The following is a 144,179-nucleotide window of genomic DNA, read 5'->3' on the forward strand; positions in this document are numbered from 1 at the left end:
TGCCGTCAGCTGATAACAATATGTTGGCAGTTTTGAAAAAAAGACAGCAAATCATAACTTGGTGATAATGTTGTTGCAATTATCTTCAACACCCAATTGCCTGTTTGTTTTTTTATTTCCGCAATAAACTCTCCATAATGAGGCAGCAGTGAAGTGCCACAGCAAAGATGTGTGTATGATTGCATGCTCCGTGGTTCCTCTCCTCAGCCACTCATAATTCTCAGTAACAACCCTCCACGTTCCACCATCTTGACAACCATGTGTTTGATGAATACATAAACATTTCTGCTGTGTAAACACTGAAAGAGTCTATTTTACATGCAGTGTGTATGATTCCATTTATACCCAGGCTTCAAAGCTTGTTTTTCCGACGTGCTGACGTGTTCTTACCATCATGTGTGCTCATGCTTAACATTACAAAGGACAGGTACCTGTGCTCATGTTCCAAAATAACTTGTAAAGTCTACTTGTATGTTGCAGTGTAACACAGAGAGTAACCATATAAATAACAGTATTAGGTAGTAAATACTTCACCACTGGATATTACTTCATTTCTGAGTGTGACCATGGAGCAGAACCTGAAGGTTGCTGCATGTTGACCTCTGATTGAAGCATGAAACCAAATTTCATGCAGATCCATCAAACTGAGGGGTGAATGGTGGGGTTGGGCCTTTTATACAAATGTTAATTCAGAATTGGATGCAGATGGGTCATTAATGTCAACATCACGTTGGATTGATGTCTCGTTACGACTCTTTACCATTTCAAGGTCTTTTAACATTCCCACACAGGTAAAGAACAACAATGATTTGAAATCCCTCATTTCAGCATGAATCCCTGAGTCAATACTTGTAGCTATTTTTGACTCATATTTAAAACTATGGATAAAGAATCCGAAGAACAATTTAAAACATGTATGATAATAAAAATCACAAAATAATTTTGTCATAATCAATTAAGAATTATTGTTTATTGTACTGCAACAAAATAAAGTATATATTTTGATTGTATTTTTTCTCAGGATATCAGTGTTGGCTGTTCCACATGAACTTCAACAGTAATTTGATGCAAATTAAACTTGCTGATAGACTGAAAGTTGAAATTGGCTAGATGAGGAGCTACAAGGCTGTAGAAGTTGAACTGCTTAACAAGACAAAGAGTGCAGCCATGCAAGCAGCATTGTGAGGCTGTACTTACTGTTGAGGTTGGAGCTAAATGTTAATGTTAGCATGCTCACAGTGACAGTGCCGCCATGCTGTTGTTAGCTGGAGTTTACCATGATCGCCATCTTACTTTGAAATTATTCCAAACATGATGTTTGGAATAATCAATAGTTTTGCAGGTATTTGGTTATAACCTGAAGTTTTGTTGATTGAACATTTCAACCAGATTTTGGCACTATAGGAAAAGTCACCAGGACACATCAGTAAGAAACTGAATACATGTTGAGATACAGTTTTTCACTAGACAACTATGAGCCATTACCTGATTGAAACAAATGTAAAATGTTATTATATGGCTTGTCTGGTTAGAACATGCAGTGATACTAGTATCTAAGTTAAGGCTTCCCTTAACTTACATACTTTTAATAGTACTATTAAAAGTATGTAAGTTAAGGGACGCCTGAGCAAAATAGTTAAAACGCTAGATTTAAAAGTCCAGTGTGTAAGATTTAGGTGTAAGGGATCTATTGGAAAAAAGTGAATATAAAATAATCCTAGTGATGTTTCACTAGTGTGTTTCATCTAAATTGTACGAATTGTTGTTTACTTTACCCTAGAATGGGCCCTTTATATTTAAATACTTTATATTTACATCGGGAGTGGGTCCTATCTACCGAGGCCGCCATGTTTTTTACAGTAGTCCAAACTGGACAAACTAGACACCTTTTGAGTTTTTATGACTGAAGGCTACCACAGGTTCTCTTTCATGTTTGGAAGGAGAGGGTGAGGTGAGGGGCATTCAGCTGCAACATGCAACTTCTCCACTAGATGTCACTAGATTTTACACACTGTACCTTTAAGGAAAACATTGCAAATGAATGAAACATTTTAGAGAACATCATCACAACTGAACGGTCATTACCCCCTTTCCTTTCCCAAAACCCAAATCTATTTACGAAAACCTTGTCAGACAAATATGATACATATTTATGGAACTATCTTAGTTTCAGTGGAGCACCATGGTTTACAGAGATACTGTAGATTTGGTTTATGACAAGAATATATATTTTCCTTAAGCCTGCCACAACTGGATGTATTTTTCTATTACAGTTTCATTGTACACTTGTATGATGGGTTTAATGTGTATAATTCAACCACATTCTTCTGTTACCGAATTGACATTTGAGCAGTTTCAAGTTTAATTTGCCTGCTCAGAGACCCGCTCCAACATAACTTGTAATAAAGCTCTCCAGCACATGCATAATAAGATGTCCAATTTTTGGATTGTGCTGCAGGAATCTGGAGATGTACAAAAAACGATTTTTGTATTTGCATAAAATGGTCCCAAAACGTACGTGATGATATAGAACGTGAGCCATGTGAACAGTGTGACACTGAAACTGTGTCATAGATTCATTAACATGCCTCTCAAATAATTATTCACAAGCGAACCTTTTGATTTACAGTCTAAATGTGACTTTCCATATATTATAAAGGAAAAAGGTCAGAAGAAATATGAAGTGAACCTGAGAACACATTGTCTTATTAAACACACTCACCATCCAGAGGCATATCCTTAAACTGAGCAGAGCTCTGAGTCTATTTGTGCTCAGTTAAAATCTGGCAATCTGCCTTTGGCTGTGGAAACTTGGCCACTCTCATTCAGTCTCAGAGGACAGAAAGTGTCTCCTGGGTGATTTGGATGAGGCTGAGAATGAACTATTCTGCTGCAAACCCGTTTACTATGATCTTTAAGTTGCTTTTTTACTGAAAAATGTCAGGTGGGAATCCCAATCTCAGCACCACTGTGCCTGCATACTGCTGTGTTAGCATGGCTGTAGACTCTTGTCATTCCGCTCCTTGTTAAACAAGCTGTTTGGATGACTCAGACAAAAGCCATTGGCCAAAGCAATAAATTGGCTTTAACTGATCAAATGACTGACATGGTCATCATGGAACCCTGTTTGATTAAAATGGTGTTTAAATAAATATAATTATTAAATGCTTGAGATTAGTGACATGATTTTCTGACATCTCAGCTGGTTTGGAAAACGCTTCGGTCCAGTATGTAATTTACACAAGTGTGATGTGGAAATTGAAGCCTCTTTTTACAGTAGCATTGATTCTCTATTAAAGTAGGAGGCACAGTACATCTGTAATATTTTAATAGGCCATTCATTTTTTATCTTTCAAGGATTTAAAAAGAGTTGACCATTTTAACCATTGAAAGAATCCTAAACAAGTGATTATACCAAGCAAAGCACTTTTATATCAGATGAAGGAAGTTGAATCTCTAACTTCGTCACAATCTTCGTTCCCCAAACACACACACACACACACACACACACACACACACACACACACACACACACTTTTTGAAGGCGTTGGAGCTTTCGTCCCCACATGAGGAGGGAGTCAGTGTCTCAAAGGCAAAGCCGCTCTTTCCAGTGTTTTGAATCATTAGATTTAGTTCATTAAAAAGATTTGTTCACCGAAGAGTTCAGTGCAGAGCTCTAACAGTGCAGTTCCACTCACTGAACTGAAACACAGAGAACTGATAACAGTCGTTGGTGAAGGATAAGCCAGTGGGCTGAGGATTTAGTTGGATAAAGACACTGTTTGCAAACTGAAAGCTGATATAACAAAACACTACTCAACTATGTAAAGCACGTATATTTTTGCAACACTTGTTAATTAATTTCAATATTTATACACAAATGAATTCATAATTACTTGGAGAAATGAGAGGGAGGGGCAGGCTTGAGCGATGGTGAAGGAATCCCTGGCCACGCACTCCTCCCTTGCCTGTAAAAGGATCAATGTTGTGTGATTGTGAGTCTCTGCCTACTCTAAAGGTGACAGTAGCCTCACCATATAGGTTATTGGTGAGGTTGATTCAAACTTCAAAGACTGCCTTGGATTCTGAGAATATCAGATATTCAGTAAGTGTGACTTTATAGCTTATGGTAACATTTTGCATGTGTGCTTGCATGGTACAGCACACATTAAAAGCTTATGCATACAAGGTGAAAGGACTGACATCTTTGAAGAATGTCCACACCATTGGGTCAGGACTTTCTCCACAGTTTGCCCTTTACAAATGAAGAACGCAGCAGGAGATTCTCCGCTCAGACGCATTCACAGCACAGAAATCTCCACAGTTTTCAGGTGAGGGGTGGCGCAGCAGGCAGAGGCAGGATGTAACACATTATTTCCACATCAACTCTATTTGTATGGCTCTTCTTTTCCATCCTGAGATATTTGTATTCTTTTATTTTTGTATTATCAGTTTTGCATCTGTTAGAAACGTCATCAACATGCCCACTCGCTGGTGGTGAATCCTCCGGAGGATCTCCTGCCGTATTCTCATGTCAGCTCATTTGGACACTATCCAGAGTTTTTACGAGATGGATGGAAGAAGAAACTCCAGGGAAAATCTGGAGCCTCTGTCTCGGACATTTGTGCTCTCACGTACAGCCCCTCTGGAGAATGTCGGGAGATTATGCATGTCTGAAAGCAGTCACTTTTTAAATTACCTTTCAAATTTACGATACAAATTTGAGATACTTTCGTAACTTTCTCTCTGCTCTGATCCTTTCTTATACTGGGTGGTGAAATAGCCACAAGACCACTTGATTCCTCTGACTAACAAACTCTACAATCTCAAAAAGCCATACATTTCCATCCCTGTGGTGTACTGGAGAAATACAATTTTAGATATTCAAATTTCCCCAAAGTTTATAGAATGTTCCTCCCCTACAAGACAAGTTTGTTACTATACCATTTCACTGCACTGCATTTGGGCATCAACATTCTGTGTAACACCCAGAAATCAATGGAACAGACTGTCAGACGACGTGAGGGGCAGCAGGTCAATCAGCACTTTCAAAGCCAATTTACAGGAGCTGCTACCTGCTCAGCTCTGCACTCACTGACTTTGATATCATATCCTTATTATTCACTTGATTTTATTGGATAAGCACATTTGTATTGTGCTGTTGTGAGTTATTTTTGGTACAATGTTGTAGTTCCTGTCCTTTACAGGATTACTGATGCAGATTAGCTGTAAAATGTAATCTTGTGCATCAAATGGTGACATTTAGGTTTCAACTGTACACTACACAAATAAATCATTCATATTAATCAGTAAATTCATAAACTATAAATCTGCATTGCAGTTCAAGATCAATGACATGAATCAGTCACTGTATCCCTGCACCTTTGCTTGCAGCTGACAGATAACGGATCATTTCAGGAAGTGATTCAGTTCTGTTCATAGTTGCTTTTATTGTGTTTATGGATAAAAACAGAGAAACATATGTCCCCACATGTCAAGACTGAAGACATGTGCAGACAATGTGGCCACAAAGAAATCAGTTTATATGTTTTACATGACATAATTTGTCTTTTAATCAGTTTATGAAAAGATTTAAACTACTTAATAATCCTGACTCAGGTGCAAGCATTTTTATTCTGTTTGGGCTTTTGAACAGATTATGATCACAATGTCAGTCTCCATGTAAACAAACCCAGTGTGAAAACAGATACGACAGACTGTGCTACTGCCTGGGGCTCTTTACCTCTTGCTAAAGAGAAAGTGTTACATGGTAATGGGTCCTGACTACATGTAATTGTCCAAAGAAAACTCTGGCCTCATTGCTGCAGCTCATTGTCATGTCAGCTGCTGTGGCTGTCGGTGTAATGACCGAGTGTGAGTCCTATTCCCCTGGATGAGCGTCAGCTGAGATGAAGTGTGGTTAATGTCTGACTTGTCCTGAGCAGCGAGACGTGATGGCTGCCAGCACCTGCAGTCGGACAGGCATCAGAAAAGGAATCGGTTTGCCACTAGGCACCACACGGCGCCAGAGTGGAACATCTGTGCCCGGGTCGGGGCGTGTGCACTTCTGGGGTCTGCTGCTGCAGTGTGGACCCTTGGGAACCTCTGAGCTGGGGCAAAGACAGCCGGATACATCTCCAACCCCACTCTCTCAGCTGGATAGTGGAGGGTTAAAGGTGGCAAGCAGCCAGATACAGCATCTCTACCAGGCTGCAGGTGTATGATACACCCCCCTCAATATTTGCCTCCTGCACTGATACATCAGGAGAGGTGGTGGCAGTAATTGGGGGGTGTTTTTGTTTTTTTGCCAATAAATATCGTGTGCTTCTGACCTGCCCTGGCAAGCAGTTGGCAGGATCCATCATTAGAGCTTGGTTCTCCCTACTGCCCATATGCCAAAGTGCCATAATTGGTGCCTCTGTCCTCTGCATTTATTGTGTAGGCCAGAAGGACAGGCCCCCTGCACAAAATGTCCGCTGTCTCTCTCTGGGGGACAGTGTCCAATCACCCCTCTCACAAAGTGGCTCTTCAGGAAACCCCGCGGCTGATTTCCTCATTTCCTCCAATTGCCTCAGAACTTCAAAGCCGGCTTCAAAGCATTTGGACTGCCCGCTGACGTGGTTGAAACCGAGACAATCATGCCACTTTAAGAGCAGGAGAAATCCTTGTTAGTCATCTGTCTCTCTATATATATATATATATATTTCTTCTCATCACCAGTCACATAGCAGGAAGCGTAACTGGAAGTGACAGAGTCAATATGCTTTAGTCAGGGGATTATCCGATCTCCAGAGGCCTAAGTTACATGCAGGGCCACAAGGGGAGGAAGTTAAACAAAGCACTAACCGCACCCCTCGGCCCGACTCTCTAAACCCTGAGCAAACTCTGGGTAATTGCACAACAAAAGCACGATTAACCATGACTCCATGGACATTAAGTAGGAAAAGATGGATCTGTCATTTATCCTATCAGACATTTGCATCTCATGAATTCCCCTCCGCACCTTTTCATATTAGTTTATTCTATTCAAATTTTTTATACTATTTTGTTTTCAGATGAATGCAGATAAATGCAAAGTACTCATTTAAATATGCATTAGCATTATTACCAGCACCCCTCCTCAAATGATGGAGGATATTTTGGTAAGCCCCCGGACCATGTCTGCTCCCTCGGGTTAGACTCCCCAAGTCCTACAGGGGAGCGCTGCCATTTTCAAGGGCTTCTTGGAGACTGACCCTTTCCACTATGCCGCATCGACTCTTTGATGTGACTTGCCTGAAAAAAGACCTTGCGCTATTCAACAAGATTGGTTCACGTTCTCACAATCGGCACGTGTGGACCTTAGAAACACTGGAGTTCATTCCAATCAGCGTTGGAGAGAGAAAATATTGCGGCGCAGGAGTGAGGACGTCTGCGTCATATTGATTGGCAGCAGAAAAAGATGAGTTATTTGTCAGCCTCAGAATGTGAAGGAGGGGAAAACTTTTGAGCTTGATTGCTTTCCCACAGTGCTTTGCGCATCCAACTTCAAAGAGGCCCTACATTCCAGGGGAAAATCAATGGCAAGTGCCTGTCACAGCTTAATAAGTGCTGTAACCAGGACTCACCTGGAGAGATTTAACCATCTTTGCTGTCATTCTCCACATCATTTTGTGATTTCATCTCATCCATTAAATGTCATGAAAGTGATATGATCCTAAAATAAAGAATACATATATATTCTCAAACAAATAATCAACTTTATCAGGATGTCCAACGTTAGTGCGTCTATTTCATCTTCTGTATTTTCTCATGCTAAATACAGAAGTAAAAAAAACAATGACCTTGAAAGGAGGATCCATCACCAGTTTACCAAATAATCTCTGTCACACTGAACCATCCATCTTGTCAGTCAGAAATAAATGAAGCTAAAGTAGATTTGACAGAGGTGGCAAATGATGTTAGATGCTCAGAGTTTTCTCTGGTTTGGTTCAGCTTATAACGTGTATTCTAGTAAGTTGAAAAAATATGTGTGGGGCGCTGCTGATTGAAACTTATGTACTTTTGAACGCACACCTACTGACGTGTCTTGACTAAAGCGCCCTCAACTGCATAACACACCAGCGGCTACCACCCCGCCCTTTCTCTAAGTGCCAGTGCAGACCAGACAGCTGGGTCCCCCCCCTCCGTCCCCGCCTGCTTCTCCCTCTCTGTGAGGTTGATGAGCCAGGCACTGTAACAGGTAGACTCCCCAGGTGCAGGGACCTCCTCCCAGATCACTAAGCTATTGCACCCAGCTCAACAAAGCTGAGCTTAATTAGCCAGGGGGGGTGGGCTGCTACTGGCCAATAATGAGCTGCGGTGAGAGTAATGTCATAGCATTGAGGGATGAGGAAGTTGTGGGGGTCCAAGAGTCTTTTTTTCTTCTCCCTGGCAGTGAATTATGGATTTTAACCATCTGGCCATTGAGGAGGGGCGGGGAGAGGACGATGATATGCCTGACGGGTGACTTTAACAAAGATGTGGCAAGAGAGGGGCGTGTCTGAGATCACAAGCTGAATTATAGCAAGCGTGACTGGACTATTGTGTGGTGTGATGGGTTGGTTATTCACAGCTGGGGCAGCCCAAATTGTTCTTTTATTCGGCTTTATTGGAGCCAGAGGGGCTCGAGAAATGATTAACAGACATCACAACAAGACCCACTGTCGGCCTTTCCCTCTCAATTGAGTCCCCATCCATTTATTTTCACCACTGTCTCTGTGATGCAAATACACAGGCCTTGCTTGGTTAACTGTGCCATCACTGGTCAGGCCCCAGAAAATTGGTTGGAATAACACAGCGGGTGCAGCATGAGATCCAAAATCAAGAGGTTTGTTTTAGCTCCAGTTTCTGAATAAACTGTGGAACAAAACTGCCAAAGACGTTTATGAGAGGTAATTTTAGAACACCATTTGTTTGTTGGGGTAATTTCAACTTTAATTTGCCTCTCAGCATCTTCAACTATCCGGGTTTTCAATGTAATTTCACATCTACAGTCATCTGTGATAATACTGAGGCATATGTCCTTACAACATAGAACAACAAGAAGTGCGGAGCCGGCCAAGTCGCCCACCACGCTCCATGCTCACCCCCCTCCTCCTCCTCCTGCTCTGCTTCTCTGTTATGCTTCTTCCATCTGGTGCCCATTTTGCAGTCCACCTCCCTCTGCCCCTTGGGGGGTCGGGAGCAGGAGACACCAGGGCTAGCTTAACAAATCCTCTCAAAGGGCACCAGTCCCTCCTGCTACTCCATAAAGCCAACTAGATGGAGTTTTCATGGCAATTAGGGTGGAGAGATGGGTGGCTTTTTTCCAGGCACCCACTGGCCTTCCTCCGCCACTGGTACTGAAGGCTCTCACATCTTTCACACTGAAGCCATTAGCACGGCTGGCCCGCTGGCATGGACTAATTGTTGGCCTCTCAGGAAATGACAGCGGTTGTAATGGTGATGCCGACATTTAGAGGCTCCTGAGATCAGAGACAGTTGCTTTACGATGACCCGAGGTGTTCAGGCCAAACAACTACTGGAGAAGTTTCAGATGCAGACTTTGGACGTTTGTGTAAACGTACGAAACCCTTTGATCTCCGGTTAAATACCTCAAATGACACATTTGTGATTAGGCTTCATTTGGACATCATTATCATTGTGTACAATCACGCTTACAGTTTGGTTTCAAACAATGAGGGAAACTTGTCTTTTGATTCATCAGCTTGCAATCGGAAAAGCTTTGATGAGAGTGTTCTAAGCTAATGAAATAGACCAATCCACACAGTATTCAGAATACTATAAACAACAGACCAAATGTGTTGGTACCATTGATTGGAAAAAAAGATGGACGATGCATCTCCACTTACTCCCACTGTACAAAAATGAAGCTGTAATATCCCGGGTACAGGAGATGTCATCCTGCAGTGGTGACGTCATTTGAGTCTGCGCATTAGTGATCAACCAATCGTGAGTCAGTTTCAGCCATCAATCACTAGGTCTCCGCCCGTTTTTACAGCATCAAATGATAAATGAGTGTTTTAAACCAAACTTATCAAACACATGATCACTTGAACATACATCATTGTGAAAAGAAGAAAATTCATTAATTAATGACAACTTTGACTTTTGAGCTTGGCCCATGTCCCTTCTCGTAAAATGGACATTGGGGGAATATGTAGGAGTATAGGAGCATACAAGTATAGTATTAGTACGACGGTCACCCCCCAGGTGTATGGAGCAAAGTGGGCCCCAAAATGGGGGTTCATTACTAATAAAGAACAGATGAACGTGCTAAAGGAAAATATTTGTACCACATTTATCTTTATATCAAAGGATGTAAATCATAAAACCATTTTATTCAATTTCATGGTCATGATGCACACTCAAGGAATTTGTTTCACTAGAACAAAGAGTGTATTTCTTTGAAGAGCCCCCACACACCAACACCACCCTAACCCCCCCTCCACACACAGGCCCAATTCTCAGAGCACATGATAATTAATTCACTGAGCATTTCATTGAGATCATTAGGAAAGTCTTGTTAAAATTTGATGCTTGATCGGTTCTCAGGCAGCGCAGTCGACCTTCCTGCACGTCAGTATGTAGGAAGAACTGTACAAAAGAATCTCCTCTGCACAATTTGTCTTTGGGCTGTATGGGGAGTTCTTGTGTACTAATTTCATCTGATCATCACTAAATGTCATGTCTTAATTTTGTAGTCACACCTCAGCTTTGAATACAGAAGTATCCTTGTGAATAAATCACTGAAAAAATACATTTCCATCAAAACCCTATGGAACTTGATCTGGTTAGTTTCTTCATCCGACCCTGACTGGAGAAAAAATATTGTGAGGATTTCTGTCCCTTCTTCAACTGTGAACATGCAGAGAGCAGCACAATGGCAGCAACAACACAAGAATAACTCCAGGAGTGCATATTATTAACCAGACCACAGCAGGTCTTCTACAAACAAACAAAATTCACACACGTTCTCGGTGACGTTCGAGTTATGTCGGCATTTCAAACAGATCCAAACAAAGACCTCACTCAGATACCCACAGATAAATCTCTGGCATGATCTTTACAAAATGCTACAAACATTGTCAGTCTCTTAATTCTCACAGATTAGTAGTTTCGTCAGGCTAATATTTAAATAGAATTGGTAAACATCTTTTCTTCTCTGTTCTTCAGCAGCAGAGAGGATGACACTGTCAGAGAACAAATTCTTTGTTAGAAAGATTGATAAAAAGCGAACATTTGAAAGTTGACATTCATGCATTCTGTCAGTTTTGAGTTTTTCATTTTATTAATATGAACTTTGAAAAAAATATAATACACTTAGTTATACCTTTATTGTATTGGCTATCATGTCTAGACTTGTGCCCCGTCCTAACTCTGTCAAAGGTTTAAAAAAATATTTGTATCCACATTTTTATCTTTGTGAATGGAATACATGTGACATGTGAAAACCATAAAATATAATGACTTTTACATGTAAGGGTCAGGATTGGATGGTTTCAGTATTCTTCATTTATAAGCCTTTGTTATGTAATAAAACAAAACCCTGTTTGTTTTTCATTTAAAAGCTCATGTGTTTGTCTATCCACAGCCATGAGTGATTACTGTTCATTGGAAGGGGCAGCCCTTTAATTAGTCAGCACTCTCTGGGGAGCCATTACCACGGGGGAATCTTGCCCCTCTTTATTAGCCCATTTTAAAATTGACTAAGAACAGAGACAGGCAGAGGCAATTTGGTTTCCTCAGACAGGACACCAGCTCCTGTGAATATGCATGCTGGGATGTGGGCTGTAGTAGTTGGAGGATGTGGGGACATGTGACAGGGGGTGATGGACGACTGCGGTCGGGCATCATCTGGGGTCCCTCACACCGTAACAAAAGGGGTTTCAAATTCCATAGACTTAATAAAGAGACTGTGGCAATGTAGCAGCAGAACATGATGGAGGTGAGAAACAACTCTGATGAAAGGAAGGATAAAGGATAAGGAATGTCTGAAGGTATTTCAGCCCATCACATGTAAAATTCAAGAAAGATATGTACCCAAGAAAAGTTTGAATGTGAAGCTACTTAAGAATTGCTCTGCACCAGGCCCAAGGTTACTTCAACCTCTTAATCCATTTTAGAGGTTTTTTTTAATGCAGGTAAACCTGCAAAAAATGGCAATTGACTCCTTTCCCATTGACAATAGAGGAGTTGCCTTTTGTATTCCCCCCAGTGAGTAATATTTATGAAACTGAAAAGCTTGCTGTCATGCATGATATGAAGAAAAAAATTGCTGCTTTCAGACATGCTCTGAACTCCAGATAATCTCCTGACGTTCTTGTTAGGACTGACCTTGAGAGCGGTCACGACCAATAGTGATGAGGCAGAGACCAGAGATTTGACAGACCCCAGATGTGGGCATTTATTCACAGCAATGACAAAAAGTTCAGGTCAGACAGCATCGATGAAATATTCAGCAGCATTCGCAGGCAGAACTGCCAGCACTGACTAACCGAGCTGTCTTCTTCTTCTTCTTCTTTGTTCGGTGTATTGGCGGGTGGCAACCAACATCAAGGTGCATTACCACAATCTACTGTGTCTTCTTCTTCTTCTTCTGTTCTGTTTATTGGCGGGTGGTCGCTGTCACCTAACTGAGCTAGATCAAAGGGCAGCCTTATATACTCCTCAGCTTCGGGTGCTACCAACCACAGAGATGCTCAAAGTGACCTATTTCACATTCCAAAATAAACATGAAAAAAAAAACATACAAAAATTGGACAAAACAAATACTAACATTACATAAAATATTTTAAAATGTACTCCTATAAATCCTAAACCCACACAAAGCCAACAAACAAACCCGTCATATCTTACCCACCCACCTACTGTATACCTCTCCTGCACCTTTCCAACCCTCCACGAATGACAAAAGGTGTTTGTTTCCCAGGGGACTCTTTTAACTGCGCATCCAGGCAGCAGGAGACAGGAGAGCATGGGTGAGTGTAAAATACATGGGAGTGTTTGTTATTTTTGTATTGCCGAAAAATACATGTATACATGTATGTAGTATATCTTGCTGTTCGAGCCACTAATCACGTCATTGAACTGTGGTTTATTGGTGTCGCACCAATTACAATACGAACACAACCATTCTCAAAACAAAGTACGAAATGTATTCACTACTTTTCCTCATTATTTAACGTGCAATTCTTTATTGCAATTCATTATTTAAGGTGCAATCTTTTTCTGTGGAAATATACCTTGCCAATCCAGTTCATTGAACGCGTTCATATTTTTTGTGAATGCTGAACTTACCAGTTTACAAAAGATGGGTGAACGCCGCTCATGTTTAACGACACTGTTTTACCACACGCCACATGACGTCTCCACAGGCACGGCCCAGCATGGCTGGTGTTAGCGGTAAAGACGCACCTACTACTGGGAGCGAGTTGGAGTTTATGCACACACACACACACAGGCCCGGCCCCCCCACTCACTCACACAGCGACTCACACACATACCCCTGACTGCAGTGTGCAGTGTACCGTGCTGGAGTTTCCTGTGTCCTCCTGCTGACTTGCACTCACTTTAACTAATAAACATCAACACTCATCACAAGTAATTAGAACATGATCAGTTCATGAAGTTTACTTAGTGTTTGATTGATTCACTCCAGAGTTTATGAAGCTGCATTTAAACATTTTGTGCGCTCTCACACAAGACGTGGCGCGCAGTCAGGACTCAGTGTTAAAGTGACCGGAACGATCCACATTCATGATCAACACCATCGATTAATAACTAAATACATGATTGTAAGTTTGTCATCTAAATCTAAACCATCCCAATAAAAGAAACAGAACAAATGAACGTGAACTAGTTCATTTTCATCTCTATGAACTGAACTTTGAACTAGTTCTTGTTAAGTGTGAACTGGAACAACACTGTCCGGAAGTGACACAGAAACGTAACAGAGACTGAGGACCTCTGTCACAGGGGCTGTGCATGAGGCTGCAAATGTCCGAGTGAGAGGCCCCGGAGTGTGTCCCGTCAGCCCCGTAGTAAAAATCTCTGGATAATGTCCGAATGAGCCAGTTGTGGGAAAACAGCAGGAGATTGTCTGGAGGATTCACTGCAAAAGTGGTGATGACGTTTCTAACAAAAATTACAAAAATTATACAAATATCTCGGGATGAAAAAGCGGTGCCACACAGGAGGTAGACACGCCGAAGATGTCAAGAGAGTTTTTGGTGATAGGAGCCGACACCAGTATCGAAACCAAGACATGTGATCTCTGTATCTCTGAGAATCTCTTGCTGCGTTGTTCATGTGTGAAAGGCAAACTGTGGAGGAAGTCCCAGACCCAATTTTGCGGATATTCTCTGGAGATCATGTTTGGCTCAAGATTTTGTTTTGTGTGTTTGTGGCTATTTACGCACCAACGCTCAGAAGTTCAATGCTTGTCATAACATTGCACAGGAAATGTGCTGCGTCAGCATTAGACTGCTAAAATAAGGAAGAAAAACAACAACAAATTTGCACCTTCTCTTGGGTGTCATGTTTCCATCACTGCCAATCGCAAAATCCTGCATCTACTGTGGAGGCATTTGACCCGGGAGTGAATGCCGATATATTCCCATTGCAGATAAAAGCTAGATGTTAGCGGGTGTCAGTGGGGTGTTGACCAGTGGAAAGGGGCATTATGTCAGATACCTGCCAACACTGGTGTTTCTGCCAGGGCCCCTTGTGAAAGGAGGATCTGAGCCCTTCAGCATGTCACCCTGCGACACTCTTACAAATCATTCCACAGAGAACCCTTAGCAAATTATGGCATCAGAATAAACTGTTGTAGAAATGATTATTACAACAGTTTGCTACACCTTGGTCTAATAACGATCGTCAACCCTCAAAAGAAAAAAATATATATATATTGTATGGTTGCACTTATATATTACACTTACATGTAGTACTTTGCATTTTTTTTTGCTAATGTAGTTACATTGTCAGTCGCTTTGGATAAAAGCATCAGCTAAATGAAATGTAATGTAATATAAATAAATAATTTCTTCCAAAAATGAAGTAATTCCAGTCAAAGTCAACTCTTTCCCTTGTACCAAACTTACAGAGGGGTGAACCCAACAAAGTGCAGACACTAACTGCTGCCAAGGACAGACTAGATCTCTCCTAACTCCATCCCCCCACTTCTTTGAAAGCTATAAACCACAGTGGAAAATTAACACATTTCAATCTACAGCTGTCTGTCTCGTACCTTTCTTGTTTCCCTCTCTCGCTCCTTTAGTCGGTTTTCATAGGTCTACCATTGTTATCCGACTCAGCTGCTCATTTCAAATGAAGTCAAATCAAGAGGCACATCACAGGGGCTGACTAATTACCAGCCCTGATGCATGTACTTTAGCCATCTTGTTTGGGAATAGAGAGATTAAGGCATGGAGAGACATATGCTGTCAAGCAGCGACCTTGGAGAGACCTGAGACTCGCAGTTCTCTGCTGAAGTGGCTTCAGTGGTGTATCAAGCCTCTGAGAAAAGCCCCAAATGCAATTACAGCAGGGGATTATGCTCCTACTCTGCAATGGGATAAAGTCAAATTGACCAGTGTGTGTTTAAGTGTATGTTTTTTGTGCATATGAAGTAGAAGGGCTTGTTAGTGGCAGCTGAACCCCCAGGGCCTCTGCTTTGGGGCTGTTAAAACACACAGGCCTGGAATCCTTCTTCTGTTTAGGCAGCCTGGCAAACAGTGCATCGTATAAAATATTGACTATAGATCGTCCATGGTTGTTGTTGTGACAGAGCTTTTATATTCAGTTATGAGTTATGATAATGTTGTATCTGATGTTTATGAGACAGGACTAAACTACACTATTAAACACTATCTAAGAGCTATTCCTCTACAGCAAGAAGTGGGACTGATGTGATCGCTCTGTGTGACACAACAAATGTGTCAGTGCTGAAATCCTGGCTTAAATAAGAGGAAGACACATTTATTTTTTTCATTTTCAAACCTGTAGTCTTCAGAACCTATGGAATGCAGTTTGAGTCAAAACAAAATAAATAAATAAATAGGTATATAAATAAATAGGTAAATAAATAAATAAACATGGCTATGAAATAGACCCTGAAATAAAAATATATCGCGATAAATATATAAATATAGCATAATATAAATATATAACTAAATCCATTTTCATAGATAAATAAATAATTTTGAAATAAGTAATTGTATTTATGTTTTTCGAAAGACGACATTCATTTATTTCACGGTACTTTTATTTCATAATGCCACATTTCATTATTTCATAGGACTTTTATTTTATAATGCCACTTTTATTTTTTTATTTCATGGGACTTTTATTTTATAATGCCACATTTATTTCACTGCTCTATTTATTTCCATTCCTAATATGCAAATGTGGGGGGCGTGGTTATCTTCCGACCAAAGCAACTGCACCAGAACAGCACTGAGTCAAGACTGAATGGGAGGGAGAATAACACCTGAAGGTGGCAGTAATGCAATAAAACATCTGGCGGGTGCCATGTCTGACTCAAAGAAGAGTCTCTCCGAATTATTGAGAGACGCTGTAAACCACCTCGATGGGATGGCGACGCGGCAGCCACCCCCTACAGCTTTTTTTTTTATGAATAAAAAAGAACGTGTGGAACTTCATTCGAAGATTAAGTGACTTACTTTAGGCCTTCTTTGGCTGATCTCCTCTGAATTGTGCTGGTTGACACACCAAACAGATTAGCGATTTTCGTGTTGATAGGCCCTACAACACAAAGGTGTAGAGGTTACTTCCTGGACATCTTGCACACGGACATGGTGTTTGATAAGTTTCAAACAATTTAAGACTTCGTCATCCATGTCTATGTTCTGTAGAGCACTTATCCGCCCAAGTACTTCAAAATCTTCAGTGCGTTGCAAAATGGTGTCCCCTGACTAGCTAAGGCCAGCATGCTGTCTCTGACACCATTACTATCTTCCATCTTATCTGCACTACAGCTTGTTTTTCTCGCGTGATCTTCTGATCTCACGAATCCAGGTGCCCCACGAGGTATCTGCCTATGATCTGGTGCAGTTGCTTTGGTCTGCAGATAACCACGCCCCCTGCATTTGCATATTAGGATGGAAATAAATAGAGGAGTGAAATAAATGTGGCATTATGAAATAAAAGTCCCATGTAATAATTAAATATGGCATTGTGAAATAAAAATACAGTGAAATAAATAAATGTCCTCTTTTGAAAAACATAATTTTGAAATAAGTGATTGTATTTATTTATTTATTTAATTTGGACTCAAACAGCATTCCATACAGAACCACTGTATGGACTTTACACAGCTCAGCTGAAGGCACGAAAAGATTCATTCAACTTTTATCACATATGTATTGTAGCTTCCCCAGACCTGTAAACAGATTGAAATGGATGGAGCTCCCTCTTTCAGACCTGTTAAGACCTGGGTTCCCTCCCATCAGGTCTGTCAGGTTATAGTCTTTGTTTTATTGAACGGCTCCGTTGATCAAAGACATCTGCTGAATATCACTGGAACAGAGGCAGCGACACCACATGCTCACTTCATTCAGCTGCTGCCGTTAAATAACTGAAACTGAAACTAACTGCTTTTATAGATTTTGTGGCTCAGCGGGTCACTGGCTCTCAAAGCCTTCAGTGATTTATTGGAGCACATTGGTGTGATTTTGATATCTGGATTTATTGCTGATAGGGTGTCTGAATTTTCCTGCCTCACGATATCAGAGACAGTGTGTTATCTTCAGGTTTGTCTCCTGGTTTATACCAACTCACTGACTGGTTTCTCATTATGTGAGTCTTCCATTCTTTGATTTTTCTTCTTCCAACAGTGTGAGAAAAGCAGTTGGAAAAGCATAACAACAGCAGGTCAGCCCACAGCAGTGTGCTTCAGGCTGACGTCAGTAACAGACTTTTAAATGTAGATCAGGAGCAATTACAAAGTATTTCTTTATCCAGCTCTTTGGTGCCCATCCAGCTGGAGGCCACCCATGAAACTGCCTATGTGGCATATGCCTATAGTCGGCCCTGGTCCAGAGGGAGAAAGTGCACATGGCAGCCACCCCAAAGACAAAATGAGTCATGGCTGAATCATGTCAGGTGCATGAGACAACATATTTTTATAGTTTTGATGTAATTTCACTTCAACTTGACAAATGTTTTTTGTAAAACAGTACTTTCTACACCTTAGCTGTAACAATGAAACTAGGGAGGGGGTTACTCTGTCAATCTCCTTTCCTTACCTCAGCCACGGAGGGGTCACATGTGCGGCTGCATTTGTGGGGCATTAATGCTCCCTGATAATCAAAGGCAGAGCATAGCCAGGGAGGGAAGCAGGGATATAAAGGGACTTGGTGAAGCAGACCCCTCTGCACCCAGAGCCTTTTAATTAGGCTCACAGCAGGGACGCTGCACAGACACACACACACACACCCCTCATCACTTACACACAGATGCATGCACATACTCATATAAACTGACAGTCACATACATTTTTCTGCTTCATTATTCCAGTGTATGTGTCGTCCCCATTTCCTGATAAATTGGGGCTTTGGATGTCTTCTGTCCCAACACTTGTCACAGGAGCAGAGATGGTTTGTTCTGATGCTCTGTGACCTTTTTCTTTCTGCTAACCATGCTATGTCAAAAGCTTTTTGTCTAACAAAGGGGATTATAGGGTGTGTGTATGTTCTGGGGCAGGAATTTACAGCCTCTACGGCATTGCAGAGTTTTTTCCCCTGAAAATTGATCAACCTACATGTCTTAATATATTGCAGAAAATAAAAATGAGAAGCAATTACTAAAATATCATTATTTATTCAGCACATCTTTTTATTATGTGGCATAATTGGACAAATTGTTAAATGTTTTAGATCAAATCTTAACTCACTTCAGGAAGAATGACAGATTTCTTTTCAATATAAAAACAATTATCAAACAACTGAAATAGAATTTCTGAACCCATAAATAACCCATAAATTCTCCTTTGCTTTCATCAAATTATCACAGCTGCAGAATTTCAAGTATAAACGTTGGTATCTTACCTCATTAGATTTATTGACAGCATCACTTTTTGAAACAGAGGCACTGAAATGCAGCTCACCATCTGCCTGGACTCCAGTGCCTGCTGACATTTGGCCGGTGACCTTTAACCTCGCTTGGAAATGTCATGACACCAGAAGTCAGCCTGATACAATAGAACCTAAACAGTAAACTCTTAACTGGTGAACACATTCAAAGTGACACAATAGCATTTGAACAAACAAAACAGAAATGTGACACAGTTGAGTGGTGCAGTAAGTTTTACATGCCAGGTGCCAGACTTCATACCCGAGGAGTGATGAGAGTGAATTTCAATGCAAGAAATGGAGAAAGGACGGTCACATGAAGGTCAAAAAAGATAAAGTCCTATCCATTTCATTTTAGTCACATTAAGGAGGGATTTAATATGAACATCGAGGATATCATCAGAACTTCTTTTACCTGGTGTCTGAAAATATTCCTTTGGGGACCTTGTATAAATGTAGATTTTGAAAGTACCTAACCACAGTCGCTCATCTGTGTAATTATACCAAAGAAATCAGCATCATTCTAGACCATAGGACTCTGTCATTGGTCCTCTTTATAACACAGTGCGTGCTGCAGATTCAGTCTCTGATCTGCGGAATCCTGATAATATGCTGGATTTGTGTCTTGTCCTTCCTTTGTGCCTTGACAGCTCTAAACAAAACGTCCAGTTACACAATATTGTTACAGCAGCAAAACTCCTTTTTACATATGTGCACAAAACCTTTTCACATACACACAAAATACCTCTGCAGCTTGACACACACACAAACATGAGGTACAACAACAAACTGTGAACTTCTATGTGAGCATCACTTAACAAGCACTAAATAGTAGTGACCATAATTTGATCCCATGCAATATAGAACCACTGCAGTATATTTGTCCTTAGAATTAGCCTTTATATCAAACTTTTGTTGGCTGTAAAATATATAGCACAGCATTTCACCTGCAAAAACTTTAGACAAAGAGCAGAACGGGACTTCATTTATCATTTATTTCTTGTCAAGTTTGTTTTTGCATGAGTTTTTAATTTAAAAATATTAATAATTTACTCTAATTGTTGTCAGAGGTATTATATCTCACTATTCAATACATGGGGCTGATTTCGGATCTTTACAAAAGATCTAAATATACTGTAATTGTAGGTAAAACTAATGTTCCTGTGCTCAATTTACTCCAGTTTTATAATAAGTCATTAATACTAACACAATGTTAGGGCTGCTGGGTGCAGTGAAAATATTTCCCATTGTGGTTTGAATGGGGTCTTAAAGACTGGTGCATTGAACAGAAGATTATACTAAAGTAAACTGTTCAATATCTGTAACAATATCAGCAATAAGCACTTTAAATTTGAAAAATGTGATATCAAAGTCAAAGAAAAAAGTGTTGATCAGATTGTGTTATTACTATTCTATCAGTAATCATCCAAAGTTTATGTCTAAACACCAAGAAAAAGTTGGAATCACCTTAAAAATCTATATTCTCAACATCAGGGGCAAAACTTGATTTGTCTGCTCCACAATTTTTCTCGGGAACAAACTATGTAATTGTCCTTGAAGTAAAAGCTACATAAAACAAAAGTAAATCCCCATTCATTATCCATTATCTTCACTGGAACCTTCAATCAGATCATCACCACAATTTTCTTTATCAAATCATTTTTGCCTCTTGTCGTGTCTTTGACTTTGTGTGCAATTATCAAGTTGCGTCTGCATGAACACTGGTTCACAGGAGAGCCATTCAACTGTCTTTGACTTCAATTTGAAAAGTCACTCAACCATTTAAAATAAACATCTCTAATTGTTACTTCTGCTTTGGTGTGTTATGTCACTTGCAGACAAGTTTGAATTGCTGTCCACAAAATACTTTTTGGACATTAATGTTATTAAGACAATGGACTTAATACATTTGAAGTGTATTAGCTTCACTCTATTCCGCCTATTTTACCTAATTCTATCCAGTGAACCTATTAAGAATTTGGGGAGCTGTAAAAATAAAAATACATGGACAATGTATACACTGTCAAACCTGCGTCAGGAGCCAATTATTGTATCTTCAGGACTGGAGAATAGACAGTGAGAGTTGGCCACACTGGTCAGGTCAGCTGTAGAGGCTAATGGTGTATTGAGCTGTGGACAGGCCGTGGGTCAAGAGGACTTGGTCGCTCAGCTGCTCCACACCTGGGGTCTGCTGATGATAAGGTGGGGGGGGAGGCACTCAGCACTCCTCTCCACCATGAAGAGGTACATTCATCCGTCATTGAGTCTATCTGTCCAACCTCCATCACCTCATGAATGAGCCTTCCCCCCAAACAGACCTCAGTGACTGGGGGGGGGGGGCAAGGATCAGGAGACAGTGATGACCATTAGCAGTCCTTCATTCACCTGTGTCAACTGTTTTCCTTTGTCTTACCACTGATGCCTGACATTTGGGGAATTGCTCATACCAACCCATCTCAGAGTGCTGACTGCAGGAATTGCTAATGGGGGAGTGTGATGTGAGAGTTTGCATAAGGCTCTTTTTGAAATCAGGTACATCTGTTTGCTACGTTAACTCTGCATAAAATATTACAGATTGTGCTGTGCTGCAATAAAATCCAAACAACTACAACAAAAGCACCACATCTATTGGGATTTATGAATTTACATAGTGATGACACTGCAAACTATATCATCACCAACCAATTATTTGCTTCTTGATTTTACATTCATGAGATGTTAATGAGGTGAGAAATGTCCCTAATTCAAACAGCAGCAAATGATTTTTAGGATTAATTAGGTAATGGTACCCAGCTGCTGATGCGTCTGGATGGCATAACAAACTTTTAGTCGCACGGGTTAGTTAAGGCCCAAACATTCCACCCAATTCCGCCCAAAGTCATATAAAATGGTTTCACAAACATGACATCTGGCGAAAAAGGCTGATTTGAAAAAGGCAGTGAATGGTGGAGATTTTTTGGGGTATTTCTCTTTGATCAACACAAACTCAAGAGACAGAAATCATGTGGTAACTCACTATCACGGAGGCATGTACATCAAAATAAACCCACTTCACATGAGGCCCCCACATAAAAGTCTGGATGGATTAGTTTTAAAGTGTCCAGAAGACAAAGAGCACCACTTCACTCAAGTATGTCGCATCGTCACCCCATTTTCTTCTCTCCATCACAACTGCATGAACTTGGACTCCCACTGAGCCCCCCACCTTCTCCTCCCTCCCACCTCCCTCAGAAGCAGGGAGGCGTGACATGACTTTGGCCCTGACCCTAGTCCCTACCTGGATGTTTTGTTTTGAGCGTGTGGAGATCAGATGTTTTTGGTCATTACACTGCCTCCCATTAGGGCTCCCGTTTCGTCCAAATAAACCTAATGAGACAGTGTTTAATGTCCAGAGTCCCTCCCTGCCCCTGATATAAGGATCCTGTGTGTGTTAGGGCACGTCGAGCCAAATTACCCAGACGCCTTGTTCCGTGATGGCACCTGGGCCCCCTTGTCGCTCGGGGGAGGTTAGCTCAGGGTAGGGGAATCCACTGGGGGTGGAGCCCAGCTGGAGGAAGTTAAAGAGCTAAATGCTGATTGAGGTTGGCTTGGATGAGAGAGGTGTTTTAGCATTAGGGGAGTCAACGGGGACTCATGGGGGTTCCTTTGTTTGAGGAGATGTGGGAGAATCCAACATAACTATCCTGTGGAAAATTCCAGAGTTGAGGTGAATGCATTAATTCTGTGTTTTTTGCTAATGTTTAGGCACAGAAGGCTCTGTGCTTGATCTTTGAGGCAAATGTAACTGCATGAGCTAAACAAAAATGGATCAAATACTCAATTCAGCAAAATCTGCTACAATATTATTATATTTAAGTTTTTACCCACAATTCTAGGGGAGGCAGTTTCACTCTGCCTGTCAGTTGAGCAATCCACTGTTGTGATCCAAAATGAAATGTCGACAACTACTGGATAGATTACAATGAGATTTTATATTCATAGGCCACAGATGATGATCCAGCAATGTTGGTAATTATCTGACTTTTCCTCTCGTGCTTTAAAGAAGCAATAATTTTTCTCTGCCAGAAAACACAGTTTCTTGTTGGGAGCTGCTGGCGGTAATGGTCGATTACGAAGAGCTTCAGCTGATGTTTTACCAGACAATAGGTTATAATATGCTGAGCAGCACTACGATGCTGCTGTGACTCAGTAAAATGACGAAATGGGCCAGTGAGGCTAGGGCTAACTGATTAGCATGCTAACCTCGGTAGAAGAAACAAAGTAATAGCAAAGTTAACATTGGCTTTGCTTTCCAATGCCTTAGACAGCTCTTGTCGAGTAAAGGAAAGACTTAAAAAAATATTCTGCAAGACTTGTAAGAAAACTCTTGCCCAATATCACCTGGGATCGATCGACTCCAGCTTCCCCCGCGAGCCTCACAGGATAAGGGGTATAAATATTGGATGGATGTTAAGTAAACTTCTGTTAATGAGAAAGCAATTTGGTAGCGCCGGCACAAACTTCTACATCAACTCCTTTAAATCTATATGCCTATACACTGTTTAATTATTAAGCAAAACTACCAAAGATTCACTGGTTACAACTTGTTAATATGAGGTTGATAACATGGTTTTCTATGATGGTAAAGTTACATTTCTTTTCCTTTCTTATTTGACACCATCTGAAGTGTGAGTCTGGGGTGATTATTCTGTCTACTAAGAGGGCAGGGAGGACATGATTTCCTCTGTGAAGTCCTGCTCTTTTTCAGCCTGGTGTCCTTAAGATGACATGTCTACCGCAATCAGTATCAAGGAGGCAGCCCACGTAATGGTCATTTCACACCTATCCAGTAATGAGCCAATCAGACCAGTGAGATGATAAGAGTGAGATGACATTACAATTGATGGCAGGATGTGAAAAGCCATCTCTAAAAATGATAGCTCGTTTTCAAAGACTGCATGGAAGAAAAAAATCATTAGAGGGGAAAGTCTAAAAGACTGAATGTGTTATTGTGTTGGATGAATTTTGAATGTGATGATTTGACGGAAGAGCGAGAGAGGCATACAAATACTATTTATCAGAGTAAATCAATCAATGGATTAATTAATCAATACATCAAATCCATTTGACTAAAAATTAAAGTCAGCCATGTCTACTTAATTTACTTTAAGTCCAAGGAAAAGGAGTCATCTCTGTGTCTGACATAATAGTTTAGCGATAGTATCTGAGCTAGCTTATGGCTATTTGATCATTTAGCTGTACATGCAGTATTTCATGCTGCTTCAGTGTATTGTCAAGTGCAGACTGAAATACAAAAGGGCTAAGATCACCCAGAAAGTAAATACGATGAATATAGTTCTTTACTTATTTATAACATATGAGTATTACATTCCTGTAATGCTACCAGGGTCCTATTGGGCAACTACTGCCTACAAATCATTGTGCAAGACTTTTCATTATGCATGAGAATAGGCTGCTGCAACACAAATTCAACCTTGAAACCCACTGCAGGTGTTTACCTGACCATCTGATGGGCAACAAAAAGCATCAAATTTAAGCTGACAGGATGCACTTTAACTTCATAATCATCATGGCACTTCACACATGTTAAGTAATGAGTTTGGAGGCATATGTAGGACTGCACTCAGATACGCTTAAATGAAAACACTTGAGGGCATTCCTGGCTCTGTCATTAATACTGATGCTCATGGGTAACAGATGTGGCCCAATCAAAGATGAGCATGGAGACAAAAATAAATCCATCACCCAACTGAAGGGGACAATTAATGCTGCCTTCAACAATACAAAGGTTGATTTTCAGACCTCCTCTCACATGAGCATTGATTCGAACTCATAAATAAAGAAATAAGTCAACGTGAGTTAATCTCAGCTGGCAATATGACGTCATGTCACGTTTTTATAGCATCAAATAACTATGAACTTGAATATACACCAAGATGATAAGAGCTATCGAAATGACAGAAACTACCTTTAGGAAAAGTATATATACATATATATTGAATGTGCTGTTATTTTTTTGTTTTATTAGTTTTATTCATGTCCTATCTGAAAACATGGAGATGGCAGGGTTTATGACCTATACTGCAGCAACCCACCAGGGGGCAATCAAGATGCTCTGACAGTTTTGAGGTGGCATACATACATACATACATACATACAACACATTTGGTCTAAGAGAAAATCAGCATTCAGCAAAACACAATTTTGTATTCACAGTACATCCTTCCTTCATCTCTGTCTAATCATTTACAGTTTGACAAAGCAAATCATTCCTCTGATGATAAGCCCAAGATTATGATCACCGCCGTTTGCTAATTATGAAAGACGCTATTCTCAAACTTCAAATTCATGAGGCGTCAGCAAAGCTGGTGGGACTGAAATGTGAAGTCAGTGTCCTGAACATGTGCAAATAAAGTCCCATCTCATTAACTTTAAGTTATGTCTGTACATGTCTGCAGAACATAATGATGGCCTCTTGATGGTACATGGATTAACACAGATCCTCACTATTTTGTTCAGATGTGCTTTCTGGAATATTCAAACACAAATGAGGCCACAGAAGACTTGACCTCACTGCTCTTGGGTGTGCCAGTGGAAGAAAAAAACGAGTGAGACCCACTTTTCTAACATCTTCAACATTTCTAATTGAGAGCTCAACTAATGTAACCATTAAGTAATTGCACTTATTTTCCCATGATTTCCCACACACACATGCACACGCACACACACACACACACACACACACACACACACACACGCACGCACACACACACAGACCCAACAGCCTCCATAAATTCAATCACCACACATATCCACACTAGATTCCAATTCCCTGAATTTACTTACTTTTCACCATTATTGTTTCTCATTTGCAGTATTTTCTGTAAATAAGCCACCAACTGCACTGTAGGCAATTTGCAACCTGTTTACAACAGCATGCACATGGCCATTGTCCGTAAATGGTCACGTGCGTTAGTAGGCACAGGGATAATTGCTGACGCTGACCCAAAATCGTTGTGTGGATGGAGATCACTTTAATTTTAAAACACCATTTTGATATTAGTATGGATGTAGGCTCATGCTGGGTAATAACAACTTGATCTTCACGAACATCTCATCATTAGCTTACCATGTTAGCTGCAGCTTGGGATATTTTACTTTTTCTCATTAGGATTTACCCTCTGTGAATGATAAACATCTAAACCAAATTTGTGCAAATGTATAGGTGTCAAGATATGTCAGTGAATATGTTAGAAATTATCACCAGCTGGTGGCGCTACAGGAAGAGTCAAGTGATCACCAAAGTCAAGAGGATCAATTCTTTGAGCACCATGTATGTCTTCAAAATTTCACAGCAGTCTACTCAACATTTCACAACAAACCAAAACTGTGGTGGCATTAGAGGAAGGTCTGTCACTTTTTATTTGACGTTTGAAAAATGTTTTGAATGTTGGGGGAAATGTTCATATTTGGACTGTTATGACCTGTTTGGAATCTAATTCTACAGTCTTTAAGTGCAACAGATGGTTTTGAGTAATTTTTCATGTGATGAAGTAGAGGGTGCTCTAAAACTTCTCTGTCAGCTTGACTTGTGGCATGCATTATGAGCAAGTCACCCAGTGAGGCTTTGTTTGGCTATGTTTTTTAACAGTGTGGGGATCTATGGAGCTCTATACAATTAGATAAAGTACAACAGACTTTTAATACACATGTAATTGTTAAGTTAATTGGTTCTCACACAGAAAAGGGGTCCATGAAAAGTCTCCAGATTCATCCATTAAAACTACTTTCACATGTTTACATGTCCAATATCTTTCTAAGACATTTCTCTTGTATTGTTCTTTCATGCAACAAACAAAAGGCTAAGGGACATACCCGAGGGGGTCCCCCAATATTTGCCAAGTGAGGAAAATTTGATTTATCTTTCGGTGGATAACAGTATCATAAGGCTTATTCTTATCTAAAATAGATCAGAGTATGAGCCTCACTGTCTGACAGCAGATATGACAACTGATTGACAGCTGCAGTTGTGACACGTAAAGGTTAGACTGACCAGCCTTTCCTGTCTTTGACCTTTCTTGGACAGACCGTGTGTTGACCTCATCCGAAAGGGATTGTACTGTCCCTTTGGCCAGGTCAACACCCAAATGACCACACACACACACACACACACACACACACACACACACACACACACACACACACACACACACACACACACACACACACACACACACACACACACACACACACCAACGCCAACCACTGGACAGATGGCAGAGCAGGCTGGAATGACTTGTAGTCCCTAAAGGACGACAATCAAACACTGTGACAGGAAAGATAAAGTAAACAATGACACAATACATCAGTCGGACCATATCAAATGACCAATTACAGCCAAAATCCAATAAAAGCTCTCTTTTACAGCCCAGTGACGACTGCAGTCTGTTGGACTTTTCACCCTTGCTGCAGTAATAGGCAGCAAAGGAGCGATAAAATGGTCTTTCTGGAGTAATTAATTGTGTGAGTTGTGATGGTTTCATTAATTCATTAATGCAAATAAGCCTTAACGTATTTAAATGTGAGAGCACTCTGAGTATTGTGATGTAAGTAAGATTTACTGTATGATGTATGACAGTTATGTAAGGGCTGCTCTTTGGGCTTACTGTTGTGATTTGGCTAACACACACACACAATATGTTTTTCTACACCCGATTCTACACACGTTACATTTTTCTAAATAATGGTATATTTCCAAAAGCAGACATAGACCAAACTTTCCCATGGACAGTGAAATACAATATATCTTATCCATGTACCTATCATTCAGCTATCATCGCGACACAGTCACTCAGTAGAGCACATATTTCTGCCACAGCCGAACAATCCTGCATATCATTGTCTCATTCATATGGTAGAAATATAAAATGAAGTGGTCTCATACCTAAATTATTTATTTATCATAGAATATTTGCCTACTAATTCCACAAAGTCTGTCCGTCTCTCTGTCTGTCAGCATGTTGAACACACATCTTAAACCCTATCCTCTTAATGGCCTCACACTTGTGCGTTGTTAATGGCCTGGGGAAGTGCAGTGTCAAATGTGGATTGATTCGGACAAGTGGTATGTTCATTATTAATAAAAATTGAACAAACAGGTGACCAGGTGGGGCAGTGTGTCTTCAGTATGTGGACCGAGTTGAATCTTCTATTTCATCGCATAAAATACAGCAGCGAACTGCAACTGGGTCAAACCACGGGTCAAAATTGAAACCTGATCATTTTGATATATATTTTTATTTCAGAGAAAGACATTCATGAAATTACTTCCCATTTTGCAATTTGTCCTAAATGAAAAGTCTTAACTGTTTGAGGAGGAATCAACGGATAATTCTGATGTAGCTCCGGAGCATCACCACAGGTCAAGCAATCAAACCAAACCACTGTCACAACCCGGCTCAGAAGTCGTGACAAAAAGAGAGGGAGACACTGGTTGAAAGCCAAAAATGAGTAAATTATTTAAATAAAATTGTCTGACAACGAACATAACACAAACGAAGAAGGTAATGAGGTGTGTTCATCAGTGGAATCAGTAGTGAGGGTGTGTGGATAATAAAGCAACGATGAGGCACGAAAGTCAGGTGAGTGAGAGAGCGTCTCAGCCAGGAGGACGGGGGTATATAGCAGGCCCAGGTGCTTCCAACTACCAGAGAGTCCGCCCATCCGTTACCTGCTGCGTCACATCAAAGAAGAATAGGTTACATAACAAGGCAGGGGCCGTCACATCCACTGTAAACAGGCATGTTAAGAACAGGCACTGCACTAGTATTTATTAAAAGTAAATAAATTTGACCCTTAATCCACACGCACAACAAAATTAAATGGGTTTACACCAGGCCAAGGCTCCATCCCTCCCTATCACTCTTTGCATAACCCTGCTAACAAAGAAACCCGCAATCAAATAAACCAGGAAACTAAAAACATATCCTCCTGGGTGGAAATAAGTACAGAGATATTAAAGGGATAGTTCACCCAAAAATAAAATGTTACTCATTATCTACTCACTACTAAGCCAATGGAGGGGTGGGTGAAGTGTTTCAGTGTGGTGTCATCCAGGTTTACGTGAACCCCGACATTTCAATTTGACTTGAAATGGCATCATACCATGTTTTGAGCCCACTGTTATCCACCATCATTTGAACGCTGTCATTTAGGCTAAAACACGTTTTGGGTTGAAATTGAATGTCAGGGCTTACGGACACTTGGATGACACCACAGGAGCAGTATGGAGGCATTTTATGTTTTTTTCTGTTCTTTTATTACATGTGAAGAAGGACTCACAATTTACTTCAATTGTATTGGATTTCGCTGCAATGTTGTTTACCCCAGAAACTCCAAAAGTGTTTTGTGGCCTTAAACACTTCACCCACCCCTCCATCCGCACAGTGGTGAGTGGATAATGAGTGAATTATCATTTTTTGGTGAACTACCCCTTTAAATAGCCACCGTCCAGCCAAAACTGGCATGATGGCCACCCTGGCCCCCTCAGCAGTATCATAGGTTTTGGGGCAAAAGCAGTGAACTGTGCTGTGGAGAGGTGAATAACTCCCCTTCGCCCGTGTATCTGTCCACAGATGTTAGTTTGATAGTCTGGGTTTCCTTTATTTACCTGAAACCTTCCAGAATCCACCTCTCCACCACATCTCTCCCACACAGCCGGTGATCCACGCCGCATTTTTCTCCGCTCTTCCCCGCACGTCACATTCCCCCCCTCCCCTTAGCAACAGAGGCAACATGGCGGCGTCCAGTAACGCGGAGCATTCTCCAGAGATATCGACGCCGTTGAAGATTCCGAAAACCGAGGTGCCATCCCCCGAGTCGGAGGATTTGAGTGACAGCAATCAATACCACTCCAACCCCCCGACGCCGAACCGCTTCTCGCCTCTGAACGTGGGCTCGGGGGCCGCGGGCCGGACGGCGGCCTCATCCTCCAACAGCTTCACCGCTTGCCGCGGGATGTCGTGGACCCCGTCCGAGACGAACGCCCTCATCGCGGTGTGGGGCAACGAGCGGCTGACGGAGGCGCGGATGCAGCAGCTGGAGGTGGCGGGCACCGTGTTCTCCGGCAAGGCCCCCGGTCCTGCCATGTACGAGCGGGTGTCCAGAGCCCTGTCGGAGCTGGGGTACGAGAGGACCCCCTCCCAGTGCAGGGAGAGGATGAAGGTAAATGAGGTTATGAGGACACAACAATGGCTGGAGGGGCTGCGTGCTCCCCCTGCTTTCACCTGGACCTGTAGCGCTGTAGCTGCAGGGGCTAGCAGCTGCTGCCGTGCAGGTTGTAGACAAACAGGAGCAGGACTTGTTCACTTCCATACACCCACTCACATTTCCTCATCCCCAGCAGCTGACCAGACATCGGGCATACATGTGCAGCTTAGACACGCTGACAACCCACTATGCAAAACTCTAGCCTCCTAATAAGCTCCCACATTAAGGAAATTGTAAATTTATTGGAACACCTCACTTTTCAACGCAGCAGGGATGCAGCATTCCCACTCAGATCATCTTCTTTATATACGTTTTCAGTTCCTATAGCACCAAACAGTGGCTCTATATTGTAATAAACGCATTGGATTGTGTTTTGTTTTTATTTAGCTGAGATGTTTCCATATGATGATCACTCAGTGGACATCAGCAGTTGGTTTATGAATTAAAAGGATGTAAAATGAGTCTTACTCAAATCACTTAACTCATTCGCTCAGAAAGAGTTGGCAGTGTTGGTACGGAATCAAACCTTTGACTCTAAAGTGCTGATTGAATAATTCAGGCGTTCATCTGCTCACACACCTTTCTGCATGTGACAAACAGATAAGTTATTAATCATAGTTTTAGCATTCATTGTCAGAAAGCTGTCAGACATGCACTGAACTCCGCAGAGCCTCCGGAGGTGTGAATGCAAATGTCTGAGTGAGACGCTCTGCAGTTCCTGCTGACTTTCTCTGCCATGGCCCCCAAGTATAAAGTCCGTAGAAATCCAGCAGGGGAAGCCCCAGCTAGATTCACTGCGAGCGAGTAGCGGTTGAAGAAACTTAAAACCTGATGCAAAAATGAAAAAGACAAAAAGAAAACAAATATATCCTGGTGAAAAAGTGGTGTCATACACGTAGAGGACGCCAACTAAGATGTCAAGAGAGTTTGTGGTGATAAGAGCTGACACTGAATTTATCTAAAGAAAATCACATGATCTCCGCAGCGGAGTTAATGCGTCACTTCCTGCCTCTGCCTGCTGCACCCAGCCGCTCCACCTCTCACCTGAATAATGTGGAGGATTTGATGCTGTTGTGAACGTGTCTGTGCAGAGAACCTCCCGTTTTGCTGTGCATGTGTGAAAGACAAACTTGGGTAAACTTTGTAGCCAACTATCCTGATTTTACCCGCAGGTCATGTCTGAAAACGGCTAAACTGTCAGTGCTCTATATTCATATGACATTCCCATGAATTTGACACCATTGCATTGGATTCCAATATCCATCCATACATACATACAGCCTGAGCCAATCCCAGTTTACATTGGGGTAGAGGTAGGGCTCACCTTGGCAGGTTGTTTCGCATCAGTCTATACAAACCTGAAATTATGTTCTTCAAAATTTTAATTCCACCACAGGGTATGAAAGAATTTAAAATATTAAATAATAAGTATGTACTGCAGATCTTATTGTATGATCAAATTACACATATAGACATTTAGGAATGCAACATTCAGACGTAGCATCTCAAAAGTGTGTTTGCCTCCTGTTCTTACACCTGAATGTTTGAGCCTCGCTGTGCATCGTGATGTTTAGTATGTGCAGTGAGACTCTAAGGAGGCTGTTTTCACATTTACCTCCTCATTGGTTCTGGATTGTTCAATGATGGACAGGAGACAGAGTTGCTAACTAATTATTTAACTTGTCAAATATATACCAGATAGATATAAAAAAAAACTAGAGAGATGATTATAGACTTCAAGGAAAGGTGAACATGTGAGCCTTAAACAGGAAGAAGTGGAAATAATCTTTTGTTTTATACTCTCTCTATCACTGACCACTATAGAAACAAATATATCAGACAAAGTAGTTGAAAGTTCTCGGCGGCTCCTTCCCCTCGCTCTCCTGAATTAGTGGTAAGGGCTGAATCTCACCCAGCTGCTCCTCGCTTTGAAGAAGTGTCCTTTGGGAGACGGTTCAGAAATCTCCCTTTCATATCTGAGCTCTTTAAACTACATTCTCTGAGGCTATTTACTTTTGAAGTTGCAATTTAAGGTACTTTCTTTTAGTTCATCATTTATTTTGTGATTATTTCTGCTGTACTGTTTAATATGTTTTGGTTATTTGAACTCTGAATTGTAAGCCTCGGGCACAGTTATATTGTTTAGTGCTTTTTCCCCTTTATTTTGTGGCACCTTGGGTATTTAAATATGTTCTCATCAGTCTGATTATTTTATTTTTAGCATGTGTTGAATGAGCTCATCAAGTCATTCCTACTAATGATTATTGAAATAGCAATAAACATAATTATTGTTATTATTACAAGCAGAGTATTTAAGCGTAACTGTTGATGTGTTTTCATTGAGCCTTTTCACACGTGATAAAATGTTGTCGCAGTGTTTCAGACTTCTCAACAAAAACTGCAGAAAATATAAAACTGCTGAGTCAACCTTTGCTAATTGAAGCTAATCACAAACAGCACTGTCAGCGTTTTCGGATTAAAAGTATTTCTCAGCACATGCAGGACATTTTCCGATTTGTTGATCCCAACTCAAAACGTATTGTAGCCTGCGGCCAGAGAATCAATTGCTATTAAACCTGAGAAACTCGTTCGACTTGGCTATAAAAGTTTACAGCGATATATCTCGTCTTTGTGCCTCTGAGTCACCACAGTGTAGAGCCATCCAAATGAAACAGCCGACTAATAATTGTTTGTTTACACTCCTTATGAGCAGCCTGAAGTCACTGACTTATCCTCCCATCGCAAACAGACACTCCGCCGCTGCTACAGCCGTGTGAAGGAGCATGGCATCGGTAAAAGGAAGAGCAGCTACACTATTGAGCAGCTGGAGAAAGTGTTTGGTCAGGGAGGCTGGGACTCCCAGAGCTGTGCTCCGGTGCTGATCAACAGCAGCGGCCTCTATCAGGAGATGGAGTCTGATGGCAGCACCCTGGAAGACTTCTCCCAGGAGGACTGGTGCAACCAGGTGCTGGACTCGGCTTTCCAGGAGGGAGACATGGAGACTGGTGAGTGTGTCCTCGAGCAGCGGTCAGATAGCTGTTAGCGACTCAAGGATGGTGCATTTAAGCTAAGATTTGTACTTGTTTTGTTCCCCTTCAGACGAAATCCAGGTGCCTAAAAACAGAGCTCTGCAGATTCAAGCAGAGCTGTCAGAGCAAACCCAGTAAGTCACCGAGAACAAAGGCTGACTTCACTGTGCTTCTGTAAACTGAGCATGTTTGATAAAAAAAGCTTGTGTGTTGTAAGTTCACTTCACCTCCTCATACACATTACAGTGTACCGTGGAGCTAGTTTGACATTTCTCTGAAAGGGGTCACTTTGATAGAGATGAACCGATCAGGGCAAGATAAACATGGCCTTAGCCTGTAAATATACAGTGTAAAAGTACAGTAACAAAAATTAGGTTAGCCCTAAAATTTCTGTTTTATGATTCTCAAATGTGTGTGCACTTCTGTCTGCCACACTGTCTTTTCTTGATACTTCCACTTGGAGTCGCCAAAGCCTGAGAATTCAAGTCAGGGTTTAAAGGAATCTCCATGTCTCTAGTTGTTGTTCTCTTGTTTAAATTTATAATTTAGCTCCTATATACTGTACCTATATATTCAAAATAAGAAATGATCATATACAGAGTATTTGATATTATTTTTACATTAGTTGTTATCATCTGTATAGATGTTGGTGCGTAAATATTTATTAAAGCTGCTGTTTATGTAAAACAGAGTTCTTACCATCAGTAGCTTTCCAATCCAGGCTAGTGTGTCTGCTACTTGTATGACACTTTCTTACATGAAAATAATTATTACTTCATTTTGGTTCTCTGCAGAAAAAGGGGCATGATGCAGACTGTGATGCGTATCCTTGAGTCAGTGGAGCTGAAATGGGAGCACTTCCAAACGTGGACTGAGTTCTCACGGCTGCACCTCTCCAACAAACTGGCCATCTTTGGCGTGGGCTACAACACGCGCTGGCGTGAGGACGTGCGCTATCACTATGCTGAAATCAGCTCGCAAGTGCCACTGGGCAAGAGGCTTCGCGAATACTTCAACCCAGAAAAGCCTGAGGGCCGTATCATCATGACCAAAGTTCAAAAGATGAACTGGAAGAATGTCTACTATAAGTTTCTGGACATCACCATCAGCGAGGCACGCTGCCTGGAGCTGCACATGGAGGTGGACTGGATCCCTGTGTCCCAGTCCAGGGCAGCAGGTGGCAGCAAATGCACATGGCACTACCTCCTTCCTGGGGACATCCCTAAGGCATACGGACTCTACGCTATCGGCTATGTGGCAGTGTCTTCCTCCAGCGACACCGGTCTGACCTCTCCCCAGGGTGACAGCGAAGACCACAGCTTACCTCAGTGCGAATCAGAAAACTGGGCTCCGAGTCAGGCTGATGGAGAAGGAGCAGGGCAGGGTGACAGGACTGGGGCTAAAGTCACTTACTGCTACTTGGGCATAGCTGAGGACAGGACCATACAGCAGTGTCTCTTCCAGCACTTTCAGGGTTCTGCCAAACACCACGTCCACGGGGAACCCTCTGCCATGACGCATTTCCTGCAGGAGAACTGCCGCGGCGGTGTCACAAGTTGGGATGCGGGAGGCAACGACTTGTCGCAGCGTTTTTCTATTTACATAAAGTTCATTGAGGTGGAGCTGGACTTCCTCTCAGCAGGGTCCCTGGTGGAGTGCCTCGAAACCGCTGTGGGTTATCCCTTGAAATACAACAACAGAGAATCATCATAACTACACACCACTACGGTGTTTATGACTTGTACTCACTGAAGATTTATTTAACAAGTATTACAGCCAGCGAGGCAACATGAAAGGTGACCAACTCTGTTACACAGCATGGATGTGTGCAGGATTCTGGCATATTTTTGCAGTTTCTTTTGAGCTGACTTTTCTTTCTTTCTTATTAATTCTAAAAAGAATGACAGTGCACAATATGTCAGATATATTGTGTAGAAACACGGGAACAGTAGGTTAACTATTGAAGTATGTACTTATTATTTTTCTGCTAATGTGCACTACAAATGTTTTTGCTGCTTGTTGAGTGTCAATAAACATTGCTTCATCAGGGAGCGGGGGGGTTGGCAAGGTGACTATTGCAGTATGCATCTGTCTACCTCAGTAGGATGTAGCAAACGAGGCAGCGAGGGGACCATAGCGTGGATTTATTCTTCAACTGCCTTTACTTTGACTGTTGAAATCTGGACCTGAATTCACAAAGCATCTAAGAAAAATGGTTTATTTACATCTTATGTTATTTTTTGCAAGTGTAACTGGGCTGCAGCTAGAAGATGCTTCTATGCAAATTAGGGACAAAGGGTAACAAATTTGTATTGGCAAGTGTAAATATGTTTATCCAGCAGTGTGAACATCAGACGCACTCTGCAGCATCATGCTTTTCACTCTGTTTCAGCTCAGCACATGGAACAACACATGTCACTTTAGTCTCAACTTGCTATGTCCGAATCCAAATGGAAAATGACCGCCAGTGTCAGCTACTGTAAAAAAAGATGAGATTTAAATCACAGCGTCTTAACCACTTCCTGCTGTTTTGAATGTCAGCTGGCCTCATTGGCTCCCTGCACTTCATTTAATCCTGTTTCCTGCCGTCAACCAGATGTTAAAAAAAAGTCACGGCAGAATGACCACATTTAAGCTGTCTTGGTTCTTTTTATGTGTCTTACTAACCCTGTTGCATGATCTTCCAATGATCTAATGCACATTCAAATACTTGAATATGTTTGTAGTTTTCAGAGTTTTGCTCCAGCACAAGCAAAGTCTGTTGTACACATTCACTTTGCTTAAGATGATCAAATACTGCCTGAGCAGAAAGGACATCATTAATTGCTTCTTCTGCTAAAGATAGCTAATAACACACTGGATCGTAAATACACCATTAGACAATATGTATTGGGAGCCAGTACTCTGGAGCATCTCTAGCTGCACTCATGGATTTGTGTGTCAGTACAAAGCTGTGTTAACAAGTTACCAGCTCCTCTCAGATACTGGTGTTTCAAATGCACCATTCTTACAGAAAATACAGAATGTGCAGGTGTTTTGTGATAATCTGCTCGTGTGCAGGTGTAAATCAAGCCTATGACTTCAGGTCAGGTTCAGACTATAAGCTGCAGAGGTTAACTCACATTTAACCAATAATCATACTGAGTTCTTTATGAACATGATTCCAGAGATTATGTGCAATGTGCCAGGAAAGACTGTGGAGAAAAATCAAACGATGGAGAAGTCCACGATGAATCGATGTATATAAAATCTACCTTATATATCTAAAATATATATTTAAGATTATCAATGTTCTTGAGCATTCCGGCTTTTGCAAACTTGCAGTGTTCATTTGTTTGGGTATACAGCATATTAAGATGAATATAATATTTTCTAATTTATTGGTTGACACAATGTCTTGTATGTGATTGTTTTGAAGTCACCGTCTTGTATGTTTACATGTTTAAAAAACAATAAATGGGGCACTCACTGACATTTGCCACACAGTGGAAATTAGGTTGTGTATAGTTGTTTTTACTTCTGCGGAACATTGGAGTAATACTGTATTCCACTGTTTTATGGCTCATGTGCCTGTAGATTATCAGAAATAGTTCTGAATCTTATGTGTCCTCAATAATTGATCAATCATTCAATCAAATTTTATATGTATAGCCAAACAATTTGTCTCATAGGGCTTAGCATCGTCCATTGTCCTTAACGCTCAACAAGAGTAAAGAAAAACTACCAAAGAAAACCCTAATAACAGGGGGGGGGGACAGAAACCCCAGAGAGAGCCACATGGGAGGGATCCCTCTCCCAGGACGGACAGAAGTGCAATAGATGTTGCAGATGACAATGTAGTTTAACACATTAACCAAGATGGCTGAGTGTGGATTGATTTAGATGTAGAGGATGTCATCCACCCAGGTGGCCAGGAGGTGGCCATAGACATCCACTGTGGAAAATCCCTATGTGCAGTTAACTGTTGACTGTAACTTGCTGTCACAGAGAAATAAAATCTGTACCCAAAAGCGATATGATAGACATGAACATACGATAAAAGATGACAACAAATCGCTTGAAGGGGTCAACTGACACTGTGCATGTGTGTGATGGACACGATGCCACTGACCTTTTGGAAATGACCCCTTAGAGCTGGAACAGATATTAGATTCTTCTTCACTGACCTTCCCAAAAGTCTTTAACTTAATAAAATATCTGACATTATTACAAGCAAACAGAATCAGCTATTTTTAGAGTGAACAGTTTACACAAGGTGACACTACAACAAACGTATTTTGTTCTGCTCTTTGTTAGTTAATAATTAATGTTGCATTTTTTTCATTCACTGTTCTATTTACATTGTAGGTGCAAAATGAGTCAGTGAAGTACATTACATTCACATAGTGTGAATCAATATTTCATTGTGCTCTGCTCTTGTATATTTGATATTTGCGTTGTGCTGTGTAATAGGCTTTTCATTCATGCTGTACAACATGCATGAAACAACAGGATTTATTTTTCAAAGATACATTTTATTTATTTAGTAAAACTGAAAATGTTCTTTATCATTTTTTTTTGTTGCAGTGTGGAGGTGAGTCCTTTAAAAATGAATCACTTCACCGTTACAAGCTGTGAACATATTCTACTATAAATCCTGATTTGATATGTCCTTTGCCCTGCACCCTCTCTCTCTCTCTCTCTCTCTCTGTCTCTCTCTCGCTGTCTGTCTGTGTGTGTGTGTGTGTGTGGACATGATGTAAAGACACACAGAGGACAGGTCTTTGATCAGTAAGCAGGTGCCCTGACTTTATACCACATCTACAGTATCTAGGGCAGTGATGACAAGTGCTATAAGCCAATGAGACTATTATATAGGTTTGTGTAGATTTCACTCTGCAGTGTATAGTCTGAGATAATCTGATCACGGTTACATTTACATGCAGTGTACTTAAGACCTCGGTAACATGAATGTAGTCTGTGGTATTTTTCCTCAGTGACTTTCATAATAATAACTTTTGGAAATAATCCATCAAACAAGCTCCAAACATGTATAGTAATGGTTTGACTGCACTCGTCCCCTTTGTAAATATGAACTATTTATGACACATGGGCTCATAATGAATCTTCACGCTCACAATGTGCCATATTTGCGTATGTGGAAATATTTGTGTACACAGTTATAGTAGATCTTCTGTATTATATGGGCAGCTGTGGCTCAGGGGTGAGAGTGGTCGTTCTCTAACCAGAAGTCGGCGGTTCGATCCAGTCTTCCCCATGCCGAAGTGTCCTCTGGCAAGAAACCAAACCCCAAATTGCCTTCTTATAGAGAAAAGTGCTGCACATAGATGCATATGAATGGGTGTGAATGGGTGAATGTAAAAACTGTACTGTAAAGCACTTCAAGACTAGAAAATTACATTTCGACCATTTATATCCGGGCATACAGCTGGTATCATATTACATCTGGAGTAATGTGCTGGTATTTGTATATATGAAGCAGACATTAATTTATTACATCATAACCACATGTGGATGTTACACGTTTTTGTGTGTTGCACTTTATTGCATTTATTTCGTTTTTCAAATCTATTTTATTTACCCTCTCACGAATGGAAACAGTTATTATAATGATTTTCTTTAGTAGAAATGTTATTTCAGATTTGATGGGTGGGGGTATTGGAGGCATGGGTTTGATCAGCAGAGGCATTTATGTGAAAGAGGGGAATACACATATGTCATGTATATTATGTTTCATTTGAGAAAAAAGAAATTGTCACACACACAAAAAAGAAAAATGATTTGATAAATTGCGTGATGCAAGAAATATGTTTGTCCTCCAGGAGTCAGATGTGTTCACCATTTGAAGAGACGTCATTTGGTTGCTTTGGATTAGAGTCCAGTATTAGCCTCCATGCCCTGCTCACATTCATGTTTGCAGCAATAATAAAAACAGCCCTTTTTTGACAGCTCTTCTCGTCTGAATTCTGGAGACTTCAGCTGGGGGCCGAGATGAAATTTACAACAACACAACAAAATCTCATCCCCAGGGGGATCGGACCCTGCTTCTTTGGATTTAATCAGAGGAATAACCCCTGTTCACCTCTCATAATTGAGCAGTCCTCCTGCATTAGCCTCACCGTTGTTGCTGAGGCAACGGGGCAACCTTAGAAAAATGAAATAAAGGGGTCTGGCCACCTCGGAGAGCACAGGTCACTCCATATTTTTACATCAGAGGGTGAGCTCACCTTGGGAATTCACGTCAAGCTGAGTCCAGTCTGTTCCAATGCTTTCAGACCCACACCTTGTCACACATGATGGAACAGGAGCTGCAGATTTGCAGGGGGAGAGTGGGGAAAAGGATGGAGCTTTGAAAATGGGCTGATCGTTGGAAAAAAGCTCGAGCCATGGGGTATTTGAAATGGGCAAGTTGCACACGAGTACGTCTGGCTGGTCGCATCGGGGCATTAATGAGACTTGTCAGCTTGAAGACTCGAGGAACTGATTTTATAATGAATTCTTTCTCTCTTTTTTTGTGGCGATATTTTGGAGAAAAATGAAGATTGGTTGAGACATTCACTCATCCACATTTTGCACTGATACTATGTTATATTTATTTATTTATGATTTTGTTATATAAATTAATTTTAAACCTTTATGTCATTTTTTTTACAAGGTGATGGGATTTGTCTGTAGAATCTACCTCTCGACACGTGTTTGGGTTTTTTGTTGTGTGTGAAAAAATTCAATTCAGTTTTATTTGTATAGCGCCAAATCACAACAAACATTACCCCATAATACATAGTATGGTCAAGACCTTACAAGATTATAGAGAAACCCAACAGTTCCCACAACGAGGAAACCCTTTGGTGACTGTGGATAGAATAAAAACCTTTAATGGCAGAAACAATCTCAATGTGGGCGGCCATCTGCCTCGACCGGGTGAGTGGGGAGAAATAGGGAAGAGAGGAGAGGTGGATGGAACAGAGGGGAGAGAGAGAGAGAGAGAGAGAGAGAGAGAGAGAGAGAGAGAGAGAGAGAGAGAGGTTGCATTTATATGTTAAATTATTTTCGAACACAGGACAAGATGGTGAACATCATTGAGTCATTCAGCCTTTTGATGACAAGACATCCTCTGCTGAGGAAGTCCCACCAGGCTGATCGGACCTGGGCGTCCCTAACATGTTGGGGCCCATGGGGTCTTTCCTCCTGATTCAGACCCATTGGCTGTATATGTTTATCATTTTTATATTGAGGAGATTCTTTATTAACGTTCTTGTCTATTTTCCTTTCACAGTTATTGTATGACACGTCTTGTGTTGGTGAGAATCTGCCTTTTGTTGTGTTTTGACTCACGACAAACTGCAGAGAGGATTCTGACAATAAAGTGAAATCAAAGCAAATCAAATGTATTCATAAGTACATCTGAAATTCTTAAGTCGGACTGGGCTAGGTGGATACAGTATATTAGTGTCATTAAACCTGGGTGTTTCAAATAAGGACATTTTTTTTTCTTTACATTGTCATGTGAAGTGAATATACAACTATACAGTTTGTCCTAACTCAAATCTACCCTAAATAAACATAGGTACCTCTACCGATATATCTATTTCTTAGTTTTTTCTATTTAATTTTACTAGTTTGTTATTATTTTAAGGTACTGTACAAGTTTTCTTTTTGATTTAATTTACATGTATGTAAAACATGAGAGCAAAATTGAGAAAGATCACATTTTAAAAGAATAATCTTTGAATGACTCTCGATAAAAAATATGTAAATATAAAAAAAAAAGTAGGAAATTCTTCGGGGGAAAGTAGGTTAGTGTTTTTTCTCTCTTTTTTTGCACCTGCGAGTCAGCGAACAGGTGCAACTGCGGCATTTACGAATGAAACCGCGGATGTCTGCCTTTCAAAATAAAAGAAACGCTGTCATGCAACTCATTCATTCATAGCGGATCCGCACGTTAGAGGGTTATATTTATTTAAGCCAATAACCGGAAGTTGTCGACGATATTGAGTTAAATGACGCCAGCTCGCTGAGGCGACACTGCTCTCTCTCTCTCTCTCTCTCCTCTGTCTTTCTCTATGTCTCTCTCTCTCTCTCTCTCTCCTCTGTCTTTCTCTATGTCTCTCTTCTCTCTCTCTCTCTCTCTCTCTCTCTCTCTCTCTATGTCTCTCTCTCTCTCTCTCTCTCTCTCTCTCTCTCTCTCTCTTTCTCTATGTCTCTCTCTCTCTCTCTCTCTCCTCTGTCTTTCTCTCTGTCTCTCCCTCCTCTCTCTCTCTCTCTCTCTCTCTCTCTCTCTCTCTCTCTCTCTCTCTCTCTCTCTCTCTCCCCCTCTCCCCCTCTCTCTCAGGAGAGGACTCCGTATGACCGCTCAGAGTTGTCGATGAGCGGGAGTCGCACATGCCGCTGGTGTGAAGAGGAGGAGAAGAGGAGTCACGGAGGGTCCTCGGTGTCGGAGGCGGTGAACCACTGAGCACTAGACCGGCTCTGCTCACCTGACGTGTCCCTCACCTGTAACGTCTCTGCTGGAGGACTGAAGCGAGACCACCTGACAGACCTGGAGGAGCTTTGGCCAAAGAGCTCGCATATATCTATACATATATATCTGTATCTTTACATATATAGAGACATACAGCCGAGTGAAGGACATTCACGCGCTGAGAAGTGGACACATCAGCCATGGAGGTCTGTGCTACTTCCAGGAAACTTCCTTTGCTCTCCTTCACCTTCCTGTGCGGGCTCTCAGGTGAGTGAGCAGCTGATTTTCACTCATTCATTCACAAGTGGGTTTTCATGTGGTTCCCCGTACACCGCACTCGTGACGTAGCCCTCCTGTAAAGTTCAGATATTTTCAAAGTCATGCTGATATCTTGTAAATAAAATCGGGCAAACGATTCAAGGTGACATTCATCCAACACTAAAATCACATTGTCATCCAGTTTATGAACAAATCAAGGCAAAAATTGTATCTTTTTAAAGCATGATCTTAAAAACATCCCCATTCTTCAGTATGTGACATGTATACAATATTAGTCATAATCATGTGCTAATAATTAATGAGGAAGTTTATGGGGTCTCTCTCTCGTTCTCCTCTGTACGTGTGCCAGAGGATGGAGGGGTGGATTTAAAGCTAAAACACCTGTTTGTTTTTCACAGGATTTGAAACAAGTGTTACACATGATTATGTCTTCCAGGGACAAATAATCCCTTTATGTCTGCCGCAACATTGGCTCAGCCATCACTCTCTCTAGCAATGTATTAAACTCCTACTTTCACTGATAGCTGTACAGTACATGCAGCCTACTTTCCCCCCGCCGTCTCTTTTGATTCCGAAATTGGGGCACGGTTCAGCCGCACAAGGGCTCCTGCAAATGTTTTAAGAAATGACAAGTTCTAAATGATTCATTCAGGTAAAACTCTCAACAAGAGCCGTGCAGACGCAAAGCATCGTTTTACACTTACACAGGAGAATATTGATAAGATTTTCAGAAAGATAAAGTCAGATAGCTGACCAGGAGGCAGAAAACTAAAGCAACATTTGGTCTCCATCAGACTGCACGGATGGAGCTGGAGCAAATGCACGTTTCTGATTGCACTGAAAATCGTTAAGTGTCCTTCAACAGCAACAAACCAGAAACTAGATTTTTGTAAATTATAGTAACAAGCAAATTTTACTTTAAATGGCCCTTCTGGTTTGGCCTTCTCTGCCAAACCATCTGGCTCTCCTAAAAACAGGAGATATCCATTAAGGCTACTCCGTCTACTACAGGTGAGTGTGTATTCTATTTGGTCTGTGAGACACGAGAACAAGCAGGAGCTTCACATTTGACCTAAATTCACTCTGGGTTGCTCAAAGCCCATGTGTGCTCTTCACCGCTGTTGCCAAAACAATCACCTACGCTGACACAGGCAATCTCAGACGGACTTGTTACACCCTGAGGGAAGGGTTCTACCTGAGAAATGCTGCCATTTACCACCCAGACCCCTGTGCGGACATTACATGAGTTCAACACCTCAAAGGCCTTTCAAGCAGTGATTGGTAATAAAGTCCCCCAGTGACTCATCTTGAGTTTTAACAACAGGCTTTGATTCACTGCACAACTGGACAATACAAGCACAGCAGCCGACCTTGACCTCGGCCTTCTCACTATCAGTCACCCTGCAGGTGTGTCCTGAAAACACGGAGTGGTCGAGACGCAGAGAGGAAGTGCTCATGAATGGCGGCCTGTGGCGACAGGAAAAGCCGTGCACTCCTTCAGTCCCTGATGTAGACTGTGTTGGAGCAGGAAGTGAGCTAACGCGTCCTAAGAACACGACGAAGGCATTATTTGAAATTTGGGGTCTCAGGCAAAAAATCCGAGCAGTGCAGGAAGCTGTCACTCTGCTGTCGTCAGGACAGATCGATGAGTGATTGTGGTCTGCACATGAATGTGTCTGAAAATTAAGAGCTGCACTGTTTACTGTTTGGCTCATTCATCTGCTGACTCTGTATCTGAGCAGAGTTTTGGCAACAAAGTCATCATCACATACGTATATGCACCGTAAGAGCTACAACAATTTATCTAATTGACCAAAATTTGACTGGCAACCATTTTAATATTTTATATAATTTTTTAAGTTTCCTTGTCTTATATAAAAAATATTTCGAGGTTTGGACAGTAGAAATAAACAAGCAGCATATTAAACATAATAGATTAAACATATAGAATAGAATTGAATTCAATCAAATATAATACAATACAATTTTGTGTATTTTACCCATCGTGATCCTATAAATAAAGAAACAAATACACTGCTAAGTGTAAAACGCAGACCTGAGACTTGTACAGTGTTGTAATAGTATGACCACAAGCCAGAGCAGCTGAACATACACATTGCGAGATCTAATTCTGATTTGGCCAATCAGTGGACTTTAACTTTAACCTTTGTTTGATTCATTGTTACTTGTCTGAATTGAATTTAACACTAAATGTCGGTGTGTACTCACAGCCCTGTTTTTCTTTTTCTTTTTTCTTTTGAAGCTTTTTCTGTAAAACAGCTCACAATGCTTCACAATCGCAGGAACTCATAACGATTGTCTCAGTAAAGTTGTGTTCGGACCAGCTAATTAGATTACATTAGCCTAAGTTCAACAGGCATTGTACCTAATTATGCTCTGTGTTCTAATTAGTTAAATTAATTTGCCCTCCTTAATTTAGTTTCCAGGCAAGTTAACACAAAAATCCCATTCAGGGTGAATGACCTTTATTTCACTTTTGTCAGAGATGTGTGTGTAAGACGTTGTCGTCTATATTTTAGCTTTTTTTCAGGGAAATGTCAGATACAGGCGCTCTGGTTGCTGTTATCTGGACACCATGATCTGAACAAAAAAAATAGGTTGTGCAGACTCGAACAGTAAATCGTTAGGAAGTTGGTAAGTTTGCCAGGAAAGCTCTAAATGTTGGTGAGATTGCATTGACACTTGGTCCCCTCATGTTGAAATGTGGACGATCCGCACTCAGACTATTTTAGATGATTGAATGTTTGCAAAGGAAAAAGGTGTTTTTTATTCCTGGCATTAGCACTGTGTTTTACTGTGTGTGTGTTCCTGTACTTATATCTTTTTGAGGACCATTTTAAGCATAGACCCTATACAGAGTGAGGACATTTTTGGAAAGTGAGGACATTTAACATTCTGTCAGTCTGTTTATTTATGAAGTCATATTGTGAATATTTTCTTCCTTAGGGGGACAAAAGTCAAGTCCCCAATATGAATCATTACACTTTAAGGTATGTTTTGAGGTTAGGTTAAGGTTAGTCTAAGGTATGTCCTTAGGAAATGAATGTCAGCTGGTGTAATGTCTCGTGTGTGTGTGTGTGTGTGTGTGTGTGTGTGTGTGTGTGTGTGTGTGTGTGTGTGTGTGTGTGTGTGTGTGTGTGTGTGTGTGTGTGTGTGTGTGTGTGTGTGTGTGTGTGTGTGTGTGTGTGTGTGTGTGTGTGTGTGTGTGTGTGATTTCTGAATGCATTTGCATGAGCACATGTGGTAATCTTGAAGCCCTTATCATAGGACAGTTCATGGGAACAACACATAAGCCATGCTTTATCTTATCGTAACCAACAGTTGCACAATCACTGCTCCGTTCTGGACACAACATCTGGCAAAAGAACATCTTCATTTGTTTTCCAGGTGGGTCCCCACTGTGGACTTTACTTATTTAACAAGGTCAATCCATACAAGCTTCAAAGGATCCATTGGGATGGTGGGGGTAGTGCAGCTGCTGCCATGGCTGATTTTCAATGTCAACTGTGATTTAGAGTAGTAAGTGAGAAGGTTACAAGAATTCATTTGAGCCATATGTATTATTTTTAACACATGGCCACTTAACCCTTGCACCCATTAAAACATACGATGTCTTAAAGCCTGGCATACACATTTACTCTTTATATGACAATATAGTTGTTTTCAGACATGACCGGGTAATGTCCAGAGAATTGGCTACGGAGTTTACCAGCAGTTTGTCTTTCACACATGCACAACACAGCGGGAGGTTCTCTGCACAGACGCGTTTACAACAGCAACAAAACCTCCGTGTTAATCAGGCAAGAGGTGGAGCAGCAGACAGAGGCAGGAAGTGACGCATTAAATCCGCTGCGAAGATCACGTGTTTTTGTTTACATCACCCCGACACCATCGTCCGCCCTTATCACCACAAACTCGCTTGACATCCTCGTCGGTGTCTTCTACGTGTACGACGCCGCTTTTTCACCGGAAGATATTTGTTTTCTTTTGTCTTATTAATGTTTGCTTCTGTCACGTGTAAGAAGCATCATCAATCCCCCCAGTGGCTTCTGGTGAATCTCCAGTGGGGATCCCCTGCTGTGTTCACACCTCGACTTCTCCTGGCTCTCAACGGACATTATACCAGGAGGCCAGGCAAAGAAAGAGCGTAGTAACTGCGGAGCGTCTGACTCTGACATTTGCGTTCACACATGCACCTCCTCTGGAGAAACTGGGGAGTCCAGTGCTTGTCTGAAAGTATCTTATGTCAACATGGGTTTTGTGTCCTCGTCCACTCCCTATTGTCACCCTGACAACACTTCAGCCCAAAATATACTACATGTCCCATAAGAGTGCCAAAGGGAGAGTCATGGAATGCAGTTCATCCAACGTACAACTATGTATGGCCTTATCTCTAATTGCCTATTTCTTAGAATAATACTAAATGGATGTGCAGCAAAGCCCCTTTCCTCCTTGAGCCGGGATTACAGCAGTTTGAAGCCCACAGTCCTCGTGTACGTGTCCCCAGCAACTGGTGCAATTTTGATTTGACGAAGGAGATTGAGGGATTTATTGGTACATACGTAATGACACAGAAACACAACAGTGCACTTTTTCTCGACCCAACGAGGCAGTTTGCCGTCCAATCGTCAGTCTGCGCTGTGCAAGTGTGCCAGTGCCTCTTGTAATCCTATGTATTTACACCCACTGGCGCTCTGTACAAGGCCCAGGAGAACAAGAACCTGAAGGGAGATTAGTTCAGGTTCCGCCGCACACTGATGGATAAAGAGAGAGCCATCACTGTGCAGGACAGAAATGGAAAGTCTAACCAGAGCTTCTTTATTTCAGTCTTTTTCTCTAATATCCTGGGAAACCTCAGGCTTTTGTCTTTATGTTATTGGCCCATAATCTCACATCACACATTTTCCTTTGCTAACAACATCTCTTTGTTGTCGTTTTTGTCACTTAATAGTAGTTTTGCATGTCTTTGTAGTTGTAATGTATTTCTGAATGCTTTGCATCTTGTTGTATTCATTCTGCATCCCATTCATTGCAGTTGCTTGATTTTTTTTAACAATAAATGGTATACAGCACCTCAAGCTAGGGCTCCGACACATACAGTATGAGCATCGATACTTTAGTTTGATTCTAAAAATACTGCAATTAAGCCTGGGGTCATGTAAACACCTTAATCTAATTATATTACTTTAATTAAAGTCACTTTCACAGGATTAATGCTGTGATTAATGAATGTGGAGCACTGAAGTATTAGCTGCATTTCTAAAGGCTGCTGACCTCTAAAGACCATTTTCAGACCATCAGAGGTTTGACGGATTGCCACTCCTGCCCCACATTCACAGACTTACCATTTTTAAATATATATAAACATTCATATTTTTAGTCTCAATGTGGGATAAACTGTGGGAATGAGACATCGGTGGCTATGTCTGAAGTGTGACATGTTGCTTTGAGATATGTGGGTGTGTAGTTGCTGTTTGTCATTGCATTATAATAACAAATTGTGAGTGATTCTCTCAGTGACTGTAAAAACAACACTGACGTGCTGTTGCTGCGATATGGTGGATGTCACTTTCCTTTTTTTTTTTTTGGGGACGTCCCATCTCCATCCATGGATCCAGAAGGAAGAAGGCCTCTTCTCAGGGGTCATGAGAAAGGCACTGGGTGACTTTCCCAACGTTCAGCCCTGGCCTAGGGACTCTTAAAGGCACAGACACACATACTTTCTGACTTCATCTTTCTCTATGTTTCCCAGTTCACTGTCCTTCCTCTCTAAAAACGAAGAGCATAACCAGCCTGCACACACAGGCAGAGTGATTGCATGTGGGCGTTGATCTTTTCCCACATGAGTGATGATGCCTGGAAAGATGCCTGCAAGTACTGATAGAAATCTCTTGTAGATGGTAAAACACGCATGGTTATCTGTATTGTTTTGCGTAGGGGCCACATAAACAGAGTTATTCCCAGCTGATGTTTGCCACTGGCAATTTATGGACAATAATAGTTTCCTTCAACAAGGCTTTATGTATATAAATAAATACAAGATGTATATTTATAGAGATATCGTGATTCCTGTAGGGTCTGCCCCAAGTCATAATAGTAGCATGTGCTGCTGAATCGCTCTTCACAATGCAAGATTGCAGTGTCAGCTGTGTACCCCACTCCTGTAATTTAGGGTTGACTGTGACACTACTGTAGCCAGGCTTTGACAGCACTCTGGCTAATGACTATTTACAGCCAAGAATGCCACAGGAGGCTTATCAGGTGGCTCTTAAAGCCGGTCTGGCTGCTATGCTGGGTGTTCTCCCTCCGCTCTCAGCCTCAAATCAGACTGCTGATGTTAAAACTGATCTGCCTCTGGACTGAGTAGCAGAGTAACCATTTTATAATAGCTAATAATAGGTTACTGACTCTGTGCTCAACATAGATAATAGTGACAGCAATGCAGAAAGATCCTAATTGTGGGTTAAATGTGTGTGAATACCTGGCACCTGCCCAGATGGGCAGAATTTCCAGTGGCAGCCTGTTATTCGTGTCTCTTAAGTACATGCTGTCTGGTGCGTTGAATGTCAAGACAGGTCCTTTTAGGATTTCTGATAATTATATAAACAATATTAATAATATTAAAACTTATTGCTGTCATCCATGAGTGGTCTCTGGTCTAAGCAGTGTAGTCAACAATGAATGGAAGAGCTACAATATCCAAAACTGGCCTGTTTAAAGGGTCTTATACGTAGAACTAAATATATCATCAAATCATATATGGACTGAAGGATTTTCCTGCTGTTGTATCTCCTGCTACGTTCTTCATATGTGAAAGGCAAACTCCAGAGAATGTCTGGAACCAATTGTGCAGATATTCTCCAGAGTTCATGTCTGAAAACGACTCGGGATAATCAATATCCAAAATCTGGATGTAAATGCTGCAGATTTTCACATAATTTTATGGAAGTATCACTTAAATCCCAAATAGCCCACAAAGTATGAAATAACACTAAGGACATTTTTAATCTCAGTTATACATTCAAGCTCTCATCTAACATTACCAGCTCTGACACTGGAAGTGACCTGTGACAATGTGACAGGTTGACAAGTTATAACAACACTACCAAGAAGTAAAAAAAAGTCCGGAGCAACCAAGTAGTGTCTGGAGTCACTTTCAAATTTGTGCAGATGACGCCCAAAAGTTGACAGTCACGCATGTGAATGAAACAGAGCAAATCACATGAAGCTTCAAATATTTGCTGTAATTCTCAGCCCCAAAAAATGGTATTCCAGACAGAGGTAGAACAAATGCAGCTGGCTTTCAGTGGCGCTGACAGATGTTGCAGGCAGAAGTCAACAACAACCACAATCACACATCCGTCTGACCTGTTCTTTAAATAAAAAAAAAAAAGTTAATAAAGCTGTGGACAGACGGGAATTGAGGGCATGGGCTTAGACAAGATAGGCTGTGTTAAATTATTCTTACTTGGAGGTACTTAGGTGGGGGCGGGGGTTAGAGCCTGATGCACTTATGACTTCAGGGACATTGACATAATCCTGGTTTTCTTCTCCAAGTGTTTACAGAACGCGTAATCACATACTGCCAATCAAATCCATTTGTGGGCCCCCTGCCTTACAGAACATTTTCAGTAATAGGTGTATTACCATTAACGGAATGGATGGAAAAGCTGTTATTGTGCTCCCCTCCTGCTCTTATGGTTGAATAGGGCTTCAGCAAAAGAGTCTACTAGCCAGAAAAATGGCTTTGATTTGTGATATGTAGTGAATTATTAATCCATTAACTGAAATGTTTCCCCCAGGGAGAACCCCTTCCTCAATCCTGTCCTTGTTAATACAATATATCGTCAGTGCAGTAACCAGGGGAGCCAGTTAAAAATAGAATTAGCTGCTATCGCTACCTTTACTTGGTTTATTTTCCACATTTGCCTCCATGTTCATCCCTTTCTCATGAACTTGATATTTCAGGACCGCCTCCAGGGAATTTGTACGGTTGTGATACAAACGTTCATTTGAGTCAAAGATGAACTGATGAGGTTTTGGTGGTCTAAAGTCAGAGGTCGCGGTCACAGTGACCTCCTGTCTTGTGATATATCAGGAACGACAGAGAAAATTTCGTTACATGTGGCACAAACACCTATAGTCGAAGGTCAAGTTCCCTGTGACCTCAAAAAACATGTTTTTTTTGGTCTTCTGAATCCAACATGTCCAGAATGCCTTGAGGGGATTTCTTCACCTTTTAACTCAAAGGTTTATTTAAGACTCAAAGTTGACCTGAATAGAGTTTGGTCAGAGGCCAAGGTCACTGTAACCTCAAAAATACATTTTTCCAAGAATTCATACAGTAATTATGTCAACATGCACTTAATATTTGTATTGAATTCCTTGCATATAATGTGGATATATAATGTAACTTCATTGGTTGGCAGAGGCATTCAACTGCGAGGTGATAATTCTATGTCTTGGTGTTTTTTGTATTATTCGTCACGTGCTGACTGCTCCTTTCACTTACTCTTACTTTCTTAGATGAGTATAAAGGTTTTTCAAGACTGCAGATGCAGTGTAACGATTTCAGGCAGCGTTGTGTTAATCCAACATTTCGTTCAGCATGGAAATGTTATAAATGTCTTAAAGCAGCATGTGATTGGATGAATGTAGTAAGCTGGCAGCAGTGAACTATCTGGAGAAGTGAGTTATTTTTTTAATTATTAATATTATTTAATACACAATTTGGTAAGGATGTGGAGGTATGTAATCTCAGTTTGTTGAGAGATTAAATATAAATTAATGATATGCTTTTTTGTCTGATGTAGTTCTACTGCTTAATAGTCTATGATCTTCTATTGTTAATATTATTTAAAACATTGATATTGGAGGCATTTGATAACCCACTTCAATGATGAATAAAGTTTAGTTGTAAGTGGCATGCAGTTGAGCCCCTTGGACTTTTTTTTGTATACACAATTTAGACATCCACCATCACACACTAGATTTAGTTAGTTTAACAGAAGCAAAGTAATGACTGTCACTATAACGGTCTTATTAGGAAAACATCCCTTTTTTCATTTTGTGATTTATCGGTTCAGTATGATATTCCTGCATGCACTCATGCACACAGAGACAGGTAGTCATTTTTTTCATTTTTCATTTTTTCATCAACTGACACCTGTGTCCTGAGAGGAAATTATTTGACATTAGCAAAAGTAATTGTGTATGAGGCGACAGTGGCAGCAGGCAGCTATGTGGAAAAAGTCATTAGAGTCACACTATTAAGCCGAGGCCTTTAGGGTATCAGAACTGTATTGGAGTTCTCATTGGAGTTCTCAGTGAGGCAGAACGTGTGAAGGCGAACCATTAAAAAAGACAGTAGGACACAAGTAAGGTTTATGCCTCCAGTTTCCTGCAGACATTGCTCAGGGTAAATGTTCTCTTCCACGATGCTCGGAATGCTCTGCTGAAGAATAATCTGAGAAGTCACACAGTATGGCAGTTTAATCAGAGGAGAGAGTGTTGACAGTCACAAGAGTTAAAGGGACTGAACAATGGTGAGACTGTGGGTCATATCTGGCGTGGTGTATGGCACATGATATGCTATGACACAGCACACCCGTTTGGATACTATGTGGAATCGCTGTGAACTTGACTGTGCTGAAAGTGGGAGAAAAGGTGCATTAAGGAGGATGTCAGCGGTGATCAAACAGTACAGTGCAATTCAGTGTCAGGGATTACTGAGATTTGGGCTCCTGCTCAGAAAAGGCCAAAGACATGCACATCAAGGACTATTCAAATTCAGATCTATTTTGGTTTTCAAGCATAAAGATCACATTTAAAAACTTTGCAAACCTTTTTTGTAGATGATGTGCCTGTAAATTAGTGCGGTGCAGATGCTTTAGAGGGAAATATCTCTGCACTGTCAGGTCTGTGCCAAAGTCAACATTATGTATGCAAGCTGTCAGACAGAGATCTTTGAAGGAATAGGTCAACATACTGGGAAATATGCTCACTTAGTTTTGAAAAGATTGATACCTCTGTCATCTCTGTATGCTAAATGGAGCTACAGCAAAGAGATGATGAGCTGAGTCTTCTATGCATGTCACTACAAACTGACTGCAAGTTCCATAGGTGTGAATGTGAGAGTGAATGGTTGTTTGTCTCTGTATGTTGGCCCTGTGATGGCTCCAGCTCCCCTTGTGACCCTCAAAGGATAGGGGTTATAGATGGATAGACGGAGTGATACGCCAAAATGTTATGATCACTCCAAAACTAATGTGCTGCTGCTCTTTTGCGTCCACTGAGAACAGTCATGGACACCAAGACTTTGGCAGAAGATCCCCTAAATTCTGTAAACTGCGAGGTTGAGTCGCTGCAGATCGGAATTATTCCAACACACACATCCTTTTCCACTGTCAGCAGGTGTGGTGTGTCAGCAGCATATGAGCCTTGCCATTTCTGAGGTGCTCTGACCCAATCGTCTTTTCATAAAGATCGGGGGCCTCATTTATAAAACAGTGCGTAGGATTCATAATAAATGTGTGCGCAGGGTTTTATAAATCTGATACATTTTGTGCGCATGCAGACTTTTAGTATGAATCCCACGCACTGTTTTATAAATGAGGCCCTCGATCTTTATGAAAAGACGATTGGGTCAGAGCACCTCAGCAATGGCAAGGCACACCTGCAGGCAGTGTTCACTTTATAAATCACAGTCCACCTGGAAACGTGTGTACATGAATCTGCCTCAAAGTCCGCCCTCTACACACCTACATTCAACCATAAATAGTCAAGGCAGAGCACCTCATGAATATTAAATCCTCCTGCTCACCAATGGGTTTCTATAGTTTCTAAATGCACTGATACACTGCTGCTGCTGCATATAATACTGTGAGTGAGAGTGAGTACGATATAAAGTGCCTGAAAAAAATAAATCGAACTCACACTGTCAGAATTTGCTTATTTTATTCATCCAAAACTGCAGGATTATTAAATTCAGAGACAGCTGTGATATCCCCAATCTATACAATTTAACAGAGTTATATATTTAAAATGATTAAAAGAGGCTTTACATAGAAAGGTGCATTTTATACAGCGTTAATCATTCCACACACAGACCTGTCGGCTAATAAACCAGATTGGTGAGCACTTGTGTTTGTACTGGTATGGTTCGGCTCCGTCGGGTCGATCTGGGTAATACTGGACTCAGTTCAGCACAAAGCTCCAAGATCACAGATCTATAGAATCTATATCAGCTGATTAATCATGATCATGGGACAAAAAATCTTGTGATCGCTGAACACTTGTTTCCTCTGAATCCTTCCATTCGTGCACTCCTCTTTCAGTCCCGGTGAATCACGCAGCACTACGCAGCAGTGTCACCGCAGTATTTATATATTTAGAGCAATCAGACCGATTACTTCACACATATTTGGAAGTAGAAGTTTGAAAGTGAATAGTTTTTCTTTATTTTTGTGAATGATCTCCAGTGCGCAGTGATTTTACACACACTCGGACTTGATGATACACGCACAGTGGTAAGATATTATTAAAAACTATTCATGACTCGGGTCTGTAACTCCGCTGTTTAATGGAATCTGAACGTAATCTGCTGTAAGTTGTTTTATATCTTTCTCAATTAAAAGGTTCTTATGGAACAGTTATGTTGCGCGAGCACAACTAACGCTGTTGGTTTTAATGGTAATGATGAAGTGGATCAATAATCTGGCTTCAGTTCATCGCCTCACATCTGCATCGTCATTTTCCCGTCTCCAAAATGTTCCCACGCATGGGTCAGAGTTACAAGTGTGCACATTCTCCCCTCAAGTTTGTTTTTATAAATCCCAACGTTTGCAGTTGCGTACACATCTTTCAGGCCCCGTTGTGTGCGTACGGAACAGTTATAAATGAGGTCCCAGGTCCTTTTCATAGTTCAAGTCCCTACACATGTGACAGATCACTTACCAGTCACTACCACAGACCCTGACATGTGCTGATGTAACTATATTCAATGTTATTCCATTCATCTGTGAGTGTTCGTAATCTTTTAGCTCATCGGTGTAAACTACAATAGATGCAAGTATACTGTATTTCTGTATTTAGGAATCAGCGAAAAAAGCCATTATCAAACACAGAGCATATGTAAATTATATTGTAATTTTTTTATTTTAAAAAAAGATTTGGGAATAAATCACTTAAGACCCTTATTTTGACATAATGACATCTTTTCCTCTTTTGGAGGATGTCTTTAGTTGAATCTACCTTCATTAATCTAGCTGATTTAAAAGCACAAATTGAAGGTTTGTTAAACGTGAGGTAATTCCTCAAGAGTAGTATTGAGTTAAATTCACACCTCACAAGCTTTAGCATCAGTCTCCACGGCTCCAGAGTTAGCCTGGGGTTTCTGAAGTCTCAATCCTTAAAGCCCTGTGCCCAGCAGCATGGAAAACTAGCCGCTCTACTGATCACATTATTTCAAAAGCTCATGTGTGTGATGTTCCAAAGGGCAGGACCTCCTGTCATCTCAGCACTCACTGCATGAAACGTTATCTCTGCCCCCCCACCCTCCACCACACGCCATTTCATTAATAACATCTGTGGTCATTGTTTATTGACAGAGGCAGAGCAAATTATCGGTTAAGAATGTATCTCCTCTTTTTCCCCTCCTATTCCTGCTCACAGACATCACCCTGTGCCTTTTATCAACATTATTACGTTCTCTTCCTCCCCCTCCTCTTCCTTCTTGCCCTCTTCTTTTTCTCTTCATTTTATCGTGCAACCATCCTCCTCCTCCTATCCTTCATCCAATCTCTCCTGAGGTCTGCAGCTCCGGCATCTCATCAGCATCAGTGTCTCGGGTCAGCCGGAAGGGTTAGACCAGCGTATATGTATGTGTGTGTGTGTGTTGTTTTCCTGCACATATTAAATGTGTGTGTAGTCTGTCTTCTATTCCTTCACATTGTTTTTTGTGTTTTTGAGCACAGTGTGTGTGTGTGTGTGTGTGTGCGTGTGCAGTCCTCAGCCCCTCACTTCCATGTGTTTACTCTTCATTCTTTCAAATTATTTCTTCCTCCATCTCTCCTCCCTCCTCACTGCTCCTCTCCTCTGTGGCTGGTGTATATTACTATAAGCTCTTATCTGTTTTTCTGTCACACACAGCTACACTCTGGAGAGAGCTCAGATGATGCAATTATCTCCCATAATGGCTTAGAGTTGAAGCCCCCACCTCGCACCCCCAGTCGTCACCATGCTCCACCATATACAGTATAATTGCTATTTATTCACAATATCTCCCACATCGCTGCCCTCCCCGGTTCTCTCTTTCGGCTAATGCACCTTCAGTTACGAGAGCGGATATGTTTTAATGTGCCGCTAATATGCTCCTTTTTTCACTATGCAGGAGTCTCCCTGCCAAAACTGTCATAATTGGATTTTTCTCTCTTCATTTTCTTTCCAAGTGACAAGAGCCCTGAGAGAAAACACGTTTTCCATCATCAGATTAGGTACGAAAGTGCTTTTAACAAACTATTACACAAGTGGACAGTAATTTTCAGTCGTTCCCACAAGTCCTGCAAATTCCACAACAACATGAGTTCTTTGTTGCTGATTTATGATGTAGCAACAGCATGTTAGCAGAGCTGCAGGTTCAGTCCGTCCTCGCTGTCTGAACAGGATGTGTTCAAGCACAGTTTTGTGTTCAGAGCTTAAAAGCTGTTTGAAGCTTAAAATTTCACTTTGGCTCACGTTTATTTTATGTGCATATAGCATGAGTAAAACATGGTCTTTTTAGACTGCTGCATGAATTACAATAGGACTTTATGTAATCTGAAAAAAGTGGCTGAAACACAGAACAGCAAGGTTTAGGGATGCGTTAAAATGACATCCCTGCTAAGGTTAAGGAACATTGTCATGGTAACGGTCTGGGAACAGTTGTCATGCTTACAAGGAGCCAACTTGATGTTGACTGCAGACTGGAAACAATATGTTTATCTATGCCACGGTCACCTGCCTTATTCCTTTGCTACCATCATAATCACTACAACCACTAAAGGGCACTGGCTCTTGAACATTAGCGTAAACCATATTTGGTATGTTGCATAAACAACTGATGACGTCATTCTTCTTGTGAGGACAGTTTCCTTTATCGTGGGCTGTTTCATTTGGCACAAGCGGTTGTATTTCTGTCCTCGCAGGGACACTTCCCCTCACTTGCAGTAAGGTACTGATATGCACTCCCCAGATCCAGCTGTCCTCACATGCAACCATTGTTAATTGTGAAAGCCAAGATCTGTGCCCCACTGAAAGGCTACCTCAGTTTCCTTGCACTACATGTCTGACGTAAGGTCTATTTTCTGGCTCTTCGGCCAAAAACAATAGCACATAAAGTGATATGTATCTACAAGACAGGAAAGTGCAAAGGAAATACTAACTTTGACAGAACGCTGTGTGCTGCGTTGAATTCTACCCTACTTCTAAATGTCACTGTTACCTTTGCCGTGTCCCCTACTGACAGAGGAAGCACACATTGGCCCTCCTTCCTTCATCTGTCTTCTCATGCATCTGCATGCAGCAGCACTACTGTACATGGGCTCTGAAGTACAACACAGCAGAGGCACAGAAAGCCCCCATAATCTTCCCTGCACATGTGTTTGAAGCGGTGGATGGCGCTCAACTGAATGCTAAACGGGATCCGTCAGGATTAAGTCTGGTTTGGAAGCTGTTTAGCTTATTGCTGACTCTGTTTCACAACTGCAAATTTGGAAAAGCTTGCCACTGTTACCACACAGCGACAGACTTCGCTCACGCTGAGACACTGTGGCAAACCTGGCCCATCGCCAGCACCAACACACAGAAAGACTTTTTTTAGGTTCGGATCATCATTGATGTTTTGAGTGTTCATTAGTGACTGGTCATTACGTTCACTGATTTCCTGAGGGCGACCATCTGTAAGAGCCCATTAACCTCAGACATTAAGAGTAATTAGGCAAAGTGCTCACTTTTTGCTCAGAAATTTCCACTTGGCGGATTCTTTATGCGGATGTATGCATGGCATCCGGAAGGTAATTGGCTGTCTACATTAGGGATGAAACTGACCTCTTTGTTTTGTGGGTTTGTTTCAGCTGTGATGTACAGTACATTTGACTACCAAAGGGGAAAAGGATGAAACCCCTGTAGTTTTGCTATAGCGCCGGGAGGGTTCCTGTCAGATGGTGTAGGCTCACACTCACATGCACATATATAGTGTAAGTACATACATGCACACAAAGGCCCTATTAAATGTCTTCATCACACTGTCATATGAAATGAAAATCCTCATTTAGAAGCAACATGTTTTTTGTCCCTCCTGGAGACCATGCGCTGCGGCCCATTCTGCCTTACTCTTGTCGTACACCCCCATACTGTTTCCACAACACCCCCTCCAATTCCCTCAATGGGAGCACTTTAATCATGGTGGCAGATCCATATATCCCCACCCACAGTGACACACACTCACTCATCTTAACACACATCCTCTTGGAGGACGAAAGGCAAGTCTCGTCTGATCCGTAATCGCTCTCTCTCGAGTTCCCCCGTGCATACCTCCTCCGCCATCACGATCATCAGGTAAAATGGCTTCACAGATTCCGTTTAATATCAGCATTGGCACGCACAGGAAACCCACAGAGGAATTCCAGTCTCTGTGTCACCCCTCCTCCTGACACTACCTGTCAGTGAGCAAGACATCACACAGCGCGGTGCAGGGGAAGTGATCAGAACTCCCCTCAACTGCAGAAAGTTGTCGATCATCTGTCTCTTACCTCCTCCCCATGTTAAAAATAGACCCAAGCTGTCAAATGCTAACCACAATTTCTTTCCTGTCTTTCTCTCCCTCACTCTCCCTCTTTTACTCGCTTTCCTCGGCTTTCCCTGATTTGCTGGCTGCAGCAGATTCGTTGGTCATCGTAGCCACATGACAGGATCATGCATGGCTTGTCAGTATAAACTGTTTTCCCATTTCTCTCCATGTCAATCTCTGCTAATGTGTTTGCATGTCAAGGCAGTGTGCAAAACAAGATGAAGAACTACTGAAAGTTAAGCACAATCACAAAGGCAACCGCACGGACACATCTGTGCCACTGTCAGCTTTTAACAAATTCATTTATATGGCAACATGAGGTGACTAGTCTGTCGATGCTGTGGTGAAAGATGTGGTGAACGGTATGTAAGTGTGGTGTGATGTCACTTTCCACTAATGTAATTTCAAAAATTGTGTTCTGCAAACTTTTACATTTTATATTTCAAATGTCCTGGGATGGAAATGTGTCTGATAACACAATGAAATACTGTTAATATTATCTGTAATATTTAAATTTGGGTGCACATCTGTGTTATTGCATTTGCACATACTGTATGTGCAGGGTAATGTGGAGGTGCTTTAACTGTTTTGTGCTTGTTGCTGCAATACGCTCTTGAAAATATTTAAGTATGAGAAATGTGGTAAATCTGAGTGATACATATGGAGGCCTACAGTACAGTATGTAGACATGACTGTGTCCTCATCTTATAGGTTTTTTTCATTGTCTTCCAGGTTCTACCCTGTTAATCCAGTGTTTTTCTTATTTTGTTGAAACAGAATCTCCATCAACCTGTGGAGGTAAAGAGATAAAAAAACAATGTTTGCGCAGTGAAATCACTGACTTCTACTTATCTTAATTACTTCATTAATTTACATGTCGTAAAATGCCAAGAAGTAACCAAAGCTGTAGAAAAGGCCAGAAAAAATCTTCTTTCTCTCTCTCAGATTTAACTCACTTGAGATTAGGTTCCCCTGCATATGTATGTACCTGTGTGGTAGAAGTGAACTGTAAATTAGTTTAATTTTGTTTTAATCTGACATTAAAGTGTCATACACAATTATTAAGAGAATACTTTTTGTTAACTGCAGCAACACTTTGAATATATTTAATCACGAGTGGATTGACTCAAACTTGGGTGCACATGTGTTGACAGAAACAAAGTGCTGAAGGAACGTCCGCTGCTTTCATTAGGATAGATGGTGATTAAACTTCTGTTTATGTTTCACCAGCAAAGTTCAGAGCAGGAATTATGCAACCAATTACTGGTACAAACAACATTTAGAGTGTGAGATAAGACTGGAGACGTGTTCACACTCGTGCAATTGTAAAGACCCACTACTACACAGGTTGTTGGCTGACACACACACACACACACACACACACACACACACACACACACACAATTTTAATCTTTGATTGTTATCACGAGTGGAAGGCTCATTCATCTTCCCTTCAGTGTTTGATGGATGGTTTATGTAAATGGCCCAGATCGTCATTTGTCTGGTTAAATTGAACATGGCTTCTGAAATTCATCATGTTAGCTCTGCATAATGCAAAAAATTAATTATTATTTCAAACATAAACAAGGGACACATTTATAGTGGCTTTTAAAGCTTTTTCTCTTTGGGTTTGTATTCTCAAAAATGTGTTCATGGAGAGAGAGAGACGATGTTATTCATGATAGCAGCACCAGTTAACAGTGTCTTCTATATGTGTATAGTTCCGCTTTTTTTGTTGCATGTAGTGCGTGTAAGAAGTGTCACCACCCCCTACCCCTCACTCGCTCGCGGTTAATCACAGTCTGTGGACTTTCTGCAGACATTATACTAGGGGGCCAGATAATCCAGAGGCTCTCATTTGGACATTTACGTTCACACATACACATCCTCTGGAGAAAATACGGAAGATCTCCGTAGTTCAGTGCATGTCTGAAAGCAGCGCATGTTGTGGGGCAAAAATACAAAATAATAAAATACATTCAGACCAAATCATGGGACATTTAATACACAGGTTTTGTAGATGGGCCAAACTGTCAGGCGCATTAGAAAACTCCCAGTTCTTGAGGTCTGTGTGCTGATTACCAGTTGACTCAATGAGAGCGGAGTGACACAGAGTGCACCGAGGCTGATTTGTTACTGCTCAGTTTAACTTGTACTCAGTGGGGTGATGACCGCCCAAGGTTAGGCACACTAAGGTGGTGCGTGACACCACCCAGTGCTTCTCAATAAATTATAAACCCACAGAGAGGAGAAAGGCTGACAGTGGGATGTAAGAAAAAAACATTGAATTATTAAATATTACAGTAGTTGTGATTGAAGGACAAAAGAATAGGTGAGATACAGTAAATGAAGCAAATTTGTGTCTCTCAATCCACAAAATGGAGATTCAGGTGGAGGTGTCTCACCCTGTTGGGTGATGTGGGTCATTGTAATGCTCAGTGCTGCACTCCAGAATCCATTTCACCTGTAGCCTACAGCTGCAATCGGTCATGCACGAACTCATCCAAGTTGCATGTTGGAAAACAAGGTTCTGCCCAAGTCTCAAGGCCATGGCTGCTTTAACTCAATGTCCACAGCTTGTCCTTAACACAGCTTTTAACATCATCTCAGTCTTCATCAGCAGAGTTGGCAGACAATGGAATTTCAGTCACATTACAACAAGTGGTCAAGTAAGAGTTAAAGGAAGATGTTTGGCACACAAAGTGAATGTTCTCCCCATTTTCACCCCAGATGCTCTGATTGGTTTTGTTTTTCGTTGTTGACACGAAGCTTGAGTGTGTTTTTGGACTTCATCTTAGACTTCGTCTCCAAAGTCAGCAAAAGATTTGTTGTTGTTTTTTGTCTTCTAGGGGGACACATAGAGCCATTTTCTGATCTGTCTCCTGTTGGCAGGACTATGTCGTTACATATGCTGTCATACAGTAATTGGGTCTGTCTGGAATACCATTTTGGGTGATTCGAAACAGGGCAGAGGGAGACGAGGACTTCATTGACTACCTTTACATGGACAACAATATTCTGACTATTGACCTCATTCAGAACAAGACATTATTTTGATTATGATGCTAACATGAGTTGCTAATAGAATATTCCACTCATTCCTCTCATATGTGCTGCGGCCACTTCGTGGATCTTGATAGAGGATCATAGATTGTGATCGCGGACCATAGATCATGACGGTGGATCGCGAATCAGAGATCGTGATGGCGGATCGTGATCGTGGTGGCAGCTGATCATGGACTATGATTACAACAACACTGCTTGATATACAAAATGCCTACTCACATAACCAGAATCTCTTACCCTCTAGTCTAGTCCTCTAACCAGAAGGTCGGCGGTTTGATCCCAGTCTTCCAAATCTGCATGCCCAAGTGTCCTCGGGCAAGACACTGACCTCCGAATGCCTCTCATAGAAAAAGGGGCAGCACTTTTTCTATGAGAGGCATTCGGAGTTCAGATACAGATATAGATGCACTATATCAATTTGTGTGTGAATGGGTGAATGGCAATAAACTGTACTGTAAAGCGCTTTGAGTGGTTATCAGGACTAGAAAAGCTCTTTATAAATACACACCATTTACCATATTCTGCCATTACTGGCAATAACTCCTCCATTTCAATTGTCATTGCTGCTCCCTTAATTTCTATCAGATATTTTATTATGTATAAATACTTTAAACATAGACACACATTTCTATTATGTTAAAAACAGTTTCTACTAATCAATGTTGTAAATACTCTTATTTTGTTGGTGTGTTTAGTTACACACGATATCTATATCACTTCTGTCCGTCCTGGGAGAGGGATCCTCACATGTGGCTCTCTCTGAGGTTTCTATGTTTTTCCCTGTTAATAGGGGTTTTTATTGGTAGTTTTTCCTTACTCTTGTTGAGGCCAGAGGATGTCGCACCTTGTTAAACCATATAAGGCAAATTGTAATTTGTGAAAATGGGATATACAATTAAAATTTGATTGGTTGATTGAAGTTCAATCAGATTCTTCGTTTTTCAGGGAAGAACATGTGAATGTCTGAATATACATGGTCACAGAGGAGAATATGAATGATGAAAAAATGGTGCTAATCAAAGATAAAGAAAAACATAAAAACCACCAGTCTTCATGTCTCATCACTCCATTATGTTGCCCCCCCCCTTGATGTGATGGGAAAACTCTTCATAAACTCTTTCTTGAATGTGTGGAGACAATTTTTTATACTATTAACAGACATGAGTCACTAAGCTCATTGCACGTTTAAGCTCCAAAGCTATGCAGTGGGATCGTTTTTAAAGAAAATACTTCTGCTCGTGTGCGTCACAACATAAACACATTTTGACCAACTTAATGCTAAACTGAAGAGACGCTTTTTGAAGAAAAAAGTGGGGATCTTTAAAGTGTTTTGGACGTAGTTTGCCAAAAGTGTCTCAAACACCTCTGAAGGTGACCTCGTGGTCGAATTGTTTTTGTGGATTTAGGTTTTATCTCGTAGCTGGAGGAAAGATGCGACTGAGGCATCTCTGGGACTGAGACAGAATGAGCGCTTACAAAAAAGACAGAGGAGAATCAGTGAGAGGGCGGCTGAAAGAGAAGAAGGCAGACGGCGCAAAGCAGATAAAGAAGATTTTGTTGCGAGTCAAGAGATGGAGGGGAGGGCATGGAAATAGAGAGAGAGAGAGAGAGAGAGAGAGAGAGTGAGAGAGGGAAGGGAGAAAGTGGAGGAGAGCAAGTACAAATGAAGAGCGTGGCAGATAGAGCCAGATACTGAGCGGGAGATTTGGCTGTTTAATCGAGTCTGTGAGGATTAAAGCCGGATTATGGAGGAATTGCGATATAGCAGCAAATTAGCCCGGTAGCTTTAATCTGAGAGGCGGACAAAGCCAAAGTACTTGACCAGACAGCAGCATGTGTGTGTGTGTATATGTGTGTGTGTGTGTATTACACATAAGTAATGAGGTGACATAGTTTGTTAAAACACACAGTGTCAGAGGGTGTACTCACACATACACACACACATTCAGTGATCTTGCTCTTTTTTGTTGTAGTGGTAAAAACAACACTGTAATCATAACAACACAGCTTACTATTGATTTATATTTGTTGTTATTTCTTCTTCCCAAATCCTGAACAAACATAAACATAAGTCTGTATTTTCACACTGATTCTGGATCAGAGCAGCAACAATTGTATTTTTTCTACCTCAGAATGACTCTTTTATATCTAGGGGACGTGTCCTCTGATATAGCATCTGCCATGTAACACCATGTTTCTACAGTAGCCCAGAATGGACAAACCAAACACTCTCTCTAGTGAGGGCCTTTCATGTTTTAATGTTACCAGAAGGCCACCGTAGTTTCTCCTACACACTTGGAAGGTGAGGGGGGGGGGGGGTTTCAGTTGGTTGCAGTCTGCAACCTCACCACTAGAAGCCACAGAATAATATACACTGACCCTTATCACCTTATTATCCAGGATTTTGTTATGTGATATTTTATATGACAATTGATTAACATTTTTATCGATAATGAAAATAGTTGTTGCAGCATCACAGTGCATTACAATACAATTACAATCAAATCATGTAAAGTGGCTTCATCCGCATCTGAGTATTTTGAAAAGCCCATTGAGATATACAGTATTATGAGTCCGTAGGGGGGGTAGGTAAAGTGTTTGAGTCCACAAAACACTTTTGGAGTCTCAGGGGTAAAGATCCGACATTCAAATTCGTCTCGAAACGGCATAATTTACACAATTTAAGTGGTGATGCTAGTGGATATAGCAATGCTAACGCACACTGCACGCCTGCCTTTGGGCGAGAGCTTGTTTGTGCGTTTTAACGCTAACGTGAACGCGGCTCCAAGGAGGATATAAGAGGACATTTAGGCTTAGCCCCATCATTTGAAAATGCAGTATGGAGGCATTTTTCAGTTTTTTGTGATTGCAAACAATCTGCTTTAAAGAAATGCAATTCAAGGAGAAATGCTTTTCGGAAGCTTTTTTGTAACCACTGAGCTGTAAGTGCACTGGTACAGCAGGAATTACCATTCAGTACAGACCTGAACTGAAGTGAATAACTGGTCGTGTGAGCAGTCCAGCCCAGATGAAACCTGATCAGAGCAGGTAGGTCAGGTCTCCACAAAGGCAGAAACAGTCCAGTGACTCCTGCATACACAGTCTTATCAGCTATGACATGCCACACACTACACAGAAGCTCGCACAAAGTTACACCTGAGTGTGTCGCACATAACACACACACACACATTACTAGTGGTGGAAGTGGAAGAATTGCCTTCCCCTCACCTCTGCCTAACTGACTGTACCTCAGTAAATGAGGATAGACGGGTATAGAGGAGAGCAAAACATCTGACTTATGACTTATTAATGCTGCAAAGATGGGGGGCAGGGTGTTGGGTTGGATTATAGAGGACAGGATAAAGTTACTTACATAAGGGCTCATTTCCAGCCCACAGTTGCACCTTGGCTGTTTTTGCCTCCTACACAGCTTCAGTCATGTCCTTCGCCGCTGGAGTTGCGGCCGCTTTGTGCCTTCGTTTCCCGCCCAAGCACTCGGCTGGACTCGCTAACACGCCTCAGACATCTTCTCATATTTGCACATGCCGTGCTACACCCACCTCACCACGGGGCTTGTTGGTAGTCATTTTCGTAAGACTGTGCTTACGCAACTTATTCTCTGCCGGACGAATGCTTGTGTTTGTTTGCTGCTCTTCTAACCCATTTTTCTTCGTCCGCAGCGAGCTGGGAAGTGACAGAGACATTTGGGGAAGCTACGAGAGCAATCAGAGTTGCTCTTTGTTAGGTTCCCTTTGGGCTCGGAAAATTCACTGTATATTAGGAGAAGAACATCTAAATGTACTGAGTACGTCATCTGATGAGGAGATGGAGACTCTTCTTTGAGCACAAATACTAAATATAGTTCAATGTAACTTTTCTTCATGTGTGGCTAGAGGTTTTATTGTCTGTATCTCGAGCCAAAGAAATCCAATGTGTCCAGTGCTGTTTTGCTAAATGGACATTGTTGCATTATGGCATGACACTGAATATTAACATATCTTACATCTGACAAAGAAAAGTTCATGACATGCTAACTAGATTAGATTAAATTATCAACATGAAGCCAAAGACTGGTTCAGGTTTTTTCAAGACTACTTATTTATAGTTTGCTGTAATCATTACTCCTGTTCATACTGCCCATAAAATGGTGTACAAAATCCTAAACATTTTGAATTTTCTGTTGAATATGTCACAAACATAAATATTTGCAACGCTTCTGGTACCTGTTTCAAAGTAAAAGCACTCTAGTATTTCCGTTGACTGAATGTAGACGTTTGTTTTAACAAGGTTTTGATTGTTTTTGCAGGACAGGAAGATGCAAGGCTTCATACCGTAGAGTCTTACTTAGTTTAGTTGTGTATACAGATGTACTTTTATTCGAGAAAGTACAGTCGTCATTCTATACAGACCATACAGTTGTCATACTAGAAATCTCACCATATATATTTTTGAAAATTAAGTATTCAAACGAAAACAAAGTACAATGGATGTAGGCTGCGGAAACACAAACACAAATTCACTCAAGAATACTTTCTGATCATTGGAAAAACATCTCAGACAAGAAAGGTGGAATTTGTTCCTTATTTTTTACAAGGTAGCAGTGTTATGATGGACTTGCTTCACTGGTCGACAGGAGGAATTGTTACAGTGACCAGGAACTCGCTCAAGGTATATTTGCCAGGTGAGGGTTTAGTTTAGAAGATCCAATAGTTAAAAGTCACTGTGAGGCAGCTGTTAGGTATTTATATTCTTTAAGGTGAGATATTTCCAAGTGAAAACAAATATGTGGTTGAGGTAAAGTTAAACAAGTCACTTAAATGAAATCGTTCAGTTTTGATTGGGTCACTCCAACATGGCCTTCACCTACTCTTCTCTCACATATGTTGTTAGATTAAAAGGTGGAGGATGAGGGCGAATTAATTAACTTGAGCACACCCACATTATGTTTTGTTTATACTGACAACAATTTTTTTTTTATCATCATCACTTTGCTCCTTTGCCAGATATTATGCATCATTATTACAGTTTTCTATACAGAATATTAAAACAACACAATTTGTAGAGGTAAATATGTTTATAGTTTGAATTTTCTGTAGAGCGCTGATTGCGTTGCACATGCACAAAACATCAGATATGCACAAAGTGAGAGTAATGAAATGTATCTAATATATCTATAGGATTAGTTATTTCACAGCGTCTTAATGAGTACAACTACCTAACATAACGCACAATAAATCCCAGGGTCCTGTCTCCTGGCTGTGTTGGCCTAAGATCGACCTCTTCTCCTTCCTCCGCTGCTGACTTGTTTGTTTAGCAGTTAAACATCTTTAGTGGGTAATTCCTGCCACCTTTGGGATTCACTGGGCAGATCAAGTGAGAACAAGTCACTTGCGAGACGAGAGCAGGATATCGCTATCATTACTGACTATCACATAATTGCAGTCCCTTTTCCCAATGGATGCAGAGTGTTGTTGCATGATCGTTGTCTACGAGATGGGATGTACAAACTGTAAAGACAATCCCCCCCGGTGGTGAACGGCTCTCTGGGAGGGACAGCGACGTCCTGGAGAGTCCAGAGTGCTTGGTTCAGTGGAAGAAGAGTGCCTTGCATTATGCATGGTGGTTGTTATTTTCATCACATGGTGCGGTGAGGCGTCATTGTCATTCCTGCTCTGTCAGCACAAATTGCAGTGTGTTCACAGATTGCTGTTTTGGTGTCTACTTTAACCTGCTCGCCCCCTCCCTGGTTCCCTCTTACTTTATTTCACCGGCTTATGGAGTTGGATGCAGGAGACCCAGTGGGTTCCATTAACTGGTCCTTCCTCCAGAGTGGAGTGGGTCCTGGTTGAACGGGGGGAGAACTTTACGTCGAGCTGGTTGTTGTGACAAAGCTGGCCCTTGCTGTCAGGCCACTCAGGAGAATAGGAGGGAGAAAGTGGCCCAGCTCTGGAGCCCATGCATTATTTCACACAGCAAGTGACAGCCCAGCACACAGGCACAAATGCCAACAGACGCCTGGGTGTCAGTGAGAGGTGTGTGTGTGTGTATGCTGATGCGTGGATGCTTGTGTCTGTGTGTGCACACGGCCTCATGCCTCTGTGCGCGTGTGTGTGTATGTGTGTGTGAGTGAGGTTCTATGCCACTGCTTCTGTGAAAGCGCACAGCAGACAGTATGCTTTGCAGACGAACAACCTAGATTAGGATTGGACAGGATTTAGTGAAGTTAGGAGTCTATTGAGGCTGTGTCCGCTAAAAGATGAATTACGAAAAGAGCTGTTCCCAGGTCTCAAGGCTCTCTTTAACCACGATAGCTGAGAACACAAGACAAGATGCAAGCTGAAATAAGGCAAGGCTTTCAATTTGCTCTTTCCTGATTGCCAATAGGATGCAGCTCATGTTTTACTAGTCATCCAGGTTACTCAGATCCACCCACCTGCAGTGCACCCAGTGTCTTTTCTTGAGTTGTTATGTTTCATGACCTTCACATTCTGAGCTATTTGTTCCTGCATTGTTCTGTAAAGGCCCATTGACTTTCCAGAGCAGTAACTCATTCATTTTAAATGAGAAGGATGCATCATTAGGTTGTGGCTGCTCTCATTATATACTATAATTGGACGAGGATGTTAACTGACTGAGCCTGTTTAAATGGCTTGTAAACAGTTATTTTTACTTCATCACTGGCTCACAGATTATTCATATCATGAGGTGTAGACAGATTCCTTCATCTACTAAGCTTCACTAAAGGTTTCATTAATTACTTTTAAATCACCCTTACAATTTGTGTATAATATATTCAACTTATAATCACAAGCCTGTGAATAATCAGGTTCAGGTTGTTTTAAAGGTGGTGGAAATTATATGTCCTCAAGTACTGTAGTAAAGTTTAATTTTATTATTTATTATTGTATACATTTTATGCTACCTAATACTGCTACCCCACAAAATTGTTCTGCTTACATGTTAGGCTTGGGTGATATGATTGCTTTTCTCTCAATATGGAAATGTAAGCAAACTTCATTTAATTTTTTTTTGTGCACCAAAAGTTGATCATTTGATGCACATTTTCAATTTATGTGTAGAAATGGTTGCAAATGCAGATGAGAGAAAAAAATTCCTAATATGTAAAAATATGATTTTGTATTTGGCAGAAGTGCAAATGCATACCAAAAAAGCTAAATGCTTTGGAAACTGACTTAACACAGTAAATCAAGATGTATTTGTTACTTAATACAGAGACTGTGACATTCCTCAAATTTGATGGGCGCTCAGAGAGTGCAGATCTCTGCCAAAGCCAGTGTCAAATAACATACACCAGATTTCAGAGAAAAAAAACCTTTAAATAAATTTGAAAGGATCTGGATCTGCCCAAAAATGTAATAGCTTATTTCCTGGTCCATGCCTCAACCCTATACCAACTTCAGTGAAAATCAGTGCAATCCTGCTGAAAGTTAAACACAAGTGTTTTCAACAGTTTCCACATTTTGTGTTATGACTGACATTTAATTGTGTCATCACATTACGCCCTCATGGTTTAACTCAATACGCCTCACTGCTAATATTTACATAACAGTAGTGGATGGTGCTGCACCTTAATTGAGTAAAAAAAAAATATTTCCTGGAAGCTTTGTTAAGAAATGTTATGTTAAGAACTGCAACATTTTAGATGTAAACTTGATTAGTATTTGCTAAAATCGGTTAATTGGTTTTATTACTAAACTGCTATTCTATACACCTATTCTTTGGGGAAATAAAAGAAATATCCATGTAAAAAAAAAAACATGGTTTAATAAGGAACATCCTAAGACCAACATGTGCTCACGCTGCTCACGTGAAACCCTTTTTATCTTTCTTTCTAGATAAAAAAGAACTGTCCCCTGGTTTGATATTCACTAGACGCTGCAGCAAAATGCTGCAATTTTCTTCTTCGTTCGTCCCCATTTCATTTAAAACCAGCTGATAAAGACACAGAAAAATAGAAAGAGCGAGACAGTGAGTGAAGGAAAACACATTAGGAGATAGAGGAAATAAAACTGAAATCACAGAGACGGGAGAAAGATGGGAGCTGTCTGTCGCACGAGCCTAACTGATTAGGCAGGAAAGGCTATGTGCTCGTGTGCAGGCCTGGATCTGTGTATTTGTGCGTGCCTGCCCATATGTGTGTGTTTGCGCGTTAACATCCTTGCCTACTTCCTCTTTCCCCTCCTGACATTCCACTTCCCGTCACAGCTGCCTGGCGCTCCCAGATAAGGCCTTCCAGTACATTCCTCCTTCCTGTCATCGCTCTCCCCTCCATCCAGCACCAATCGTGCCCACAGTGATCAATCCCACCGATAGCAGTTATCGTCAAAGTGAATAAATACATTCTGTCTTCTCCACGTCTCAATACAAAAGGCGCGAGGTTGTTGGTGAAAAACAACCTCTATTGTTGTAGCAGGGTGGAGAAAAAACCACCTGTCCAGGGGATTAGGTGAAGAATGACATATGGAGAAGTGACTGTGCCGCTTGTATCATGTGGAGGTGGTAGAGACCTCAGCTGCTCACCAGTTACAGATCGATATTTCGTAACCTTTTGTGGCTGATGGATATATTGAGGCGATGGAATGTGTCTGCACTGAAACTGAGCTCCAACTCAATCAGGCCTTGTTAACTTAGTCGCCGGCACCACGCCCATCCTTCCTGCAACAGTATCCTTGCTGTGGTAGCTGGTGAAGGGGCAGGGGGGTCTGAACTCATGGGGAGAGTGTGTGTGACTTTCTGTCTCCTGTTTCTGCTTATGTGCACCAGTGTACAGGTGCTTGGTAACTGGAGCCGGACCCCATTGTCCATTGTCCTAAGGGATTCTGGGTAGTAGAGCTGGCAACTCATACAATTGCTCGATTTAGAGTACAGCGGCTATTACCTGGAAAAGAGAGGTAGGGAGGTCTTTACTCCCGCTGCAGCACTGGATCAAACAACAGCAGCTGCTTCTGCAGTAACAAAGAAGCAAAGAGTGTGTGACTGTGAGCAACAGGCTGTTTCTTTTAAACAGGAGGAGATCATTATCTATTTAGGATTGGACAGAGCAGTGTTTTGTTCACTTTTCTCAATACCTGCAAGCAGGAGAAACATTCAAGCCTTCAAGTGACTTGTCTGACATTTAACTTAAATTGATTTGTGTGTCTTATAAAGTTATGTTGATATTTCACCTTGTAATTGTACTGGAAACTGTTATCGAATCAGATTTGGGCACTAAATAGATTTTCTTGAACACATTAGCACTGAATATTGGAGTTTGACATGTGGGACCATTATTATAGCACTATTATTTCTGTTTGTGTGTGTGTGCGTCTGTGCTTGGGGAGTTGTGTTACTGTATCTCATGTGTGCATAATTAATTTGTAAAGGATTCCGCCAATTCATGCTTAGATTTGCAAATATATAGATTTCCAAATGTGTATTCAGTATCTGTGTGTGCGTAATCAGATTTTTAAGTGTTTCCAAAAATCTTTAAATGTGTAATGGAGAGATTATTGACATTGGTACATGTGTAGACACATCTTCAAAAGTGTACATGGATCTGTGAATGTGTAGATAAACAATACAACATGATGGTTCACACATCATCAAACACCTGCAGCACTGATGTGAAGATGAATAAAACAGGCCGACACAGTGTTAACCATTCAGTGATCTTTACCCCACTGTCGCTCTCTCTCTATCACACAAACAAACATACATTGACCCATCTCTCAAAATTGGATTGGCCATCTGCAGCACTGGGATCAGTCCCACTCTGTCATCAAAACAGTCATAAAGTTTTTACCATCCATGGAGGGCAGGCAGACCTCTGCATCTATAAATCATGTAGAGGCAGACCTCGCTCGCTTGTCACTGTGGTGCACATGAGAGTAAACTGCAGTGTACATGTTCAGTGTACGATCACAATAATCAACCTACATAAACGGGCCATGCTGACATGTTCTAAGATTTTAATGTAGATGTTCTCATTTAAGAATGCGGGGAGAATTGTTTTGCCTTCTACAACCTTGTGTTCTTGCCTCAGCCATCATGTGTGGCCAGCACCTCTGCTCATGCTGACAGACCGAATCACATCACACCAGGGTTCATACAACCTCCACCACCATCAGCCAACCGTTACCATTGATGCCCTCTGAACATTGTCCAAATATATTTCATTTAATTTTGTTTTATTCTTCTGGTTTGCATTGACAGCAAAAATGTGTAAACAAAGCTGAAAGTTGGAAAAACGTTGGTGTTCCATCAGTTCAGCACTTTGGTCGAGACCTCAACATCTCAACTGTTGAATTATCATGAAATATACTACAGGTATGCATGTTGCCTTATGGATGAATTGTAATAACCTCAGTGACTCTCAGACTTTTCATCTAGCATAGATCAAAATTCCAATTTGTGCATTGCTTGGTTTATGAACTAATACCTACAAAACTAAAGACAGTAATTAAGTGCTTATTAGCATATGATAGCGTGCTAAATGCCGAACCAAGATAGTAAGAATAAACCTGCTAAACATCAGTATTCCAGGATTGTCACTGCTTGGCTGTATAGCCTCTTGTTGGCAATCACACGTCTGACACGTGATTGTCTGATTCTGAAAAACCCTTCAGTTTCATGTGGATGCATCTGTCAAAGTCTCTGGAGGATTAGACAATTGGTTTGACTCATGCGTTTATGCATATAAAGTTTATTTTGGTAGCTTGAATTAATGATAACAGATGTAGAATATGTCTGATACACTTCATTGTTTCATTCCCCTTTTCTTATGTATTTTGTTTTTCATTTTCAGAAAAAAATAACATCTACCTCCTTCCATCTTATCTCATTAAAAGTAACCTTATCTTGTCATATCCCTGGTTGACATGTTGACAGCTTGCGTGATGACTGATGACCCTGATAACTGTGCAGCTAGGCTGTTGGTCTCGTTGATAATATTTCTCAGTGAGTTTGATTTCCATCAGTGACATATTTACTGTCAGTCACTTTTATTTATGGCTGGCAGTTTCATCAGTTACATGTGTTAGCAGGTGGATGTCGGTGTGCAGTTCAGTGTCGCTGTGTGTAGGCCTATGTGTCTGACTCCCATTCCGTCTGCTGCCAGCATCCCTCCACCCAAGCACCAGATGTGCTTGTCTCTTTTGGGAGCCTTACCTTTAGCACTGCCTTTGAACACTGATAGGATTAGGAGTGTTGAGGCTTAGCACAGAGTCCTCGCCGCTTCGCCATCTAACCCAATCAGCTTTGAGTGCAGCAGAGATGAGAGGAAGAGGTGCCAGGCCAACACCTCTGTCCACACACTTTTATGTTGTATCCCCTCACAGAATCTGGAATGCATTCACACAGCCGTGTTTCTCTGAAGTGTTATACAGTTAATATACCATCCATTATAACTAAGACTGTGCGTCTGATGTTTTAGATGTGGATAGAGAAATTTCTTAGGATATAAATCCTCCTGATCATAATTTCAGTGTTGAAAGAAAGTCATGGACACACTTGTCCCAAACTTATTGTGGTGTTTGATAGAGATTAGTAATTTGCCAACAATTTCAGAAAATGATTGGCTCTCAACTCTGCCATATTCTGCTGTGTTCACGTCTGAGCTTGTACAATTTGTTGTAGATTATCAGACTTCTTCCTTTCTCCTTTTATCGTTCTATTAGCAGAGCTAGACAGACATGTATTGCTTGGCCTTAATTAGTGGAGGTCTGCGGACTACTGAGAGCCATTCTAGTAAGAGATTAAATAATATTATTAAGATGCAAAAGGAACTGAACCTACATCTAAGTATATTGTAACAAAGACCTGATGTGTTCATTGATCAGCTTAGTTACATTGAGGCTAAAGGAAACCTCTCTTTGATAATTGGAGCCATTAGTCAAACTATCAATGTTAAATTCTCCAAGGGCCATGATTTCAGAGTGAATACACTGAGACTGTAACTCTGCTACATAATCAATAGATCTAACATCAGCTGACGGAGGTCTATAAATCCCAATGACAATAATATTATTAGACCCACGATTTATCTTTCAGACAATGAATTCAGAACATTTGAGCACAGTAATAGCATGTAGCATGGGAGCATCAAAAAAGGATTTGACATATATTGTCACCCCAGCACTTCTTCCAATTCTGTCAACTCTAAAAAGATTAAAATCATCTAAGGCCAGCCCAGAATCAGTAATGGTTTCTTAAGCCATGTTTCTGAACGAGTAGACATATTTGGATCTGCTTTAGGGTCTAATATTCAAGTGATCAAGTTGCTGATGCTGGAGTAGACTAATATTGAAATGAATTAAACCAATGTCACTGTATATGGATCAGACTCGTGATGGCATTTAGTCTGAGAGGAAGCAGAATTATAAGGAATAACAGGGATGGATCTCAGAGAGGCCCCGTGGACATATTCAGGTCTATGTACAAGGGGATAGAACACACGGCACCAATTTATCTTCAGGCAGGTCATTGGGCAGTGGAGAAGACATAGGCTGACGGGTACTGTGAATGAGATTAGATGGTGTAATTATTCAGGGAGACAACCTGAGGACCTTCTTTCAGTTCTTTCCTGTGCCATTAATAGTACAGGTATTTTTTAAATCATAATAAAGAGAACCCTCACTGCTGTAAAATGGATGGTATGTGTCAGGCAAAATTAAAACCTAGAAAATGGTAGAAATTAGAAACTATAGCAGCATGGTTCCCTATTTGGGTGGAGGCAGGTGACAGAGGTGACTGACCGCGGTGAGGCAGCGGTCATTGTTGCTGGAGACAAACTGAGAGCAGCTGAGGTGGTAACAGGTTTGGCTACACTGGGTGACAGGAGACACTGTTTCGTGTAACGACAAATATTTTTGGTCATTGAAGCAGGAGGCCAGAGCACTTCCTAGGGTGGGACTTGGGCTCCTGTGCAGTTTCTCCAGGGCAGTGAAGTCAGGTAGAGTGACATGAGAATGAACTCAGTGAAATATTACAGTGGATTACTGTGATCCGGGAGCATGTTAAGGAATTTTGGGGGTTCCATGCAAAAGGGACCTGGGGGGCCCCACATTAAACAAAACCTTATACCCCCACCACACACACATACACATACACAAATTTAGAAATTGTTGTCTTCAACCACACATTGGTCCTGTTGTAGTCTCCTGTAGTTAAAGGGGGTTCTTACAAATTTGTCGTTGCTGTGGACTAGCATAGCCATTCTCGGGGACCAATCTCAGCTTGGCTCCCCAGTGAAGCCCCTGCTGAGATCTGTGCCACAAGTGGGTATTGCCATTAATGTAGTAATATCTGACTTTATGTCAGAGACAGGTTCTGTAGTAGGATAATTATCTCCTGCAACAACAGCAATTACAGCATAAATACAGGTTTTCTCTCCAGGGCTTCATTCTATTCAGCATTCAAACACTCCAGTTATTGCCACACTGACCCAAACCCCCGTGTGGGCCACACTATGTTCAGCAACCCTATTATTAGGTTGGAAAAATTGCTATTATTATAATACATATTTCATTAATTATGCCACTCATTAGGATGTATAAGCCACAGCTCTTAGTCACAGAAGGTCAAACTGTGTCATGAATCTTGACGTCAAACATTTCACAGTCAAGACAGTTAAGCTTTTATATTTATTGTCAAAATTCTTTGTGACAGCCACAAAATCCCCCGGACACAGTGATAACATCAGTTAACTGTAATCGACTGAACCAGACTGTAGATTTTTATAAGTCAGATTTACTCAAGGTTATACATGGTGCCATGGAATATTTTGGAACTGTCATGAGCTCAAGCCAGATGTGCCACAGCTTTTAAAAACATTGTCAAAAAATATCCCATTAAAATCCGGTCTTGTATTTTTGTATTTCAAAGTGTCTTTTATTTCAAACTTAAAAGTAAAAACAGATTAACTATAAGGAAAATGCACTTGGGATATATCAAGGTAATTTTTATATTATTAATTTCTAATGTTATAAATAAAACCATTGCAACATTAATGTGATCAGTACTAAATATAGTTATTGTTGAGCTAATTGAGTTTAAAACAATATGTGTGTACTTGGATATTTTTTATATTTTACATCTCTTTTGTAATTATAATCTCACTGATAATTATTCAGACAATACAGCTCCATATAAGTTTAGTGGAGATAGCATAGTAAAACTTGTGAAGTAGGAAGTATAAAGGAGCATTAAATGAAAAATACTATTACCCAACCTATACCCAACCCCAATATATTTAGTTACTTCACCATTTTCTAGTTATTACCAACAATCAATTCTGGTCATAAGTGCTGTCAGTAGTTGTGAATGGAGTGAACTTTATATCTGTGGTCTGAAGGTGACATTGGTGCTAAATCCTCTGACTGTGAAACATGTCAGCTCATATTTTATTTTTCAGCACTGATGCATCTTCTCCTTGATCAAAGACTTCTCCTTTGGCTCATAACTGACACTTTCAAAGCCACAGGTACATTCATATGCAAATGAAGACCACTTTAATCTCCATTTAAAGGCTTTTATGAGATTTGGCCGGTTGCCAACACAAAACAGTGACAGTTCCTCATAGAAAGAAAATGATCATCTAAATCAGTTTTTATTGGACTTCCATGGATGATGGATTGAATGGATGTTGATGCCTTCTTTTGCTTGCATTCCTCGTAGAAAAATCTAATCTCAAACGTGTATCCAAGTTATATATTTTTTAAGAAAGGGTACCATTCACAGATTTACCACTTGACATTTCTATCTTTGGCCTAAGTCGTCACTCATGACCCTCTTCCATCAGAAAGCTGAGTCTGTGCAAACTGGCATGTTTTCCGTAAACAACTCCTCACAGTTGAGAGATTTAGCTTCATCAGAGACGGATGTCCCTCCGAATAATATATCCACAAGTAGCTCTTGGATAGCTTGTCATGAATACACAGGGGACTGTTTCTCCTCTGTTGTCTCTTGGGGGTAATGCTCAACAAATATCCCAGCAATGCTGACGTATTATTGGGTCAATCTTCAGGATTTTTTTTTTCTTTCTTGAGTTTGAGTTGGACAAACCCGAGTTACTGTGAACATAAAAAAGTAATTTCCCCTGCACTCAGGCTTCAAGGGATATCAGAGACCAAACAGAAAAATAACCATTTCCTCAGGAGACATTGAACTTTGTCTGCTACTTCCCGCCTCCAAGACCTGTTTTGTTGGTTTTTGATTCCCCACCCCCACCATGCACTCTCTGGGATTGTACGTTTGCTAATTAGGATATGCAATGTCTTCTGTAAGAAGGAAAGACAGGATGTTTTCGGAGGATGCTAAGGGCGCCATAGTCTTGTTTGGTGACGTGATAGATATACAGTTTAACAGCTGGTTGAATGTTTATCACATCAGCTTGTTTATACATCTCAGATACAAAACACAAGTGATATTTCTGACCATATGAGCAGGCTGTGTTTTTTTGGAAAGTGGCATCACAGCAAAAAATATGAGCCATGTTAAAAGATGGCTGTGGCTCAGGAGGTAGAAAGGGTCGTCCACTAAACAGAATGTTGGTGGTTTGATCCCCAGCTCTTGAAGTCTGCGCTCCAAAGTGTCCATGGGCAAGTCCCTTATGGCAGTGAATGAAGGCACTGCTTAGAAGTGTTAATATGAACGTGTGTGTGAATGGGTGAACGTTTGTACTGTAACAGACTCGGATTCTTAAGCCATTTTCAAACATGACCACCGGGTAAGATCCGGAGAAGTGGCTACAGAGTGACGTATTAACTCTGCTGCGTAGATCAAATAATTTTGTTTACAGCACCTTAGTCAGCTCTTATCACCACAAACTCTCTTGACGTCTTCATCTGTGTCTTCTATGTGTGTGTGTCACCGCTTTGTCATCGGGAGATATTTGTTTTGTCTTTGTTTTATCATTGTTGCGTCTTTCGCGCGACCTCTCACGGTGAATCCAGCAGGGGATCCCCTGCAGTGTTCACACATCGGATTCTCCTGGATTTCTACGGCCTTTTTACTAGTATGTCAGGCAGATAAAGTCTGCAGAAACTGCTGAGCGTCTCACTCGTCTGAGCAAGTTCACAGATGCACCTCCTCTGGAGAAGATACGGAGGAGCTGCAGAGTCCACTACATGTCGCAAAGCAGCTTTAAATAAGACCATGATTTCTACATTAATAAGGAACTGTTTTGATCGCTAAATCAGCTTTTTTTATAAATGAAAAGGAACACCTGTCCTTTTCATGGGATCTTTTTCGTAATATTAACATCCAGTTGAACATAAGTTGGCTCTACATTATGGGGAGTATTTGATTTCTCTTTCCTGTTTAACATTACATGAGAAAATGTATGTCTCTCATGTCTGTCGGTTGAAGCTGGAGATGACAAATTAGTTTAGCTCAGCTGAGAAAAAAACCCCAGATAGTCTCGCACATAACCCCTTGTCAAACCACATCTTGTTCTTTTACATCTGTTCCCCCCAATCTGCATGCCAAGCTAAGTTAAGCTAACCATCTCCTGATTCTAGCTTCATATTAAATGGATACATAGGGGAGTTGTGTGGATTTCCTCATTTACTGTAACCCTGGGGGAAAAGAACGGATAAGAATATTTCCCAAAATGTCAAACTATTCTTTATATGCTTTAATTCCCTCCAAAGTAATCATGACAGCTTCTCTCATTCTGTCCTCAACTGAGCTGCAACACAACACATCAGAGATTCAAAGTTTGGATGAATCTCCCTTAATGAATCATTATAAACTTAATTGTTGCAAGACCATAACAGAAACATACCGTGTTCACACTTAAATCCTCTTTTAGATGCTTGATCCTAAACATTCCTCTGTGTGTGTGTGTGTGTGTGTGTGTGTGTGTGTGTGTGTGTGTGTGTGTGTGTGTGTGTGTGTCTCTGTCTGTGTACATAGCATAGTAAAACCCCACTAAACCGTTTCTGAGAATGTTTTATAAACCAAGCTCGTCTCATGCGCTACGTCTCATTTTACAACATTTCCCAAATCTCTGGATCTTCCGTTTTTTAGGGCTCGTTAACATCTCTTGTCCACTGCTGCTCTACCAGTAATGATATACCCTATAATTTAGAAAATACACTTCTGTCTCTTTAATCATTGGGGGGAAGTCAGCTACCGTCATTAGACACTTTATAGTATTATACTATCTCATTCTAAGGGGAGACACTCTTTCATCACTGTCACTTCAGGGCAAATTAGCATGTGAAGATATTTGACATCTTTAGCTAGTGTCGCTACGCAGCAGACAACCTCACCCTCTCTCTCCCTCCAATGACCTTATATGTTATCAGTTTTTGTGTCAAAACGAGATGAATGCCTCTCTCTGCAGAGCCCTTATCTTTGATTCTGAGCACTGTCCTCCTCTTTCCTTTCCTTGCCTTTATTCAAGGGTATGCAAGACCAGGCTCCTAATTATGGAGGAACACATTTTCAACAACAAAGAGTTACAGCTTAAAAGATATGTGACACTTAATGATACACCCAAAATAAGACGGAAGCTATTCATGCTAATGAGAGGGAGACATTAGAATCTTCACATCCTTTGGGAAAATAAAGGAACTTGGAAGAAAAAGCCAACTTAGATTGAATCAGATGTCTTCACAGAATACGCCCGTTTCCTGAGGTCTTTCTTCCTAATAAGGCAGGTGAATTTGTCTCTCACACACACACACGTACACTGAGCTAACCATCCAAACATCAACATCTGCTGCTTCTAGTTCTGAGAGAGAGGAGGCGGACCGACTGCAGGGTGTGCATTGCACCATAGGAGGACCAAATGGCGTCATTATGGACCTTGTCCGCTCCTCTGGTGCCAGACGAACTGCTTTCATCTCCCCCAAAACCAAGTCTTTCTTCCTCTCTTGTGTCTTTAAAGTGAATCGCTCCAGAGCTCTGCTGTTCCCTGAGGATCGGCAGAATTCCTCTGCTTTTTGTGATGAAAGTGCTTTGTCTGAGAATTGGTCGAGTTAAAATTAAAGTTTATGTTGATCGTCGCCATTTCTAATCAGGACAACCTCCGCCCGGCTTTGTGTTTGGCTCAGAGCTCTGCACTCAGCTGGCAGCAGCGCAAATGCATTATGGATTGAAGGTGATGCCAATTTAACACAGGAACTAAACATGGACGACACGTGCTCTATATGAGATAGCACATATTAGAGATACCCAGCATGACAAAGTGTGCACAGCTGTTCACTAGTCATCCATTCTACACAGTTCTACACTGCAGCCACAAAGCCGTCCTTACTTCACTCATGTCTCGCAGAATCCCATCTCTCCTGTTTTACTTAACCGCCTGTCAACCTCCAACCATGCTACCACATCTCTTTAATGACACACACACACACACACACACAGTCAGCCACTGGTGAGAGCCCATCTTGGTCCATCTTTCTTGGCACAACAGAGTCACGTCATTCCATAATGTTTCCCATCTTTTGATTAAAGTGGAGAAATGATACTCAGATTCCTAGATTGAGGGCTGCTGGGTTTCCATGTCAACACGCTCACTCTCTCTCTCATGTCAGGTCATATTCTAGTTGGAGGAGGGGAGCTGGGCAGAATAACCCTGGGCTGAATTCACCATGATCCAATGGTGTCCTGAGAAGATCATGTCACCTGTCAGCTCTCCATGTAGTCTGGATTGATTTCCACAGCTGTCAGTGGCTCTGTGGACAAATCAAGTCTTTACCGTGTGTGTGTGTGTGTGTATGTGTGCACATGTTTTGTTACCTCTTCAGGACCTTCTCCTGCATAAACACTGACCCTGTCAGGACAGGTAGACCTCATGGAGTCCAAAGCTCAGTCTTGATGAGGCAAAACTTAATTTCTGAGGTTATGGTTAAGGTTTGGGGTAAGTGAATTGTGCTTAGGTTAGGGTTAGGTATGAAAATGTCATGGTTAAATTAAAAGGAAAGGTTTTGGTTAGGATGTCCATGATGAATGGAGGTCAATGCAAAGTCCTAATGAGAATAGCTGAATAAACCTGCCTGTTTGTGTGTGCACGTGTGTGCATTGCATTATACAGTCGAATCAAGGCTTCTCACCCTCACTGTTGGCTTTTTAAAGGTGTGTGCTTTTTGTGGGGTGATGACAGATCTGTGTCCTTTTACTCAGATTTTGAACATAAACAGGAAATGTCACCTCACGCTTCTGTGTTTGTCAAATTGACACTGATTAACCTCGGGTGTCAGTGCAGCTACAGGTAGCACATTTATCACTGAGTGCTCCAGATGGCAGCTTTTGTTGGGCATGACATATCACCGATTGCTTTGCTGTGCCACTGCATGAATTCCAAATGGCTCTTTTATGTTCTGTTTAGCTGGATCTGCTTGTACCATAGACATTAGTTACAATAACTTTTGGCACGTTCAACATACAGATGTCACCTCACTTAAAATAAATTAATGCAAATGAACAGTGTCCGTTTAGTGTATAGGCCCCAGAAATGTTCCACCTTTTGAAGAACACTGTTGACCTGTGTTCTACATGAAAGAACCAGGATCCACATTAATCACTGGGGAAAAGTCTCTGCTCCGAGGGTAGTTCTCTCTGAAGGTTCAGGAACTTTCAGGGTGGGGCCTACAGCTCTGAATGTCGCTGACTGATCCAGTATGCCAGCGTTTCCTGCAGCATTGTTTGTACACCCAGCATTTTGACACCAATAAAACCACAGTCATCTCTCCTCCAGTTCAAACTCTCAAAGTAGAACATGAGGCTGATTGTTTCAAATCTATGTTTCATGCTCATTCTGCATGTTTTCTTTCACTACTGGAGTATAGAACAATAAATAACGAAATAAATAATGCAGTAACATTTCTTTGAAATTAGCAAATAATTATGAAAATGTGATCATTTTTGTAACCGTAGTCTTACAGGAAACTTGAAATTCATTCTTTTTGGCTTTTTATTCATTTTAAAATGTTGACATTTAAATTAAGGTCAATGAGTCAGCATTTAAATATGGGAGTAGTCAGCGAGCAGAGTGTATTAAAGGCTGCTGCTGTCACAGTGTGGGCTGCTTCCTGCCAGACCTCGACTACTGAACTTCACTTTAACACTACCTACCAATACAAACAGGCTAATCCTGGAATAATGCTCCATCACAGCACTATCAGGACGCACAGCTTTTTCCTCCCTGCCATCATCCACACAATAGAAAGGAAGTGTATGCTTGTCTTGAGGGGTTTGAGGATGTCTTTGATTTTTTTTTTGTAGACAATGTGAACTTTTGCTTCTTTTTTCCAAAAGATTGTCCAGTCCCACTTCTAATCAGCAAAAGCAGAACAGTTCTAGACTTTTGCTGTTAAGTTAGGGCTATGACGGTGGGTGTGACCCATTTCTCTTTTCAATGTTTTTGGTCTAAAGCAGGAATGAAATTGAAGTTCCATTGTTTCTCTCACCTGATAAGACTGATTGCGTCAGATGAACGACGTTGGGTTTTTATCTGCAGTTTGTCTTTAATAAAAGCTTCCAGCTCTGTCGATTGACAGATCTTTAGTAATTTCTCCTCTGCAGCAGTTCCCATAATGTCTCGATCAGATGGAGGGCGGATCCAATTAACCAAAGCACTCTCTGTTCTTGCTAAAGGCTCAGTTGCTATCAGAAACCTGTGCGTCAGACTGGCACATGAACACTGTTGAGTGAGACTATGAGAACAGAGATATGAGAATAAGAATCCTGTTATCTGTCAAGCACAAATTGTGTAGGAATCATCTTTCTCTGCTTGTTTGTCACAGAAAACACGACTAATGGAATTAAGACAATTTTGCAAGAGTAACAGGTTTGATGTAAACACTATTATAGGATTATGTTTTTGTGATCATTTTATGTTTGTTGATATTCATTTAATACAAAGACACAATTGAACAATAAGGAAGTAATGAAGCTAATATGCACCAGGAATCCTTCACGAACAGGATAATACCCTCAACCAAGTAACACACGTTTATGGCACAAAAGTGGGAGTTAACGGCTATAATAGTGGTGTGTTGAGCTAAATGCTAATGTTACCTTGCTAATACACTCAAAGTGACCATGCGACCAGGAACTATGTTAAGCAGTAATGTTCACTGTCTTATCCTAGCAGGTTAACATACTCAGTGGAAATGTCTTTGGCAGGTATATATGATCATAAAGTAGACAGAATGAACCTCTAAGAAAAATCAGTTCTGCAGACATGAATGTCTGAACCAAAGTTAATGGGTGTCCATCCAATGGTTGTTGAGATCAAACTACTTTTGTCAACCTGATGGTGACACAGCAGAGGTTTTCAAATCATGAGGTGTGCCTCCCCAAGGGGAAGCTGCAAATGAAGGGTGGAGTACAGAGGGAGAGATGTGAAGATAAACACCACATGAGGTAAGAGGGGCAGGTTCCATCTGGAATTCTGAAAACAGGAAGTTAGTTATTATAGTTTGACCTGGGTTATCATCCGCTGTATCAGTAGCTGTGACAAAGATAATAATAATAATAATAATAATAATAATAATAATAATAATAAATAACTTTGAATTAACAAAAATAAACGTTATTCAATTTAGCACCAAATCATAAACATAATAAGGTCAAGACCTTTACAGGCAGTCAAGGCAGTTGACTCTTTTGTGTGAGGGAGATGCCTCAGTGTCACACTTCCAAAACACCTACTTTCGAATCACAGGCTCATCAAAGTCATTGCGGTACATCATCTGGGACCATGAATTGGTGCCAGGCCTTGTTGAAGTTGGTATGAAACTGGATAAGTGACATTCCTGGCTTGTTGGTGATCAGGGAATCACAATGTTGGTATGATTTATTCTCTGGGCACCATCTCTACCATTTTCCATGGAAATCTGTCCTATAATCACTGAGCCACCCCAGTATGGACCTTAAACTTTAGAGGGCTGAGAATCTGAGTACCTGCAATTAATCAGATTTTCATATTCCATGGAGAGGCAGTGATTATGAAATCAAATGGTAACAAAACATGGAGGAGCAGTCATCTGATTGGCTTATGGCCAGTGTTGATAACAACTTTTCTACTGTCATTCTACTGACTAGTCCTTTTCAAAATCTAACTGATGCGTGCATGTCACATGTTAACAGTGAAGGTCACTGATTGCACTGCCACATTATTATGTGCATGTATACATACCATATTTAACATTGTGACCATGATAAATGTACGTACTGTCACACCATGTGCAAGGTCACCAGGACCTTCCACACTGTGCAGCAGACGCTATCATTCTGCATGTTTAGCAGTCAGAGTGCAGGATGAAGTCAGACCCCGAAGCATTCAGTATGCATCCCAAGACACGTTTGGAGCTGTCGAGGGAGACAAAAGAGTCCAGCACTGAAGATGTGTATCTTATCATATAGTGTGCAATGTAGGTAGAAGGAATACAGAAACATGTGAACACACATGCAGACTTCTGCCGCTGCACACACACACAAACACTGCTGACCCTCCTGGCCTCACACTATCTCTGCTCCCCAATTAAGCAGATGCTTCCCTTCTCCTCTCCTCTCGTCTCGTCTCCTCTCCTCTGCTCTCTCTCTCTCGATGTACCCGACTGATGAGTGGCTGGTAGTTTTGCAGCTCGAGGACAGAGATGACACATTCTTCTCTCTGAGAGTCCCACCGCTGTGTCCCAGCTTTAATTATACTGAGAGGAGCGTCACTCGCACAGTTATCAGATGATAAGCTCTGCCTCGCTCTCCAGCCCTGAGTCCTGTGTGAATGAGATGCTCCATGGTGTGTGTGTGTGTGTGTGTGTGTGTGTGTGTGTGTGTGTGTGTGTGTGTGTGTGTGTGTGTGTGTGTGTGTGTGTGTGTGTGTGTGTGTGTTGAGATTAAATAGATTTTTGGATTCTCGCTGTAGTGAGACTAATTCTGCATTATTCCTGTGTAAGAGAGGAGTCAGTTGAGCATGACCATTGATTGAAAGGAAGGTTGGTCAATAGTTGGGCCCACAGTCAATTTTTTGGCAAATGTTCAACACACTTCCATTCTTTGGTTTTTAGTCCAAACCCTAGATTATTTTTCCTGTTTCTCCATGTTTATTTAAATATTCACATCTTAAAACATTTTCAAAACAGAGTGTACATATTAAAGCATCACCCCCTAATGGAACTTCAACACCTATTTACTCTGAATGACTTTGGATATAGATGTTTGGACTGGATTTGCATGCAGACTGGGACACTGTTTCAGTAGTGCATCTTTTTCCTCTGCTCTCACTTTTGTCCCATCAATTATTCACGACGAAATGCTTTTGTTCTGTGTGTGTGTAAATGTGCCGCTAATGTTGCACTTGACAAAACTCCTGGATCTCAGTGGAACAAACCTACACCACACTTTGAAAAATTCAAGTCTCAAAATGTTGCTGTTTCTGTCTCAGTGAGTGTGCCGCATCTGGAAACCAGACACTATGATGCAGGTCTTTCTTGTGAATGGTATCTAATATGAATTTTAAAAATGTTTGTTGATAACAAATTCAATTTATTTTGAAAATAAATTACTTCTAAGGCTTATCAACTAACTAAAACATATCCACTGACATAAATTCTAACCACGTGGCAGCACTTTATTAGGGTAGTTTGTTCTAAATCTATGATGCCCATTTTTACATGTTCGAGGTGATAGGTGAAAAGTGTTTCAGCAGTGCTTGTGTGGTCTTCTATTGTTTGACTAAATAATTCAAACTACACAAGACATCATCATCACACTGTCCTCACTTTACAGTACTGGAAATCCTTCACCATGTTTGCAAAGACACATGTATATACACACACATCTGATGCAGCCTGTGACACTTCCGAGGAAGGAAACTGCAGCTTAGGGATGAGGCAAACAAACAAGTCCAATGTCAGTGGGAAATAACACTCAGAGTGTCTGAGACGCTGAACCTTGTCCATCTGCCTGACAGCTGCTGTAACAGACCTCAGAGAATGTCAGGCTCCTGACACAGACAAACAACCTGCTCCAGGCAGACGTTCCTCTAAATGTTAAAATAGTGTGGTACAGCTTTCCGTCATTTGAGCTAATGGCCTAAATATTCTTATATTGGGGCTCGGGAGGTGGAGCGGGTTGTCCACTAACCAGAATGTCGGTGGTTCAATCCCAGTTTCCCCCATATTGCGTGCCGAAGTGTCTTTGGCCAAGATTCTGAACCCAAATTGCCACTGACGGCTGTGTCGGCAGTGGGTGAGGGATGTGTGATGCAGACAGTGCTACACATAGATGCACTGTGTGAATGGATGGATGGCGCTTTGACTGGTCATCAAGACTAGAAAAGCTTTCACTAAATACAGACCATTTACCATTTTTACATGTTTGCTGCTACACTTTGCTGACAGAGGAGCCCCCACCAATCCAAAGACAGATCTGGGATGATTGGGTTGGGTTTGGCTCCAGTAGTTTATCTGCATGAGGACACATAGCATCACATCTCCACCCAGCCTCCAGAGAGACGACTGTCGCTCTCCAGGGCGACATCTTTTGAAACTGAACCCCCTCTCACTGCTGATCATCCAGATCATATAATCTTTTCCTCCTCCCCCCCACCACTCTGTCTTTAATCACCCTTGTCCTCATCCTATCATCCTATCATCCTCTCATCTCTTCACTCACTTCAAGCTTCTTGACGTATTTCAAATTAAAATGCAGAAAAACAAACTAACAATAGATTACATATGATGCCCTTATTTTCCAACTACTTCTCCACCTCAGTCATTGTAGAAGTTTACTCAAAGTAGCCGATAAGACTCTGGGAGGAAGCGACCGGCCCACCGCGCCCATATTTGTAGCATGAAAGACACTAGTTATGTTCTCCGTCAACAAAGGCTGCGTGGCTTCTGCTTCATCTACACCGAGGCCTGTAGAGGTAAACAGGCTCAATCTAAAGTGTTTCCTGTAATTAGGCGATATGAACATACAGAAACCTGCACACACACACACAGGCAGCAACTATCATCAAGGGAAAGAACAGGCTGTGTTGTGCCTCCTAAGCGCGCTGAGGAATGCCAACCGACTCATGTCTGCTATACACACTTGGCTCTGACGGAGGAAAAGGCCGATTCATCAGATGTTTTTCAGCAATCGCATGTTGGCTCATGTCCTTGCTCTGTATTTGCCAGTCCTCAGCCACAGTAAAACCACATACACAAGACAGAGAGACTCTCAACACACCCCGACACATGAATAATGTGTGACCAGCGTCCTGTTAGGTTGTTTTCCACAGAAACACCTCGGTTTTACCGCCGTCGCTCCCAGCAACAGTCTGGCTTCACCGTCGCTCTCAGTGACAGCATGTTAGGAGCCAATCTCATTCTTTCACTACCAGGAAATAGCTTGACATGACTAAACAAGATTATATTATGAGAGTTAAAAGCAGGATCGTGTGTCATATCCTTGCCTTTTTTAGAGAGAATTGTACTGGAACTATTTTTCTCCCGAAAGCTACCATACTGGTAACCTATGACACATAGAATAGAATGGAATGAAATGGGACAGCGTAGGATAGTTTTCTTTCACAATAAATACGAGTTTGATCAAATCTGCATATCAAAAATATCTATATTTGTTAATTACCCTGATTTTACAGCAAGGTAAAGCCTGTTAGGACCATCCTACCATTATCTATACTGCTTACTCTTCGAGGGTAATGGGGGGAGCTGGAGCCAATCCCAGCTGACTTGGACAAGTCACCAGCATATTACCACCATACAGAGCCTACCAGATATGTACAAACTACCCACATGAATATTACAGAAATATAATAAAGAAAGGGAACTAGTGCAGTTTTGTGCTTTCCTGCTGAATACTCATTAATTCATTTTATTTGTAAAAATCATTTGGCAAATGTCCTGTTTGAATTTATTTACTATACACAGGGGTGGCTGTGGCTCAGGGGGTAGAGCGGGTCATCCTCAACCACAAATTGCTTGTCATAAAAAAGTGCTGCCCATAGATGCACTGTATGAATGTGTGTGTGAATGGTTGAATGGTATTCATCAATTGGTACTGAGTAAATATACCACTTTAAGAAACTGAGCAGTTCAGATTTTAAGTATTTCTCTAAAATATTTAACATGTATGACTACTAGAGGAAAAGCTAAGAAACTAGAATGGAGTCTCTCAATGGAGCACCTACCTCTACAGAGGCCCAGCAGTAGCCTTGGTATTAAGTAGCATTCTAGTTACTATGTGTTGGAGGTTTAGCATTCCAAAGTTCAATTGAGCCAAACCACTGAGGAGAGCACAGTCAAATGCTGTATCCTCTACGAATTCAGTTCAAAATCAGTCATGTAGAACCTTGTTCATATTGCAGCTGAGTGTGGAAACACATTGTCAGAGCCTTTAATAAAACTAGATACTAATATGTTCGAGTAGGCTTCTTTCGGTTCCTCCTTTAGGCTGATGAAGCAAGTTCTTCTCCTCTGTTTTCTGTCAGCATTAAACAGCTCTTATTATTCACTCCCAACTTCCTCCCTGTTGTTTTACATGTTTAATTCATATGCTCGTAATCAAGGTAATCCAAATCAAGGTTTTCCTTAATCCTGCTCTCATGTTTCTTACAAATCCTGTTATAAGTGCTCGCCTACAAAGATAGAACCAACCTAACCATGAAACACCTTGTTAAATCAGACTTAGTGAAATGCCTCCATTACCTCCAGTGAGCATCATCCAGACCTCATTACTCCCTGCATTGTCTTTACACTGAGAGAACTCGCTCCCATCTGCCTCGCCATCAGTCACCATGGAATATTTAAAGCCAATCGTCCTGAAGCCTGCACACTGGATTTCAGACCTGCCACAGAGGGGAAGATTAAGCCTCACTGACCAAATTAAGAGTGAAGAGTGAATGTTATGAATGTGAGCCCCGTGGCTTTGTTCTTCTCTCTATTCATCCCTCTGTTTTCCACCTCTGCGAACATTCATTCATCTTTTCCTCAGCTGTGGTGCACTCTCATCAGAATCAGGGAGGATTTCTGTCGGGAAATCTTCTTAAAGCAGCACTTGGCACGATTTTTATGGGGGAAAATATGCCCATCTGATCAGGCTGAATCATGAAGAGCAGCCCATCTACACTAATGAGTAGCTGAAGATTTGGCCTATTTTCTCCAGTGAGATGTTGGTGCCTGTTGGGAAGTTGTGTGTGCACACTACAGGTCATGAAGTGCTGTGTCAGAAGAAAATCCACAATAGTGAGTAAGAAAACTCTACTCACCAAAAGCAAATGAACCTGCCTGCTGAACATAACGCTACTGTCAGGAGACTGTTTTTTATACAACGCCTTATTAGGGCCATGTTGAAGAAAATAAAAAAAAAGATATACGGAATGAAGTTGTAATATTGCAAAATACAGATGTAATTTTACAAAAATAAAGTCATAATTTTAAGTACGTTTCAACTATGAAACTATGACATGATCTGCGGTTATTCCTGCCTGATATTCAAATGGGTTTCATATTTTTACAATGAGATTGGTTCATGATTCTGGATCCAGGCGTGAAACTCCAGTCAGCACGAACGGATTCTCCTTGCTGCTTATTTCCTAAAACATTTTCACTACATTATTATTCTGCACTACAACATTATTCTCATAATATTGTGCCTTTTTTCTTTAATATTACAACTATTTTTGTAATATTTCTTTATTCTCTCTTTATTCTTATTGTCATCAATCGACTTTGTCAGCACATGTGTCGATCCATCGATTCCTCCATCCTTCTCTCTGAGCCTTTCCGTGGAGCCTGTTCCAGACTCACTGCAATCATCTGAGAGCTGCTCCTCAGTGACTCATTACATTTATGTTTAAGCCTCTTTCTCTCATCTCTACATATCCACCGCTCCAAGCTGCCAGCCGTCAGTCAGCACCTCCGCTGACATGAGGTCTTACTCTCACTGCTGCTGCAAATCTTCTTAGGGTCTAAAGAGTAATTGACACTATGACTCTTCTTATTGTTGGCCGTCTCTTGTCCTTCTTTTCTCCTCCTGTTTCATCTGTCTCTCCTTCCTCCACTTATGTTCCTTTTCCTCCTTAGCGCTGTCCATCTCCTTTACTTCATTAGCGTGTTTCTTCATTAAAAACAATGTTCTGTAAGTAGGAGTATCCCCCACATTCTCTGTCTCCCTCGTCACTGTCACTTATCCACTCCATCCGTCTCCATGGTGACAGAGAAACTGATATCTACTCCACCGTCTGCAGAGATCTCTTTACGTGGTTTATTGTTGCAATTCTAATTTCAACTGTGCCTAAAAAACACAAGAGCTTTTTCCTTCAAAATAACAGTAACATCCTTTATTTGACACATACCAGATAAAACCAGATATTTGAAAACTAATTGTTTTCAAATACTAATCTTGTTCCAAAGCTGATTATCTTGATCCAATGTTTTTTTTTTTCATTATGAGATGTGGAAATGAAATGCCATAAGTATTATTTCACTGTAACAGGAACTACTTTAATTGAACAATCCCACCATGCCACTATCTTTACTCGATATCCTGCAGCTTCACCAATTTTTCAAAAGATATTTTTGGGCATCATGGCCTTTTTTGAATCGAACAATGAAAGGGGAGAGAGAATGGAGAAGACTTGTAGCAAAGGGTCGGAACCGAACCTGCGGCAGCGGCAGTCTTCTCAAGCCTCAGTACATTTTCTGTGTGCAACATTTTTACAATAACATTAATTGCAAACATAAAAGGGAATGCATGTAACAACGTGTGTTGTATTTCACTTCATTTTAATTTCACAATTTGTTTTGTTATGTTTTAATCAAAGCATTTAAAATATTCTACCATGGAGTCCACCATGTTGCCATGTTCCTAAAGTAGCCAGAACCAACAAACCCAGCACTGGCTCTAGAGAGGGCCCTCCATGTTTTGACATTACCTGATCAGGGATCAGTAGGTTGACCAACACACTTGGATGAGAGAGGAGGCCTATTCAGTTGGCTGCAATTTGCAAGTTCACCACTAGATGCCACTAAATTATAAACATTGAACTCTTTGAGCAAGCACAGCACATTTTACAGCAGCACCAGTGAAATTCACAGTTGGTAAATGGTCTATATTTATAAAGTGCTTTTCCAGTCCTATCGATTAAAGTACAAGTTTCTGTACGCAGCGCTTTTTTCTATCACACTCGAAATGCAGACTGGATGAGCCTGGGATCGAACCAGCAACATTCTAGCTAGTGAATGGTAACATGGCTATTCAATTTTGTCATGCCATGTGCAATGACAATAAAAGGAATTCTAATTCAAGCCAAGATGGCGACTGTTAAGGGGGAAATGTGTCCATCGTTTTACACTCAACTTTTAGTCCATTCTGAGTGCACCAGGTATTTATAGTGCATTGCATCTTGCCATACTTGCCAGTGTAAAGGCACTTATGCCCTCAAAATAGAAAGTGTGAGTATGGAAATATGCTGAGACATGGCACAAGTTTCTTCTTTGTAGTGTCCAGCTGGTGAAGATGTTGAGTCTGGACAGAACATTTCCTCAGTTCAGAAAACACTCAGCACTTACATTTCATTGCATCACTTCCTGTTCATTGAGTCCTTTCCTTGTTAGTGACAATTGTGGCACCAAAACAACGGTATTAATTAGTTGGAATGTTTTGCTGAATTTGCCTAAAAGTATGCATGGGTCATGATCCTGTGCAGATTTAAGAACTTTATCTTTTCTGGGTCCAAGTTAGTAATGTCTGTCACAGAAGTTAACACACACAACTAGGGCACACACACACACACACACACACACACACACAATTACCATCTCTTTTATGTGTATTCACCTTCACATTGCATGTTTTCTAACAAATGCACACCCACGCGTTTACACACTTTGCGCTGCAAGTTATATGAGACTGTTCAAATGCTACTCGGACAGCCTCTCCTCCATGTTGGATTTGATAAAAACAATATAACTTAAAGGGGTACAGAGTGACAGAGAGGAGAGGTTAGAGATGAGAGGTTAGAGGTTAGAGAACACCAGGAGAGAGGTTATGAGAGGGTGATGGAGAAGGAAAAGGGATACAGGAAAAATAAAGTCATCCTGCTGTGTGTGTGTGTGTGTGTGTGTGTGTGTGTGTGTGTGTGTGTGTGTGTGTGTGTGTGTGTGTGTGTGTGTGTGTGTGTGTGTGTGTGTGTGTGTGTGTGTGTGTGTGTGTGTGTGTGTGTGTGTGTGTGTGTGTGTGTGTGTGTGTGTGTGTGTGTGTGTGAGAGAGACAGCTTGATCCAATTCATTATTAATTTGACCCTCAATACCCTTAACTGTAGTAAACAGAAATGAAGCTCAGTCACCGTACATAAACAAACTTTTCATAGCACGTGTACAATACAACAAATCATTTAAAAGTATTTTTATCATATAAAATGATCTGTAACATAAAAAAATGTTTTTGATTTGACATTTGTTCCTGAGGAGATCTGTTTTGACTCTTTGCTGCCTCCCTCTGGCCATAAACACACTCTACATTTTACTCTGCCAATGAGCCCTGAGTAGTTCACATCAGGCCACTCCACATAAACTCTTGGCCGCTGTTTCACTTTGCCACTTTACAACCTCAAGCGGATTGTTCTTTGCTTATTAATGTATTCATCTAACTGTTTAACTTTAAACTGAGATAATGAATCAACTAAACAATCTTAGTTAATATAAATACTTGTTTAATTCCCACTACGATGAAACAATCATATAAGAACATCTTATCCAGGAAATGCCTTTACAACACCTTGTTTAGTCTGTCATTTGTTGACATGCTCTCTAAGATCATTTATACTTTTCTTGTAATAAGGTCAATAAGTACAGAGGTAAATATTTTGACATTGTTTCCCAGAGGATCACTGCACTTAATCGCCAGTTAGTGTCGGCTAACAGCAGCACCAGCACAGACATTTATGTTTTCACATGAACTATGACTTTAAGCTTTTTTTAACCTTTTGCTCTCCTAGCGTCACATATCAACGTCACATATAATTCCCTCTGATTAAATCCTCCAGAGATGACATTTTTTTTAAAGCTGCGGTCGGTAAACAGAAAACTACATGTATTTATTTTGAAGATTATAAGTGAACGTAAAAAAAAAAATGTAGCACACATGCAGACTCAGAGATTCACCAGAGTAGCTCATCAGAGACTAAAGTTGTTTCAGTGCTCGCCTGGTCGGTTGCCTGATGAAAAACATCGTCTCAGAAAACGTTTACTGTAGATCAATGAAGATTTATCCTCCAGGAAATCTTCAAGTGCTCGGCTTCATGGATATAATATCTGGTTGGTAGGAACAGCTTCAGCTGAGAGTTTGATAATGATAAATGGGCTTTGGATCATTTCTAGCTTCTTCTTTTTTTTGTTAAAAACGTTCAAACATTTTTCTCAAATATTTCTCGTGGGTGTCATTGGATGACATTCCTGTGATGTGTTTCAACACTAAGCTAAGGATTGGATATTTGGATATGGGTGATGTTGTCAGAGCTCCTCACCACAGTTGGTTGTTGGTCTTTGTTGTAAGAAATTGGGAATAAATATTCATCTTATATTTACAGGTGTGGTTAGGATATTTTTTAAATGACAGCATATTGTTTTAGTGGAAGCCACAGCTGAATGCAAGTGACATATTATGAGATAAAACTCATCTTAGTTATAAATCCGGATTCATAACAGTTTAGCATATTGACAGTAGGTTTGCAGAAGGCTCATGCTGACAGTTTTCTTTTCTCTGTCTCACTCTCTCAGGCGTATTAGCCCAGCTCCAGATGTCCCAAACCATGGATGTGATCAAGGGTCAGACGGTGTTGCTGAGGGCCACGTACCGCTCCACGACGGGCAGTGACCTGAGCAGCAACACCGTCCTGTGGACCTTTGTCTCCAACAACACCCAGTTGGTAAGAAAGGAGACGCTGGGGAAACACTCATGTGTAGAACATGATGGAGTGATACATATACAGTACATGCAGTATATACAGGCCCTCAGTGAAATCTTTACACTTTGCCATCTGTGGCTATGATATCTGGGATTACAGTTATGAAGGATTTTTGCTTGTTCTTATACTGTTAATCTGGCAAAGCTCTTTCTTTTGTAAACCCTTGGAAATTAATCCATACAAACACTGTACTATTTCTTTACTGCTTTAATGCACCATACTGTGTTTTTGTATCAGGACATTAGGTGTATTTTTCGGGAATCAGATTTTTGGTGAAATCATTGCTTAAACATAACATGAAGCAGAGGGTTTTTACATAAAGAGCCCAGCTGATCAGCCCCCTCCTCATATTGTTTTATTTGAACATGTTATCTTGGGACCAGGCTGTGGCTCAGCTTACATATCCGTCAGGTCAGGTCAGATTATGACAGATGGACGCCCCAAAAGAGGATCACATTTCAAAAGAATGCCGGGGAAAAGAGAACTCAGAGAGCTTGAAAAGACACAGTTGAGTTTTTTAGACGTCTGGACAGACATCCAGTGTTTCACTGCTTTACCTTCATTTGTATCCAAAAAGGTAAATAAAAGAACAAAACCTCAGGCTTCAAAGCTCTGCCACGATCTCTGCAGAGAGTCCAGCCAGATCAGTTTGCTACACAGTTCAGCAGCATGAGAGGAAGTCAACACTCATACATTATCTGTTCTACCGTATCCAGTAATATGGAGACAAAGACAAAGGGACACCTAGAAAAAATATATAAAATACTGCTTTTGTTGGGGACTATTTTTAGCTGTGGATTAATCCACATATTAGGGGCAGCAGGATATGTGGTACTGAGTCAAAATAAGCCTGTGTGTGTGGTCATGGGGATGAAGGAACATGTCCCCCTCTTCATCAGTGAAGGGATTTTAATAGTTCTTGGACATCAATGGAACTCCATGGCTCAGAGGCATATCATACATCAGGCTCAGAATACACTGGCAATACGGTTCAGGTCTTCTCATTGGATTTGTTGATTATAATGAAAATACTGAATATTGCCAGAATCATCAATTGAAATACTCTTTACCAGAATTTTTTTTTTTTTTAATCTGAAGACTGAATTCTGACTAGTTTGCATTTGTATGTTTAATACCTTGTGATAGGTCACTTTGTTACATCACCCCCTCCCACAATAATCAAATGGATTCTGTGAGAAGAGTAAATGATTTCCTCTGTAATGCATCTCACCAAATGCCAGTCACAGTTTTATTGAACAAGAGGTGTTGAGATTTAAAATCCCTTTATGTTCTTTGAACTTTGGACCCAGGATAAACCGCCAAACCCAATCATATTGACTTGACTCTTAATGAAAGCAGTTCCTCTGTTGGCACTGATCAGATTGTCCATTCACATGCTCCTCAGAAGGTCTTATTTCCAAAGTGTGTGAAGTCATTGCTCCAACGTCAGTGTGTTCATGTTTTTTTAAGATTGAATATGTAAAAATACCATGGATGCTGTAAATTGCTAAAAGCTGAGTGTGAGAATATTTTCATTGGTTTATAAGAGATGACAGCAAACTTTCTGAGCTGCGGCTCTGACTTGAAATGGCGTTTACATGAATTGTCCTGGTTGGGAACTCATTTTCCAATTATTCCTACACCAGATGAATATACTGAACTCTGCTCATTAACTACTTACTGTATATGTCTTTACGTTTGACACTGGCTCCCTGCTCTCTTGTCCAGATCATCTCCTACACCAAAGACTCCATGATAGTGGGGGACTTCCAGTTTAAGGGCCGTGTTGGTTTCTCCAATGGCATGCCCTCGTGGGACGTGTCCCTGTACATCAACAACACCCAGGAGTCCGACTCAGGACGCTACCTCTGCCAGGTCATCACGTCCGATAAAGCCTTCACCAAAGAACTCAGTCTGGATGTGAAGGGTAAGATATAGATCCTGTTTAACTGACTGACATACAGAATGTTGTACAATCTAACAATCCTGTCGTCTCCCCTCAGTCCCTCCTGCTGTTCCTAAGTGCTCGCTATCAGGGAAGCCAGTGCGGAAAGGAAACGTGACTCTGAGCTGCAAGTCCAGTTCTGGGAAACCCATCCCTATGTACAAGTGGATGAAGACCAGTCCCACCTCGGAGGTCTTCTTTTCACCCATGCTCAGTGAGTGGAGCCTGATCAGAAATTCATTATCTGCACTCAGAAGTAGAAGCAGAAGATTTATGGATGTTCTTGTGTTTCTCCCGATTGATTCATTTAAAATAAAAAGCATCAGAGGGGTGACGAGTGCCCTGCACGTGCACCGTATGTACACCAATCAGGCAATGCTGACTTTTAAATACTGTGATAACGCAATTTCATAATGATGTCCACATGATGTCTTTTTTATTTGATGACAAATGATTGGCTTCTCTCGACAAACTGTAGATCATGTCTCAAATCTTATTGTTTGCAAAAGATAATGTATTACTACATTTTATGACGATACTTTCAGATTGATCATAATGTCTATAGTCCTATATGATGCAGCCTCCAAAAATGCATTTTTGAATTATGCACGACGTAATTTTCTGACTCATATGATGGGAATACATTTTCTGATCGATATAAGATGTAAATTAGATGGAAAATGTGTTTGACCTTAAAAATTCACATATATGTTATTGAGTTATTTTGTACACACACACAATACACACACATTTCTAAATAATATATTATATCCCCATCTGGCTTTGTGACAGTATATTGTGTAGTTAATTACAAAGCTCAATATTGAAATTGGTTAATTAAGATTATTTAAGAGAATGAGAAACTAAGACAGCAACTCCCCCGACAGAGAATTCAAAGAATGTCAGTGATCATGCTGATACAGTCGATGATGTCATAACGAAGAATATAGTTTGAGGGGGAAGAGAGTGACAGACAAAGAGGAGAGGTGGAGAGGTTAGAGATGAGAGAGAAGACCAGGAGAGAAGAAAGGGATCAAATACAGAAAAAAGTCATCACATTGTGTGTGTGTGTGTGTGTGTGTGTGTGTGTGTGTGTGTGTGTGTGTGTGTGTGTGTGTGTGTGTGGTATAAGTATTTGTACCCATCACTCAATTTTATTATGTAGTGGATTTATTAATATATTGATACAACAGCTATTTTTGCATATACTCATAGAACCAATTGTATGTGTTCATGCTTGACTGTCGTCCTCCATGTTCAATGCTGTTGTAGATGAGAAGACCGGCACTCTGAAGCTGAGCAACCTGAGCAGCAACATGTCGGGGAAGTACGTGTGCACAGCCAGTAACTCAGCCGGCTCCGAGTCCTGCTTCATCAACCTGGAGATTGTCTCATGTACGTACCACACAGCAACACCAGCAAAGACTTTTCATTCACTCTGCCGCTGTTTAACTCTACAGTTTGTATGTTATGTAGATGTATGTGCTTTGGCGACACGTGACCGTTGTGTGTTTTCTGACAACAGCCACCAATGTGGGTATGATCGTTGGCGCCACCATTGGCTCAGTGGCCGGCTTCATCTTCCTCCTCCTCATCTGCCTCGTTTTCCTGGTGAGGAGGCGGCGAGACAGTGAGGACGACATGGCCAACGAAATCAAGTGAGTTCGTGAGGTTACAGCAGCGGTTAGTGCTCGGTCACAAGGACATAACTGATGAGAGCAGTTCGCTATGGTTACATCATATTACCAAACACAGATGGTTGACGGCCATTTTACTAAGTGAAAGTTTGTTTTTTTATAAGCTATGATACATTTAAGAGATGTATGTTGTTGAACAAAGTTGCATATGTGAAAGTTTGTGTTCCTTTGTGCACTGTAAAAAAAATGGCATTCATTCATGCGATGAATAACTAATTAAATGCAAGCAAACTATTTAGACAATGCATCAGTTAGTTATGAACAGAAAAACATACTCTGAACATGTGACTTCTTTGCATGTTCATGCATGGAGGATAAATCCCCTGAGAAATAATAGAAAAGGGCATTCCTTAAAGCACAGTCACCAGATTCAGTGTCAGTGGGATGCGGCTGATGGTTGTTTCACAGGGTGAACTTTTCATGATGCAGATTGGAAAAGATGTCAGTAAATAAGAGAAAAGCTCAGATATTCAGTGAGGGTCAGCTTCATCAGTTTGTTGTGTGGTGCAGCTTCATTGTTACCTCATGATCTGATATTAAAGCCTTGGACCTTTTTCCCTTTTTGAGTGTGGCTTTAAAATTCAGCTAATGGTTAGTTTTTTTTAAATCAAACCTCTTCATCCTCTCCACCTCCAGGGAGGACGCTCAGGCTCCAAAGCGTGTGTCCTGGGCTAAGAGCGGCATGGGCTCAGATATCATCTCCAAGAATGGCACCCTGTCGTCCATCGCCTCCAGCCCGCACCACAAAGAGCCCTCCAACCACCACAACAACCACCACCTGCAGCACTACCCCCAGCGCCCGCCCTCGGACACCGCCTCCATCATCACTGCCACTGGCAGCATGGCCGGCTACAGGCCGTCACGCCATCACGGAGCCTCCACCCCCACCCACTTCAGCTACAACAACAACACCACCCTGCCACGCGGGCAGCCCGGCCCCTCTGAGGCCAACACCAACGGGGGCTCCCCACCCAGACCGGAGCGCTACGCCCAGCTGCCCCAGGCCCAGACGCTGCCACTGACCTTCAGCCATCCTCAGCTGCAGCTCCAGGCCGCTCCCTCCCCTCCACCGCTGCCCTCCGGTGTGACCGCCTCTAACATCGCCCGTATGGGAGGGGTGCCCATTATGGTGCCAGCACAGAACCAGGCCGGATCGCTGGTCTAACACCAGCCAGCGCTGGCTAAACAGTGCTGTTGACATAAGCCAGTGGAATATTGCTGTTTCTGTGAAAGGGTCGGCTGCTGATCCGTTTTTAAAGGGAACACTTAAACTACTATTTAGCAAAGAATTACATTAGATGAAAATGTCTTATTCACTTCTGCTTTTGTTTCAAGAAGCTTTCATGGCAAGACTCTCAGACACTGACTGTTGACTTGCTTTAAGTATACCTACATCTTTTATATTCTGTATGCACTGTATACTGAACATTGAAAACTGTGTATAGACCTGATTTTCATACATTTGTCCAGTGTCCTCTTTTCTACTTTACCAATGCATTTCTAATTATCTTATTTTTTCAAATGTATCTTTTAAATGTTGTAAAATGTATTTTGTTTTTGTCCTCCTGCTGAACGAATGACTCAAAGTGAACGGCAAGTAAATGCTCACTGGAGCCTTTGAAGAAATGCAGATGAAATAAGACGCAGGTCTGCTGCACTTTGTCATTGTTACTTCAAAAACTACCTGAAGGAGGACGCGAGCAGAACAAAATAGGTGTAAGCACATTATATCAGTACTGTTCAGAGCAGTGAATGTTCAAAGGGAAGTCAGTGAAGCCGGCTGTAATATATGAAGATCTATGTCGTAATGAGTGTATTTCTGCAGTAGACTTGTGGGAAAAAAGATAAGACAACAATATACACATAATGGAAAAGTTTGCCATTGCAAAATATCCTAATCCTTTTCTGGCGTCATTTCTGTCTGTGGTTCAGCTTATAAAACGCTCTCAGACTCAATTCTTCAAACACAGATTAGTCAAAGCTCCTTATTATATCGAGCACCATTCAGAACTGCAGTGTGAGGACTTTGCTAATACACAAGTCCACACTCGGGTTTTAATAATTTAAAGTTGCCAGTAGCATTGACATTGTAAATATGATATTTATTTCCTGTTAAATGCCGAACAGACAGCATGGTGACCACAACTTTTATAGAGGTAATGTGTTCGCCTGCAACACTGGATAGTGAACCAAAGACATTCAGTATGTATCACTCCATTACGTCGACATGCTCTCTGTATGTTGTGGTATATAAAGAGATCCTAGGTCAGTTTTAATTAATATACGATTCACTGCTACAGGGTTCAGGAGCTTCAGAGAAAACATCTTTCCCATGTGATGACAATGAAAAGCTGATATGAGTTTCTCTGTATGAAGAACATAAATAGACAGATTCTTAGTATGGGGAGATAACACCATCCTCCTTAAAGCTGGGGGAGTAAAGTTCAAACACTGTTAACAATGTCTCCTTAGTTTTTATATTTCTTTTATTGCAGAGTCACAACTGTATCCAAACATTGTGACATTCTTTCATCTTATTCTGTCCACTTCTTAGTCACACAAATGCCTAAATATAGATAAATATCATCTGGATTTTAAAACGTATTTACTTTATGTATAATGATAGTGATCTACATCACCATCTACTGCTGTTTTGTCACTACACTGGAGCATAGGTTTGTTTTTCTTTTTCTTAGTGTGCACAGCAAGAGCAACAACCATATTCAAATGGATCATGTGAAATTCAATGATGCTGAAAGAAAGGGCCGGAGCTTCTTTGACAGACTCACACTGAGTATTATTGTCTGTTCAACAGGAGCTTGGCAGGAAAGTGACAGCGATCACAGCTGCGGGGAAAGACTTAGATGTTGAAAGTGTCGAGGGAAGGCAGTTTGATGAGTAACACATTTACAGCTACAGTTAATAGACTCTGTTAACTGGTGAATGGGTCATTTAAAAAGTGTACATTACGAATATGAAGATGTATTCAAGACAAACCTTTATTTTTATACAGTCACGTATGAGAGCACATGAGCAGAGTTTATAAGCAGTAAATAGTTGCTAGTTTTATGGAGTAAAGAAGTGTTCACTGTCAGTGAGTCAGGATGGATTGTACAACTACTGTGGACAAACGTGCTTATTTATACTGTGGACATGAATGTGCAGCGTGCACTTGTATCCTCCATATTTATGTTCATGGAAAATGCTTTGTATGCTATTTTCAATTAAACTACAAATGATCAGATGTGTGTGTGCGTTTGTGAGAATGTATGTCCATTTTAAAAATAATTTACATTGCTTGTTAGAGGAACAGCTTGGAGGAGCACTGACTGAGGATTTGTTCTAGAAACGAGCTCAATATAAACTTACTGGGTCTATTGATCAGAAATCAAAGTCCGTTGTTTCCCCCTCTAGTGGCCATAATGAGCCACTACAGGTGGGAAAGCAAATTCCCATTCATATTTCCTGCAACAATATCTTATACACGATTTGTGTAACTTCCACTGGTAAAACATTAGAGTGCGTCCTATTCAGTGGGGATCCTGCCTTCAATCAGTCGTTACGATCCCTTTTGGAGGTTTGGGAAGTTTATATATTAACGTCACTTTCAGGTTCTATTGGAAATTTGTGTATTTTAGTGAAGTTTACTATTTGACGTTGTACACATTCCCAGACATGACGTAAAGATTGCAGCTCCGCCACCAGGGGGCAGCACAGCTTCTCTGTTCGTGAAAGGCAGGAACAATCCTGATGATCAGCTGCTCTAAAGCAGTCATTGTTAAACTGATTCAACAGATACCTATGATCATAGATTATTTATTATAAGTATTACAAGTTGTAGACATTATAATACTTAAAAAGTGTGAAGAAGATATGATGTTGTATTTTGAGGTGGAACAATTTATATATGTGACTATTCAAAACCTTTGACTTACTGGAAAACACAATAAAGCATTAAAATGAGTATGATAAGAAGCATAACGGATTATTTAGAGAGATGTTTTATTTTGATAGTTATTCCTTCATTCTTTTTCCTCTTCCCTCAAGGTAAAGCTGTGCAGTTAGGCTGCTTGATAGGACAATATGCCCTATATACTATTTCTGTATAGAAATCTTAAATCTCAGTTTTGCATGAGGATGTATGAGCTGGATTTTAGGACAAAAATTCCAATAAGTTGTGGCAAAAACATGACAATGTATTTTTGTACATGTTCTAAAACATGTCTGAAGGGGGCCTTTAGATACATTTGAACCAATAACATTTGAATAAGAGGACATTTGCATGCTCAACATTATAATCATAATGTATGTTGTTATGCGGCACGTTTTTCAATTGATGCATCGTCAGAAGAATGAATTCTAAAAAAGAGTAAGGTTAAAAAAAAAAAACAAGATTAATCCACACAGGATGTTCCCTGAGGGGTCAAGACAGAAAGACGCACATGTCACACAGCATTCGGGTAGAATGTTTATTAGAATTTGCGATTAAGGATGTAACATTCACCTACATGGCGCAAAGGAAGTCTTAAATATGCTAATATGCAAATATGCACGCCTTCATTGAAATGAGCTCGTCTCGTCAGGGGATGATAACTCAGAAATACACCTCCATGTGACTGGACAGGGTGGAGTGCACAGCGCACTGTCGCTCTCATGACAGTAAATAAAATAGAAAATCAGACTTTATATCAAATATTGAGATACAAATGAAAAGAAATTACAAAAAGTCAGAAGAGCACTGGATATAAGACAGTGAAACAAAAAGTATAAGAAACAACAAAATAAGAAAAGCTTTGTGATGCACCGCACCCGTAATAGTTGTGTGTTTCTGTTTATTCACATGGAGCTACAGTACTAAGTCGGCAGAAAAAGGTGCATGGCTTTTGTATTCAAATGAATCACTTTTTTTTTTTCTGAAACAGAATCAAAGAATACAACAATCGACTGTGGTTAAGAGGTCAGTTGATGAGAAAAACTTGGCAACACTGAAATTCTGTTAGAGGAAAGAAAGAAGACAAATCTAAAGAGATTAAGGAACAGAAAGCCGCGATGACATTGTATCCCTGTACCAGAGTGGTGTTGTGTCAGTAACAGCATGTCATGCTCCGTTAGTGAAGTCCTTTCAAACGGGACTTACCGCCCCACTTGTTAAAGTATTAAGACGGCGGCCATTTTACAGTCTGGCCTGAACTTAAATGTGCAGGGAGGGAGAAGGTGAGCTCAGCAAAAGGCAGTAGTCATAGTTGAGGTGAACACGATAATGTCGATGGTGAGGATCCGTGGTTGATAATGGTCAAAGATGGGAGGTCATGCAGCTCGGGCCAGAGGTGGGGAGGGTCTGGAAAGGCCCTCGGGGGGGGGAGAACCCTCCGTCACACTGTGGCTCCTGGCATACCGGTGGTTTAGGTAGGACACAGGACTGTAAGAGAATAATGGAGAATAACGTTACGTCTCAGTGTGAGTAGACAACGTTACTTTAATGTTGACTTTATCTTCAGCAGTCGGTTTACCTTTCAATATGTAGTCAGTTAGCAGTGTGGGCACCTTCTCACTGTCCTCCTTCATGGCATAAAGAACTGGTGGAAGACGTACAAAGGGTCAGGATATATTTACCCTTTTGTTTTCATTCGCCGTTTTATAGAAAAGTTGTGGACACTTACTTTTTGTGAGCATCTGCAGGTCGTCGACAGATGGAGGGGTGGCTTTCTTCTCAAATGGAATAACTGTGTTCAGATACTAAAAACAAAAGTGGGACATTTCAAAGTCAAGTTAACATCTGGTTGTGACGACAGCTTCCTGTCACTGGTGAGGACACAGCACTGAATCAAAAGATCGGAAGTAATATTTCAGCATTTTTGGAAATGCACCACTTTGCTTTTTTGCCCTGAGTCAGATTAAAAGATTGTTACTGCTCCCAAATCTGTCCTTTAATTAGAAGCTGGGCCGGCTATAGCTGAGGAAGGTAGAGCGAGTCGTCCGATTGGAAGGTTGAAATGTTGGTAGTTTGATACCCGGCTCCTCCAGTCTGCATGTCCAAATGTCCTTTGGCAAGACACTGAACCCCCAATGACCCAGGACGAGTGTGAGTGTGTAAATATAATGTATCAGTCTAGACAAAGTACTCGAAACATAAGAACACTATGAATGTGAATGTGTAATGTGATGTAAAGCTCTTTGAGCAGTGGTGGAGACTAGTAACACGCTATATGTGCATTTCATTTTCCTGTTTCCAGTCTATGAACCAAGCTAATTAGCTGCTGTTGATCTTTTCATCAAATGCTTGATGGAGAAGCATATCTCTCAAAATGCAGAACAGGTCTTTTAAAAGTCAATGGACTGTATAATGCGTCATAATCTGTGATCACATGTAAACACAAGGGTAAATTCAAAATACCTGCAATCACTCCCAATCCTATTGAGAAGATAACTGGAGCTAAGCAGACCAATATTTCCAACTATGACTTAAAACAAATCCAGTCCAACCTGTCATGTGAGCATCTCTGTGACATTTACAGTATTATGGACAAAAACAGGCCTATTTCTTGCAGAGCTGTTGCTTACAGTAGCAGCAGAGATCAAATTACACAGAGAAGGACGATCATATGACCTCAGCTGAGCCTTGTGCTGACGCAGGGATGTAAACAAAGCCAGTGAAGCTGCAGCAACTGCTCTGGGGCCCACGGCCTGAAAGGGCCCGAGCATGAGCCAGCAGCACGGCTGGTACAACACAGTGAAGGCCCCTCCACACTGTAAATACATGTTGTCACCTCACGGCTGTAACACACATGAAAAGGCCCCGGGAGCAAGAACCTCACAATAATCCAATACTTCTAGTTTGTGTCGAAATATACATGTCAAACTGCAACCCCCGTTTTCTGATGACTTTATGTTATATGAAATATGTGAACTGAATGAAATAATCAGTCTTCTGTCTACTGTCCAGTGTCAATATGTTTCTATCCATAAGTGCAGGAAGCAGCACAGGACTAAAAGGTTGCCAGGCTACAATGTGTACAGGGCGGGTCAGAGAAATTGTGGGTCCCCCCCGCTCTTTCTAATGATCCGACATGTATTTGTAATTGTAGATGGCATTTGTTTTGACCTTTGACCCTACCTGTTTATCGTTGCCTGTGCTTCCAAACGTCTGTCTGATGCCCGTCTGCAGGATGCTGGACAGTCCTTCCATGCTGAAACGCTGCAGGGCACAACGCACACACACACACACACACACACACACACACACACACACACACACACACACACACACACACACACACATTCATTGATTAATACAAGATAAGAATATTTCATTTTCATTTTCAGTATGTCACACAAACCATGTTAGTAATTATCATTAAGTCACTATGAGATACACTGATCCTGGTTGTTTACACTGCATCTGCATCGTTATGTCATGTTTACATTCACATGACTTCATCACTATAGCCTCAGACACCTGAGATTAACCAATACTGGGAAAATCCATTAGGCTGTTTCTCTGTTACTGGACAGGAGCAGGTTGGACTGGGCTCTTACTGTATGAAGACAATGGGTCACCTGCACTTTAGGATCTTTCCTGGAAGATACTTTAGCAGCTAATGGACCTGAGATCCATTATGCTCACAGTCGGGGGTCGGGGGTCGGGCAGAGCTGACACACACTGTGGTTTCACCTTTCTCTTATTTACTTTGGATTAAACATGGACGTCCATATTCATCAGCAAACCTAATCAAGAATATACGTATTTGCACAATAAATTCTGACGTATTGACAGTGATGAGAGTACAAGGTTATCAAACGTTTGCGTGACAGGCCCAACAATTATGGCACACATACATGTACTCATTAAATGTTAATAAGTGTATGAAGTAAACAAGGCCGTCCCTCCCTCCCTCTCACCTTGACAGGCATGCTCCCTGTCTTCTCTGTGCGTCCCATGGAGCCTGTGTTCCCTGCGTTCCCTGCGTTCCCCACGTTCACCGACTGCGTGCCTCCACCCTGCAGGCTCAGGGCCTTGTCCCGGCGTCGACGTTTGCTGCTGTCTCGCTGCTCCTTCTGCCTGTTCTGCACCTCCATCAGGGCCGTGATGAAAGTGTTCTTCACCTCTTTCTCGAACTCCAGCTCCTCGCGCCGAGCCAGATTACTGACCAGCTCCTCGGAGTACTCCAGGATGGCAGCCTCCACCCGGTGCAGCAGCTCCACCAGAGCTGAGCTGGGCATCAGGCTCAGGCCTGTAGACCAGATGAATGCAGAGAGAAGGACAGTTGGATGTTGTTTTGTGCCAAAGTATTTTTCCTTACCCAAACACAGTGCTAAACACTGGTTTCTTATGCTTCTTTTTTCTATAAAGCACATTGAATGATCTCTGTGATGATAATGTGCCATACAAATAAACTGCAAAATCAGTAGAGCTAATATTTACTGCAGGTGACAGTGACATTGTGGCAATATCATTAATTTAATTAAAATTATCAAGAAAGATATTAACCAAACACTGGCTCATTTTAGCACTGAAGACATTTCTCCCCTTAAATTGTATGCCCTGCTAGTTGAGTCCAGAAAAAATGAACAACTATGTATGATCTTAATACACGGCAGGATCTATTCACACAGCTATGTGTCAACAACGCACTGCCGTGTTCACTCCCACCACATGGATCTCCAATCTGCTCAGCAAAGGGAGGCCGAGGCAGAGAACACTGTGTCGTCTGGAACTCTCACCTATGGTCCTGCTGAAATCAGATGACTAATGTGAATGTGTGTGTGTGTGTGTGTGTGTGTGTGTGTGTGTGTGTGTGTGTGTGTGTGTGTGTGTGTGTGTGTGTGTGGGTGTGTAGGGTGCTCAGTTTACCTTTTCCCCCCTAAACAAAGATTTACAGACAGTAATCCGTAGCATAAGCTGCATATTTAATGCAGTCTGTGCTGGTGTTTCATCATAACTGGTCTTCATATAAAAATCAATCCATAAATCATGAAAATGTCATTTTTTATGTTCAGCTTGTGGCAAGGTCTTGTTTGAGGAGGTTCAGTGACAATACTTCAATTGTACTGATGAACTGTTTCTTGGACCAGCGGAGATTTACCTTTACAAGAGCAGGAGCAGTGCTCGGAGTGAACAGAGTACTCTCCACAGCTGCTGCCCCAGTGTCAGATAGGAAGTTGCATAAATTAAACAAAAGAATTAACATGGATTATTTCTAGTTTCACCTTCGTAGGAGCAGTTGTTGTTGGAGGCCTCGGACAGCTGCCGGATCTCCTCCAGCAGTGAGGGGCTGGTCCTGGAGGAGCAGTGGCTGCTCTCCTCCTCATCCTCCTCCTCCTCTGTTTCACCAGGATCCGGAGAGTTCTCCATCATCTCAACTATCTCCTCAATTACCTTGAAGAGAGAGAGAGCGACAGAGTTAGATGGAGAGATATAGGGAGACAAGTAGACGGACAGCAAAGTGATGAGCAGACACTGGTAAGAGCACACACATTTATGTCCGTCATTTATCAGTAAAATGGAGCCGGTGAAATACCAAACGTCTCCTCCTGAAGGATACATGTACTTAAATCCATTATTTATGTCGACACAGGCTGCAGCAGCGGAGGTCAGCTCCAGTTGGAAAACAATATTCCTGACCACATGCCAACATGCCCATCGGCACTCAGATCAGCGCAAGTGCAATTGCAATTCAAACAACATGGAGACTGAACAATCAAAATGTGAAGGCCACAATCAACAATGACAGGTTGTTTTTTACTGTTAGGTTTCTAATACACGTGTCTATCTACACAATCTTGCAGAAAAAGAACAACGGTAACCTTTAATGTTTAGTGCAAATAAAACAGAAGTGATGGTGATTGGCCCTAAAGCAGAAAGGCTCTGTTGGGTTGCAGTGTGTAAGCATTTTTTGAGGGTGACTGGAACGTCTCCAACTATTCTAACAGTATGACTAAGCCAGGTGTCTGCCAGCTCAAGAGCAGTGCCAGGATCAGATCTTTTCTTTTATTCAGCGATGGATAAACCCTTGTTAATGCCTTTCTTTCACCAGACATCTAAATTACCACAACTCCTACTTTACAGACGTTCAGCTTGTAGAAAATACTGCAGCTCATACAAGATTGAGACATATTTTTTCACGGCCCATTCTACATTATCCCATTTCACTCTACACACCCCTGCTAACCACACACAGTCCCCACAACAGACAGACAGGCACACACACACACACACACACACACACACACACACACACACACACACACACACACACCTGATCAGCTGTTATGAGAGGCTCTTCATTCAGGCATTTGGCGTTGTCATTCTTCTCATTCATCTCTTCCTCCTCTTTTTCGTGAATCTGCAGATAGCAGAACACAAGGTGGAAACCAGTCAACAGAGAAATAAATACCGACAGGAGGCCTAACTTAGAAAATTAGGCTAAGAAGACTCGTAGCTGCCACTTTGCATTGGAATATTAAACTAAATACATCATCATTTTTTGATCAGTGTCTAGGATATGGAGATCAGTCTGGGATCACACTTACTTGCAAGTGTCATGTTTGAAAATTTGAAAGGTTTTACATTATTAATTATCGCTTTTTAAAAAGCAATCAACGATTCTATTTGTAAACTTGCTTAAATAGTTTAGACTTTATTTATGGACTTATTTGCAATGTTTTGTATTTGTCAGTTTATAGTTAATTTATAATTGCAGCGTGAAGTGGGTCTATAGGGACGGCAATGTGGGCTTTACTGGTCCAGATTTAAAAATATCAACAACTGCACTATTGGGGATTGGTTTATTGACACTTATGGTACCAGAGGATGAATCTTTCTGACTTTAGGGAATCCCTGACTTTTCCTTATTTGCAAGCATGTGTGAAATTTCTTGACAATTTCCTTCAGACATTCTTCTCTCTCCACTCAGACGGAATTCAATCACGTAGGTGACCCTCTGACATGAATCCAGCACCATCATCATGTCAACAGGTCACTTTGCTATCTGACCAAATTCCTGCAAAACTAATGCCACTCCCGTCCACCTATTTAGTGCAAATGAAAAAAAAACATTTGCTCAACTAAAAGACGAACAACATGGAACATTACACCTGCTAAACATCACTTTTTACCTTTATGCCAGCTTTTGTCATGGTGGGCATAGGGTGGTGTTAGCATTTAGCTTAAAGCACCTTCTTGCCAAATTACAGCTTCAAGGAGCTGATAGCCGGCTTTAGAGTCTTATACTTATCTTTACTGCTCATTATTGACTCTTCACCTTGAACTTCATGTCAGTAAGTCAGAGTCAGTCCTTCATCGTCTGCAGTGTCATGCTGCAGATGTTTTATGTGTCTGTGTTGACCAGTGCCATTTTCTACGCTGTGGGCTGCTGGCAGTGGCCTGAGAGTGGCAGCCGACACCAGACACAACAAAGTGATGCAGAGGAGCAGCTCAGTCCTGTGTGTGTAGCCATATAGAGGAGGATGTGGTCATTACTTCTCTCCTTCATGGGCAACGTCTCCCAACCTCTACTCTGTTAGCCAGAGCTTCAGACTGTGCTCATGTGGTTCCTCCTTCCTGTGGCCATCCAGTTATACAGTTCCTCCTCTTTCTGCACATCTCCATCAGTGCTCTGCTACACTGTTCACTTACTGTTGACCCACTTTACACTTCTCATTCAGTTTGCCACATCTATCTAATAATTCAAGATAATGTGCGTCTGAATGTGGAACACAACCGTTCGCGATAGGCTCAATACTTAAAAAAATGAAGTGACTAATATTCTGTAGCAGCGGCGGCTGGGACTCATCAACGTATGTGATGTTGTCGATCAGGAAAACGGCAATGACATTTGATTGTCCAGTTTGAGGTTCTGTGAACTGACTCGAGCTTCGCTCAACTTTGAATTAACAGGTGAACAGCTCTTTGTGCAGCAGCTGCTCAATTACTGCACGTCACTTTTACAATTAAAGAAAGAAAGCTGCCGCAAGTATCACCACAGGCCAAACAGCCCAAACACTGCACTACTTACAATTCATTTACCGTTAAATCACTGTTAATTTACTTTTTTTGCACTTCACTGTGATTCTGTCTCACACCTTTTTCTTTACTTTTTGCACATTTCCATGTTTCATTCATACTTAATAGTATTTATAGTCATTTTTATAGTAGATTGAACTCCTTTACTTCTTCCTTGTTGAGCAGTTGTACCAAAGCAAGTAGGAATAAAAAAGTAATAAATAAATAAATAATAATAATAAATAATAAAAAAAAATATTTGATACAGTGGGACAGTTCATGACAGATTTTTCATTTGCTATTTCCTGAAGAATTCCCAGCTCACAGCAGAAAGACATATAATGTGGATTTGTTTAAAATAAATAGATTAACCTCATTAGAACAGGCAGCTCAGGACAGAACGTGTGAACCTATTTAAAGACAAAGATAAAACTGCTTGACCTACAAACCAAATGACCACAAGAAAACATTTACTTTCAAATAAAGGGAGAATATAAACAACTGGAGTGAAAATACAAGAACAGCACATGAGTACTTTGGTGCATTCTCACAGCAAGCCTCTCCCTCTGGGACGACATGTCTGCTCAGGCCTTGACCAGCCCAAACACGGCCTTGACTGCTAAGAGCTGCTGTCCAGTTCTATGTGACAGCCAATTAAGGAGGGGGGGGGAAGCTCTGCTGAATGGCAGAGCCGTCAGGGTTGCTCAGGCATGGTCTTCACGTGTCAGCACGAGATTAAGCCTCAAAAAGAACAAGCCAGTCAGCAGCTCTTTTTTCCTCCGCAACACATTTCCAGAAATCTAAAACCATGTCAAGGGACTAAACAATAATGTGTTGTGAGGATCATGATTTAAAATGCTGACAACAGAACATTTATGCAACTATCTGTAGCCACTGGAATAAGAGATAAGAACAAACATGTCCCGTTCTGGGGCTGTGAGTCTGTTTCCTGGCTCAGACCTCTAGTAATAGTTTGAATCAAACCACACTCACTGCAGCACAACATGTGTAAAGAAACAGTATCAGAATCAGCTGTCCATTCATGGTTCATGCTTCTGAGGCACAGATTCATGCTAACTAAACATCATCCCAGTGAATTTGCAATGGTACTAAACTGCTCCTGAGGACAGGTGAATAAAATGTAGACCAACTATAAATCAACTATAAAGAGGAAGAGGGAAGAACATTTCTATAAGAGAGACATTTAAATAAAATGTTTCTCAGCAAAAGAAAATAAATGTTTACCATACATGTAGCGAAAAAGTTATAGGAAATAAATTAAAATTAGTTTAAAAAAATCAATAGCAAACCTAATAGTCGTTCCCTATAAACCACATAAAGAAAGATGGGGATGCCATTTACCTCCTGGTCAGAAAGGTTGCCGTTGAGTCCCTCTGAATCAGGGCCGTCCCAGGTGGAGATGTAATTGTCAGTTAGAGCATCCCACACACTGTCAAATCACACACAAAAACACAGCGATGCACACATGTGAGTAACTTTCAGGTAACACAAATATCAACAAGAAACAAAGAAACAAAAACACGGTTGGTGCCCTCAGCTTTAAAGGCCGTCTACGATGCTAAGCTGCTGTATCCACACACGGTGTAGTTACACAGTTATATAACAGCATTAGACGAGGATTTGGTGTGTTGTTTTATCTGCCAGCTTGTAAAGGCGGTTTACTCAGACCCGTCTTCAGCAGCCTGCAACTCAGTCAATATTTCAATGAGACAAGTCACTGATGGTGGTCAATGTGCCGAGCTGGAGGCTGCAGAGGAACAATGCACAACAGAAAATAAAGCACAGCTTACTACTCGTTAAAAGATTTCCTGAGCAGAGATTTAGCTTCTCACATCATCGTGCTGCTGGTCTCTGGCTGCACCCGGAGCAAGTGTCTGTCTGAGCAGGACAGAAACAGAACTGGAAGAGAAGTCTCCTTTGTCTCAGAGCCTTTGTGTTTCTGCAGAGGTTGTTCCAGGCCTGCTGCCCTGCTCCCAGTGGCACTGCCCACACCCCATCACACAGTGGACGCTATTGAGTTCACAGCTTACCTCACCAGCCATGTCTGTGTGCCACGGATGTGAGCGCCAGCACATAAACAGGGTCAGCGTTTATTACACTTAACCCTTAGCAGAAAACTAAACAATAAATGTTGATAGTGAAATAAACCTTCTAAATACTGCACTGTTTAACCATTTTTATGTTTGATGTAACATTAAGTAAATTTGTGCTAAATGTATATTTTCCTAATTACATTGGATTGCCTACATTCTGTTAACATACTGAATATTCAGAGAACAATGTCTGTCTTTAGCACACTGAAATAAGTTATTGACAATTTAGCCCTTAAGAGTTTACAGTCTTGATGCTAAGCTAACCAGCAGCTGACTACATACGTATGTATGTATCTGCATGTACATTACAACAGATACATAACAATCTAATGTTGAATTGTTTAAGAACAAGACCATATTCTTAAATTCCAGATATTCTAGAAATGTAGGTAAATCCAAAACGTGCGTTTGCAGAGGTAAATGAAACGTTGCAGATTAATTCAAACAGCCCTCAGAGGTACAACAACATTAGTTGATGAACCCTCAGTCAGTACAACAGCAGTGTTGGAACAAAGTGTAACTACATTATTAGGCATATACTGCACTGCAGGAAGCACAACTATGTAGTTCTGTCAGAGTGGTGAGAGAAAGACAAGTAATAAAGCAAGACAGACCAAGACAGCTGTGGTCAGAGCTTCATCCTACAGCAACATAATGAGCCAAACCATTAGAGGAACAGACGCAGACGGAGGCTTCACACGAACAGAGCAGCACATTCTGCAGATTAACCCTCAGCTGCTGTGGGATGCACTGGACCCAAGGAAGAAGTGAAAGCTCAGCTTGGTGGGGTGAACTTTCTGAACAGTAGTTGATGCAGCTTATACTTGGATGACATCACGGGAGCAAATCACAACTCAAATATGTTTTTAGAACTAGGAGTAAAAAAATTTTTTATTTCCAAATGTCTAATTGTACTCTCATGCTTTTGTTTGCTCTTTGCACCCTTGTTGCCTTGCATTTACTAATATTTAATTTAAGAAATTCATTTCATTTGATTTTGTTTAGCTTATATTTTAATATAAAGTTGTTTTATTTAATATTTGCATATTTTGTTTTGCTTGCACCTTGACAATAATATTCTTGAATCTTGAATATTTTCCTTCAAATGAACAATAACGAATCAAATATACCACAGTCAAAAACAACAACAACATCACATGACCAGCACATGCTGCCTACGTAAAACGGGGGCGTGGTCTCTGGCCGACATGAACTGGATCCCCATGTGACAACATCGACCTGCTGTGTTTGTTGGCCCTCAGCCACAGAGGAGGAATCATGCTGTTTCATATTATCACCAATATATCTGTATCCTATCAGTTAACTTAAGGGATTGGGACTAAATTTGTGACAAACTGTTTTCAACCAAACAGCAGATTTAGTGTCGAGAGAATTTGGTTTAAATCAGAATGAAAAGACATATTTTCAGTGTTAGGAGCTTCAGAACTGTCTCACTTTCTATTAATAGCTGCTTGTATTCTGTGTCTGAGTGGCACTGAGGTGAATGACTAGTTAGGAACTTCAATTGATGATTATTGAGTAGAATTGTTGTAAAAAAAAAAACATAACCAATGAGACATTGTTAATGGACTCAATAGATTGGAGGTGGTATGTTTGACCTGAATATATCTACACTGCTTTCCTCATGTGTGCCATAACCAATCAGTGTAAAGCATTAGGATTTTATTCAAGGTAATAACATGCAGATTAGTGTAGTACCGTCAAACTCTATCCACCCACAGTCCTGTGTCCTTAATCATCGTCCACAGCATAAATACAGACGATTTAACAGTGTCTGAAGAATCATGTGATCCCTCTCCAAGCGCTCTCCTCTTACACCTACATTCAGGCTATTTATAGCCTGATTCATATTCACAGTGTGAGGACGCCTGTGTTTAAAAAAAAAAAAAAGGCGGTGGAGGATGTGGCAGTCAGCTGGTGGAGAGACGGAGACAGACCCACAGAGCCAAAGCCAACTGAGGCATGCGACGCTGCCCTCTGAATAATTCAGCACGCAGCCCGACTGGTGGAGGGCGGGGTCAGGCCCCTGATTGACTGCTTGTTTAGGATGCTGCGGTCTGTGTGTGTGGAAACACTCTGGTTGTCGTCATGTGTGTCGTGCCCGGCTGCCGAGCCACTGTTTAGGCCTTGACTTCGGCTGTGAGAGCAGCAGCATAATGACTATACAAGTGTGATTTACATAAAGGGCCGGAGGCTTCTGCTCCAGTGTGTGCTGAGAGTCTGGCTGTGGTATTTTAATTATAACCACCATATTTGTGGTTATAATTATCTATAGTAGGATATTATGAGTTCAACAGTAATATAGAAATAGAATAAACATAAGGTATTATTTCAGTTATCTGCAGTCGATAAAACAATGCAGCTGAAAATGATTTTCGATACTTTCCATGAACAATGTTGTTGCTTATTTCTAACTTTGCAGCTTCCAGCAGCCCCCCCACTTAACAATACTTTATTGTTCCTTGCAATTCTGTTAATTCTTTCATTTGTTTCTTTGTCTCTTTACTTGATTTTTTTTCTTATATTTTTTTCTTGTTGCTCTTGTTGTATTTTTCCTTTTTATTTGTGCTATCCATCTCCTTCATCTCCTTCTGTGGATTAAAGATGGCATGAAAGTTGTTGTAGAAAACTGACGTCCACAGAACTCACTTAAATTCTGCCTTACATCTGCCAAACCTAAATGAGCAGGCGTGCTCCCCCCCAGACCCACGACGGGCCAGAAGCAACCTCCCAAAGCTGATTCGAAGGCCACACGTAAACATGACGATGATATTGATAATTGCCCTATGTTCTAAAATAAAATAATATTGATAGATAATTATCAATACTATACAATGGCGACCTGTCCAGAGTGAACCCCCTCCCCCGGGTGGGCTCCAGGATGGATGAATTATCAATAGTGATACAACTGACCAAAACCCAAACTAGCTGTTTTTATGACAATGGGCCTGTATACTTTAAATTTCTATTGTTCTCCCTCCAGCACAAAAACTTTAGTAACCCAGACACTTTGGGAATCACCACTCAACAACCAATCTGTACATCTGCCCAAAACAGAACATGCAGTGTCAGCCCCATCCTGAGTCATTTTAGTCCCCATGATGTAAACCTCGGTTTGACTGGTCTCTGTTCAAATGTACAGTACTATAGATACTGTACAAGTAAATAAAAACCCCAAAGTAGAAGTTACAAATGCTTTTGAATGGTTTTAAGTGTTGAAAGCACCAGTTCATTCTGAACTGTCTCTATGACAGCCCAATCACTGCAGGCTGGAAATCACATTTTAGCAGATGGCTGCTGATGGGCGGAGAGTTCCAGAAAACAATTTTCTTGTTATACAATATTAACATTAGTCACTCACTCTTCATCCTGCAGCTGCTCCTCATCCTCCTGGTTGTGTGACTGGTTGCGTATGGGTGCCAGGACCTCCGTCTTGGTGTTGTAATTGTGGAAGCAGACATTAAGCTTCTCGTCAAACTCGTTGACCAGGTCCTCCATCGACTTGAAGCTCATCATCTCAGAGAAGTTCTCCAGCTCAGAGAAGTCTTCCCGGGTGATGGTGGCCAGTGGGACGGTGGTGGTGGTGGAGTAAGAGGAGTGGTCCAATTCTGGATTGTCCAGCTCATCCATCCGACACGGCCTTAGATCCTCAAACTCCTCATCCAAACACACGAGAGGGGCTTCCATGATGTCCCCTGTCAGGTTGATGTCCAAGCCCTGCGTGAAACAGACACAGTGAAGGGTTTGATCCTCATGAAACTGATGCTCTGCATTTCTTTAGCATTCTCTCAAAGGCCACTGCTGCAGGACATGTTTGAAGACCCGATCAGTCAAAGCACAAAAACCTCTCATTATTTTTAATCTGTCCCCATCTGCGAGATTTACTAATAACCCAGAAGGATTTATCTGGCGTCTCCTAAATCATGGCGGCCTCACCTCATCCGCAATGGCACCAGGTTGTCTAGACAAAGAGGAGATGGAGGTGCATGTGCCAGAAGGGGACCAGGCCCCGAAGGGAACCAAACCAGTTGGCTTTACTGGTAACCCACAGTTAATTAACTGACTCCATAGGGATTTCAGTGATGAGGTTACCAAGTTCCTGGGACATGAAATTACAGGACGATTTGTCAAAGCACATCAATGGCCAATGGTTTCTTTAGGGGGTTGATGCTGAATATCTAGGTGTCAAGATTGATTTATTTATAACTTCACTAAATGGCGTCATAAATTGTGATAGATAATTATAACTGCTGCTCTGAGAGTCAACTTTCATTGTCAATGCAAACATGTCAGATATAAACATGGATACATTTTACAGCTCAATCCCTTCTCACCACCTTCAGTGTTCAGAAACAGATTTAATACTAAATATTTAATCTTGGATTAAATATAGAAGCAAACAAAGAGTCAGGCGACCAGGAGGCCACAGGAGATCCATAGTCATATTTTGGGTCTTTTATTTTCATTTTATTAAATCCCTTGAGCATTTAGTTCAGTCTGTTACTGGGGCAGCTTGGTGAACCATGGAGGAGAATATAGTCAAATCTTGGTGCTGACAGGATGAGGTATATTTATATATTCCCTTTTAAATTTGTTAAGTCTATGTCTCTAAGTTATCATTCTGAATTTCCTCCGTTCAGTAGTCATAGTTTTTAAAAGGGTTTGAAGCCTTTTCTCTGTCCCACAGAGGAGTGAGAGTTCATGCAATCTACAAAAGACTTTTGACTTTTTACAATTAGGTTTTCACTACATGAATATGGTTTCCTGAATTATCCAAGACATATTCACCAAATCCTAATGTGTATGTAGTATGTTTGTAATACTAACAGTTAACCCCACAGTAATATAAATATATATACACACTTATACCCTTCCATTCTTCGATCAACTGGAGCAGGGTTTGTTGTTGTTGGCATGTGTGAGTTATACCTCCAGTGGTTCTACTGGGACAAACAGTATTATCACATACCAAGAAGTCTCTTTGTTTTTTATTAATATTATAGATTATGATATCAGCCATAATATTACAACCATTGTTTGACTTGGTCAAGTCATGAAGACCATGGGAAATAATAGATTAAATACAAAATAAGCTTTAAATTACAATACTGACTCAAAACAGGTTATTGGTTAAAACTAGTAGTTTTAATGTTGCGGCTGATTATTGGGCCCAACAATATAGCATTCCTCATTTCCTGTTCTACTCCTCCATTTTCTTTAACATGTGACAATTACAAGAAAGAATGAACCTAATAGCAACAACAGAAACTGTCCCTCACCTTCCAACAGCAGTTATTGAGAAGGAGCAGCCAGGACACTTGGGCTTTATGTCTCTGCTTTGTTAATAATGGGGGGATATGGTTGTGTTTCTTCATCCAACTGTACTTCATTTTAAATATCTTAAAAGTTGACAGAAATTGAATATATTAAGAGAGCGCAAATCACAGTAACTGTAAGATCATGTCAGCTCAAATGTACAGTCTACAGATAAAATAAAGTACTGGGAACTTCCCCTGGTGCCAGTGAGGGCCATTCGTTTTTTGGAAAATTTTATACAATTTCATATAATAGTGAAAGGGTGTAGTCCTGCAGAAGGTGGCATCAGTCAATGGTGGACTTAATGCTGCAGTTAGACTTTTAAGTGAGGCCGTCTGACGCAGTGTAATTACAGTAGTCAGGCCTACATTTCCTCCTGTGTGCTTTGCTGGACCGTGGCCTGGTCTAAGTGGGTGAGTACAGAGGAGTCCATTTCAAAACCAGCTTGTGCAAGCCTCTTCCCCCCCAGCACGCCACTCAGCAGAGTGCTGCTCCGTCTGCAGCCGGATATTGTTTTGCACAATTACATCCCCTCTCTCTCTCTTTATAGCTTTTCTCTGTCTGTGTCCCTCAGTGTGTTTTTATTTACGTTTTGTTTTCATCTGAATTCACTATTAGATATAAGTCACAGTTTTTCTAATTTTAATAGCAGATCAATTAATTGCCCCCCGCCTCCTTTATGTGACAGTGACTGACAGGTGGTGACTCTCGAGATCATTGACTGAAGGTGCTCTGGTCTTCAATGTCAACATGGAAATTAGCAGCTGACTTTAACCTTGCCACAGGGTCTCTTTGCAGGAGGTACTGATACACTGCTGCCTGACATGGTGAAAACATGCCCATAGCACTTTCCCGTCATGCTGTGGCCTTTCTATTTACTGCTGGATCCATTTAGCAAAATGGACGCGGAACAACATTTTTGTTCCAACGGAAAATGAAATGTGAAATCACAGCATCTGCATTAAAGCTGACCGCAGAGTGGAAGGTGTGGAGGTGTTCTTTTTTGGGGGGTATCTGACCTTCACTGAAAGTGGTGCTGGTCTCAGGTGCATCCCCCTCCTCCACAAGGATACAGGTAAGATAAAAGAGCCAATCACAAGAGCTCATCAGAGGTCGTTTAATGTAACGGAGCCAATGGGACCACATGCGATCCAGCAACAAATTGACCAACAATTCCACTGCAGATATCCAAAGCACATTGTTCCTTTATTCTCCCTCAAGCTTGTCACCTACAGACTGTCCATTGTTTACATGGTGGTTATTTAGTATTTTAGATAAGAACAATAATAGAATATATATTATAATCCATCCTGGTGTGTATCAGGAATATGAATTGAAATGATCATTCACATCAGTCACAGCCATTGGATGACTCAGAGTCATTACTGGGGGAAAAATAACAGTGACATCGTTGAGGGGTTTGTCCCACAAATATACGTGAGGCGCATTTTACGCACATCAATATTCAAGCGGTCCATGGCGGAAATGGAGATCATTCAATCAGCAAGCGCATGTTATCAGCTCATCAGAAGGAAGAACAAGGAGGAGGGTGGGGGAGGGAGAGAAGAGCTGCGAGGAAGGAGAGGATGGAATGGACGGAGGAAACCATGGTTACAAGGAGGAGGGAGGATGTAGGGAAGATGATGCACAGCGAGGACCTCGGAGAAGGGTCAGGGCTCTGGAGCGGGCGCGGGCGCGGAGGCGTGTGCGGCCGGTGACAGGCACAGAGAAGACGGATTACCTGCAGTGGACGAGCCGCTGGGTGCTGGGGCTTGGTGATGGAGGAGCAGGAGCTTCTCAGGCGATCGGGATCTTGTGTCTAATCCCTCTTTCGCAGCGACGGACGAGCAGCGGCGGTTCCAGTCATTCCAGGGTGAAATGGAGAACAAGCAGGAACAGGGAAAATATCACGGGGAGGAAAAGATGGCAGCGTGGTGGTGTGGTTTGGTCCGTGTCCCTTCCCTCACCCGTTAGCCCGCAGCCTCCCTGATCTGTCCTCCCACAGCCCGTTGTTTTCCAATCAATACGCATCCAAGCCCAGCGCGCACGGAGCCTGCGCACTGCCAGGCCTCTGACGACATCTGCTCACCCCTCCCTCTCTCCCTCCCTCCCTCCCTCCTTAGTTCCCTCTCTATCCTCCTGTCTCCCTTTGTCCCTGCCTCCCCCCCTCCCTGCCTGACTGCACGCATTAATTCCCCAATATTCATGAGGAGAGGGGGAGGAGATGGTTCTGTGAGGTTCTGTGTCACCAGCTTCTCTGTTAAATCTTTGTGCCACACACCTGAGAGAAACCTGCACTGCAGACAGAAGAATGATCACTGTGCTGAGACAACTCACTCTACTGTTCTGCAATAAACAGTGTCCACTGAGGGAGACCTCTTCTTACACAAAGGATAATCTCTCCTGAGGGAAACATTAAAGGTCCTCTCAACATCAATCAATCAAATTCAATCATTTAATCAAATGTTATTTATACAGCCCATATTGAAATAAAATCACAATTTGCCTCACAGGGCTTAGCAAGGTGCCACATTTTCTGTAGTTTCTAGTGTTTATATTATGTATAAACTTTTCGACAATAGACAGTTTGAAAACTGTCTATTGTCGAAAAGTTAAAATAATTCTCTTTCATAACCACCATTTTTAACCCTGATGTAAAAAACCTCATGAGGTCGAGGAAAGATATGAAGGAGAAGCTGTAAGGAGTTTGGAGAGGAGAACCATGGTGCAGAGAAAATCCAACTCCACTTACACTTGACGTTTAAAAAAAAGTTTATTAACAACAGAAGATACTCACAGACTTTACGGTACAGTGATAAACTTTGTGCTGTGTGCCGACGGTTCAGGTAAAGTTTCCTGTCCAAAACAGAATGACACGTCCTAAGAAAAGATGTTTTCAGTTTAAACAGAGGGAACATTTAACCATCAGTTACTCACAGGATATAACAACAAAAGAGATTTGATCAAATCAAATCAATCATTATTTGTACAGCCCATATTCACAAATCACAATCTGTCTCATAGGGCTTAACAGGGTGCAACATCCTTTGTCCTTAACCCTCAGCAAGAGTTAGGAAAAGTTACCCCCCAAAAAAACCTTAATCAACTGTAAAAAGATTTATTTATTTTTCTTTTCAAATTAAAGTTATCAATTTTGTTAATATAACTTAATTTATTCATGTGTTCCAATTGGTGTAAGTAGTTTTACCAAACATTTTCTGTGGAGGTGCAGAGGTTACACTTTTCTTATTCCTAATAAATCCAACAACGATTTAAAGGTGTAATACATTGCAATTGAATACAAAGCCTCATTTTGAGCCATGGTTTGTGTTTACCTGACATACTTCTCGTGTCCATATTTACATTTTGACAGTTTGTCTTCTGCATCTATTTTACTTATCTGAAGTCCTTAACAGTTATAAACCTTTTCTGCCTTTTGTCTATTTCATCTATTTTTAAATTGCAAACAATTCACACCCCAGACAACTTTAGCCCCTGGTAGCCCCCACCCAGACTGCTAGGAACCCGGGTGTGACACTCAACAGTCAACTCTTCCAACATTACTGCAACAACCCACTCCTGTAGATACGTCCCCTTCTCACTCAGAAGGCGTCTCAGGTTCTGGTCCAGGCTCTGGTCATCTCATGCCTAGACTACTGCAACTCCCTCCTGGCTGGTCTGCCTGCTAGTGCCATCCGACCTCTGCAGCTCATCCAGAATGCAGCAGCTCAACTTGTCTTCAACCTACCTCAGTTCACTCACACTACTCCGCTCCTCCGCTCCCTTCACTGGTTACCAGTTTCAAAACACTAGTACCTGCGTACTGTGCTGTGAACGGATCGGGCCAAGTCTACATCCAGGACATGGTCAAACCTTACACCCCAGGCCGTTGGCTTGTTGCTCCTTCACTGCGAGCTAGCCACTCAACAAAATCACTACTGTTTGCTGTCCTGGTCCTAAATGGACAGCAGAAAGTCATCACATCTTCCGCCGCAGACTAAAGACACATCTCTTCTTACTACACCTTGGTTAAGAAGATAATGTCTAATAAACCAACGTCTGGTGTTTATATAATTTTTTTAAAGTTTAGATGCACTTATACTGTATATTGCACTTACATGTAGCACTTGTAGTTTGGCTTTTATGAAGGTAATGTACTTACATGGTTCTTGTTGTCCTGGGTTTGTACCCTCATGGTTGATGCTCTTATTGTAAGTCACTTTGGATAAAAGCGTCAGCTAAATGAGATGTAATGTAATGTAATGTCTGGTGAGTGCATCACTATAGTCTGTTAGTGTTTGCATCCTAATAACAAGCATCAAGTCAAATGGCCTCACAAAAGGCTTCAGCTCAATGTTTCCAGGAATATATAATAATTCATTACATGTTCACCATCAGGAAGACCAACTCAGAATATGCAGTAATTAAAATTGTAGTATTAGAATGTACTAGAGGCACTTTTACAGGCAGAATTCTCTGGGGGGTGAGGCGGTCACTTGTGGGTCAGTCAGGCAGATGGCAGACAGTGAGGTGGAAGGTAAGTTAGGGAGGGAAACACATCTTTAATTTATGAACAGGAACAAGCTTACAGTCTTTCACAGGATCAAGGCTTGAATTTCAGTTGAATGGCCCTAATACACTGTCGTACATATACTCCCATGGAAACCCTGAAACCACAGAGCCCCCCCCACACAACAAATCCCAGTTTAATCTCTGAGTAGGAGGATATATATGTACATCAAGCTTAACAATATTGAAATAAATAGCAGAATAACATGAGCAAAATAAGATACAGAGCTGAGATCCAAATATTTACATCCATTAACATTTGAATACCGAAGAATGTCTCATTCTGTGTGAGATTAACAGATTCACCAGAATCTTATCTGAACATTACCAAATTAAATGAGTGTTGTTTGGATGCACTACAACACATAAATCCAAACACTGAATATTTAAAGATGAATAATACCAGTATATTAGTAATATGGGAGGTTTATCTGATCTAGTGATTCATATAGTATTAAACAACATCCTGTTCTAATCTATGTCCATCATGTGATTTATTTATAATAATAATTCCATTGTGTATGTGGTTTGTGACTTCTTTGTTAAGTGTTGAGGCATTGATAATACGAATATGAAGAAGTTTCAGTTTTCTGCCACTTTTATTATACAGAGTCGAGTTCAGGTATAGCTCCTGATTTGTACAGAGAAACCGCCACTTCATCAATATTTCATTCATTCCGCAGTGCTGCCCTCCTTGCAGTCCATGAATAACACAACTATATTCACAGATATTATAGAAATATAATTCACAATCAGAGCTGAAAATTAAACCCACGCAAAAATGTGGAACCCCTCACAGTTTGAAACGAATTGAAATGTCATCCTCATCCAACAAATTGTATCAAAACATATAAATGTAAACGTATCATGAATTTGTGCCTTCATCAGTCGGTGTTTTAAAATCTGTTATAATCCCTGCTCTCAATCTGTGATCAGGTTTTTTGACCTCCTGCCTGAAATCCTCAGCATTAACACATGCACACACGGAACACTTCTCATGTTATCATCACACCCGCAGTGCACTGGAACAGCCACTTCTCTGATTCGACCAGGTCTAGTTTCTCACAGCCTAATGAGAGGGATTTGAGACAATAAGAAGTCACACTTTTCCCTATAGCCCAACAACTCCACTAATAGTTTTGTGTGAATTCCAAGTTGATGATTATTATGATGATTATTTTTATGGCATTTTGGTCTTTAGGCTGACAGTCAGTGGAGTGAGACATGCAGCTGGAGGTCCGGGCAGGATTCACAACTCGGCCTCTGGAGGAAGAACTCCAGTGAAAACAAGCTTGTGATCAGCTCATACCTGAAAATCATCAATGGATCAAATGTTTTTGGTCTTCACACAACAGGCTCCATATTTTAGCAAGCCCAAGATGTCAGCACACAGGAGGAGCTGCTCCCATCTGCTCGGTTTGACACTATGAAGAATGAATCTGAGACTACACTGTACTTACTGCACCTACAGAACCACTGAATATCTCAAATATCTCATCCAGCACACACACACACACACACACACACACACACACACACACACACACACACACACACACACACACACACACACACACACACACACACACACACATATAAGCTTCCAGTGTGTGTTTGAGCTGCTGCTTCGTCCTCACACAGCGAGAGAGAGAAAGAAAAGGAAGAAAGGAGATGTGGCCTGTTAGAGAGGCCTCCCATTGCTACAGCAACGTAGCTCACACAGGCCAGCACCGCATAGAGGCCGGTTGCCATGGTTATGATGTAATTGTATTGGCAAAGAAAGCAACAGGGTGGAATAAGAATAAATCTCAGTGTTGTCCACACACCAGAGTTTTACTGCTAATGCACCGGCTTCATTTGATCACTAGTGAGAAAGCTTCAGGCCTGAACAAGACCAAACTATAGCAAAGTATTTTAAATCTGTAGAACTTTTTGTTGTTTGTAATTGCATGGCATGCTTGATGTGCTTTGATCGAATTGAAGTAGTTGCACATTCGTCCAGTGTGCCTTCATTACCTCTCGTATATTTTATTGCAATTAAGTGGAGTCACAGCTCGTTTAAAACGCAGCAGACTTTTCACCAAATCTACTAAAAGATAATATTACTCAGATTTCCGCTTCTCTTCATTGTCTTCAAGTCAATTTGAGAATTGATTTTAAAATTTGATTGCTGACTAAGGCCCATTCTAGACTTGCACCTAAGTACACTGCTTGGGACCAAGGGTGACCAGGCCTTTTCTGTCAGGACTCCACTCTTTGGAACAAACTCCCTGAGAAGATCCATCTGGCATCTCTGTATCCTCTTTAAAATCTCTCTTAAAGACACGTTTTTTTCTTTACAATGTTTTATTTGATCTTGTTTTTTTTTTTACTGTTTTGTGATCTTCAAATCGTTTATAATTGCTACTTAATGTTTGCTTAAATTTTTCATTTTCAAGCACCTTGTAACTGTGTTTTGAAAGGTGCTTTATAAATAAAGTTTTGGCAGTGACAATTATCATGATAGTATTCAGCATCTTATTGTTTATACCGGTTGTGGTGATTGATCATCTCACAATCTAACCAGTATACAAATCCAGCAATAATATGATTAACATTAGTCTTTAATCAATCAATAATAGTGGTTCGGTTATAATTTGGATGGAAACAGATAAAGTGTGTGTTGAGGTATTATTCCTCGAAGACACTTCAGAATCTGATTTCACTGATTGAGCTCCTGCTGAGTTTATCAAACTGTGGATCAGTAGTTAGGATCCATTTGCCCTGAATAAAGCCTTCAAGAAAAATGTTCCCTCTGCATATAAATCCCACATTTGTGAGGATTAGAGGAGAACATGGCTATGGCTTCTCCGTGCACTGCACCCCAGCCACAGGCCACAGTGTGACAGGAGGGACACTGGCCTAGTTTTAACAGTTTGCCTGTGTTTCATAACCAGGGACAAAAAGAGCACACGTACACTTCTACACATTAACACACACACACACACACACACACACTCATATCAGCACACTGGGGTTGATCATCTCCTTGGATTCATTTAATGTGGGTTCTACTATGCTGAAAATGTGTACATGCTGTATGAAATGCATCATTATACCACAACAGAATATGTATAGAAATGCATTAACATCAAAAACAAAATGTAAATGTTAAAACACACATTTCCATCCATGTACAGAATAACTATACATGGATGTATTTCGTCTTTTCTAGTCTGTATTCTGCTGACATCTAGTGGTGTCGCCATGTCAAAAACCTGCTCAACCAACAAAGTAGAAATCCTGCCACAGGATATCTCTCCTTTAGTGACCAAATATGAATATGATATTATTATTATAATATATAATATCATATTTTGATATCACAATATCTCACTGAGCCTGCCTTAATATGAAGTGTAAAAAAATGTACTGCCAGTTTTCCCCTGACTTCACATTTTTTGAAGAAACCTAAGTAACTCTGCCAGTGTCTCTTTTGGGTCACTTTGCCGGTCCCAAGCCCGGATAAAGGAGGAGGGTTGGACGTAGAGCTAGCAATTCCACCCCACATAACAGTCTTTTGATTAAATTTGATATTCTAACATTTGACAATACAGGACCAAATTGAATCATGTAATGTGGGTCTAGACAAAGCATTCAAGTCATGAAGTTATTTTGAGAAGTGATGGCCTATTTCAATGGCAAAATAAAAAATAAAAAGAACAAGAATCAACAGAAGAAAGCTCATTTGTAGTTCTAAACATATTTAGGGTGTTTTTTACTCACTTTTTGTCTCTCCCACGACGTTATTCCTCTCTCCTACAGCGTCCACTACAATTATGCAAATTAGGCGATGGCGTCATTTAGCGACTTCTAGCGACTTTTAGGACAGCCAATAGCTACTTTCCTTACTGAGGAGTTGGCAACACTGGATATATGAGGCATTGATAAGTGCAGAGGTGCGGAGGTCTCAGGACACACAGACCTGCTGCATTGTCGGAGCGCCCTGCAGGCTTCCTTACAAGAGGGGATTAGTTTAAGCTAACTTTCTGTCATTCACATAGACCGTAGGTCATTCATAGTTTATCTGCAGCTGTTTCTGCCAACTACTCTAGAGCACTTTCACCAGAGAGGTCAGGTCTGGGAAGTTTCACACGGATCGAACAATTATTATCCTGCACACACACAAACAAACGCACACACACACACAGAGTTGCACTGGCATGCACCCAAATATGATGTATGCACACATGTGCAATTATTAGAAAGCCAAAGTATGATGTATTAGTCAAGAAAGGAAAAATCAAGTTAATTATTTATGATTTAAAGTCTTTTCCTCAAGAACAACTCATAAAAACTGATTTTTTTCTTAAAGCTAGGCTTGATAATCCTGGAAAAGATAGAGGGAGCGGCTCCAGTTTGACAAAATGCAACTCATTAATCCCACACCTACTGCAATACCAGGTTGATAACTCCTTTGATCTGCAACACACTACATATGAAGTTGCATGTTCAAAGGAGTTAAGAATCCTCTTTGTTGGTTGCCACCAGCCAATAAACCGAACAAAGAAGAAGTGGGCTTACTTGAGCCAAGGCAACCAACTTGCATTTTTGTTTGCCTTGGCTTGGTTTATTTATGCCTTCTTTGTTGAATGAATATGACATTTGCTCTACAACATTAATTGCCTCTTGTATTCTTGACCGCCCAATGTCGCCCTGAACATGAGAGGAAACATTATTAATCATAATGCAAAACAATATAGGACTAATGACACTGCCCTGAGGAGCACCACTTTCCACCATATACCTTCCTGATAAAGTTGTCCCAGCTCTTACTTTAATAAACCTATCAAATAAAAAGTCTCTGATCCAATTATAAGTCCTACCTGCTATCATGTTTAATCTAATCATTAATCCCTCCTTCCAAACCACATCATAGGCCTTTTCTACATCACAAAACACTGTCATTACAGACTCTTTATAAACTTGTGCTTTCTTAACCTCTGTTTTCAAGCATATGACCGGGTCCATGGTCGCTCTTCGCCTCCTTAATCCACTCTGAAGGCAAGATAAGATTCCTCTGCTTTCGATATAAAATGAAATTCATTGGATTTGAAGGATCCTTCCCCAATTTCCCAATAGGAAGAACCACAGCCTATTTCCAACCAACTGGGAACTTCCCCACTTCCCATACCTTTACAAACCTAACAGCTTCCTTGATGCTGCCATACCTATGTTCTTGGAATTTTGGGAATTAATAATGGATGTCTATGGTCGGCTTATGGAGTGCTTTCTTCTTCTCTGTTCGGTTTATTGGCAGGGGGCAACCAGAGTAGATCAAAAACGTTTGGCAACCTAACTATCAAATATCAATAGGGATCCTAATAAATAGGATGCAATACACCTTTGATCTGTTTTGGTCCCGAGCCGCCGATAGACGAAGTGAATGTGACAAGTCTTCACTTGTCACATGTCACATGTGGAACACATCCAACCACTGATGGAAGAACATGGTAAGTTTATTACTATTATAATTTTTTGGTTGATTTTGTTGTTTGTTACCATGAAACTTAGTAGTATGCTATATGGGTATGGGAAGAACTCATCAAGGGCAGATTTCATTTGGCGAAATAGGACATTTTTGGACATTTTCATTAATTTCATTCATTGATTGATTAATCTGCTAAGTAACCGAATGCATCAAATAGATATAGTCGATAAAAAAATACTTGGAGGTGGAATAAAAGTATAAATTAGCATTGGAAGTTGAGTGAGTTCAGTGCAACGCTTGAGTAAATCTACTTTCCTCCTCACAAGAGCTCGACAAATCATATCCCAGAATGTAAATGGATGTGTAAAATGTTATGATTTATAAGACAAAATTTAATACCTTGTTCTTTCCTTTTTCTTTTTTTCTGGCAGCTATTACATTATAGGGGGGAGGATGAGATGCAGGTTCCGAGAACATCTTCATTGCCCCTTCAACCATGTGGTCAGTCCCAGGACTACATCGGTTACCTCTCCTCACCCTTCTCTGACTACCTGGTGCTGTCTATTATGGGAGAAGGCACCTATGGAAAAGTATTCAAGTGTGTGAAGACAGCCACTGGTGAAATGGTGGCTGTCAAGATAATGAAGAAAAGAGAGTTCACAGAGAAGGAGGTGTCCATGATGTTCAACATTGTGAGGTTCAACAGTGTTTTTGTCGACCACGAGTATGTTTGTGTCGAGTACGAATTGCTGGACCAGAGTCTGTTTGATTTTGTGAAGAAGAGACCTACCCACTGTTTGTCTGTGAAGGAGATTCGCCCAATCTTGCATCAGGTAATTTCTATACGAGAGTTGTACTTACATATAAGAGGTAAACATAAACACAGGAACTCCTATCGAATACAATACAACTGGCTGTTCACCAAGCCCTGTTACTGTCACATGGAATATTTACCACTCAAAATCCTGAGTAATGTTCGAAACAACAGTTTACCTTTGATTTCCAATAGAAGCGTGTAACAGATTCTCTGCGTTACCGTGAGTTCCTCGTCATGAACACAAGGGGAATCAGGTTGGTGTCTTTCAATGTCTTTCTTTATTGCTCCCCAACAAACATAAACTTAAATCATACATCAAGCAACTGCGAAGCGCCGCGCAGCGCCAAGGGCGCCTCGCGCCCTGCACCGATGGTTTCGGCGTCGAGTCTATTTTTTCCGCTTGCCGCGAGTGTATCGCGCCAGGAAACACACTGAAAAATGATTTTAAACGATATAAATTACATATTTTATATGACATAAATTATCAAATATGCATTCCCATACTTTGTATTCCCCTTCTGTTGTCCTGGAGTTTTAATTTTCCCAATTTTCACAATCACATAATTAAATGTCCCCCTCTGCCCATCCACTACAGTCATATAGATAGAAAGAGAGAGACAGAGAGAGAGACAGAGAGAGGGGGTGGCTATAGGGTTGCGTAGTCACTTGTGACTACCTCATTTACCCCCCGACACCCGACATTGCACGGAGCAAACAGCGGAGAAATTCTTGAAGATGGATGACATAAAGTTGATAATTGAAGTGGAGAAGTACAGGGAGTTGTATGATCCTCAGAACATGTTGTATAAAGACAACGCCAAAAAAGATAAGTGTTGGGACGCCGTTGCAGTTAATGTTGGAGCCACAAGTAAGTATATGCTGTTTTACTACTGGGTCAACGGGTCTCCTAAGTGCAGTGCGTTTTCCATCACGGAGAGGAATCGCAGGATGACCGGCGCGGAGAAATGCGCGTCCTGTGTGAACCGCCAGGCGGCTGCGCTTCCGCGTCCTGTGTGAACCCGGCCTTACCGTGAGTTCCTCGTCATGAACACAAGGGGAATCAGGTTGTGTCTTTCAATGTCTTTCTTTATTGCTCCCCAACAAACATAAACTTAAATCATACATCAAGCAACTAGCTTGGTTACTCTGAGGTTATCAGTCCGGGAGTGATCTCCTGGTTCCCGGGCCCCCGCGCCCCAGCGCGCTACTGCTGATAAAGAGGAGAGAGTCATTAGTTGAACTGGAACACCTGTGTACAATCAGACTCTCTCTGGCACCGATCCCAGAACCCCATCCCCACTCCCTCCCTCCTGCAGCCGACGCTGACCACGCCCCACTACCACAAAGCGTTAATTTCTGGAAGGTGATTTGATTTTATCATGCGTATCTCGTTCATCAAGCTCCAAGCACTGATTGAAAATACCTCCTTTCGCTGATATTTAGACTTTCCAAACTAAAAACTAAGTTTGAGGCTGCATATGTGTTACTTTACCAAGAGCAGCGACATTTAGGATTGATCCGTCTGCAAATATAACACTATCAAATAACAAGTTAGAGTTTGAACTGCTCCATACACTTGTTAAAGAGTGGAGTGGTGGAGGGACCAATGAACGGTCAGTTGTTGTTGATTTGAGGGCATTATTGTTGTGCCAGCTTGTTGTTCTTCTGTGCAGTGGGTTGACAAAAATCCTTGTATTTGACTGTTTAATGCAACTGATGTCTTCAAAATCTGACAAAAGAGGAAGAAGATATTCAGAAACATCCTCTGATAATTTGTACAGCTGCTGACTTTATGTTGTAATTTACCCTGATAGATGGCCACAGCTTTGGAGTTACTGCGCAGGATAGACATTGTCCACACAGATCTGAAGTCAGACAACATCATGATGGTGGACCATATCAACGAGCCATTCAGGGTCAAATTGATTGACTTTGGCTTGGCCTGTTCTGTTGCAGACATAGAATCGAACACGCCGTGCATCCAGCCACTTGCCTACAGGCAAGTATTTGGCAACTTGTTTCAGATTCTACAACCATAGCAAATGAAATATGTGCTGCAATAATGTAATAACTCATTATCCTCTTTTTAGGGCTCCAGAGAGCATGCTGGGACTTCCATTAACACCAGCCACTGACATCTGGTCTCTGGGCTGCATTGCTGCAGAGCTGTTCCTGGGGTCGCAACTTTCCCTGAAACTGTGAATATGACATGGTCAGTATTAGAATCAAAACATATGAAGTAATTGTTTTGAATACAGTGGAAACCGTGTACAGTGATCTCATTTGTCCGAGGCCAAACTGATCATAATAAGCAACCGATTACTATAAATGTATGACAGTTCCAGAACTTGAGGGAAAGATAACAGTGCTTTTAAGGTTGCGTGCTCGTGTATGCACGCACACACTGACTCACTGATGCAGCGTTCCATTGAACCACGGAGCTCAGAATTTTCGGGGTTTTAGTAAGCAACTCAATGATCTTACTCGTGTTGTGTGTTGTTCCTACAGTTACAACTTATCACCCAGACTCAGAGTCGGATACCGGAGCGACTTCTCAAAATTGCACAGGAGACTAGATGTTTTTTCAGTAAAAGGAAGAAACGTGGAGCGAGAAAACGATGGATCCTGAAGGTTAGTAGCTTCTTTTGCAACTATCTTAGATATGCTGTAAAAAAATGTAATTCATACATCGACTCCTGCCTCATGCGAGCGCTACACACCCCGCCTGAATGTTTCAGAAGTTTTCCGGTGGTTCTGAAAGTGTCTGATACGGACAATCACCTGCTGTATTCTTTATATGTGAAAAGCTCCAGAAAATGTCAATTTCAAGACATTTGGGACACATCAAGTAAATGAATTGTTATCTCTTTTTAGAGCCCGAAGGAAACTACATTGAAGAGAAACACCCCGACAGCTTCTAGTAAGTCAAAATTAAGATCCTGTGTCTTAAAAAGACATAAATCTCTCAAATAATGGAGATCGGCGTAGGTTCTCAAGTCAACTATTTTTCTTTCAGTGTGAAATTGTGCTTTGAGCTGATGGAAGTCTGTCGGACGAAGCCAGTTCAGCCAGTGCAGCCACCATGGTCGAACCTACAAGCATCTACCAGCCTGGGCGAGTGCAACACCTCCAACTGGGTAATTCCTGCTTGGCACTTCCACCGAGAGCATCCTTTTGTACAGCAGTTGGCATTTGATTTTTCAAATATCCTTTTGTTGGATGACCACATGCCACGATGTCAGCAATCAGGCTCACAGAGTGCTCATCCAAGGAAGAGAAAGGACAGAAGTCCAGACACTGATTTACCAGCTTTGAAGAGGATGAGGCTGGACTGCATTGAGGAGAACACACAAATATGTAAGTATTGACTTTTATTCAATGTATCTCAGTTCAGCCACGTCCTGTACAAACTACTGATTTATGGGTAGTTTGGTAAAACGTGGCATATCTGAAACATATTTGATATTAATGACTATGTTCATTGTGCTGTCAACTAGCTAACATAACTTTTAAACACTTCTTGTATATTTATTGCTATGATTATTGTACCTGTATGAAATTAGAATACAGCCATGAATTGTAAAAACATCCAAACATCTCTGGAAACCTTCTATAGTTAGTTTGTTAAATCAGTTCAGTGGACGAAATCTTAACATCTAAGGTGAAATCAGGAGATCAGGAGGTTTTTACTAGTGTTACTCTTTATCGGTGCGATGTTACTTTTGTTAGGGTTTGTTTTGGTTGGACCCCAAAGCAGAGACTGGAAACAGACTTGGAACGAAGGCAGAGTTTATTTAGGGTGCCAGGGTGCTGGCTGGGATGTCCACAGGAAGGCACGAACACGGGACAACAAAAACGTAGAAGAGCAGCAAGGCACACGGGAGGGCTGCGTAGCAAAAGGGAAAAAAACGCGGATTAGTACTCATAAGACACAAGCTCAGAAACCGAGGAAAAAAACATGAGGCTGCGCTACCGAACGAGATGGAATTATCTGGCGGAGTAGTGGAGTCAAGACCAGGCTTTTATGGAGAGGTTGATGAGTGAGTGAGAACAGGTGTGCCTTGTCTGCTGCAGCAGGGAAGCCAGCCACACACATGACCTGCAGGGGAAGAACAGGAAGGGAAGGGAGAGAGAGAAAACCAAAACACAGAATCATCACAACTTTGTCTTTATCGTGTTGCTTCCAGACACTCCAGCTGAGGCTACATCCAGAAGTGATTCTCATCCTAGCAAGAGAAAGACCAGGACTGAAGACATTTGTTTACCAGATGCGAAAAGTTGGAGACTCTACGAGACTGAGGTGGACACACAAACCGGTGAGTACATCAGTGCATCTCAGTTTTTTTGCCGGTCCATCCGTCCAATTCTTGATCAGTTGTCACTCGGACTCAGATCAAGTGATTAGATTTCAGTCTTCAATGTTAAAGGTTGCTTTCTGAAACTACCAACGTACCATATGTTGCGCCCTGAAAAGGGGAGATATCAATAAAGTTGCTCGGACACGGTGTTTCCTCTCTGGCAGCTTCATTGAGAATTTTTATAATTTTCAGAAGTAGTAATTTACAACAGTTCTTTCAGTATACAATATTTAAACAATGTTATGCCTTTTCTTTCCATTCACTTTTCTTATTATTTACAGTTACTGTAGAAATGAATCCACAAATACATTTGTACTTATTCACACCCATAAACATAGTGAAAATGAACCACACACATACACATTAACAACCTCATACTCGGTTTGTGTGTCTTACTAAACTAAACACAGTCACAATGCTCACAACATCTGTTGCACTTACGCTAACCTCGTGCCGCTCCATGCCGGCCACAGGAAGAACGGAGTTTAGCTAGCTGCATAACAGTATGGTTTAACTAGCTGCATAACAGTATACAATTATGGATCAAACGATCAAAATAATGGTAACATGGTAACAAAACAACTTAGCAAACATGTTCCAATGTTCACAGAGCATAAACATTCATTTTATACCTGAAAAGGGGAGATATCAATGAAGTTGCTCCGACACGGTCTTTCCTCTCTGGCAGCTTCATTGAGAATGGCACCGTGGCCGAGAGCTCCCCTATCCGGCCTCTGCAGGTATGACTAATCAATCACCAAATGTCACCTCTCAAACAGGCTATACCAGTCGAGTACAGATTAGCTCATCTAGGTGGAATTCCTTATCCTTTTAACAATCTATCACACATACACGTCACAAAGCACACGCCAATATGCCCTACACATAAAAAAAACGCTAGTGCAACGCTAGTGGGCTCAAAGTGCCGACAGTATTAAAGTATGCAGTATGCATTTTGCGGATTCCATATCATGAATCATGACAGCACATGTCCAAAGCATAGACTGTATATATATATATACACACCAGAGAGAACACTGTTGCGTCAAAGAGAACACACACATCCAAGATAACTAAGCAGCTAGTCTGACAGATCATGGCACTAGGCCTTCAACAACACGCCCCCAATATTGGAATTGCTGCAGAGTTTTACAAATTTGGGCCATGGTTCTTTGACTTCGCACTGCACCTACCACTTAACGGATGCATGCTGGTTAGAAATTTGTCTGACTTTTAATGCGCTTGCAAAACATCTGCCGCTGCATGACCTTAAAATATTGTGGGAGTTGAACACAAACCGTAATGCAGAGCCCTCTCAGCTGCAGCAATTTGGGTGGACATAAAAGTATAAACACTGAATGGCCGCAGTTAAAACTTTATTCAACATTCAACGCTTAGTAAACACCAGAACATGGGCAACCACCATCATTATAACATCTGCCAAAACCGTTTTACGTTCGCATGCTGAGGGTTTTACTTTTACATTCTTCACCCCTTTAAAAGTCCTCTCATAATTGTATTAGGTAATAGATTTCAGCTTGTTGCAGCCGGAGGAACTAGTAATGTGATCAATGCAGATCGCAAGGAGCTGCCTTTGGGCAATCAAAACACACATTCATTTTTTTAACATCTGCTGTGAGAAAGAGCTACTTGTTGAAAAAACTTGTCTGGTATCTTCAAAATGTCGGGAAATAATGAGAATAAATGGAAATGGAATCTGTGGGGGGGACTAGCACCAAAACTGTCCAAGCACACTTCACTCAGCAACTGGTAAGACTTTGATTAAAAAGGTTTGAGAAGGCGTTGTAGAGTCTGGAAAGGAAACTGCTGATGGCTGGATCTTTGATGGTGTGGTCACATGACCTTGAGACTGGCAGAGACAACATTGTCCATATGTTGGGTCTTCCATTTCAATTTAACAGCACACTTACAACCCTGTGCCACTTTTTGCAGATTTTTTTGAAAACGCTAAGAGTTCATCATTTTAGGTATCTGCACCTCATCCTTGATTTCACTTTACATAGTTTCTGAGTAGACGTCGATGATGGTGTTTGGTGATCTGAGAGTGTTCGACAACCTGCTTAGTAAAGATCCCTGAAACCAGCTTCAGAACAATTATCCTGATAGTAATTTCTCCTTCCACTGTTGGTCTGCTTCTGCATTCTCACCTGACCCAGGAGGCTGCCCTCGCTTTCTGAGCTAGACCTACTAGGTGCCGCGCAGACTGGCCTCACCATCAGCCTGACACAGCTTTTTCTAAACTACAAGCTTCTTCTTGCTTCTTCTTCTGCTTCCTTCCTCTTCTTCTGCGCCAAAGTGCTATCACCGCAGCGAGAGTTTGACTGTAGCCACCACCATTACTCATAACGCCACAATGGTGGGATGTCAGCTGATATTGCAGCATGGGCTGACAAACCTAAGGCTTGCACCGCATGGTGGCTTTTGGTCGTGTGAGCTCATCTGTAATCTCATCCATCATGTGATTGTTTAGACATGGTCCAGCTGAGCTGGTTAACCCAGGGTTTCACCACTGAAAATATCATCCATCCATTGAACTATCTGCCTTTGTTAGATTCCCATGTTCAATCGTTGTTAAAGACGCCAATATCACTCAATGATTGCACTGATCACACCAAACCTGTCAAAGGTCAAGTTGTAAAGGAATGTCAGTATACTTGTTATTCCAGCCTGCCCACAACACGCATAAATGGACGCTTGGGCAACCGCTTGCAAAACATTGTCCTAATCCTTTCAGACACTTTCAGAGGTGTGCTCTGGGCTGTTTCGTGGACCATCTTTGTTTATACATGATTTCATCCACAATCACCTCAGCAACATTAACTGCAAACATTCTTAATCTCCAGAGTGGTTTGATTCCAACCTGATCAGCAATCATGAGTCAGATGGTTTCATCGTGCAGATTCTGTGTATTGAGAGACCTCCTCCTTAATGGGATCTCTGACAGTTGTGGACAGACAGAAGACTTTCTCACCTTCTGAGATTGTTTCGACAGGATGATGACTATCTTGCCATCTTCATTGACTGGTGTCATAATCTTTGCCTTTAGAAGGCACACATAATGCTTCGATTCCTCATGAGTTCGACTACTTGCCGGCCTGTTGAATCATACCAGTCTTTTTTTGAGGTGTGACACGAGGCGAGTTTCACACTCATCCAGCGCCTCTATGGAGTAATGAGTTAATGTCAATTCTGCAACTTTAGCAATAACTGGGTCAAAATTCTGAACTTACAAGATTGATTTCATCTGGAACGCCGTTACGAGTCTCGAGCAAAACCCTGATAGCGCTGCCCAAAGACAAATCATACCTTCAGACACAGGCACAGCTGTGCTCTTCAAGATCCTTGTATTTTTAATGTCACCAAAACGACACCTTGCAGTTTTTCCGGGAGTATGGTCATTGTGGCCACATCAGGTCACTTTTCGAAGATCCACTTGTTCGATGTCGCCTTGAAAGACGCCACAGTTGGGTATAATGCCATCATATGTCCATCTTTCATGTTTGAGCTATATTGCTTGTCACTTATTGGCTTAGTCTTTAAAAATCGTGCACTATTCTGGCTCTGAAGTGCTCTCTGTCTCTCTGTGTACCACTCCTACCATACACTGATCAACTGCATAAAGGAGATATCAGAAATGATTATGGCACACACTAAAGGGAAACACACAACACACCAAAAGAGAATGGTGCTGAAGTCTGGTGCTATGATGGCCAGATCAGCTGCTTGGAATTTCTTGATGTGTAGGCACACCAAAGAGAATATAATTGCTGTCAAAGAGAACACAATAGCATCCAAGATACCAATCAGCTGGTCGATATCGGAGTAGCACCAGGCTTCCAAATAAGCCACGCCCCCAAATATTGACTGCTACATATGTTGCACACTAAGTTTATAATTTTTTTGACTTCATGTGACTCCACCCTCGCATCACTTGAATGATGGCATGCTGGTTAGAAATTTGTCTGACTTACCAGCGCTTGCAAAACATCACATGTCACATGACCTAGGCTATTAGGGAGTTGAAATAAAGGTAATCAGACTCAGTGCAGTTGTTCTCTTCAGCTGCACTGGTATAAAATTACATAATGATTTGAAACTATCAAGTAGAGAACTTATATTCAACATTCAACGGCTTGCAAACACTTAGAACATGTGCAAACTGCATCATCATTATAACATCTGTCAAAACCACAATATGTTCACATAAGACAAGCTGAGGGTTTTTATTTTACATTTCACCCCTTTAAAAGTCCTCCTTCACTTAATAGGGTACAGATTTTGTTGCTGCAGCCGATATCTCACCAGGATTACCTGAAGACGCAAGTGAGCTGCCTTTGGCACCGTAACACACATTCATTTTTAACATCATGTGAGAAAGAGCTACTTATTGAAAATCTTGTTCAGTATTTTCCAACAATGTAGAGAGAGGCTAATGACACTGAAATGAAATGTAACTGTGTGACTAAAGACTAAAATCTATCCAAGTTACACACTTTCATTCTGGTAACTGGTGTAAAGATTCTTTCTGATTAAAGGTTTGAGAAGGCGGTACAGCCTGGAGAAGAACTGCTGATACGGATCTTGATGGTGGTGTCACAAGCATCTTTAACACAGAGATGTAATATTTGTCCAGTGTTGGGTCTTCCATTTCCAATTTCCTAACAGCACTTACAACTCTGCCACTTTGTGATTTTTGAAAACGGCTTTGTCAAGTTGTCACTCATTTTTAGTGATTCCCAAAATCTTCATCCCTGATTTCACCCATATGTTTTCAGAGACTAAGATGGTGTTTGGTGATCTGAGAGTGTTCGACAACTTTGCTTTAGCAAGATCCTCGAAACCAGTCAGAACAAACATCCTGACAGGTACTCTCCTCCTTCCACTGTTGGTTCTTGCTCTTCTCTGTATCTTCTTCACTGAATTCAGAGGGCCACTCTTGCTTTCTGAGCCAACTGCCATTTACAGTTTTTCATGCAGACCATCCGCCCGATCGGGCCCCCTGGGATACAGCTTTTTCTAACCATGTGTAATATTTCACCGTGGAAGTGAGAGTTTGACTGTGTGTGAAAGCCACCACCATTACTCCTACAAAACACTACAGAGAAATGCAAGATGTCAGCTGATATTATAGCACGTATGGATAAACCACATATACAAAAAACTGGGTTGTGAGGCTTTGGTCGTGGAGTCATCTTAAATCTCATCCATTTTTATGTGATTTGTCAGGATATTATCTCAGCCGGCTGGCCAACCCAGGCTCACCACTGAAAAAGAGATCATCCACCATTGAGACCCATTCTGCCCTGTTGCTGTGATTCTACCAACTGCTGAAGCAGAGCGTCAATATCAATTAACAGATTGCATTGACTGTCACCCAAATCCTTAAGCCAAAGGCCGGGTTGTAAAGGCTGTCAGCACGGGCATTCAGTCCGTCGGCACACAAATACGCCGGGCAAACCGCTTGCAGCCATTGTCCAATCTTTCTAGAGACTTTCTAAGAGAGGTGCTCTAATGCTTCTGGATCATCTGCTTGGTGACAAGATTTGCACCCACACCTCACTTCAGCAACCATCTGCACATTTAATTTCAGAGGAGCCAGATTCCAACTGATCATAATCAGCTTGATATTTCATCGCTAGGGTGACTCTTCTGTGCATTGAGAGACCTCCTCCAATGATCTCCTGGACAGGGAGATGCGCACAGAAGACTTTCCTGCCCTGAGATTGTCTTCTGATGTAGGGATGATGACTGATCAGCCATCTCAATAACTGTGCTGTAACTCTTTGCTCTTAGAAGGTGCACACATACGCCGATTCCTTAAGAGTCCTTGACTATTTTTGCTGCCTCGTTGAATCACACTTGGTCTTTGGAGTGGCACAGGAGTAGTTGCCTTCTCACACTGTTCACGCCATGTGAGGCAGATGCCAGAGTTGACACTCTGCAATCTCTTTAGCAGTCAACTTGGCCCACCTCTCTGAATCAAAGATTGACTTCACCAGAACCGCCAAGAGCCTGAGCAAAACCTGAGGTGCTGCCCAAAGACAAATCATTGAATTTCTTCCAGACACAGGTACAGCTGTGTTTCAAGATCTTTAGAGATGATTGCACACCAAAACATAATTTCAGCAGTTTTTCCGAGTATGGTCATTGTGGCTACACTAGCCTCACTTTTCAGAGATTCACTGTCTGATGTCGCCTTGGAAAAGACGCTAATGGCAGAATGCTGTCGATGTCCATCTCATGTTTCATTATTGTTTTCAACATCTTCTATTGGCTTATTTTTAAAATCGTACTATTCCTGTCGGAAGTGCCTTCCTGTTCTCTGTGTGAGCACCCCACCAAACGATCAACTAGATGGGGAGATATGAGAAAGTGTTCAGATTATAGTGACACACCAGTATAACACCATGAATAAAGAGAACTTGGTGTATAAAGCCTGAAAGCACGATGTCAGATTGATGCTTGCCTTCGAAGGTGCACTGAGAACACTGCTATGCTTCAAAGAGAACACACATCCATAACTATTGAACACATCATAGCACCAGGCTTTCCAACAAGCCACGCCTAAATATTGACTCAGCTGTTATAGAGTATAGCGCTACCTTTGGGCTATGGTTCTTTTTGACTTCATGTGACTCTGCACCGCACTGATTTAACGGTGATGGCCACATGTAAATTTGTCTGACTTTTAACAGCGCCAAAACATCACCACACATGACCTTAAAACATTGTGGGATGAAACAGCTGCAATCAGACGCAGTTATGTCTTCAGCCAGAAAATTCTGGCACAAAAGTACAAACACTGAAACACCTGTTAAACTTATTCAACATTCAACGGCCGTAGTAAACACCAGAACATGTGCAAACTGCATCATCATTATAACATCTGTCAAAACCACGCATGCCCACAGTAAGACAAGCTGAGGGTTTTACTTACATTTCTTTCACCCCTTAGCAAGTCCTCTAATTTGTCATTAGGTACAGATTTTATTGCTGCAGCTGAGGAACTGTACTGTGATCACCTGCAAGTGACTCGTGGGCAAGGAGCTGCCTTTGGGCAATCAAAAACACACATTCATTTTTTAACATCTGCTGTGGAGAAAGAGTCACTATGAAAATCTTTGTTAAAGCCTTCAAATGTCGAATATTCAATGCATAATTGAAATGGAAATGGGAATCTGTGTGGGGGACTGTGTGACTAAAACTTTCATCCAAGTTACACACTTTCATTCTGGTAATCTGGTAACAAGATTCTTGATTAAAAGGTTTGGAGAAGGCTAGACAGTCTGGAGAAGAAGGTTGATGGCGCTGGATCTTTGATGGTGTCGCCAGATTTTGACGACAGAGACAACATATTTGTCCAGTGTTGGGTCTTCCATTTCCACCTAACAGCACACTTACAACCCCTATATACTTCTTTTTTTGCAGATTTTTTTTTGAAAACGGCTTTGTCAAGTTGTTTCATCATTTTTAGGGTGATCTCAAAATCTATCCGATTTCACCCATATGTTTTCGAAAGATTGATGATGGTGTTTGGTGATCTGAGAGTGTCTGACAACTTTGCTTTAGCAAAGATCCTCGAAAACCAGCTTCAGAACAATTATCCCGATGGGTAATTTCCTTCCTTCCACTGTTGGTTTGCTTTCTGTATTCTTCACTGAATTCAGGAGGGCTACCTTAAGCTGAGCTGACCTACCAGCCAAGGCAGACTGGCCCACCGATCGGGCCCTCTGACACAGCTTTTTCTAAACTATGTGCACACGGAAGTGAGAAGCTTCAATGTGGAAGCCACCACCACATTACTCCAAGGAAACACCACACAATGGCAAGGATGCTCAGCCGATATTATAGCACGGGCGGACAAACCGTTATGCTTGTGCACCGTGGTTGTGAGCTTTGGTCGAGGTCATCTTAAATCTCTATCCGTTTATGTGTGATTGCTGAGGAGGTCTAGCCTGTTGGTTAACCCAGGTCACCTACTGAAAATATCATCCATCCATTGAGACCCATTCTGCTCCCTGTTGTATCTCACCAACTGTTGGAAGCAGAGCGCTGAATTACCTAACAGATTGCATTGACTGCCTACCCAAAACCTGTCAGCAGTCAAGGTAAAGGCTGTCAGTGCCTGTTGTTCAGTCTGCCCACAACACGGCTAAATGGACGTTTGGGCAAAACTGCTTGCAGCGATTGTCCTAATCCTTCAGACACTTTCTTCAGAGAGGGTGTGCTCTGGGGCTGTTTCTGATCACCTTTGTTTTGCGACATGATTTCATCCACAATCACCTCAGCAACGTCATCTGCAACATTCTTAATTCCAGAGTGGAGCCAGATTCCAACTGATCATAATCATAGTCAGATAATACTAAATGTTAGTAGATCTGTATTGAGACCTCTCCAATGATCTCCTGGATAGCTGTGGATATTGCAGACAGAAGACTTTCTCATCTTCTGAGATTGTCTTCTGGGATGAGGTGATGATGACTGACTGTCATCTTCATTGACCAGTTGGTAGACCTTCTTTGCTCTTAGAAGGTGCACACATACGTTCTGATTCCTCATGAGTCCCTTGATCATTTTGTCACCACACATACCTTGTAGTCTTTTTGGAGGTGTACACGAGTGAGTAAAGGTTTCCACACTGTCCACGCCATGGAAAGGACAGAGTTGACACACCTGCACCCTTTAGCAGTCAACTGGGTCAAATTCTCTGAACTTACAAGATTGATTTCATCTGGAACGTCAAGAGCCTGAGCAAACTCCGAGGGGAAGTGTGTTGCCCAAAGAGCAAATCACACTCTTCTCAGACACAGGCACAGCTGTGCTCTCAAGATCCTTTAGGATGGATTGTGTCATCAAAATGACAATTTCCAGCAAAGCCTCCGAGTATGGTCATTGTGGCTACATCAGGGTTTGGTTCTTTTTCAAAGATTCCATTGTTCTGATGTCATGCCTTGGAAAAAGTGGACGCCAATGCAGAATGCTGTCGATGTCCATCTTCATGTTTCTGATATTGTTTTTCAATACCTTTGTCATTAAGTTTTAAAATCGTAATTATTCCTGTCGGAAGTGCTCTGCCCTTCGTGTACTACCCTACCATACACTGATCAACTAGGACAAAGAGATATGAGAAATGAGATTATAGCACACACCAAAGCGGGAACACACTAAAGAGATCCAGCAAGCCTGGTGTTATGATGTCAGATTAGTTGCTTAGTTCTCTTTGATGTGTGTGTACACACCAAAGAGAACACTGCTAAGTACAAAGAGAACACACATCCAAGATAACTAATCAGCTAGTCTGACATCATAGCACCAGGGCTTTCCAACAAGCCACGCCCCCAAATATTGACTGTTATAGCAGCTGTAGCTACCTTGGGAAGCTATGGTTCTTTGACTTCATGTGACTCTTCTGCACCGACTGATTTAACGTGATGCATGCTGGTTAGAAATTTTGTCTGACTTTACCAGCGCTGCAAAACATCACCATGTCACATGACCTTAAAATATTGTGGGAGCGAAATCAGTTGCAATCAGACCGTGCAGTTGTTCTTCAGCTGCAGCACCTGCGCATAAAAAAGTACATAAATGACGGAAACTATCGTTGTTAAACTTTATCTAACGATTCAACGGCCGCAAAACACCGAACATGTGCAAACTGCATCATCATTATAACATCTGTCAAAACCACGCATGTTCACAGTAAGACAAGCTGGAGGGTTTACTTTATATTTCTTCTTCACCCCTTTAAAAGTCCTCTCATAATTTGTCATTAGGCTAGGATTTTATTGCTGCAGCCGAGGAACTGTACTGTGATCACTCTGCAAGGATTCCTTGCAAGGAGCTGCCTTTAAAATCAAAAACACACATTCATTTTTTAACATCTGCTGTGGGAGAAAGAGTCACTTTGCTGGAAAACTTTGTTCAAAAAGCCTTCAAAATGTCGTGAGGCTACTACAATTAAATGGAAATGGGAATCTGTGGGGTCGAAAGACTAAAACTTATCCAAAGCATACACACTTCATTCTGGTAATCTGGTAACAAGATCTTGATTAAAAAGGTTTGAGAAGGCTGCACAGTCTGGAAGAACCTGAAGCCGATGGCGCTGGATCTTGATGTGGTGTCACAGATCTTTGACGACAGAGACAATATATTTGTCCAGTGTTGGCTCCATTTCCACCCTAACAGCACACTTACAACCCCGTGCCACTTTTTGCAGATTTTTTTGAAAACGGCTTTGTCAAGTTGTTTCATCATTTTTAGGTGATCTCAAAATCTTCATCCTTGATTTCGACTCATATAAGCGAGCAGATTTGGATGATGGTGTTTGGTGATCTGAGAGTGTTCGACACCTTGCTTTAGCAAAGATCCTCGGTAACCAGCTTCAGAACAATTGATCCTGATGGGTAATTTCCTTCCTTCCACTGTTGGTTCTTGCTCTTCTCTGTATTCTTCACTGGACCAGGAGGCCACCTGTTTCTTGAGCCAGACCTCGTTACCAGGTGCCGAAGGCAGACTGGTCTCACCATCAGCCTCTTGACACAGAAGCTTCTTTTCTAAACTATGTGTTATATCACCAGGAAGTGAGAGTTTGAATGTGTGTGAAGCCACCAATTCATTACTCCAAGGAAACACTACGTAAGTAAGGATGTCAGCTGATATTATAGCATGTAAGGACAAACCGTTATGCTTGTGCACCGTGGAAGCTGAGGCTTTTGGTCGTGGAGCTCATCTTAAATCTCATCCCATTCTATGTGATTGTTTAGGATATTATTCAGCTTGTTGGTTAACTCGAGGGTTTCACCACTGAAAATATCATCCATCCATTGAGACCCATTCTGCCCCTCTGCCATCTCACCAACTGCTGGTGCAGAGCCATTGGTCACCAGAACAGATTGCACACTGCCTAACAAACCTTTGTCAAAGGCCGGGTTGTGCGGTTGTCAAAGTACTTGTTATTCAGTCTGCCCATAACACACGTAAATGGACGCTTGGGCAAACTGCTTTGCAGCGATTGTCCTAACTCTTTCTGTATAAATTCTCTTCAGAGAGGGTGTGCTCTGGGCTACTTGATCATCTTGTTTTGCGACATGATTTCATCCACAATCACCTCAGCAACTATCTGTAACATTCTTAATCCCAGAGTGATGATTCAACTGATCATAATCATATTGTGATATTTCATCGTTAGTAGATTCTGTGTATTGAGAGACCTCCTCCTAATGACTCGGACAGCCGTGGATATTGCAGACAGAAGACTTTCCTGTCTTCTGAGATTGTCTTCGGGATGAGGATGATGACTGACTGTCATCTTCATTGACCAGTTGGTAGACCTTCTTTTGCTCTTAGAAGGTGCACATATACGTTTCAGATTCCTCATGAGTCCCTTGATCATTTTGCTGGCCTGCTGAATCATACCTTGTAGTCTTTTTGGAGGTGTGACACGAGGAGCAGTTGCCTCTACACTGTCCACGCCATGAAAGGACAGAAGGACACTCTGCAATCTCTTTAGCAGTCAACTGGGTCAAATTCTCTGAACTTACAAGATTGATTTCATCTGGAACGCCAAGAGCCTGAGCAAAAACCTAGGAAGTGTGTTGCCCAAAGAGCAAAATCACACTCTTTCACAGACACAGGGCACAGCTGTGCTCTCAAGATCCTTTAGATGGATTGTGTCATCAAAATGACAATTTCCAAAGCAGTTTCTCTCCGAGGTCATTGTGGCCACATCAGGTTTGCCTTTTTCGAAAGACATTCCATTGTTCTGATGTCATGCCTTGAAAGGACGCTACAATGGCAGAATGCTGTCGATGTCCATCTTCATGTTTCTGATATTGTTTTTCAATACTTCTCTTATTGGCTTAGTTTTTTAAAATCGTACTATTCCTGTCGGAAGTGCTCTCTCACCTTCTGTGTACTACCCCTACCATACACTGATCAACTAGGACAAAGAGATATCAGAAATGAGATTATAGCACACACCAAAGGGAACACACACCAAAGAGAACTTGTGTGCCTGGTGCATACATGTCAGACTAGTTGCTGTCTTTACGTGTGTACACACCAGGCAGAGAACACTGTTGCATCAAAGAGAACACACACATCCAAGATAACTAATCAATAGTCTGATATCATAGCACCAGGCTTTCCAACAAGCCACGCCCAAATAATATTGACTGTTGCTATAGCAGCGGGGAAGCAATTGGGAAGCCATGGGTCTTTGACTTTGCGTGACTTGCACCGCACTGATTTAATGTGATGCATGCTGTTAGAAAATTTTGTCTGACTTAACAAGCAAAACATCACTATGTCACATGACCTTAAAATATTGTGGGAGCGAGTCAGCTGCAATCAGACTGCAGTTGTTCTTCAGCTGCAGCACCTGTGCATAAAAAGTAAGGCAAATGATTGAAACTATTGTTAAACTTATTCAACATTCAACGCCTTCATAATAACCTAGAACATGTGCAAACTGCATCATCATTATAACATCTGTCAAACCACGCATGTTCACAGCAAGACAAGCTGAGGGTTTTACTTTACATTTCTTCTTTCACTTTAAAAGTCCTTCATAATTTGCCATTAGGGTGCATAGATTTTATTGCTGCAGCCGGAGGAACTGTACTGTGATCACCTGCAAGGACTCGCAAGGAGCTGCCTTTGGGTAACTAAAAACACACTACTTTTAACATCTGGCTGAGAGCATTGGCTTTATTGAAAACGGTTCAAAGTCTTCAAATGTCGCGTAGGCCAATGCATAATTAAAATGGAAATGGAATCTGTGGGGGACTAAAGACTAAAACTCATCCAAGTTACACACTTTCATTCTGGTAATCTGGTAACAAGATTCTGATTAAA

The 144,179-nt window shown here is 41.3% G+C and overlaps 3 protein-coding genes across 4 annotated transcripts; 2 read left to right on the forward strand and 1 right to left on the reverse strand.

Moving 5' to 3' along the window:
- Positions 1-29,640: 29,640 nt before the first annotated feature.
- On the forward strand, positions 29,641-36,907 carry LOC118122703 (myb/SANT-like DNA-binding domain-containing protein 2). The gene is made up of 4 exons (XM_035179592.1): positions 29,641-30,338; positions 33,133-33,388; positions 33,483-33,546; positions 34,207-36,907. Exons 1-4 carry the CDS (start codon positions 29,910-29,912, stop codon positions 35,123-35,125), a joined length of 1,668 nt encoding a protein of 555 aa, XP_035035483.1. The 5' UTR covers positions 29,641-29,909; the 3' UTR covers positions 35,126-36,907.
- Positions 36,908-41,740: 4,833 nt separating this feature from the next.
- On the forward strand, positions 41,741-99,881 carry esama (endothelial cell adhesion molecule a). Its single transcript, XM_035178816.2, has 7 exons — positions 41,741-42,140; positions 92,808-92,956; positions 94,724-94,922; positions 94,999-95,154; positions 96,213-96,335; positions 96,466-96,598; positions 97,274-99,881. The coding sequence occupies exons 1-7, from the start codon at positions 42,074-42,076 to the stop codon at positions 97,800-97,802; spliced, it is 1,356 nt and encodes a 451-aa protein (XP_035034707.1). The 5' UTR covers positions 41,741-42,073; the 3' UTR covers positions 97,803-99,881.
- Positions 99,882-101,092: 1,211 nt separating this feature from the next.
- fez1 (fasciculation and elongation protein zeta 1 (zygin I)) lies at positions 101,093-118,153 on the reverse strand. 2 transcript variants are annotated; one of them, XM_047343478.1, is made up of 10 exons: positions 117,831-118,153; positions 114,135-114,490; positions 110,001-110,088; positions 106,894-106,980; positions 105,845-106,013; positions 104,537-104,868; positions 103,752-103,832; positions 102,298-102,373; positions 102,148-102,213; positions 101,093-102,056 (listed from the first exon to the last, which is right to left on the reverse strand). In XM_047343478.1, exons 2-10 carry the CDS (start codon positions 114,458-114,460, stop codon positions 102,040-102,042), a joined length of 1,242 nt encoding a protein of 413 aa, XP_047199434.1. In that variant the 5' UTR covers positions 114,461-114,490; positions 117,831-118,153; the 3' UTR covers positions 101,093-102,039. The 2 variants fall into 2 exon arrangements, with proteins under 2 accessions (XP_047199434.1, XP_035035419.1); XM_035179528.2 differs by lacking the exon at positions 106,894-106,980.
- Between the last annotated feature and the right edge of the window lie 26,026 nt (positions 118,154-144,179).

Source organism: Hippoglossus stenolepis, chromosome 15 (genome assembly GCF_022539355.2).
Source record: "Hippoglossus stenolepis isolate QCI-W04-F060 chromosome 15, HSTE1.2, whole genome shotgun sequence".
In the NCBI taxonomy this organism is placed as follows: Eukaryota; Metazoa; Chordata; class Actinopteri; order Pleuronectiformes; family Pleuronectidae; genus Hippoglossus; species Hippoglossus stenolepis.

Bases quoted from the DNA above. Each gene is read 5' to 3' on its own strand.
- LOC118122703 (XM_035179592.1), top strand. From the start codon at position 29,910: ATGGCGGCGTCCAGTAACGCGGAGCATTCTCCAGAGATATCGACGCCG. The intron at 30,339-33,132 runs GTAAATGAGGTT...CATCGCAAACAG, and splicing joins AGTGCAGGGAGAGGATGAAG to ACACTCCGCCGCTGCTACAG. The intron at 33,547-34,206 runs GTAAGTCACCGA...GGTTCTCTGCAG, and splicing joins GAGCTGTCAGAGCAAACCCA to AAAAAGGGGCATGATGCAGA.
- esama (XM_035178816.2), top strand. From the start codon at position 42,074: ATGGAGGTCTGTGCTACTTCCAGGAAACTTCCTTTGCTCTCCTTCACC. The intron at 96,336-96,465 runs GTACGTACCACA...TTCTGACAACAG, and splicing joins CAACCTGGAGATTGTCTCAT to CCACCAATGTGGGTATGATC. The intron at 96,599-97,273 runs GTGAGTTCGTGA...CTCCACCTCCAG, and splicing joins GACATGGCCAACGAAATCAA to GGAGGACGCTCAGGCTCCAA.
- fez1 (XM_047343478.1), bottom strand. From the start codon at position 114,460: ATGGAAGCCCCTCTCGTGTGTTTGGATGAGGAGTTTGAGGATCTAAGG. The intron at 106,014-106,893 runs GTGTGTGTGTGT...TCTCTCTTCAAG, and splicing joins CTCTCATAACAGCTGATCAG to GTAATTGAGGAGATAGTTGA. The intron at 103,833-104,536 runs GTGAGAGGGAGG...TGTGCCCTGCAG, and splicing joins CAGGGAGCATGCCTGTCAAG to CGTTTCAGCATGGAAGGACT.